The 144179-nt window shown below is 39.5% G+C and overlaps 4 protein-coding genes and 1 long non-coding RNA gene across 16 annotated transcripts in view; 2 read left to right on the forward strand and 3 right to left on the reverse strand.

The window, feature by feature from the left end:
• Positions 1-15719: 15719 nt before the first annotated feature.
• On the forward strand, positions 15720-41621 carry LOC146761734 (uncharacterized). Of its 7 annotated transcripts, none has more exons than XR_014943327.1 (4): positions 15720-15853; positions 24084-24137; positions 35255-39564; positions 41331-41621. It is a non-coding gene; the product is annotated as an uncharacterized LOC146761734 (long non-coding RNA). The 7 variants fall into 7 exon arrangements; XR_014943328.1 differs by having other exon boundaries at positions 41434-41621; XR_014943323.1 differs by lacking the exon at positions 41331-41621 and having other exon boundaries at positions 35255-40453.
• Positions 41622-56148: 14527 nt separating this feature from the next.
• On the reverse strand, positions 56149-72203 carry LOC107310310 (carbonic anhydrase 2). Its single transcript, XM_015855823.2, has 7 exons — positions 72131-72203; positions 71604-71801; positions 61540-61658; positions 60047-60139; positions 59224-59286; positions 58202-58357; positions 56149-56986 (listed from the first exon to the last, which is right to left on the reverse strand). Exons 1-7 carry the CDS (start codon positions 72162-72164, stop codon positions 56867-56869), a joined length of 783 nt encoding a protein of 260 aa, XP_015711309.1. The 5' UTR covers positions 72165-72203; the 3' UTR covers positions 56149-56866.
• LOC116652980 (uncharacterized) lies at positions 61656-102159 on the forward strand. Of its 5 annotated transcripts, none has more exons than XR_014943321.1 (6): positions 61656-71105; positions 73701-73760; positions 73909-78086; positions 87986-88054; positions 94464-94695; positions 101396-102159. XR_014943321.1 is itself a non-coding variant. In XM_085539403.1 (6 exons), exon 1 carries the CDS (start codon positions 71982-71984, stop codon positions 72756-72758), a length of 777 nt encoding a protein of 258 aa, XP_085395529.1. In that variant the 5' UTR covers positions 71798-71981; the 3' UTR covers positions 72759-72880; positions 73701-73760; positions 73909-78086; positions 87986-88054; positions 94464-94695; positions 101396-102159. The 5 variants fall into 5 exon arrangements, 3 of the variants coding, with proteins under 3 accessions (XP_085395530.1, XP_085395529.1, XP_085395531.1); XM_085539403.1 differs by lacking the exon at positions 61656-71105 and adding an exon at positions 71798-72880; XM_085539404.1 differs by lacking the exon at positions 73909-78086 and having other exon boundaries at positions 94464-94614.
• Positions 102160-106657: 4498 nt separating this feature from the next.
• On the reverse strand, positions 106658-119988 carry LOC107310337 (carbonic anhydrase 3-like). Its single transcript, XM_015855893.3, has 7 exons — positions 119817-119988; positions 119147-119344; positions 113501-113619; positions 112391-112483; positions 111412-111477; positions 110278-110433; positions 106658-107831 (listed from the first exon to the last, which is right to left on the reverse strand). Exons 1-7 carry the CDS (start codon positions 119860-119862, stop codon positions 107712-107714), a joined length of 798 nt encoding a protein of 265 aa, XP_015711379.1. The 5' UTR covers positions 119863-119988; the 3' UTR covers positions 106658-107711.
• A 16371-nt stretch (positions 119989-136359) lies between these two features.
• Positions 136360-144179, reverse strand: part of CA3 (carbonic anhydrase 3) — an 11416-nt gene continuing 3596 nt past the window's right edge. Inside the window, exons 3-7 of one of the 2 annotated variants that reach the window (XM_015855894.3) lie at positions 143504-143622; positions 142279-142371; positions 141105-141170; positions 139268-139423; positions 136360-138203 (exon numbers count right to left, since the gene is read on the reverse strand). In XM_015855894.3, coding sequence (XP_015711380.2) covers positions 138084-138203; positions 139268-139423; positions 141105-141170; positions 142279-142371; positions 143504-143622 — 554 coding nt within the window. In that variant the 3' untranslated portion in view covers positions 136360-138083. The remainder of the gene's footprint in view (positions 138204-139267; positions 139424-141104; positions 141171-142278; positions 142372-143503; positions 143623-144179) is intronic. The other variant, XM_085539407.1, reaches the window with a different exon arrangement.

The following is a 144179-nucleotide window of genomic DNA, read 5'->3' on the forward strand; positions in this document are numbered from 1 at the left end:
AATTGGAGGCAGTCTTGGCTATAGTTGTATAAAGTAGTTGAGTTTAAAATCTTTGGCAGTTTCAGATTAAAACTACCACCAAAACTGCAGGTCTTGATACAGGGAAAGCAGACATTGGGGTAGTTGGGAAACTAGTTGACAAGATACCCTGAGCAACTGCTTTTGAAGGCACTGAAGTCTGTTAGTGCTGGTACCACCTCTTAAGAGCACAGGAATAGACAGTTCCAAAAAGTCTGAAGACATGCAGCTGGAATAGAAGTTTGGTTTGAATAATATAGTCTGTGGGTGACACTGTGGGAGGTTGACTCCCTCCAAGGTAGAGAGGCCTTGCAGAGAGCTCTTGACAGATTGGAGGGCCAAGCAATCACCAACCGCATGAAGTTTAGAAAGAGCGAATGCTTGATTCTGCACCTGGGACAAGACAACCCTAGATATAAATTCAGACTTGGTGGTGAGTCTGGAGAGCAGCCCTGTAGAAGGAATCTGGGGATTATGGTCAGTTTCAAGTTGAATCTGAGTTAACAGTGTGCTTTGGTAGTCTATGAAGATTAAAGGTCTAGAGGGTGAGACATATATGGACTGGCTGAAGTCCCTTGCTTTGTCCAGCCCAGAGCAGAGGAGGCTGAAGAGAGGCCTTGTGGCAGCCTACAGCTCTTCACAGGGAGCAGAGGGCAGGTTCTGTGTTAGAATTATGATACAAATACATATCATGCATTTTGTGCATGGTATGTATTTGTACAATTTGTATTTTTGTATGTTTTATTTCAGTTGGAAGCCTTAGTTCAGTTTCAAGTTATTTGACTCAGGGAGGAAATGATGATGTGGTATCTATAGCTACATAGTATAAGTTAGTCAATTGGGCAATATGACATTTTGGGCAAAACTTTAGTTATTACTATGATTATTTCTAAAGAAATAACACGTAGTCTGAACCTACGCATTTTGAAAAGAAATTTCTCAGATTTATCAAAGCCTCAATATGACAGAACAACAGACTGAAGTGGTAGGTCATCATTTTTCCTTTTATGACATCATAATTCATCTGGTTTGAGGACTGCTACTTTTTATACAGTTTATCCTGCTGCTCCCCTCCTCAGAAAGAACAACTCCAAGTGCTGACAAACCACATCAAGAAGCAAAACACAAGAAATGCCCTGAAAGCTGCATCCTTGTCTTGTATGTGCAATATGTTGGGGGTGGGGAAGATGTTGAGCAATGACTGCAAGGTCAAATCTGGAAGAACAACTTAAAAAAAAAAAAAAACAAAAAAACAAACCGTCCTGTTTGGATTTAGATATTATCAACATTTGTTTTGTAGACTAAGGTGGCAAAAGTAAACACGTGCTTCTGTATCTAGACAGAGCTTTAGTTCATTCAGTAGCAGCTCAGAAACAGTTGTTCTATGTAAGAAATACTACATATTTTGTTTCAACTAATTTCTCAATGACAGTCAAGTAGAGAAATTGAGAAATACAAAAGCGTCACATCAACACATGTAGCCATCTCAAGATGCCCCTTTAAAGTGTATGAGCTACAATACAGATGGTTTAGACAGCTGTTAGAAATTAATAAGGAAAAAATGCACAGCAATTTGAAGTACAAATATTCCTGCAAAGACTGTTAATGTTCATATGTTACGTAAAGGCTCACATTAAATATGATTCATAGAAACCAGGATTTATGTGGCTTCTCCATTAAAGGTTTTTTGCACTGACTGTAAAATTCTGTCTTTAATAGAAGGTAGATTTTCACTAAACTATCAGATATTTTAGGCAACTATTTCTTTTTTCTTATTGACTTTTATCCTTCATCCCCAGCAGAATTTACAGTATACTTCTTTGTTTAATTCCTACTGTTCCTCTCTCATTACTAAGGCGTTGCTTGAGAATGCTGCTGGCCTTGGGAAGCTTCAGTTTCATTGTAGGCTTATGAAAATCCTAAGAATATGAATGAAATTCTCTTTGGAGTTCCCTTTCTTACTCATTTCTGTATAAAATACAGCTTTAATTTAGGAAGCAGGAGCAGGTACAAAGAGCTATTTTACCTTCACATTCAAGCAGTAGAATGCTGAAAGGTGTGGAGTTGGCAAATATTGCATGAGTCACTATCACGCTCCTAAGTAACAATAGATTAACCTTAAGGAAATGACATTACAGAGAATAGTGAAAATCAATTGGAACAATAGAAGGGAAAGAAGGGGGGGGAGGAGGTGGAACAGAAAATCCTTTGAAACAGAGAACACTCAACCCCCCTTCCAATTTTGTTTTGTTTGTTTGCAGGACTGTGCAAGTGATGAACTTTCCTTGTGAAGCAAACATGAAAAACGTACAAAATCCAATTTAAGTGTATATTGAAGTACACATCTCAAAATCTGTCACATTTTTGAGGGCCTGAGGACTGTGTCACTTTGGAATCAGAATACAGGTTTGATCAAACCTCTCTGCTATTATAACCAACCCGAAGTTTTGACAACTTTTCACTTCTTAATTCAGAGTGAGATTGGGGAGAGAGGGTTCTGGTTGGCTCAGAGAAACAAGATGTTCTTGCTAAAAAAATCCTACCCACTGGAAACATCTTGTAAAAGACAGGTAGATGTGCAGCTGTTCTCTGTGCAGGACTTGCTTTATCACTGTTTCTCCTGAATGGCCTGTTCCAAAAAAGCCTGAGTGACTGGCTCAGGGGTTGGAACTCAGTCTCATGAGACTATGAGAGGCTGCAAATATTGATTTAGAGGGAGACTGTATGCCATGGTTTTCTTGCTAAACGCTGAAAGGTGTTGCCTTTGTTCATACAGTAAAATTATTTATTTGAACACTATGTACTTTCCTTCTCCTCACCAACATCCTGGTACCTCTGAATTAGGCGGAGTGATATGATAATACCTGTTCTGTCTCCATGGGTTGAAGCATGAATGGGGCCTCCTTAGATTTTCTGTCTCCAAAGTCCCTACACCAGCTCAGTTCCATTCTAACCTCTGATTATGCAAATGACACTTAAGATTCACACTTGCATGTGACTGTTTGTGTAGCTTTTCAAGTCTAGAAAGAACCATTAGATCTCATAGTAGCATAATATTATTCATAGAATCATAGAATCATAGAATGGCTTGGTTTGGAAGGGACCTTAAGGATCATGAAGTCCGACCTCCTTCCTTGAATAGTGTTGCCAACCATCAAAACAGGTACTAGATCAAATAATTCTAGGTCCACATTCAACTTGGCCTTGAATACTGGGTTGGATGGATTATTTACAGACTTTTCCTAGCAGGAAGCACTTTGAAATCTATTACTACTTGACTGAAGCGACTACAACCCTTCAGAAAGGTCTTACGTCTTTAAGTAGATGGTACAGTTTCTCTCATTTTTCGGAAGGTAATATTATAATTTCTGCATGTTTTTTTAGTAATGGACACAAAGGGATCTTTCTAATCAAAATGCTGGTAGAAGTATAGAGTAGCAAAATGCAAGAAAGCAAATTTAATATAAATGCCTAGTAAAAATAAGGCGGTATCACAGCAGCAATTCCTATCAGCTGTGCCGGGGCAGTTTAAATAAATAAATACATACATACATTTTTAGCCATTCATAACTTGAAGGAGATTTACCTTCCCTTTCACAATGGCTTGGCTTGGCAGTTCAAATGGAAGGAAATGTCAGCTCAGTTCTACAGATAGGTACTAACTATCATGATTTTTATACCTTAAAATCATCAGTTGGATTAAAATATGACTGAGAGTAAGATATTCTCATTTTATGTGAGACTGTTAAAATGATTTGCTCAACCTATTCTTTTGTGTACCTTTCTGTTTGCAGAGTGAGCGATAACAATTCACTCCGCTTTCACTTTGAGACAAATGACAAGGAAAGGAGAGCATACAATCAAGAGCAGGAAAGCTGAACTGAAAACCTGTGGGGATATGGAAAATTCCAAAAGACACTTTTACCATGTAGATTGATTCTTCTAATTAATCTTAATTTTCCTTTGTAAAATATAAAAGGGGATCTACCCTTCCCTTCATAGGAAACAGCTGTTCCTTACATTAGTCCAAAGAAAAACATAATTTAAGTACTGTTTCAGCAATTAAATTAATTTCATTTTTTGACACCCCCACCTCTGCCAGTAAGTAATTTATTGTTTGTTTGTTTTCCATAAAGCTGAATGAATTAAGGTAGTTCAGTGTTTGTGATAAAAATAAAAGGATGCACACACGCACATGCAGAGTCTCCACAGATAGCTTACAGACCATGTTAGGAAACAACAGTTTAAGTGAAAAAACATTCTGCGTACCAGCATTCAATACTTGAAGACAGTGAATCACTTTATAGGGCAAATTTTACTTAGCCTCATAGCCCTCAGTCATCTTCACTACCTTAGGCTACTGAAACAAAAGTCATTGCTACGGTATTATCTGAACTTAAGAAAATTAGAATTGCACACGTTTTTACCTCCAGTGTAAATGAATAAAATCTTGGACTGTGATCTATGTCAGCATGTAGACAAATGCTTTCTTTAGCAACATGTACAACCCTACATTTTGCACAGGTACAACCTATGTAAATAAGAAGCTCTGGTGGACACAGAGGAGGAACTGACACACATGGAAGCAGTGAATTCCTATTTGATTGGTATTGAAAGCTTGCAATATTCTGTAGTAACTAATTACAGCTTGAAAGGCTTTCCCAAGGTACAGTTTCAGAATCGACATTCAGAACTATTATTAAATCCCAGTTGAGTGAATTTTGAAATACCTTCCCAATTTCAAATTTATAACTAAAGTTAGATGAACATTATAATCACATTTTCACACAAAAATGGTTGTTTGCATGTAAAATGACAAATAGAGAAGTTTATCCAAAACCTGAACAACACTACCTTGAGCAAAGACCATTTAGAAGGGACTGACAAGTTTTGGCACTATTCACATTTTCTCTGGAGACTTCTTGACCTTAAATTAGATGTCAGCAATGAATTCAAGCCTTTCTAAAAGTTTTGAATGTTTCCACCTAATTGATTCTGAAATGCCCAAATAGTTTCAAAATCAACTACAAAAGCACATTAACAGGAGTTGCACAACAGTGTAGCTTCATTATAGCTCATAAAGTATTTTTCCAAACACTCATTTGGATGCAAATGTTGTGTTTGTGTGGTCAAGTACACTAATGTTGTGTAATTGGGATCTTTATACCTATGGTCTCTTATGGATCAGTGAACTCCAAGTGACTACTATACATACCATCCGTGAGCTGTAAGTACAACAATTAAGTTTTATGACAATAAAAACTACGGGGAAAAAAAAAATCTGATAGAGGAAACCAAGTACCATTGTTTCTGTGGAAATGTATCATTCCAGAGGGAATGTTGGTACTGAGCAGCGAGGAGAAGGCAGCTGAGGTGAGAGGATATCCTAATACCCTCCAATTTATCTGCATAAACTAGGCAAACATATTCCCAAAAACTGCCTGTACATCCACTTCAGAACAAGGAGCTCTGCTAAATAGGGTCTGCATCAGGAACTTAGTTTAGTTTATACAGCTTAATAATAATAAATTCATTTAGATATCATACAAGGTAGGATTTTGTGAAACTGGCAGTGGTAAAAATATAGCAGATATTGACACTTGACAACTCTAACCTAATCTTGTGAGCACTCTGAGTGCAATCAAAACTCTGATATTCCTTGAAAAGCTATGATCATTCATCCAAGTCCTCAAAAAGATTGCTTTAGTATTACAGCAGTCCCTACATGGCATGTAAGTAGATACAAAGGTACTCATGGGAATCAAGAGTACTTAGTAGTCTCGGTATAGGAGAGGAAATGAGCATCAAAGCTGGATAGGTTGAAATAGCCACAGTTATACTAGTGACAAAAATTAGATGTACAGCAAATAATGTCTCAGAATGGGAGCCATCATGGCTGTATTTACAATAATTGCTATTGTAATAACTCAAAAACAGCTTGTTTTTGCTTTAGTTTGAATTTTTGACTGGACATTGACATCTAAATGCAGCACTGGATAAGAATTGTAGGAAGTCAGATTAGGCATTGTTGGTGCAGAGACAGTAGAGGAAATAACTTTGGATGCGGTTATATAAATGGCTCATCAGGTAGCAACTTACACACAAACATGAACAAGCTTGGAGGCAAAGACAACAGGATTTTTGTCATACTCCTTGTTGAACTTGTTGAAGACAAACACTGAGTAGATAAACTTTTGAGATTTAGGAAAACATCGAGGTCTTCTTGGAAACAAATGAATCCTGCAGATTTCTGGGATTTCCGAGTGGCTATTGTTAGAGCTCTATCTAATTTCAGCTTCCATTTGGGAAGTGACTCTTCTACCTAACTGATACTATCAGCTCTCAGAGGGGGCTTTTACTTCCTCTCTGTAGTGCATATGCCTTCATCTCTGCATTGCTGCTGGTGCTCACTGTCTCCAGTATTTCTGATGAACTGAATTATCTCTGCCATAGTTTTGGAGACCAAACAGACTCTTTTTCAAGCCGAAAAAAGAGTGGCTATTAAGGTTTCCCCATTTCATTTTAACTTTCTATCCGTAATGTCAATGTGATCACTCTATTAACGTGAATCAGCGCCCTGTGATAAGGCACAAGAAGCACATTTCAGTTTCAAATAGAGGATCAAATGCAAACCTCTCTGGGCTTCTTGGAAATGTAGAATATGTGTTCTAATTCTTGGCATAATTAGACTAGATACATTCAAACATGGGCTTGATTTTAATTCTGCATATGAGGACCTGTAAGCTCACTTACTGACCAACTTGGTGAGCTTTTTTGTCAGTTCAACCTTTTGGCTCACACTCACCCCTGTTCTAGGTGTTTGTTTCTATTTCAGGCTTGAAATAATCATACCCCGCATTGTGTACATCTAATTTATGGGGTAATACCCAAAAGAATGTTACAAATTTTTAGTCTGCTCTTTGGAAATCCCTGAGTTCTGTGAACTGTCTTTTAGAAGGTCTTTAAGAAGCAAGAAAAGCAAGTTTCCATTTCCAGATGAACACTTCTGATAGTGACCCTGTTGTTGAGATACATATCTCTGTCAGTAGGATGTAGAAATTCACTAATAAATAGAATGTCATGGCAGAAGATTCTAAAATGCATCTCCTTCTAGGATTCAATCAGTAGGTTTTCTGCCCCAATGAATAAACTCCGAGGGGGAAGAAAAAGAAAGGTTCCTCTTAAATCATTTGCTGGATGATGTAAAACAGGTATTTTATGTCTCAGAGTATGCTGGTATCATTGTCCACACATACAAAAAATCACAAATCAGATAAATATGAATCATCACTACTTATGATTTTTGGCATTTTGCAATAATCTGTTATCACCATCAGTGTGTTCATTCCTGCATCATTTTGGAACTGTATAACATTCACTTGCTTAATACTCATCATTCAATATTCAACATTTGCCAGAAATGTTGTCTGGATTTAGGACTGAATTAGGATGTCTGGGCTGAATCAAAATTATTTCTTTTTTGTGTTGCTCCTATCTTAACTGAAATATGCATTTCTTTCTGTGAAATTCATCAATTAAAAAAAGAATCTGAACATATTCTGTACAAAAGCCATAAAAATAATCAAGAATCCAGTAATTCGAAAAAACAAACAAACAAAAAAACCTGAGCAACTGTGGGGAATTAAAGAAGAAAGGTGAGAGAGGTTGTGTTCAAGTGTGGAGAGGGTCAGATGGATCTCTTACACCAACATGAAGACGTTTCCCATAAAGTAGAAAAGCACTTCTATGACTTTGCAATAAAGGTGGCAGATCTCATTTCCATGGCTCATTAGCTCTGCAGCACAGCAGAGCTGTTAGGTCTGAGAAGATCAAATGGACCCAGGCATGGGTCAAAGGCTTAGAGTCACAAAGCACATGGGAAAGGAAGCAGGAGAAAGAGAAGGAAGAGGCAGGGGGTTGGTGTTTACTTTGCTAAGGGACTGAAAACACTCAGCATAAACCACTGAGATTATTATTCTATTTTATGTAAGGGAATATTTGTTTAGGTGAAGATTAAACTAAGAAATTTTGTCTATGGGAACAAGGTCTTGTGCTGCATTATTATGCCCTGTGGAGGACTATTTCTCTGTCACAATACTGGAGGTCTGAAAAAAAAAAAAAAAAAAAAAAGAATAACAGGAAGGACAGTTACATAAATATTGTATTTTTAATTCAGTTTAAAAATTCCATGTAGTCATGTGCTTCCAATCCCTCATTCAGAAAGTCTCAGTCAGGTAGCTGTGAACACATCATTTTCTGATTTTAAGATCCCCTGCTGTTTCTTCAAAGCTGAAGTTGTTTAAAGAAGCATTTGTGAGCTCCACTGAGCTGCTTGGAAAAGTACCCAGAAATGAGTGCCTCAGGCTTTATCACTGCTTTCCATGCACAGCTTCTCCATTTACAAAGAAAAAACCTTTTTTTCTGCAAGTGCAGAACCCACTGATGGCATCTAATGAGGATCAAGGGACAAATTAGTTCTTTCCCATGTATTTTCTTAACGCTGGTAGAAAAGACAGTTTCGTTTGTGGTTTTTATAAAGAACACATAAATATGTATTTTTAGAATAGCTACTTTCTGCTCTCTTCTAACCCATTCCACTGCTCAGGCAAACACGTGTGTCCAGTCAACCATTCTGGACAGAGCATTGGATAAGATTATATGTCTGTCATGTCTTAATCTGAGCACCAATTATTTCATCTTATAAAGAAAGAAAGAAATGAACAGCAGAAAAATGCACATTTTTATTTAATTTGTTTAATTTGTATAGCATGCTGGTAAGTGAAAGACTGTAATTTCTTTACTACAAGGTGCATTAACTGAGTACAGCTACAGAGAGAAGGCACTTTGAGATCATTTCTGATACTTTAATGGTGATCTGCATTTTTCTTTTTTCTCTTTCAAATACTAGCAAAGTAAGGCAGGACTGAGCATGAGTCATAAAAGAAAAAGAAAAAAAGAGCAAGCCAAGTTTTCAGAAGCAATTCTTGATGATAAATGCTCGGGTTCTGATTACTGTTTACTGTCTTTGAGAACTCAAAATGGAGCATCCCTAAATCGCTGTAGCTACCACATTTCTGGATACTGTTTCTTGCTTTATCTGCATTACCAAGAGAAATTACAAAGGATAAGACCCAGAGAGAAACCCTAGCCCTCTGGCCCAGGCTGGGTGTTTTCAGGAGTCAGCAGAAAGCTCATTATTTGCCCTTGCAGCAGTGAATGAGGAGAGCTGACACTGCGAGAACCATGCAGGCCAAAAGATTAATTCTGATGAATTTGTGCATGTCGAGAGCTGTACAAAATCTTTCTGAATCCCATGTTATCCTTTAGGCACATAACTCTAGTTAAACACCCTTTCACAGTACAGCTTTAAGACTCAGCTGGGCCGAGCCCCTGAACTCACATTCTGGTTGGATTTGATGCTTCTAATCTGAGCATTGGTTCCCCGTGTTTTCCTGCACACAAGATGATGCATAACCTGGCAGATCCCTCAAAGTCTTTATCATTGACAGCATGTTATAGGGGAAGGAGTGAGTTGTGTCCTACCTGCTCTGCCTCAGTACATCTGTACCAAGAAGGAAGCTGGGGATGTTACTTATAGTATTCAAACGTGAAGACGAAGTCTAGCTGTTTGTGCCTATTAATGAGCTGTGCAGTGTGTCCAGGTGTCTCACACAAAGTATTTATTATGATTTATTACACCTTTTCTAATCTTTTATGAAACATCTTAACAACTGGGGCTGCTAATGCCTGAGATAAATGCTTCTTGTCAGACATTTTGGCTTTTCTGTCTTGTAATTTTCTTCTTTTCCATTGCTAAAAGCAATTACAAAAAGTAGTTTTGCTTCTGAATAGTGCATGTTGCCTGTATTTGAAACCATGATCCCTGGCTTTTGACTGAGTTCTGTAAAGATCATAATCTTGTTTTATTAATGCTGATCCTTGTAGTACAAATTCTAACTCTGTTATTGCTGTTGCAAAAACCAATAAGATTACATGAGCCTCCAACAGCAATTGTAGAACTAACTATAGAAGCTGCTAAACTGCTGGAAGCCAAGTACTGTACCTTATTATACATAATTCTGCCACTGTGATATTTTGTTTGACATATTCAGGAAATGCAAACTGTTGAATTGTCCATACTAGACTGTAAGCTCACCTTGTACAGCTTGAGATACCCCTGGCATCAGGCTTTCTACAAGAGTGTTCATTCCAAGGAAGGTGTTCTCGTACTCAGCTTGAGTGCCTGCAAGCCCATGTTGGCCAGTCTTATAAGAGTCCACCTTGCTGAGCTGTATGCATCTCAAAGCAGTAATATCTCTGTTTATATTCAACTCTGTGAATTTTTGTATGATACACTGTGATTCTCAATGCTTCACAAGCAAGAGCTGCTGCAGGTATTGGTGCACAGAAGAACAAACCAGTCAGGTTTGGGTCTCATAGGAAAGTTCAGTAATACACACAGACAGACATTCCTGACTTGCAAAGGTTCTGTCATCTCCATCTCTTCCTGACAAAAACCAAGCAGTTCTTGGATCTGTTTGGTACACTGCTCCAGTCTGCTACTGGATGGTTTAAGGAGTCCTTAGGCTGATATTTTAATGCCTTTGATCAGATTTTACTTGTGGCAAGAACATCTCACTGTGCAGAACACCCTCTCTTAGCCTCTCATGAAGATTTTGTGTTTTGTTTCTTGCTGCATTCTATAGTGCAGTCTGAAAAGAAATGACTCATTTGTAGTGTTGGATAATAAGCTACTGAGGAGCAAATAAAAGAGAAAATGGATTGCATTTTTGATATAGCAAAGTCAGAAAATACGCAAATTAAAATGTTGTATGATGTTACATGAGTTCAATGAGCCAGTTGGATCAGTACTTAAAATATGAATCCAATGAAATATAGATTTTTAAACTCTGAATTAGAATCTTTTATTTCACAGAGTCATTTATTCACTTCAGTAGCAACAATAAATGGTGCGGATCATCACTTTCCAGGATTTCATTCCACAGAGTACTTACCATTATTGGCAAGGGTATGGGCAGCAATTTTCCTTCTTCCTACAAGCTTCTGCTCTTCTGTGAGGATGCCCTATGGGCCCTTTATCTGCTGTCACCATTTGCACATGAATTGGAGCTAATCACTCACACCAGTGACTGGCATTGTTTGTTTGCTAAAATACTTTTTTGGCACTGTTCATCCTCTGTACTTAAAAGACTTCCAGGAAGAGAATACCTTCGAGGCAATATCTCCAGTGTGGAGGTCTGCTGAGGCAAGAGATCCCACACTGCAAAGACTATGCATTAATTAGATATCTGAGAGCACTTCCCTGCATGTGCAGCCAGCTCAGCGCTCAGCCAGCTGCCAGTACACAGGGTAGCTCTGCACAACGGTGTGTGACCTGATAGCCTGAGGTGACCCTACAGACTCAGACCCAATAAAGAAAGCAGATTCTCTTGGAATGTCATGCTGCCCCAGAGCTGGAGGGTATTCACAAATATCTCCAGTAAAACACGGGAGAGCAAAACTGCAGCTGAACTCACAGAGATAACTTACAAGGGATGCCTTTGGATATCCATTCAACTTGAGTGCAAAAACACAGCTGAAAGAAACCGCTTTGTCCTTGGCAAGGTCAAGCATGCTTTTGATAAATTAAAAAATAAAAATAAAAATCACAGCATAAAAAAAAAAAAAAAAAAAAGAAGAAGAAATAAAATACTAAACCTTCAAAACTTTCCTTTTATCTTTCATTTCTGAAGTCCTGAGACAAGCTGTTAAATCCTCTAGAAATGTTACTGCTGAATCTCTGTGAAGTGTGTGTGATGAGACTGAACATCAACTCAGGCAATGCTAATACATCTTCTGAAAAACAAGGTTATAAGACTATAAAAAGGTAGGGTTGTTTTTTGTTGGTTTGTTTCATATAGGCAGCTAAGGGCATGATTAAGATAACATGCTGTCATGGATACTTTATCCCAATCAAGGATTATGCTCTCTCATGTTAAAACTGGCACAAATGAATATGCCAGTTTTTAATTACAGCTTTACTTGCTCCTGGGTTTTGTATTTGATACAAGAAATCTGGCATTGTGTTTGTTTTTTTATTATTATTTCTAGGTTATAATTTCATGTCAAGTACATTAGAGCAGAACCTGTGTGAGGTCTCTGCTACCCACATAACACTGCACTGGTGTGGCATCACCTAGAGAACTGTGTACTATCTGCGTACTGTCTAGAGGGCAACACACATGAGGACTGCCTGAAATCCCTCGGTTTGTGCAACACGGAGCAGAGGAGCTGAGGGGAGCCTGATGGTGGCTGCAGCTCCTGACAGGGAGCAGAGGGGCAGCGCTGAGCTCTGCTCTGTGTGACAGCGACAGGGCCCGAGGGAACGGCATGGAGCTGTGCCAGGGGAGGGTGGATGGGGGTGAGGGACAGGGTCTGAACCAGAGGGTGGTGGGCATGGAACGGGCTGCACAGGGCAGTGGGCACGGCCCAGAGTGCTGGAGTTCAGGGTGTGTTTAGACAACACTGTCGGAAATAGGGTTTGAATTCTGTGTGGTGCTGTGTGGAGACAGGAGTTGGACTCAGTGATCCTTGTGGGTTGATTCCAACTTGGGATATTCTGTGATTCTGCCACAAGAAAGAGACTGCAGCTTCAGAGCTGTTGACTTGAGTTTGTTCTGTTCATAAAGAGTCAAACTGTTCATCTCCGCTGTTTTTATATTCAAGCAGTTGTACCGCAGGAGCTGGAATTGACCTCATATTGCCCACAACCTGATATTAGAATATGTGGAGTGTTATAAAAGATAAGTTATAGGAAGGTTTCTGTCCTGCTGGCCTATAAATAAAATGTTTGTATGTTAGGGCAGGATAATTTTTTTTTGCCACGGTATGATAAAGTTATATAAACTAGTTCCAGTACACCATGTTATCATATATTTGCAGCGACACAGAAACAGCTTAATGCATCAAAAAGAAGAGCAATAGTCTTGCAGAAAATGTGAAGACTGTGAAATAAGATGTCAAAGATATTGCATACTTCTACAACACACAGTGGCTACAGTTTATACACACACCAGTATATACACGCACGCATTCTACTCAGAGGTTCAAATCAGATCGTTTCCTCTGACAGAATCATTAAATATAGTATCTTAAATAGCTCCATCATCCTGTTTGCTCCTGGCATTTTCAGAAACAATGCTTTTTAACTTAATTCTGATATAAAAAGAGCTGCAAATTTAAAACACTCTTAACAGATCTTGTACCCAAGATATTTTGTTATTTTGGACTAGGTTCACGTACAGCAGCATAATGGCAGAAGGACACTTCTACTTTTATACATTATTTATTTTATACAATATTTTATCTTGTATAATTGAAAATGTTTTCAGTTTCTTTAGCTGCATTAGAGAAGTCATGACCTTGAGCCTACTGAGCAACACGTTTGAAGTTTGTATGTAAATGATCTCCTTAGGGCTGCCTGAAAGCTAAAGTGTACGGGCTTTCTCCCAGACAAGAATCTTCTGTGAAGAATTAAAGGTTTCTATTAATGGGAAAGGATACGAGGAAATTGGTCATTTCCTACTGAATGTTATTCAAATGCTTGCCAAACTAAATGCACTGACCAAAAGAAGGAATAAACATGTAGGAGAACACCCGCTGTTCAGTCATTGATCCAGCAGAGTGCATAATATGCCGTTATCTAATGTATCACCTCATGTGCTCAGAGCTAAGAACTCATTCACATAAAGTAATTTATTTGGTTACAGAAAATGTCTGTAGAACTAACAAATTACTCCCTCTTTCTTTTCTTTTTTTTTTCCTCCTCTGTTCAATACTACCAGCACTGCCCTTTGTGCACAGATAAGTGCTACTTGACTTGAAAAGCAAAGAAATGCCATTTCACAGCTGCCTGTACCCAGGCAATTTGCCATTAAACGAAGCATGCCAAGCAAAGGTTTCAGCAAAAGGCAGTAGTAATTTCTTGCAATGAGAGTGAGAAATATGTTTAAGCCCTGAAAAACATCATTATACTCGGTACTAAAATTAGTGTAAAGGTACTACATATGCCTGCACTTAAAGGTAGGCAAAATGTTATGCAATTCAGAGTGAAAACTTAGAGTAGTCAGTTTCAGAGAATTTGTAATGAGTTCAAACTGCATAACAATTACTTAGCCACAGGCCTTGAAGGACCTTTTAGAAGGCATATCCTTTCCTCTAGTTACCAGGATTTACTTATTAAACCTGAGTTTCATTAACATGACAATTCCAATCACTTCTACTGTGTCTATAAGTGCAGTTGAATAATTTGTTAACTACCAGAGTGCAAAAATCTGTAGAATATCATAATAAGAACTAAGAGCAAACATAAGAGAATAAAACATTCATTTTTACAAGAAAAAAATGCACATTTTTAGATGGATGGGGCAGCTCAGGCTTCATTGATGGCAGTTAACAAAAGCCACATTGGATTTATGCAACTAAATCTTGCCTTTACCATAACTTGTAACCAAAAATATGTATGATTGCCCTTTTAACACTAAAGAATGTAATGTTAACCTGGGAATAACAAAGTTTCCCACAAAAATTACATTTTCTTATATATTTATTTTTAAATAAATACTAATTTTACTACTACTACTAAATTTTTAATTTTACTACTATTTTAAATAAATATTTTTAAATAAATACTCTGATTAAGAGGATATCCTTCCCTCAGATAATACACAGTCAGGTATTTGTCTCTAAAAAAACCTACAGTATCAATCAGCATGGAAGAGTCATTTCTGTTAAATAGTATGTTCTTTAAGTTTTGTAGCAGTAAATCCTTTCCCAAAACACTGGAGTTTTCAGTAATGTTGTATACACCATTTTTCTCAGCAATGAAATACTGAACTTATCCCGCTTGATTCTTCCAACTGTAGATCTTTTAGCATCAGGAGACATTTCTTAATTTGTGGTTGAGCTATACAATGATATGTACAGTATTGTTTCTAATGAAAGTAATACTTTCACCTGTCAGGTTACTGGCTTTATGAAAGCCATTAAGTAACATAAAATGTCACCTTTATTCTTTTCTCAGTGATAGTTTATAAAATACCCCACTTCTAATATCTAAAGTAATTTTAAGCAGTGAAACATTCAAAAAGCTTTGGAAATTCTGTTTGTCTCACTTGAAAGCATAGTATTACATTCTGTCATGTACTGTAATACTCTGCTGCAGACCTTAACATAAAAATTAGACTTTAATTTTTCCCATTTGGCTGTAAGTTTCACTGATTTCAATGTATATGTTCTTAATAACGTTTTAATGCAAATCTAGATTCATCAACTTTTCTAATAGTTTCTAATGTCCTACCATTTTAAGTAAGCAAATAGTTAATGGGCATAAACACTTAATAATTAACATGAAATAAAAGCATAACCATGTAATTATTTTTCTTGTATTCATTATCCATCAAAAGATTGATTATCCTACTAATTTTATTATTCAGGTGATAAGAAAGGTCACACACACCAGATGTAAGTGAGAGAGATACACAAACATGCTGGTTTCTATTTGCCCTTGCAGTTAAAACTTTCCTCCACAAACACCTGATCAGAAATAGTCCACTGGCAATGAATGTTGCTGGCTAACAGGCTGTCACCTGTGAGGAACAGGCCAGGGCAGCGTGATAGATTTGAGCTGCGTTTCACTGAGACCCAGGCATCCTTTGGAAATGATGCATCTCTGCATGAATTCACCATGTGGTCATGTATGTTGAAGCAGCAGGAGAAGGAGACCATCCAGAAGGATTTTGACCCCACAAGCTGTGCCATCCTGTGTTTCATACAGGTCTTGTGTTCTTCATGAACTGGTTTTCCTCTTGCCAAATCTTTTTTATTATTATTATTTTTTAATGTGTGTGTGTGTGTGTGTGTGCATATGTATGTGTGTGTATTTGATTGGCATAACTCAAAGTCTGAGGCAGACTGTTCTCTATCGTGAAGTGCCTGCCATGATATAAGCTACTCATTACTTGAGTTGCTAGATGTGGCAACAGCAATAAGAGCAGCAGTTTGTTTCTGGATGCATAGCACTGACTGATACAGGAAACATTCTGCACCATGTGTACTGAGAAAGATGCAGCAGCTACAATATATTTCTTACTGTTGAAGGAGGACTCATGCTCCCTATTGATATTCTCCTCTGATATTAGGAACTGTACTCTTTCATTAGCATTCAGGTCTTCTGCTTGTAGAAGCAGAAGGAATCAGAAGGAATAGACGTGCTTCTTCTCTCTTTTTTTTTTTTTTTTCTTGCTGCTAACGTGCAGAAGTTGGGGTTTTCATTTACGTATTTTGCATGGCAGAAGAGATAAGAACCAGCCGATAAAGTCCAAAGCGTCAGTGCAACGAGGTTCAACATGTCATCCATTTGAGTAAGGGACTTATCATTAACAGGGAGGAGTAGGAGTAAAGGAGACAGCTGGCTTTCCAGATAATGTTCTTAATCATATAGAACCTATCAAAATACATAGCAAATATGCTGAGGATTATTTATTTCTCATACTTGTGTGTACTGAATTTTTTATTGGACAGAGAGGGGAAAATGACATAGGTTCAGTATCAGTGCTGTTCTTCTTAGGACAATTACAAAAATGAGGAGGTTAGAAGGGCTCAGCTATGGCTGACCTCAGACCATCAGGAGTTGTTCTCATTGCAGGGCAGTCGTATTGGTGTCTGCCTATCTTTCTGATTGCAGAGACTACTCCATTTCCTGTGACAATAATCTTCTGGAACAGGACAGAAAAAGACAAACCTCAAAGAGATACTGTCATCATATCCCTTTTCTTTCTACCTTGCATTGGCCTCTTCTCTCTGGGGAGTGTACAGATCACAGCTGTGTTCCTGAGAATAGCTGTGCTAGAAAGCAGGAAGTTCCTTGCTCCCAATAGCTTTACTGGTTATTATTCACTTGGCCTGACCCACAGGGAACACTACCTCACAAATACAGTTTCATGAAGGAGGAATTCAGTTTTCTATTGATGCAGGACTCCAAAATATTCCAAGGCAACATTGTGGAATATGTACATGTTCAAATGCAGGCTTAGTGGCAACAGACTCCTATCTAACAGTCAAATCAGAATCAATAGCAGCATTGTCTTAGTGAGAACAGGATTAAGGGAGGAATGCTGAGTTGGCGTTAGAATAACTTTTAATTAAGAAGTTGACTTGCTGTTTTGAATTTACAGTTAGCAGTTATTTGTGTATTGATGTTTGTGGGTGTATATTTGAGAGAAGAATTAATACTTGAAAAAGTAAAACTTCACTTTGCATTGCAACTTATTTTAGGTCAATTGTCCGTGTACTTATCAAAGCTGAGTAGGCTTGCATATTTCCATGCCATAATAATAGTACCTGTTACGCCAGTGACTGAAAGATTAGAAATACATCAGTGAGGTTTACAACATGGAATTAGTCATTAGTCATACAATTAATAATTGTATAGAGAGTTACACCAAAGAAAAATCAACACCAAAACACCCAGGCAGTACTCATAAGATGTTAGAAGAAGATTTCTCTCTTGAAATCTTCTGCATGTCCCCCATGCACCTTTTGCAAATACTACAGAATTATCTAAATTTCAAAAAAGAGAATCATAATAGTTGATAGCAAGACTGAAAAAAAAAAAAAAAAAATCTGTCACAGAATTTTCCTTTTCGTGACTTTTGGATCCTTTTTCCAGTCAAGCTGACATTTCAGTTTTAAGTAGTACTTTGTTCAAAATCACCAAGGTATGAAATTGTTGTCTCGCAAAGAACAAAAATAGCTTAGTACATAGAGACAAAAAAGAAATAAGAGTCTCTGTTATAATAATGACCCTCATATTATTTTGATGCTGATCTCTCTCATACTTCTTTCTTAAACAGATTCTCAGAAAACTATCATGCAGACCCACTACTGGAAACTGTGAACAGCTCTTACACCTTCATCCCAGTTGAAGATTTACATGGCAATTTTCAGTGCCGTTATTTCATCTGTATAGTTAATTAAATTTCATCCCTTCAGCACTAATAAGGTTACATTAAGAAATACTGTATGGAGTTTGGGGTTCCCCAGTACAGCAGAGATATGGACAGACTGCAAACAGTTCAACAGATATCCACTAAGGATAGGGGGCTGGTGAAAATGCATACAGGAGAAATTAAGAGACCTGAATTTGTTTACAATGGAGAAGAGGAGGGTAAGGGGAGATCTAAATGTCTTAAATTATTAGTGGAGAATTGTAGAAAAGATAATCAAACACTTCTCAGAGTTACAAAGGAAAGAAGGAGAGGTAGGGTTCTCATGCTGCAGCAAGGAAAATTATGATTTAATGCATGGAAAATAAATCCCTCAAAGAGTTGTGAGGCACTGAAACAGGCAGCTGTGGATTATAACCAGACACAACTCTAGAACACCTGATCTAACTTCAGATTTAAACCCACATGGAGCAGGAGGTTGGCTTCAATGACTTCCATAGCCTTTGAAAACCTGAATAATCCTTTGATTCTAATCACTACATGGGTGAAACTCTCTCTACAGCTTCCTACAGATGCCACAATAGATTTTCAGTATCTTTTAAATTTTGTTGATAATGATGACTCTTCAAGGCCCTGTATGAAGTAGTATCCTTCTTTACCCTAGCCTATCCCAGAAAGCATTCAAAACAGGGCCTACATCTCCATGCTGTTTTCCATCAGATAGCAACTAAATTACTCATGCCATATCTCTGTCAAACAAGGCCACTGGAGGTGTAGTGCTGTGTCAAGTAGAAATCTGATGCAGACCTAGTACAAGAAAAGAATTCAGAATAGTTCCTGCTTTCCAAGTTCTAGCATGTGACTCACGTAGTGAATGCTTTTGCCTTTAGCTTACATAATACCATTTTTACAAGTATTCTATGGCTTGCGAAACATCTTTCAGCCTTACTTTAAGCATGCAAACTTACATTTATGCATGTATACACACATATCTGTGTATATATGCATTTACGTGTATATATATATATACATATATATATGTCCATACATGAAGTGCATACATAAAGAGATACAGTGCGAGAATACATTCCTGTAGTGCTAAGGTTTGAAGAATGTTTAAAAATGGCAAACTTAGTTCTTTATTGTTTTACATGAATGAAACTCCCTTTATTCAGAAAATCACAAAGCAAATCCATTGCCTTTATGAAGCCGATTCCTAGACTCATAGAAATATATGTTGGAAGGGACAGCCTGAGATCAACTAACCCAATCACCCATGGAAAGAAGGTCTGCTGCTAGCCCTAGGGCAACCACAGATTTCATAGGCAGCCTCTACCAGAACTGAACCACCCCCTTGAAAAGAGAAATAAATGAAAATGAAAATAAATAGATAGATAGATATAGAAGGACCAACATGTTTCCACACCTATGTTCCTGAAAGTGTACACAAATATCTCATCATAGTCTTTTGGCAGTAAAAATGAACCTTATTAGTGATTACATAATATGTTCTCATAGCACAAACCAAAGTGTGCACTGGTCCTGCATATCGCTGTTTTCGTTAATGTTAGAATACACAGAACTTCTGTTTGAGTGTAAAAGCAGCATATGAAATATGTCCTACATCTGAACAAGCTTAGTTACATTGCTTTTCCCATGAAAGATGTTTAATTTACCCCTACAGTGAATTCATTGTCTTCCCATCACTGACTAAGCTTTGGGCATGGTTGCATTACAAACAGTATGAATCCTTAGCCTCATTAGTTTCATTATTAGACCCGCTGGTTTTATGCATTTATAATCCCCAAGTGTGTGCTAAATGACAGCTTTTGAGGAGTCTGCACAGCTTTCCACCATTGCAGAGCTAGAAGTTTATCTGATCTCCCAAGGAAGCTTGACATTTTTCTATCATTTTGATCTGTGCAGCACAGTAATTATTAAGCAGTAGTTATTCAAGACAATAAAAAATGAATATCCACATGATTTGGCCTTTTCTTAGTTGAACTGTCTACAGTTTCTGTCTGTTTTTTCTTCATGGGGAAAACACTGGTATCTTCCCTGCCCTTTTTCCAGGAATGAAGCTAATCTTTGGTTATATTTTTTTCCATACATATCCATTTTGAATCAGCATATTATTATTTTTTTATTATTATTTTGCTTGCATTTTTTATGTTTACTTACAGCACATAACTGTTGGTTCTCAATTTCTTGCCTATATTTCAGCAAAACAATCCAATTATCATTTCCTAATGTCAGCCTACGCTGGAATGTAGAGTAACAGTCACAGCTAATACAGCAGTCATATCTCCAGTATATACTTAGGTTATGTAACTTTCAAGCTAATGCTCTGAAACATGCATGTGCTGTTGTGACACTAGCTCCTCTTGGAATGGCATCAGGGCCAAGGGACAGAAATGCCTCTTGTAGCTCCAGGCACACAGAAGTGCCACATGGGATGCTGTGCTGCCTCATTACATTCTGTATAGCTAGACAGCCTGCAGTTCTGCTGAGAAAATCTTTCTCCTTCTTCTACCACCTCTTTCCACATCAGAGAGCAGAATCTGGATCCAGTTCAGCAGAGGAATTACTATACACTCTGTCAATAATCAGCGGGGGAGGGGAAGATATTTTACCTGAATGCAAGGACAATCTAACCCTTGGTGTTCTGTATAAAACTGGCTTCTATTCAGATTTACTCATAGCTGCTGTGTTGCTTCCCTGGTTGGTAGGATATGAGTGGGAAGGATAGGAATACTTCATTTCATTTTAAAAATGTGGTATCTCAGTCTCAAAGGGTAACTGTCAGCAGCAATGTTGCCAAAATCCAACCCAGTTCCACAAAATCCATGAGTCTCCTGGGCATCCTGCAAAAGGCTAAGCAGAGATGAAGGAAGGGGAGCAGAAAGGATCAGGCTATCAAAGTCTCAGGAACAGTACTTGTGATCTCTGGAAAGTTTAGCAGAAACCTCACTGAGGCTTGCACAAAACTAGTAGGGCTCCTGCAGCAAGAATTCCTGCGTTACATACATTCAACACACAGGACAGCTGCAGTGGAGAAAGACTTTTTCAGTTTCCTTTCATCTGGACACAAGAACCTGTGATTACTGCCTGCCTGTGCTCTGGGGAAAAAAAAGAAAACCCATAATGAACACTTGGATGTTAGTGAAGTTCCACTTTTCTCCAGTATTGGGAAGAAAAAGCCTTCAGCTAAAGAAACATGTATCATTTTCCATCACCAGTAATGAAACAGTCAGTGAATCTCCAGCTCTTAAGAGTGTGACTGATTGCCTAGCACAGACAGCAGGTGCTGATTCTCTTTTTTGCTGAGCCAGAGTTTGAGGTCAGAAAAAGCCCAGAAGGAGCTGCAGGCCACTTATCTTACCCCAACATAGGATGAGGAAGGCACCTGAGGTTTTTGATGAATTTCCAGCTGTGCCACTTTAGATGCGTATTGCATTTGTTCAGGCAAACAAATATCTAAAACTACTCCAAATCTTGTGGACATTTGTCACACTGAGGTGAACTTCCAAGCCTGGCTGGTTTGCTGGCTGGTAACAAAATCTTAAAGGATGAGAAATATTCATGTACAGAATGCAAGAATGATAACTTATGTCTTGAGCTATGAAGCTATTGGAAAATATTCCTCAGTTTCAGCTTGCCTTTAGTTTGTCTATAAAACACAGATATGGATCTTGGCAAGAGGCTGCGGTGACTGGATCCTGTTTTCTGAGTTCTACTACTGCACTCAGTGCAACAAATGGTGCTGTTCTGAATATTACTAGGAAAGAAAGATAAAAGGCTTTTCTTTTTTGCTTACTAAATTCCAGTTTTGAATTTAAGTTGAAATTTGTTTATAGGAATTCCAAACTGAGGCAAATCGTTACTGAACAGAGTCAGTGATTATTAGCTGGAATAAAAACATACAGACTGGAACAGCAATCACACAAACAATTTTCCTAGGAATTATTCTCAGCTGGGGTTATGCTAACATGAGGAAGGTTGTGTTACAGTGCTGACCAGCCAAGAAAGGTTCCCAGGATACTTTAACAGCAAATCTTGCTATTGCCACATTGCTGAAGATGCCTCTGAAATATTCTTTTTTAGCCATGAGACTGGCTCATCAGTTTGTGATGTAATATTTTAAATGTTAGTTTCAGCTCAATTTAAAATGTTCCTAAGACTCTTTTGAGATCCCAGTTTTGCTTTGGTTAGGTGAGCTACGTGTTTTAATTATTCTACTTTTTATATAGCCCAACTCATTAAAACACTGATATTGCATTTACCCAGTTATCAAGTTCTGACTCCTTATAGACTGAGCAAATCTTATGTTGTTCAGCACCACAGCTAACTCTCCATCTACACAGCCCTCAGCAGAGCACAGAACCACTAACCTGTTCTGCAGGTACCTGTGCTGTCTGTGAGTCTTACTCCTCCACAGCTGAGTCAGCAGCAACACTTCAGCATTACAGACCTAAACCAAAATATCTACCAGGGCAGATGAGGATCAGCTTTCATATTAGTGTATTTTGAATGGAGAATTCAGCTTGTAGGGCTGCAGTGTTATCCATCTGCTGGTATTCTTAGTCTGATTTCCTAAAGAGCATTCATAATAAGTACAGGGCTAGAAAACTTATTTTGCATTATAAATATGTAGGCTTCATGCCACTGGGACTGTTATCTCTACAAAACTTTGAGGCAACTCCCAGCAGCTTTGATGAGTGATCCAACACGTACCCAGAGGAAATGAAGCTTTTCTGATGGGTGGTTCTTCTACTCAGAACCTTCATCTTAATCTTCAAAGTCTGTAATTAGCCCAGTCTCAATGCCATAAAAAGCACCCCTCTCCCCTCTTCAAGAGTTTTATTTATAATACCTCTGCTCCTTAGAAGTGCCAAACCCACTTGACCTTAAGCATATAACATGTGAAAGCAGGAAACAAAATTTTCTCAGCTACTTTCACATAGCTCTGTAGCAGAAAGAAACAGAAATGGCCACAAACGTGTCCACCTGAGACCAAGATGTCAAATGCATTTTTGCAATTGGTTACATACACAAGAACAAAAACAACAATAAAAAACATACAGGAAATGTGTGTGGGGAGGTGAAATTAGAAAGTATTAGTAGAGAAAGGGAGGGCTGAGGGGAAGGGGTCAGAACGGCTGTGAAAGAAAACCATCAGTCTCACATGTATTTCTGAGTGCTCCCGTGGCTACTAAGAAAACCCTAACAGTGAGGAAGAAATTGCAGAAAGTGGAAGAAGCTTGGAGAAAAAAACACAGTAAGTTAATGAGGAAAAGATCACAAATAATAGGACTCGGATCTTAACCAGAAGCATGGACCCCACAGCCTCTTATAGTTATGGCATATATTCAAAGGTGTTTGGACACTGGGTGGTGATGGTGACATAAGAGTGCAGAACAAAAAAAATCAGCTTTTTGGGGGAGTTCTATGAAAAATGAATACGCAGAATGCTTCTTCTAACCAGGGGTGAATACATTCTGCCTCTAAGCTTTTTCTAACTTTTTAAGTCATTAAAAAGAAAAAGGAGCCTAATCATCCACAGCTGACACTCATAGGTGTCAAATTCAGGCGCTACATGAAGAAACCGAGAAACCAGGTTGGTATTTGCATACCCAGTTCTCATGTTATACACTTTTGCCTGTCTCTCTGCACTCTCAGTGTGTTCACCTATTTTTCAGGCTGCCAAAATACATCAAGGGTCAGGTGCAGACTGTCAAAGGCAAGACCTTTCAATTTGTAGAACATGAAATGGAAAAAAAAAAGGGTTGTAAAAGTCAACATTTAGGAAACACTTGAGGAAGGGAATACAATGACAGATACTGGATACTTACAGTTCACTTGCTTTATGCATGAGTAGTTATCACAGCATCAGTGCCATAAGAATATTGTTTGTACAGCTAATGCAGCAAGCCCAAATTATTTGTATATTGATTTTTTTTTTATTTTTTTTTTTTTACAAATTTCCAGGTTTGTAGCATAGACTATGCTGAAAATTCTTGATTTTTTTAAGTTTTATTTCACTTATCTGTCTTCTTGCAGCTTAAATGTCTTTTACCTGTATCAGCCTACACACTAATCACTTTTGTCTGGCAGGTAAGTGCATCTCTTGTGTCACTAGATAAAATGCTAATGTCACCGTATTATTGACTTGAAATAAGAAACCAAGAGAAGACCTGAGAAAAAAAATCCTACTTCTCAGAAGGGGAAAAAAAAGAAAGCCAACACTGTATTTTTCAAAATGAAATCTAATGTAAAATAAATAATAATAATAAAGTGAATTGTAAACTTACACAAATAGGTTAGTATACAACACAGGACAGACTCATGCTTCTTTCCCACAGTGTTGCAGCTATCCCTTAAGAAGCTGAATGGTAAAGACACTTACATATGTCTCAAGACACATTCATCTGTTGCTTTGTCCTCTTGAATGAAATCCTTATTTGCCTGTCACCATCCCTTTCTAGATTCTGTAGGCTCTGCTTTAAAGTACAGAAAGTGAGTAACATTACTTTTCCTGAGGCATTCAGTAATCAGTTTGGATCATCCCTTCTCAGATGGGGATGAGCCATGGGAGCAGGCATGTGAGATGGACCCCTTCCCACCTGGATCATTGCCAGAGCCCACTCTGCAGCAGGGAAGGTGCACAGGTGCAGGGTTCTTCCTTCCCTCTGCTCTGCATGTGATGCTGTTTTTGCTTTTTGAACAAGAGAGGAACTTTTTTCCCAAGAGGTATTGCTCCAATAGCTCAACATCCAGCTCTCCACACAAGACCATTCAGATGTGGTTTGTTGGTTGTTTTTTTTTAAACCAAAGCCCACGTGTACACTCACTGTTTTCTCATCTGTATTTTCATGGGTTTCTGCACAATTTTTATCAGGTTTTCTGAAAGCTGCATTTCTGAATGTTTGCTTTGCTTGCTACATGGTGTTCTAGGCCTTGTACCCTGGGCAAGCCCAGCTAATTTCTTAATTCCAGACAGAGAATCATAGAATAGAATCACAGAATTGCTCAGGTTGGAAAAGACCTTCAAAATCATGGAGCCCAACCACAACCTAACCATACTACCTTAACTAATAACCCTCCGCTAAATCATGTCCCTGAGCACCACATCTAAATGGTCTTTAAACACATCCAGGGATGGTGACTCAACCACCTCCCTGGGCAGCCTATGCCAGTGCTTAACAACCCTTTCTGTAAAGATGTTTTTCCTGATGTCCATCCTAAACTTACCTGGCACAACTTGAGATTTCCCCTCGTCCTGTCATCTATATGCAGTGAAAAGAAACCAGCCCCACTCTTGCTGTAAGCACCTTTCAGATACTGGAAGAGAGCAGTAAGGTCTCCCCTCAGCCTCCTCTTCCCCAGACTAAACAGCCCCAGTTCCTTCACTCTTTCCTCATAAGGCATATTCTCCACAAGCCTTGTTGCACTGTTTTGGATCTGCTCCAGCACCTCCGTGTCCTTTCTGTACTGAGGTGCCCAAAACTGAACACAGTACTCAAGGTGAGGCCTCACCAATGCCAAGTACAGGGGCATGATTACTACTACCTAGTTCTGCTCACAATGATCATATCAAGAGGAAGTGCCAATTTGATTTCATTTCTAAACACTGGACAAGGTAAAGTAATAAAGAGGTATTTTTTTCTAAATCTGAAGTTTTCTCAAGAAAAATGAACTAGTACAAAGACTGGACAGTTGCCTGATATTCAGATTTTTAGAGGTAATATAATGTCATGCTTCAGAGAGTGCTTCAGAAAATCAGTACTTACATTTCATACTGTTCTAAAAGTATCCTGTTTACCTCTACAGTGATAACATATTTATTATTTGGAAAATTAGCCTTATAACTAACATTAAATTTTAATAAAATTCAGATTTTTTTCCAGTATTTTATTCTTTGCGGTTCAAATGGGTGGAACGCACCACACTTCATAGCTTAAAAACACCTATTTATTTTTCTCTGGCAAAGGAGAGTATTTCATACAAGAACTAAATCTGAAAGCTTTTTAATGACTGTTTTTAGCTTAGAACAAAACAGGCAGAGTACAAAAAATATGTTGAGTGAAACCTTAACCCCACTGAATTCCATGGCAAAGTCCCCACTGACCTCACAGAGCCAAGACCTCACCCAGCAGCTACAGGGTGAAGACAGCTGACACTGCACTACCATTAGAGATGGACAAAAGATAAAAAATCTCAATGTTCAAGATACAGTCAAGTTTACACAGACAAGATTCAGCTGAACTCTGAGCTGAGATCTAGCAAGTGGTTTAAGTCAGCAGAGGAAAATGATAGCTATGACAGAATTTAAGTGTGCTAGGAACAATCAAAATATAGCTTCTTTTTAAACCAAAATGCCAGGTTCTCCCTGTAATTTAATGCATCAAAAAAAAAGAAAAAACAACCACTCCATAGGCTATGAGAGTTCAAGGATGACTTTCTAGCCTGGTCAACTGTAAAGCAATCCTCTGAAATACTTACCATGACATAAGGATAGCAACAATGGGAGCGGGAGGGCACTGAGGGGAAAGAATGGGACAAAGCCAGTCTGTGCATCCTGGCATAAAGCAGCAGAGGAGGGCAGAGTTCACTTCAGTTGCTCTCAGTGCCTCTTTATGCGTTTGCTTCCATGATGCTGGAGTAATATCCCAGACATAATTGGAAAATATCTGTCCTGTGTACCTTCAGAAATACTATAACAGATCAAAGAAGAAATAGTAGATTCTTTTCATGAAAAGGACCCATACTATGTAGCATAAAGAATAGGGAAGGATGCAAATCCATCTGAGCAGTAAGTACGTTTTACAGTCCCAGCTAATATGAATGACAAAGGCTTCCTGACTTCAGTATTGTGGCCTGCAATCTTTAAAAAGTATTTCGTTGTCTTCTAGAGGGAATTGGAAAGCATCTGAAGCGGCAGCACTTCCCTCTCAGCTCTGTGGATTACTGTCTTTTTACATCCCCTTCACAAAGAGATGTACTTTTGGGACAGTACAGAGAAATGTTCTGCAGAAAATAATTGTCTTAAATTAAAAGTGACATCCCAATAAAAATAAGATTTGTACAAAAATGACGGCACATTTTTTTATTTATGGCCTTAATATCATAAGAAAATTACTGGTACTTATGTATTTTGAGGTAAGATATTAAGAAATAAGCTGCAAAAATGAGTTGATGGCATAAGTTGATAGATTTTCTATAAATATATGACAGAAAGAAGGAAAGTAGAACTGTGCAGAACAGAAATAACACTGAAGTTTCAAAAGGATTTTCAATTACCTGCACACGTAACGTTGCATGCCAGTGAGGGCATGCTCGCTGAGGTCTGATCCTCATGGAACTTAATTATACATCTATTAACTCTAAGGACACAGCTGACTGCACTACAATCGCAGTTAAAATTAAACCTGTGCCTTGCTGTTTGGCTGAAATAGGGCCTAAGGTGAACTAAATCTTCATCCGGGTTTGCCATATTCCTGGGCTCGCTCTAGGAGTCAGTGTGCAGCCTGGAGCCAGCAAGGGCGGTAGCTCAGGTTACAACCTTGTCTGACATTCAGGTTCCTACAAACACAACAAGGTCTTTTGGGACAGAGGAACAGGCAGGCTGGATACCAGCAAGAGGGAAAAGGCCAGACAGTGTCCACAGCAGTTGTTTGAGCGCAGAGGACAGTGGGAATTGGATGGATTTGAACAGTGAGCAAGAAGGAGCACAGAGAATTATTTAGAATACTGGAATCACTTTGCAATTAAGAAAAGTATGAATTCTTCAAAACCTTAATATGAGCAAGCATCTATGCCAAACTCATTTCATGCTGAATAATAGTGCTAGCACGACTTATATGCTCGGTATGTATATAACATCATATAACTGATATGTATATAGCATGAATAACTGTTCTCACTGCTGCCTTCTTGTTGCTTAAACTTGTGCACTGGAAACACAACAGTCAGTCTGGTCTAAAGCAAATTAAAAACAATCTGCAGTAGTTTTCTCACCAAAGCCTTTTGTCTGAAAATTTTGGAAAGATACAAAGCTCATTAGGTTTCTCAGGCCATTTGCATTTCTGAAGCTCCAAAAATTAAACCAGAAATGAAGAAATATTATCCTGTCAGAACACAGATCAGAGATAATGCCTGCAGCAGCGAAATGTTCAGCAGATTTCATGAATGGTCATGAAGAGGGAGGAACAAACACGCTACAGTTTCCCCAGAGTAACTGATTAATCCTCTAGGGAAGCAACACCTCAGTAATCTTTGGTGTGTGAGTCAGCATTATGTGTGGGAGAACTGTTCACTTTACAGCACATGATTTGAATTGGGCAATTTGCAAAGAAAAAAAAAAAAGAAAGAAAGAAAAAAAAAAGAAAAAAAAGAAAAAAAAGTGCAAACCTGTAGATCTTTTGTAAGCTTTCTGTCAGCATTAGGACCCTTTTGCACTAAGCTGGAGACTTAAACAGATGCATGTACTGTAAACATTCTGCTGCTCAGTGAGAGTGACTGACTGGTCTGCTCTGTACTGATGTAGCAGGGGAAAAAAAAATGAGTTTAAAGGCTGTATTTAAGTCTTATTTCATTTCCAGAGCTTTCCTCAAATGCATAGTACAAACATTATCCCAGAGTGCACTCCTGTGTTATAGAGAAAAGGAGCACAGATGCGAGAGCCCCTCCAATCCCTCATCTTCTCTGGTGGGAGCATAGTCTTGGGTCACTGGGCCTTAGTTGCTCAACAGGGTGTTTTACCCACAGACAGTATGTCCTTTCCCATAAAATTGATATCTGAAGGTAAAATAGGTCACTGATAGATAATCTGCGGCATGTTTCAATATTAAGCTCTCACATTCTGAATCCAAATATTTGAGTTTATCAACAAAGCACTTTCCTTTCAGCCTGCCCTGTCTTGTATGATACCGGCTGTTTCCTCTACCAGAGGAACTACAGGAAATTGTGTGATTGTGATGAAGTACTATGCTTGATTCTTCATATGTGCTGTGCCTGAGTATTTTTGTTGATGTCCAGCTACAGTTCTGGTAATTATGTATCTCAAATTCCTCATGCACAATACTGCATTACAGCATTCTATCCATCACTAAATTATATATACAGTCAGCAGCAGTTCAGGTTAACTATATGCAGGTATGGGCTGACTTACAGTGGGAAACTACCTCTGCATGGATTGTAAGGGACCACTTCTTCATTATTACTTATACTGAAAAAGAAAGGGCTCTCAGAAGGAAGCTTTGTTGTTTGCTTTCCTGGACAATGATATGACTTTAAGTCAGAATTAATCATGTGAATAGTCACAAGGAATCAGTCAGAAAACAGCTACCCTCCCTGTCTACCACTTTACTTCTTGTCGTCATTGACACAACTCAATTATGTAAAACACTTGAGACTTACAGTGACTTCGCACTACATAGATTAGCTTGCACTCTCTTCCCATTTCTTTTAAAATTTAAAATCAAGGCCTTTTATTTAAAATTTAAAATCAGATCTTTTTATTATTTCATCTTTGGGCATCTTAATGGTACAGAGCCTCTGGACTATGGGTCCAGGTCCTCTTTTAGAGTAAAACAAGAAGAAGGCTGAAATGAATGAATTCACTTTATTTATGAGTGGTCAACTCAGCAGATGCTGTAGACATTGCTACCATCTCTTTTTTTTTTTGCAATTCATAATAAATATTACTCCATTTCCCAGACTTGCATCTTACTGTTGTGTTCCTTCTGCTTGTACAACATGCCTGGACAGAGCATTGCAATGGAAATTGAACAGGCAGGCCCATTACCATTCATTGTGTGGCAGGAAAAAAAATGTTGTCAAACTACAAAGCACCGAGATGTAAGGCTTGAAGCATTCATATTCAGAAGAAGGTCAACTCAACAGATGAGCAGTGTTGTCTCAGCTGAGCTGCCCTTTTCCCTTATCTATTTTATACCTCCCAAGGCCATATCCAAGCTCCATGACTTAAGTTTGCATGGAAATCTCTAAGAGATCAATCTCTTCCACCCCCTCCCATTAACTTCTTTCTAGAATACCAGGAAGTATAAAATAACCAAACAAAGGTTTTTCTAAGATCTGGTCAGTAGTGGAAAGCTTAAGTGTCTTTCCACTCAGACACAGGAGAACACTGGGAAGACAAAAAATAATGATGATCTATGGCCAGACTGGACTGAGTGCTCACTTAAGGACGTACCACAGCTTACAGAAGAAGGAGTAAAGTATTTAGAAGTAGTTGAGACAATATCTCACAGCCCCTGTGTCGTTATGACAAGACAGAATGAGAGTACAGCTTGCCACCTGGCTTTGAAGACCTGGTCTAGATGTCAACCTGCCAACCCCCACCGTCCTCTCTCAGATCAAGCCACCACCTAAGCCAGGGCCTTGTAGAGTTCTGTATGGACTCTCCTGGACAGGCTGGAATATCTAAACTTCTGGCCATTGGGGAAGTAGGGGAAAGTGGAAGGGAAAGAAAGGTATGCACACACCCAAAATGACAGGTATGGACAGATGAAAGTGGTCTGGATCCAACCACTTCATTTTTTCTCACTTGATGGTCCCTGTGATGAGCCCTTTCACTGCATGGCCAGTGGCAGGTGGATTTACATGGATTAGTATGTTGAGGGTGTTGAAGGAAGGCAGTAGAAAACCATGGCAAGTCTAGAGCAGGTGGAACTGAAATGACCAGTAGTAACAGTGGTACAGACTACTCTGGGTACAGTGAACCCAGCCTCTAATACATTGACTGGACTTTATATAAGAAGAATATTTGACTTATGGAGGATTTTGTACAGTCAATGACGGATAGTGTTGGGACTCAACCTTGATGTATTATCCAGCACTCAGAAAGTTAACTGACTTTTTGCTGTCCTCAGTAGGGACAAGGCCAAGCACATACCGGCTTCTTTCCATCCCTTGTAACTCCCCTTGTTGTGAGCACCAGAGCAGGAAAGGACCAGCCTGCTACTGGACAAGACCCAGCAAAGTCACTCCTGTGTTCTCCCAGGCCAACCAGTGAGTGTGACAACAGCTGCAGGGTCCCTGAAGATAAGAGATAGGGGAAAGGAGGAAAAGCATAGTTTAAGTTCGTAATAGTGAGAAAAGGAGGAGATATGACATGCAAAGAGGCAAATCCTCATGAACAGCAGCTTACGCTGTTTGAAAAGAAAAAAAAAAAAAAGCTTTCTTTTTTATCTTTTCTTTTACATCCTGTATCATGTTTAACAGCAGCTGATTTTTCTCTAATTATTTTTAGTTTGATAAACTAAAGAGGATGACTCAGACAGCATTCAGCTCCACGTGTTATGCAGAGCTGCAACAGAGGACAGCCCGTTTTTCACACAACAGCAACATTTTTTTTCTGATCCTCCTAAGCTCTATTTTAAATTCTGTTTTTTCCTTGCTGTGAAAAGACATCACTACAGCAGCAGACAATACTGCAATGGGTAATGCAGGGTGGTTAAATTAAGATGTTTTACCAATTGGAAATATGTATATAGATTCACAAAGAAAAATTACACCAGAAGATAAATCTTCTTAAAGTCGACTGTCCACTACTAGATGTGCAGCATGTGTGAGCTAGGGAAGACCTGCTAAACTATGTTAAAGTTTCTCACAAGACTTTTGAGAGTGAGAAGATGAGTTTTATCTGAATAACGGGTTTGGTTTTAAAAGATGTTACATTCATTGGTTAGCTGTAGAATGACCTCATAAACAACACAGCATGGCTATTGCGTCAATGGCAAAATGGCTAAGGATGCATGAAGATACACAAACATAATGAACAAGGGGCTTTTTTTCCAGTGTGTTTTTAATTACTTTGTTCACATCTCTCTGTTTCTGTTTTCCCCCTGCCAGAAAATGTAGTGATTCAGGCAGTTTTACAAGTATACATTTTCAGTCTTCATCTTTGTTTATATAACATATTTAGATTAACATAGAGCCATTCTTTACCTCTTATTTTGTATTTTTACAAAATAATCTTGAATTTTATTTAATTTCTTCTGTGTTTTTATCATAATATAACTCTTCAATTGAGAAAAATGGGAGAATGTAGAATATAATGATCTGTAAAATATCAACATTTCAGCAACTGAATATTTACTGTAGTAGAGAAAGATAGAAGAAGAAGAAATATTATTTACATTTTAACAGGAATGTGAACTTCATTCTCTGTACCCTTACTCATGTTACCTAACATATAGTACTTTATGAAGTACTACTAGCTCTCATAATGTAATATGTATTCTGCCATTGTTTGGTTTTGTTTTTTTTTTCTTCTCTTCCTGGTCTTAATTTGTAGCAATTAGGTATTCTTCCATACACTGAGAATATTATCAGAGTTGGAACAGGATACTTCTTAATCTCAAAATACAAATAGTACAGCACTCTCAAACATTACCATATTGTTGCTTTAAATGCATTTAGTGTTTTAAAACATATTGATGTTACTGGTTATAGTGTGTTCTTTTTGTAAAACAGAGCATATATAGGTTCATAGTCACTAATTTTATAATCACACTAGCTATTTCTGAAACTTTCCAACAAGTGAAGGCCTAAACATTCCTCTAACAAGATTCCATTTGAAAAGATTATGAATGCTCTAGTGTGAGATTACATATCAGAACTATTTCCTTAAATTTACCCAAAGCAAGAGGGCAAAAAATTGATGCCTCTCATATCAATTAATTAATTTTTATTTAGATGTTTGTAAGTTCCAATATCCAAGTATTCATTCAGCTTTAATAAAGGTTTTGCGATCATACAGTTTATCCTTTGTCTTTCATTAGACAAAGCATTATCTTATGCTGAGTAATCTCCATCTCAGTAGGAGGGTCCACTCTTTAAAAGGGAGGAACAAGTCTGTTCTAGAAAGAAAGATTAAGGACGTGTATTTATTCTGCATGCTTACAGTGGTTTCTGTTTTGTTCCTTAAACTACAATATTGAATGGCTATTGGTTTTCCTTTAGTTAGAGGACAACCAATAAACAAACAAACAAACAAACAAATAAAAGAGATGCAGATCACTGAGTAAAAATTATGGCATTTTAAATAAGCAGGCAAATCTTACTCTGGGTTGCATTTATAAGAGCTGGAACTGGTGTAGGTGGTAGATACCCCTTCTACTTGATGTCAGTAAGACAGGAAGTACTTTTCTCCATTCTGCAGCTATAAATTATTATTGTAAAGAAGATGATTACAAATCATTCTTCAGGATTGTTAAGGTAAGAACAAGCATAATTTAAGTTAAATTTCACCAAGCGTGAGCTCACTGAGTATAAGAGAGGGATCTGTTTGGTTGTTAAGGTACTGAAGACGTTCTCCTGTAAGATCTGTGAAGTGTACTATGTTAGAAATTTAAAGAATGGTGTGGACAAATGGTCTGTGTAGACAACTTGCAGCCCTCACTTCAAAGAACTGATCTAAATGGTCTTCTTAAGTCTTCTGAGAATCTATTCTTGATACACTTCTTGTTGTGTAAACTCCTTTCTCGCTGTACAGACTTCATGTTTATATTACCATGCGTGTAGAGGGATTCAATGAGTTTCCTGTAGTTCAAATCATCTCACCACTGTAGTTCTGGGGGCAAATGTTTATTGCTTCTCTTTACTCATATATACTCAGTCAGTAGCTAAGCTGTCTGTAGACATGCAACTTTCAGATCTGCCTGCAAAACATAAAGATGGAAGGTATGACTAACGAACTTCTCACTGACCTAACCTCCTAGAAAAGTGGACCTCTTGGAAATGTTGTGGTTACAAGCAGAAGACTGATGTGGAAACCAAGATCTTTCACTGTCTCATCTCTGTGTTGCAATAAAGTCAGAGTAATCAGTAACTTCCAGCCCCGATGTCCAGTCCAAATGCTCACTCTTGCCTTTCTGCTGACTGTTCTCCTACTGCTCTAACCAGCAGCTTTCCGCTGTCAGATATCCCATCTCTTCCTTTGACAGCAGAATCAAAGCAATGTGCTGTTTTCAGAGTTTCTCCTGTAATACAATCATGACACAGAGTGAAAAACTGGTAGGTAATCTCCTCAAGGCATTTGGGGAGAGGTTATTGAAAGTGTTAGTGTTTCTTTAGATGTGTTACTGTGATATGTTCTGAGTGGTGCCCACAGACCTACTGTGTCAGGCTGCTTCGCACTGCGTGGAAGGGACAGCCCACACGTCTGCCCTGCCACATAGTGTGTCTTACATTGGAGATGCAGTTGATGACAACTCAAAGTGATCTATGATAATTCTATGGAGAGGTGATATCTCGGATCTTCATCCTTACTGTCTGCATTCCCTGGTACACCACTGCGATGCTGAAGCAAAAGTTATGGTCAACAGCAGTGCTCTTTTCTCTGAATAGGACTTTATGACTCTCAGTCTGGAAACTACACAAGAAATCAACTGGGACTCTGCTACATTAGTCATCAAAATGTAATATTTCATTTTGCCTTATTTTAGAGTTGTCCAAATTCATAGTTGCTCCTGTATTCAGTAGCTAAGTCCCAGAGGTTTTACCCTTCCAGCATGCTGGGAATGCATTGCTTTTCAACAATATTAGTTTCTCAGAAGCCTGTTCATAGAATCATTGAGTAGCTTGGGTTGGCAAGCACCTCAAGGATCATGAAATTCCAACTCACTGCTGCATTTAATACTAGACCAGGCTGCCCAGGGCACCATCCAACCTGGATTTGATCACCTCCAGGGACAGGGCACCCACAACCTCTCTGGGCAGCCTGTGCCAGCCCCTATAACTCCTGCAAAATTTTCACATGAAGTCCTCTCCATCTCTCTTGCTCAATTAACAAATTCAGTGCACACCTACTAGGTAAGGCCTTGCAAAAAAAAATGTACAAGTTGGCGGCAGCTGCAGCACCTCAGACCGCTATTGACTCACTGAAGGAGGAACAAAGCCCAGAACAAATTTACTAAGACAGTATCTTATAATAGCCCGGAGTGGAGTTCTCTTAACTTCTACTTTTCAGGGAATCATTAAACTTTCACTAGGTCAGAGGCAGGAAAGAACAAGACAAGATTAACACTAAGTGGCTGAGGATCTTGGGTAAAAAAGAAAGCCTTACTTTTCCTGTTAAGCAGAGCGCTCCTTTTCAAAATTTAAACTGGAGGAGAGAGTGGAAAGGGATTTCTCTCTTCTCCCTGATGACAATCATAAGAAAGCAGTGAGTTACAGTGACATTTCCTTCTTGTCTTTTTTTCTAGGGCCCGGTGAATGTTTAATAAGTCTGAGAAGATGAGTACAGCTTCTGCAAGACACGCTGAGAACAACAGTCTCTTTTCCATCACAGGATAACATCTGCTCCAGTGGTCTGGGAGTAGAAAAGGTTCAATCACCTATCCATATGCAGAATGAGAGTGATTTCATTCTAGTTGCATAAATACTCAGATACATCCAGCTATGGGCAAGAGACACCACTGAGACTTTTCTATTTAAGAAGGTCTGGCAGAAGAATCTAACATCCAGGGGAAGCTGGATGGCTGGAGATCAGTGTGAGAGTAGGGGGTTCCACTCATACTAGGCAGATTAGGTAATCTCATCATTTTCTCCTGGATAATACATGACAACTGATTAAATTCCAGGCCTTGCAGGAATCATATGCCTACAGCCTACATCTTTGCATGCACTGTATATTGAAAGCTGCACATGCACCTATGCAACATAGTTCAGGGCTGAGGTATCCTAATAGTTGGGTTCTTTAATAATAAGATAAAAATCTTTGTGAACCAATTTCTGGATTTGACATTTTGAATCTTCACTGTAGATGGCTACATTTTAGGAAGGATAGCTTAAACAAATGTTGCTGTTTTATATTGTTGCTAAGACATCAAAGCTTCTGGACATCTTCCAGAGGTGATTGTTAGTTTAGTGGGTCAGTTGCCAAGAAAACTCTGCTGCTTGTATATACAGGTTTTATTCTTGTGATTCATATTGTCATTATTTCAGTGCATACAGCAGTCATGAGATATTATGGCCAGACTTACACTGCCCTTCTTGTAACATGAATCCAGGCAGCTGAGAACTTGAATGGGAGCTGGTATTTGTAATCTAGTCAAATAGGAATTCACCTCCATGTAACTGAATAACAGGTCTGAAGCTATTAAAGTGGGTGGGTTTAGGGTTATGCATAGATTTCTCTCAACAGCTCAAGAATTCTGTGGCCATAAATGAGGTCAAGTCCCTATGTATATAAACATTCATATGAGAGGAAGACTTTCCCAGCCATGACTCCGAGTATTCAGACAAAGAGAGACACTGTTGGTATTTATTCAGCTCTTCAGAGGAAGAGAAAACAAACAGGTCCTTGTAAAAAAATGAAAAGAAAAAATATTGAAAGGAAAATAGTTGTTTAAATACAAGATTGTCTTTCATTTAGAAAATAAGCTTGAAAAAAGTGTCTCGGCAATTCAGAACTATCTGAAACTGAGTGATTCAAAATGTTGTTTCAAAAAGAAGAATATTATCCTTAATAACTGACAACTCCACTTTACCACTTCTTACCCAGAGTTTGAGAAACAGCCAGCATCAGCAGGGTGAATCATCCACGCCATGTATGGCCCTGTATGGCATCCTGCAAACAGCCATCTCCTGGGACCGTGTTCCAGTTTGCACATTTATCCCTACTGGAAACCTTAGCTAAAATAAGGAACACCAAGTCTGCAATATGCATTTACTCTGCTGCCTGACAAAACAAGAGTAGATGACTGTAAAAGTATCTGGGGGCAGGATGTTTGGGGAATGAGGATATCTGAAGAAAAATCTTCTGAAGGTTGGTAAAGAATGTGATGCAGAAGTGTGGTCAGCAGGGGAATCTTTGTGGACACTTGCTGGAGTTGCAGGAAACACAGGAGGTTTTATATATTTGGAGTCAAAGGTTAAATCAGGACTGAACACAGGCTAGCAGAGGTTATTCCCCACTTTTCATTTCATCCATTTACTCACTCTTCAGATATGCCAAATAAGAATGTTTATTCATTATCTTCCATCTGTTTCCAGAGTTAGATAACTTCCATTGTATTTTAGTTTTTTCTTAAGGGTTTTGGATTTACCCCACGACTAGAAACTGACATTCTAGGAAATGTGTAGTATGAAATCAGCCATCTACTAAAGGAAAAGAACCTTTTTTAGCCAAAAAGTTACATTTTCTAAGAAACTGTTGAGCAGCGTGTGGCTAAATCTGCAGAGGCTGCATTTTCCATTGATGTCAGCTTTTAGGACATCATCATATAAATTACAAACTCTCTGAAGTATTGCAGAGTAGTAGTGAGTGGGTACGTTTAAAATAGGTTAAGAAATTAATGACATAACAGAGTGCACTGCAAGAAAGGATAATGTTTTTAGTGTCTTGTTACCTTTATGTATTCAGAGCCACAATACAAAGTGTGATGCATGTTTTTGCGGTGGTTATGGGCAAAATGCTCTGCTACATCAATCCTACAACTCAGAATTATGTTAACTGTTCTGATAGCCAGGTAATTTTGAGGTACTATTTCTATTTAAAAGTCCTAATAAATGGATAATCAGTGAGAGAATACCTGGCCTCTGTTGTGTGCCTGAGACTGCCTGAAATAGAGATGGAATTACATTAATTCTGTCACTTCCAAAAGTGTCTCACTGAAGTAGCCTGTTCCCTGCTTGACAAGCCTTTACCTGTATTATTTCCTAAAGCAGAAAACATTGGACTTTGAACTGCCAACTCTATCTAAAATTATTTGAAATCTATGTTATCTGGAACCAGTTCCTTCATTAAGCAAAAATAACCTTGAAATGCCCTGGATGTCCTTGATTTTTTAAATATGCCATTTGCTTCCTTCATTCAGTGATTATTGATTGTAACTACATTGAGGGAAATATGCAAAAAGACTAAAAGTGTTAATCATGGCTCACAAGGGGAGACTTTTAGAAGCACTTTGATCAAAAGAATCCAAGTCACTTCTTATTTTTCTCATTTTCTTAAAAACAGCAGTTTCTGGTTTTCCTTAATTTCTGCTCAAAATAAAATTGAATTCAGAAAATCTACACATTTTTCAGCTAGTTATAGATTGAGAAAAGGATGATTACTCATTGCTATGCCCTAATTGTCATTTTCTTTCATTCTGTATGAGGCTTAGATGTTTAGCGTCCAAAAGAAGTATTCTGGATCAACCAGGATGAGTTATTCTTATGGAAATATACGAATAGGTACTTATTATGTGATACGTCCTTACTTGTTTTTTGGGCTTGCTGAGTTATTTCATTCCCTGTGGAAAAGCCAGCACAAAAGCTTCCCTTCCTCCACTTCATGGGAAGTTGGTTGAGATGTACATTAAGGGCGTGGGCAATTAAGGAGAAATTCAGAGATGAGGTAAGAAGTTTTGTAATGTATCCATTTCTTTGTTGTTGTAAATTACACAGTATGGCTGGATCCTGTGATTTTCTGGTAGTCACTGTCCCGAATAAAATTCAGCTAATTTATGGAAGTCTGTAGAAAAGTAGCCCCAGCCTCCTGGTCTCTTGCCTCCATGGAGAGATGTATACGTACTGCTTAGGTCTTTGAAAGGAAAAGGATTCCACTTCTCTAGAAAGTCTCTGGATTTACATCAGAGCAAATGGAAGTAGGGGCTACTAGTGTGCATCTGCGGGTGTGAGCATCTCTCTAGTTCACCTCTCCATAAGGATATCTCTTCTAAAGTCTCACATTATTGAAATTGTGTGGATTTAATAAATCTCCTGCATCTTCATCTGCAAAAACAGAATATAACTCTGGCTGTTCTGTGTTACTAAGAGGAGTCATTCATGTCATTCTTTCGCAGAATTCAAACTTTCAGGATTCTTGGCCCTACAAGATACAGACTGTGATGTAATTTTCATTACAACACAATATCAGCAAAACTGTGCTCTTTATATCTGTGCAGTTTAAAGGAGGAAAGAGGAAGAATGCCCAAGTCATAAAGCCTTCTTTTCTTTTCTTTTCTTTTCTTTTCTTTTCTTTTCTTTTCTTTTCTTTTCTTTTCTTTTCTTTTCTTTTCTTTTCTTTTCTTTTCTTTTCTTTTCTTTTCTTTTCTTTTCTTTTCTTTTCTTTTCTTTTCTTTTCTTTTTTATTATTTTTATTTTTACTTTGGAAATTTCTCAAGAAGAGAGACATACAGTAAATGCTGCATGAAGATGAGGGCACGGTGTTGTCATTCTGGTGAGATAATCCTCTTGGGGTGCTATGTGGATGTTAAGGAAAAAAAGATTGATTAAGGGTCATTTTAAAAATCTTTTTTACAATAGAAATCCTTTTCAATTTCTACTGCAAAAGAAATCATTTATCTCTGCTAAGACTTGTTGAAATGTTGTTGCCATGAAACTGTACAGGCCAAGAAGAAAAATATATTTGTGGCTTGGCTTAGTTTACAGAGCTATGCAAGGAAGAAGAATGTATGAGCCATGCATTTATTCCTCTGCACTGCCAGTGTGTTTCAGAGATTTCAGTCCACATCTGAAAGGGACTTCTTGGAAATGTTATCTCCAGTCCTGCTGAAAAGACCGGGTAAGTGGTAGACCCTTGACTTCAACAGTCCCCATTTCCCTAGTTTCAGGCTAATGTAGCTACTACCATACCAGGAAAAGGCCTAGAGAAAAGCTCTCTTCACTAACAATTCTCCTAAGCCTATATGCATCTCTCAGGGATACTATGCCCCTTCCCCCATATCAGAATGTGAACTTTCTTTAACCCAGCCCTTCCTATTCACAGAAATGCCTCTTTGACCTGAACTATAAAGCAGTTGACCTTTCTACTTCCATATCCTTCATTCACATGCAGTTCTTCCAAGATATATATGTGACACAGGCCATCTTCATCAGTGAATGCAAAGAGCAGTTGGTGTTAACAACTTAATGATAATTCCCGTGTTATAAAAGCCCTCAACACCTAAAGTCTAATTTAGAAGGTATGAAATATGCTGTTGTTAGCTGACTGAGCATGCAGGGAACTGGGAAAACAGGCCATGGTAAGGTAATATTTTTTTTGAGGTGAAGATGCATGCAGTACTTTGACAAACTGTCCTCCTAAAGGATAAAGATTAATCATTAAAAACAAAAAGTAGGTGAAACATGCCTCTCTTTCTTTACTTTTGTACTATAAACCTTCTCCCTCTGTGCAAGAAAGAAATGCAAGAAACTGTATTTACTTCCTCTCAGTCACCCCAAATGGAAAACTACACTCAGGCATAGTACAAGAGTGTCTTCAGTGCAAAAGCTAAATCTCGAAGTTTATTTGGTGTCAAGCTTAATGTCCCTTCCACATCGTCTGCTGTTTTTAGAAAGTCTTTTCTGAAGGGCTTTTTTCTTCCACTGCTTGGATCCCTTAGACAAACATTTACTTCTGCTAGGAAATGCATCTAAAAATGGCTGTTTTGTGAGTACGTTAATTCACTTTATACAGATGTAAAAAACAGTGTCACAAAAGAAAGGAAGAAGCTACTTGACTACCTTTCATTTTGAGTAATGCCAAATTTTCAGCTGCCAGATGCCATGCAGCTTGCACACTCCCTACAGTACAGCCCACAACTCATTTACACTAGAGAAAGAATTTGGCATAAAGTAGGTGAGCAAATAGCACTAGTTCTCTATTTGGCATCTAATATACAGTGCCATTATATGTTAATAGGATCTGCTAAGACTTGTTTCTTTCATCTGCTATTACCTTTTTTCCCTCCTCTGTTGCTTTTGTAGAGGCCAAGAGATCTTAGTGCATTGGCTGCTTGCATTTGTTCTGCCAGGCTCTGCTTGCTGCAATGGCATCGTTATAAATCTCCTTAAACAGTCAAGGTCAAACTAGTAACTAAGATGTCCTGTAATGGGTTCTCTGTGCATGGCTAAATAAAGATTTTGATAAATATCTTATGTCCTAAAAGAGAAGCAGATTTCTTTGTTCTTAGAGATGGTTCTAAGCTAGCTGCGATTTTAAAGAAAACAGCCAACCCATAAAATATATTGAAAGGTAACAGTCTTGAATCCTATTGCTGCATGAGTACAATACCAGCAGATGTTCACTTAATGACAAAGGTTTTGTTCACATGATATGCGGTTCCTGATTCATGAAGCAATCTTAATCTGATAAAACTATTTCTCTTTGTCTGCAGAGGAAAGATTTTCCTCTCCATTTTCTGTGCAAGTTTTTGCATGGCTGGACATCAACGCCTGTTAACATTCACATCATTAATCCCACAAAGTGAGACAGACCATTTTAGAATAAAAAGCCCTCAGAAGGCATGTCCTCAATTGTGGCATCCCCTTTCTTTTTTGTCCTCAAAGGTCTCAAAAGAGAGCAATCAGACATCTGGGAAATTTCTTGCCCTGAGGGAATTCTTAGATAGCAGAGATGTGTCAAAATCATCTCTCTACCACTTGGTCACAGGTTTTCTCTCTGGATAAGAGCCACAGTGGCTGTGTCTGAGGAATGATTGTTCCTGGAGTCTTGCCATGCATTGAGGTCTCTAGTCACCATGTTTCCCAGAGGGACTCACTGGGTGACAAAGCATGGAACTGTTTGGGACTGTTACTTAAATGTTGAACCAACCATGTGTCAGGAGAATAAAATGGAAGTATATGGTCATACCTTTGTTTGGTTTTGTTTTTTTCTTTCCTCTTTCTCCTCTGGAAGACTGTCCAGGCTCACAGATCAGAGCAATATCAGTGGGTTTTGACCATGCAGGAGTTGTTTGGTTTCTATTGTGTGATCCATTCTGAAACAGACTTATCTGCTTTCTGCCATCTGTTCTGGCTGATAGTCAGTGGCAAGGGATGGCACATACTGAATGTGAGGAGTTCAGGTAGAATCAGGCAGGACAAAATCCTCCAGAATGCAAATAACTTCCCCTTCACCCTCTCTGCTCCACAAAGACAACAGCTGCAGTGGGTCTGCTCATTGATAGATTACCTCAGGATAGAAGGTACAGCAGTCTTTAGGACATAAATGTTCCAAATTCCAGAACAGGACAGAAGATGTTAACTTGACAGAATATGATGCTAACCTTCATATAGAAACTCCTTAAAGTAAATAATAGGCTTTCTTAGGTAAATAAAAATAATAATTAAAACTCCAAACTGAGAGTTGAGGGACCCCAAAAGTGTAGCTTATAATATAAATAGGACAGACGGCAAGATTTCAAAATATTTCAAGCATATTTATATGAACTCCCAATATATAAGGAATTTAGAAGACAAACATAATGAGCAACATTAGGAAAACCAGCAACTATTTAATGCCTTTTCTGTTTGTTTACACTGAAAACTGTAGTGTTGTTTCTTTCATTCCACCATTGCTCCATTTCCTGCAGTAAACATTTTGTGCTTATTTACTTAAGGCTTGCGATATACTGAGCTACTGTAGACAGCACAGACACAAATTGGTTCCTTTTCCTAAGTGAAAGAAGTTGCATTGACATTAGACAAGTATCCAGTAGTTGTCAGTTTGGGTAAGTGGATATAATGTTGTGTTATTCTCTTTAAAACTGCAGTAGAGCCTCTGTTTCCCTCTGAATATAAACAAAAGCCATCCTTAAAACACTGCAGCTCTTTCTCACTCCTGTGGCTTTCTATTCCAGTGAACGATTGAGTTAATGTCTCAGTCCCCATTCTGGCATATACCATATTAGCTTCAGAAAATGCTGTAAAGCCCATCTGACAAAACCAAAACAGAATACTAGTGCAATTAGACTAAAAAATATTTTCAGAACATGTTTGAGGATAGATGTATCCCAATAAATTCACTGTAAACCGCTGAGTGATACTTTTGTTTATACCTGGAACAAAATGGCTCCAGACATTTTATATTCATTCGTTTTACTCATAATCAGAATATCCAATTAGTGTGAAACAACTAAAGGATACGTCCTTTTCTTGCCCAGAAAACAGATGGAAGCATTATGACTTTGTAGTTGATACTGGACTGATTAAAGAAAAACATATATTTCGGCACTGAGTAATGGCTTATATTTGACAGTTTTACTTCCAAAAATCCCACACCAGCAAAACCAGAGAATAAAAAAATAGTCTGTAAATGAAGTTTACTCTACTATTGTTTTTTGTTACTATACATTGCTGTGCCTCGAGATACTGATAGTCAGGTCTTAACCTGATGGCTGTGATTTTTACAGCTGTAAGTTCTAGCTATTATTCTCACAGCTGCCCCGTGTGAATGATATACAGAGTGAAATACAGACAAATACAGACTGACCAACACTGTATTACTTACAACAACAAGAACCCAAAACAAAAAACCTTGGTTGTGCAAAAGGGAGGCTCTGAATCACATGCAGCATCAGGCAGCCTGTAACAGACTTTCAGAAATGCAAGACATCATGTACCATTTGCCAAGCAGTGGGGAAAGTGTGAAGATGACTAGAATGATTCAAAGCCCTTTTAAAAGCCCTCGCATGCCTCATCATGTTCGGTTTTGCAGAGAGTAATTTCCTCCCACCACAACTTTTTGCTACATTCAAGTGAAACTTGAAAACTGCTGTTAAATTAGGGTAGCGCTAGTAGGAGAAGCCAGCCCGAAGGTTGGTAAACTTCACTAGCCATCAATTCTGAATAAGCTTTTGGGAATAGAGCATATTAAGGAAGAGATTCTATGTACATCTCAAGGAAGCAAGAGCTAACCCTTCTCAATGCTCATTCAGGGTGAGGACACGAGTCTACCTACTCTGATAGATTCTTGAATTAGAATCTCAATCCTTGTCTCACTTCAGGAACTGTTACCCCAAATTGAATTAATGCTGAATAAGATTATGAAAATTAGTCTGCAGTGATAAAGAAGAACCTGCAGAACAATAAAATGAGAAAATGTTGTCTGTTGCCTATTTAGACCTGTTTTACCTATTTTGCTTGGATTTAAAAGAGCAATGTTCAGCAACAGCTGCAAGAGTCCATTGCTCATTACCAAACCCTAGACACCAGCAACTCCATCCCATGCATATCTAAAGGGACAGAGAGTACAGAGAAATTAGTATTGACTTTCATTGATAGATCACTTATTTTGTTATCAGCTCAGCACGCTAGCAATATAATACTATCTGGTTTTGGAACAGATTTCTTACCAAAGTCAATGAAGAACTCTAAAAAGCATGCTAAGGCCCTTCGTAGTTTTATTATTGATTTCTGGGACAAATACTATCAAGTACTGAGGAACTGTAGAAAGTTAGTCTTCTGAGCTTTTTAGAACACTGGTAATGTTTAATCTTCATGGAAAAAAAGAGTAATCTCAGGGTAGGTTACCTCCTGTCAGTTATCTTGAGAAAGTAATGCAGTCATTGCCACCTTTTCTCCTTTGGTTGGTTCCTTTGTACTCAGTGAGCTCAATTCAAACTTTTATTGTATAACTAACACATTTAAATGTTTTTATTTGTCTCTCTGTAGTGCATGTTATTCTTTTATTGTTCTCAGCGTGATGATGAAACATTGGCCTGGCCCTCAATAAGTAGAAATGTGAAACATTAAATTGAAAGAAAAAAAAGTTAACATGCTCTGTAATATTCTTTCAAGCTTATAAATTCCAGTTCTTCTTTGGTATAGTTTTATAGATGAACAAGTGAAATATTTTAGTGTAAGAAAGTATTTGGACTGACACTGCCAAAGAGTCCCATCTAAAACACCACACTGTTTGAATGGACTTAGTTTTCTTTGGGAGTTTTGAATCTCTTGAAACAAAAATCTTGAGTTTTACCAAGAAGAAGAATAATTAGCCTGACGTACAACACTTCATCTTCTATGAAACAAAATAAATAGCACATAAACGTTGAGAAAGCCTTGCTGGTGCATGGTCACACTCAGTGGTGTCCACAGCATATGTCACTTTCCAGAGATCATGGTTACTTCAGTTCTAGGGTCAGCCTTTTCTATCTGGAATTAATCACAAAGCTGACTGTCATCTTCCATAGTAGCTGTTTATGTGCCATACAGCAGACCAAATGTTTCCTGTGTTTACACCATCTGGACTGCATTTGTCTTGTGGCTATTTCCATCAGTGAACTTTTCCAAAGTATTTTTCTATCCAAAAACACTATGAACAAAAACTCAGGTAAAACTGCCCCTGTGGTCCAGTCCCAATGTTGGGAATGGGTTTCCCCTTCACCTCCTTGGAAAACAAATTTGAACTAGCTGCTTTTTCTTCCTGACACTGTGAATATAATAAGAGTTTTAATTAAGTAGTCTGGATATAAGACTCACACATGACCAGGTGTAGGTGGAAAAGTACTCTGACAAAATATTGACAGACATCTGTGGCAGCACAGCTCCTATCAGGACATCAGCAGGAGACAGAGCAGGCACAGAGCTACAGCCATAAAATGGGCTTTAAAATGTGTGCATTTCCATCCTCCTGTCTTAGCCCTGAGTCATGGAGCACAACAAATGGCCCTCTGTGAAGGAAATTTGTGGCACTCCTGCAGTTTATGGTCATGAGAAACAGCCCAGATTCTATGTGCAATATAATCCCACAGAACTCGTAACTGAGGGAAGGACTACATAAAGGATCCTTGATGGAGATCTGGGAAGAAGGCAGATCGTACTTTGGCCACAGCATTTTATTTGGTGAGATTCCATTGCAGCAAATCTCCACTGTGTTTCAGGTTTTGTTGTTAAATCTGTTTTTATTCACCTGGAAGATGAAATAATCTCAAAGCCCAGGAGGAATCTCTTCAATGTCTCACGTACACATTCTATACTTGCTTGTCCAGAGTGCTCTCTTTCCTAGCTTTATCCTGCAGTGATTAATTGCAGTTGAATTTCAGTCCCTTGGAACCAAGGATTTATAATAGAAATACTGCACAGTGTGCTACTTTTGACAATTCTGCATATCCAGCCTGGGCATGTTGCTGCAGGTTTTGCTTACGTCTTAAAATGCCATGCAAAAACTGAAGCTCTTACAGATATTTTCAACCTTTCAAGACTGCGCAGATCTTGAGTCATAGCCTTCTCAAGGCTGGTGCTGTATATGGAGCACGCAGGAGAGAAGCTCTGTGCTGCCAAGCTGGCTGTGTGAGCGGAGGCTGCATGAGCACTGCTACTGCCTGGCTTCAACCCAGGTTCTCATCATTGTTTCAAAGGGCTGAGAGCCCTCATTCTCTCAGCCACCTCTCTCTTGCTCTGGCAATCAGTGCCTCATTTCTGACTCCTGCAGTGTCAGAATAGTGGCATGGTTAATGTGTGACCTGCAGGTTTTATTTCTGATTGTGTAGTGCTTGTCTTTGAAAATCACTTTTGTTTCTGTGTTTGCTTTTATTTCCTCCATTGTTAGATGCAGATAAGTTAGCTATTACAAATGCTTTGACATTTTCCACACTGCTGTCCACGCTACAGAAACTTGGTTACGCAGAAAAACACAGCATAACAGAGAGAAGCACCAGTGTCCAAACCTTGACACAAGGGCAAGTTACCTTCCCTGGATTGCTCTTCTCTAGGTTGCTTCTCCATAGCAGTGGCAGTAACTTGTCACACTCACTACCATCGCTGTTTCACAGGATCCTGGTTATCCCAGACACAGTGTTCCTGGATAGGGAACATGATATGGGACTCCATAATGAGAGCACATGGTAGTCCTACCTGAACTGGGCTCCTAGGTGAGGAGAGAGATAAGCAGTAGGAGGCTGTGGGAGCTGGGAAAGTGAAGTTGCTGTATGAGACCTGAAGGCAGGTGCAGAGGGACAAAGGGCCCAAGCACTGAGAAAGGCCTGAGAAGTGTGGATAACAGTTACCTGCCTCACAAACAATTCTCTTTCCTGTTGGAACCTTGGCATACCCTCAGTTTCAAACGGCTCTCAGCAACTTTTCCTGCTAAATCAAAAGGAAGGGTCTGAGTGAGAGGGCCTGACACCTTGATGTCACCGCTGGTTGTATATGTCCATTTCATAGAATTATAGAACAACCAAGGTTGGAAAAGACCTACAAGATCATCCAGTCCAACCGTTCACCTATTACCAATAGCTCTGAATGTAAACCATGTCCCTCAACACACTATCCAATCATTCCTTGAACACCCACAGTGTCAGTGACTCCACCACCTCCCTGGGCAGTCCATTCCAGTGCCTGACCACCCTTTCTGAGAAGTAGTATTTCCTAATGTCCAGTTTGAATCTCCCCTGGCACAGTTTGAAACCATTCCCTCTGGTCCTATCACTAATGACACGAGAGAAGAGGCCGACCCCCAGCTCACTACAACCTCCCTTCAGGAAGTTATAGAGAGCAATAAGGTCTCCCCCCCCCGAGCCTCCTCCAGGCTGAACATTCCCAGTTCCTTCAGGGTCTCCTCATACGGCCTGTGCTCCAGACCCCTCACCAGCTTTGTTGTCCTCCTTTGAACACATTCCACGGCCTCGATGTTTTTCTTGCAGTGAGGGGCCCAAACTGGACACAGTACTCAAGGTGCAGCCTTACCAGTTCTGAGTACAGGGGGATAATCACTTCCCTGTTCCTGCTGGCAGCATGGTTTCACACTGTTGGCTCATGTTCAGTCGAGCATCAATCAATACCCCCAGGTCCATTTTTTTTCCTTACTGATATTTGGCAATGCTACCAACATTCACAAAGTATTTCCAACTTAAAAACATCTCCTGAAAGGTAGCTGAACTTTTTCACCATCTTAGGGAGAAAACACTATTGGGATTAAAAAAAAAAAAAAGAAAGAAACCTCCTAAATCTCTATGCTTGATTAGATTTCTTTACATTTACTTGTATGTTATTAGTACTCTTTAATTGGGTTGTTTAGACCATTGTAGATCAAAATCACATTATTTGTTGGCAGGTATCTCTGAGAACACATACCAATGACTCAGAAGGGGCATAAATACTTGTCCGCAATGCTCTACAGAAATAACTTTTCATCAGTTTTCCTTTTTCTCTCATTATTTTCTAGGCTCAGCTTACATGGTAGCATGAGTTTTAACAAAGTACCAGAGTTTCTTACTTGGCAGAACAGGAAGACAATGGGTTCTGAAACTGAACGAAGTGTAGTAACTTCTTCAAATACCCGTAATTAGCCAAGTCACAAGATGCGCATATGGCAGGTACCTATTTCTGTCAAAGCCCTGCTCCCTTAAACTTATGTTCTTAAAGTTATTCCTGAATCATTCATTAAATGCAGATTAGACTTGCCGTGTTACCTCATCAAGACTGCAGACTGTGAATTTCCTAAGAATCTAGCATCATTAGCTCTTCAGTCACTGAAAGGCAATGTCTAGGAGTGATGACTGTCTGTGATGGAACTGTTCATTACTTGGTTCCCCATCCCTCTTGGGCAATTAGCTTCATCTGAGTTCTTGGAACATCCTTTAATAAAGCTTCTTTTTTTTTTTCTTTTTTTTTTTTTTTTTTCCCCAAAGGAGATATTGTGGCTTCTGAAATGCAGGGTATTTTTTGCTGTAGCAGACACATGACCCAGTTTTAGACATTTCCCTGTCTAATATTAGTAGTGAACCCTTCACAAAGTACTGTTTTAATCAAAATACAAAGGACTGAAGATAAAGATAAAGCAACTACTAACTAAACACAAAAAAAATATTTTGCTTGTCTAGGTGTGGATAATTTGTTGTCTGGTGATAACCTGTTTACTGGTTTCTTATTTCACATTCTTTATAAGGCAAATGATCTGAGGATGACAAAAATAAACGCTTTTCCAAAGGTTTTGTTACTGACAGCATAATATGCAGAATAAAGAAGGGCTTTTCTTTCTCGTGAGTCGGGCCTGACATTTATCATATAGCCAGATACACTGCGGTAGATAGACATGAGGCCCAGAGTCCTATAAAAATCATTCATACATTATGTTATTATTATATACAGAATTACTATTAACAAACACAAATATTCCTCAGAATAAAAATGAACTCAGTGTTCTATAAGCTTAGATGTTTTTCCAGTTTATTTTCTTTCTTTCTGAAAGGCAAGTATTTTTCACAGTTTCCCTGCCTTAAACCTAGTTGCTCAGTGCTTGGAGAACTCTCTGAGAAATAAAAATCAATTTTCATGTGGGAATGATCTGACATTTCCATTTACCTGGGGGCTTGACAAGGATTAGATAACTAGCTGGAAATAGAGCTTTACTCAACATAAATCAAGAGCTGGATCCTGCATATCACTTAAGAACATGAACAGCCCCGCTGTCCAGGCTCACTCCTGTCAGACAGAAGCCATCTCTGGATCAATGAATGGAGAGATTTCATCTTGACTAATTTTATTGCATTACCTGTTAGACTGTGAGTTCAGAAGATATTTGCAAACCCAAGCTATAATATGGAGGTTGAGACCATGCAGATGCCATCTGATAATTGTAACTTCATTGGTGACCTCTTACTTAGCTCTACAGGGAACTGGCAGCCTTAAAGAGCAGGAGCACCACTCATGGCTTTCTTGTCCTTCAACCACTACTGTGGCTGTAAAGTAAAAGCAAGCACATGGAGTCATAAAAACAGCTCACCATGCATCTGCAATGGTAATGGGAACAATGCAGTGCTCATTTCTTTTTCATGTCTTTAGTGAACATTCTGTCAACCTATGGTCCCTACAGGTGATTCCTCCACCCTATTCCCTTCCAACTGCTCCTCAGAATAATTCCATAGCCTGAAATCCAGAGGAAAAAAACATCCTAAACTTCATGTATTCAGCCTCCTAACTCTACTTCTCAGGCCTTTCTCATGTAGTGAGTGTGATGAGACAACATAATTCTGATTAAGGAATGGAATTTTTTGTCACTGATAATTTGCAGTTTTTCTGTATTTCTTCCTCCATGTGATCTTTATCCCTTGATAAAGTGATAAGTTCTTTTCCAGAGAGAGAGAACACCAGGATATGCAGAGCAGAGCATGACGCGTGGGAAGTCACTCCAGGAACATTTTGCTCGTTCCAGGATTCCCGCATCTTATAAGTTTTAGCATTCACTGAAAGTTTTTTTATGTCTCTAAAATTATTTTAAATGCCTCAGTTTCTAAATGCTGTCTGGATATGGTTTTTATTACTTGTCAGAGTATTTAGGAGAGTCTGGAGCCTGATCCACTTCTACAGAGAGTAGGAGGAGAAGATGTTTACCACCCTCATTTAATTGCAAAATGCTGTCCTTTCAAATCTCTCCCAAAAACACATCCTGAGTGAGGATGATTTTTCTTTCAAGTTTCAGTTTTCTATTTTTTTAACTGTAAAATGCTGTTCCTGATTTCTTTAATATCTCTTTTCCTTCTATGGGCATGTTTTTTAATGGATCTAAACCAACAAACAATATGACAAGTGCAAGTATCTATTACAAGATATACAAGATATACAAGGCCATTACAAGTGCCTTTCAATTTTGATTTGGATTCAGAGAATATATTTCTTAAGAGAGGCATTTATACCATTATTTATTGTGCCTTTTTGAAAGAATACAATTAATAAAGTGGTGAAGAGATGAGTCATCCAAATTGCATCATTTGATATACCATCCCATTAAATTATCTTATGTTCTTTCTTTTTCAAGTTCAAGTTGCTTTGCTGAGGAGTAATTTAGGGAGATGAAAGAGGAAGTACTTTTCTGACTTTGAGAGACCACAAAAGTATCTTGGTACTACACAGTTTTGTGAAAACAGGGTCTTCGACTATCCTTGCTACTTCACTTTGGTAAGGACGCTCCCACCAACCTCCATTTTCCTCAACATTTGAGATGGCATATGATGAGCAAAGAGGAGCCTTGCCTAGTCTTGTGTCCCGCTTCTTCCAGTTTTTTCCCTCTAGGTTGATTCTTCCCACATCACTCTCAGCTAATCCTTTGGAACTGGACTTTAACTGGTTATAGTCTGTAAGGAGCATTCAGGAGAGTGTCTATCTCTGCTTTCTGTGAAAGCTGCCAGCCTTGGCATATGTGTCATGCTTCTCAGAGCCACCTTTCCTGCTATCTATTTATTTCCATCATCATTATCCCTGGTCTGAGGACCCTGTTGGTACCAAGGATCACACAAATTATTTTTAATTTGATTTTGAGTCTTCACTGAGAGAATGTGGATGGTATTGTGCAGCAAATTTGCCATGTCCTTGAATAATGACTGAAGTTGCAAGACTCATTAAAACTTGCCCTTCAAGGAAAATATTATTATCCACCTGTTTCTTACCTACTTCCTGTATGTTTTTCTTTGTTTAAGGGTGTGAGTTCAAAAAAGAAGAGATGCTTCTGGTCACACATATACACAATGCCCACACGGTGCAATATTATGAAAACAGTGGTTGCATAGTGCCTTTTTCAAAATGCCATGAGGATATATTTGTATTGTTTAATATGGTGCAGCACAATGATGGCCTTACTGATCAAAACTGACTGTCTTCTGGAATTAGGAGCAGCACTGCTATACCGTGTTAGCACTGAGCACTGCTTGAGCAAACCATCAGTGGCATAAAGGCAGCATGTCACCCTTCAACACATTGCCATCATACTGAAAGAAGAATGTAGACAGGGCTAGAGCAGTCAGTTGAAAACAGATTAAAAATATATCAAACATGGAATATGAGCAGCTGCCACCAGGTCCTGCCTGTGTGAGATGCTGTGTTTTGGAAGAGGAAGTGGCTGATGTTAGGGGGTCCATGGGAATTCTCCAATAAAGTGACTGCCCATACTTTCATCACTGCTTGTTTCTGTGATATTAGACTTGCCACAGCTGTTGCTTGCAGGGTTTTTCTCTGAAGGGTTAGAAAATCCTAAAGTTGTCATTTTGTGAGTGATACTCTTCTATAAACTGTTTGGACTTCTATAAATATTGCTGACTCCATGCAGGGCATTATTATCTAATCTCCCAGGGAACATCTCTAATCACAGACTACCCGCCCATGTCAATCTAGGACACATCCAACCCTTAGAAATAGCAGTGGAGAAATCATAAAATGTTCTAACACATGGAGTTGGCAGACAAGTGCGAGACAAGATCACAAACTGTGCAAAATGAACAGTTTGCAGTGGAACATGCTTCCCTCTTTCCTCCATTGAAGTGGTATCTTATGGCTTCAAATCAACACATGAATCTATAAATACATTTTTTACTTTTCTTTTTTTCTTCTAAGTAAATTTCCCTTTAATCAGAGATACCTGCCTGACTGTAGCACCATTAGCTACACTGCATAAAATGTCAGCTTCTGGTCTATGATGAAAGTGGTTTCCTTTTCATTATAGATCCATAAACAATTCCCCAGTTTTAATAGGTCTGATTGTTATGTTGGAATGGTTGTTGTTTTAAGTCTGTTGTGAAACGGTTCCAAGGACTAATTATAACTTCTTTATATAAGTCAATAATGAAGGAAAACAAAGGTCAGGAAGAGCTGGATGGTGCCAGTCACACTTATCTTACTCATCATTCTGGAAATGGATAATGAATGCTAGGGAAATTAATTTCTTCATCTCTGAGTTGGCCTTAGCACATATGTCTCCCTTGAAAACAATACCCATTGAAATAAAGTCCAAATGCAAAGAGTGAATTTGTGAGCAGCCTACACATTGTCTTATGCTGGAGAAGATTTTTGAGAGGATTTTCAGGGTAAGTTCTCGAAGATTATCCACTTAAAAAAGAAAAATGGAAAGTGTTCCCTAGTGGACGACACGGTTGTCTTACAAACACCAGCTTGTATTGCTTAGTTCAATACAGAAGTACTTCATATTCAGCAAACATACAGCACTGGTGATATTCCAGGCAAAGAAGCTCATGAAATCAAGATGATAAATATATAGCTGATTTTGGTTGTCTTTGCCTATTACTCATTACTTAGGGAACAACCTTGAAGTGTGACAAATTTTATTTGAACAAATGGGAAAACATGAAATCACATTTTCAAAACTACTTGGTTGCCCTCATGCAAATCAGACTCTCTTTCTACCCTCACTTTCCTTCAAAGAACACACGTCTTAGTATTCCCACCCTAGTGAGCTAATTTTTGGTGTAGTACAAAGGTATCACGTGATAAATATGACTGACAAACACAATGCAGTTAAAGAAATTGAGTTGTCCATTCTTTCACTCAAGACATGCCTATTTTCTTGCTTAGATCACTTTAGAAAACAACCACAGTGGTCTCATCCTTACTGTATGATTCACCACACTGGCGTAGAGAAGCTACCTTACAAGCCTTGTAAGAAGCAGGTGGTTTTTTTTGCAGCAGTAACTCCCTATAATAGCATCCATCTTGAACTCAGTCAGCTGTGTGATGTGACTGAGTTGTTCTGCAGGCATCAGTGTACATGTGCCTCTGACCTACAGTCTCTTCCACTCCACATCACCTCTTCAGGTTAATTTCTTATGAGCCCTAGAGGAAGACCCACTCTAGGAGGATTTTAAAGAAAATCGTGGTTATTGCATTTATTGCTTTGCTTTATGTATTGAAAAAACAACACGAAAATCAACACCTTCTGGGGAGAGTGGAATTCAAGCCCATGTCACAAAGAATGTAACACAGTGAACTCTTACTGTATGGAGACAAGAATTACCAATTTTCACTTAAACATTAAATCAGAAGCAGATAACACTCACCATAGCATTTAAGAGGCATCCAAGCATTGATATTGGAGTTCTAGTTGGGACAGGAATACTTGGATGTACTGCACTATAATAGCTAAGAATGAGTGGATGCTGAGTCGCAGAGTATTTACCTACACCCACATCTGACTAAAGCTGTCACTGCGTAAATATCAGGGCAAGCTGCACAGCACTGTTTCTCATAACTCTCCAGTGGAACCTGACTGTTATATGGCTTAATGTTCTCTCCCATTGACCTGAAGAGACACAATAGAAGCATTTCTGGGCTGTAAATTCATGCTGTGGATTACTTTAGATAGCTGGTTCAGTTACCCTACATGTAGATGCCCACTCTACCCCCTGGCTGGGATGACCTGACCTCCACAAGTGACCACACAGTAGAGCTGTCTGCTTCCAGTAACAAAAACCCCTAATATCTACAGACATGCTTCTCCACATGCTCCAACTTGAATCTAGGCACTTCTGAGCAGCTGATGTACTCCTTGAAGTCCATTCCAGATGGACTCAGTGAGGCTGATCTTTCTCCTTCAGGTGCTGACCATATGCTTAGGACATACCTATGTCATTGGACTACATACCCAATATTATCAGAGATTAATTACAGGAATCACTTTTTCTTCAGTTGTTCAGTGTCCAGTGTGTATGCAACAGGGACCTCTTCCTGATGGATTTTTAGACCTGTTGTCTCCAGGGTACTGTCCTAATTCTCAACTAATAAGTCGAGAAGAGCCTTCCTTCGTTTTGCCTTTGGTAAGCCAGTATGCACATGAGATCACTGGACCATAGGAAGAGAGCAGAAATTGGAGTGGATGAAAAAATGCAAAAGTATGTAGAATCTTAACATAGTGGCCTCTGTCCACAGTGGAAGAGAGGGCTGATTCAAGTCATAGTCTCATTTTTGGGGTATGGAATATGATTTTTTTTTATTTCAAATTGCAGCAGTGGTTAGAACTTCATAGCCATTGCCAGTTTTTACCCTAGCCTTTAGGCAGAAGTTCACATGGTTTGTCGCAAACTAGCCTGGTAAGAAGACCACCTCTCAAGAAGTCTTATTACTTAATAGTTGGGGTGTCACAGTTGTCAAAGCATGAGTTCAAATTCAAAAATCTGGAGCTCTTACATTTTGAGAGTGCCATAACACGTAGTCATTATGCAGAGAGCAGGGTTGCCACCTTTGGAAGCAAGTTCTAGCATACATATGCAAAATTCCAGGAATAAAGATAACGTTTGTGAGAGCAAATGAGCTCTTTGCACTTTCAGCAAACTTTCTGAAACAACTGGGTCATAAGCCTCTAACTCTCCATCTATAGAGATGGAGACTGCTTAAGCAGGGGTTGGACCAGACGGCCTCCAGACGCTCCTTTCAACCTCAGCCACCCTATGATTCTGTAAGACATTTCCTGCCAGCTTACTTCAGCAGCTTTAAACCAGAATGTGTTGGATCTATAATTCTAATTTTTAGAGATGTAACATCCCCTGCAATTTTAAAGGCTGTAAATAAGGTACTCAGAACTGTGAGCGACAGTCAGAAAGGTCAATCAATACAAAAAACCCTGAATTACTCAATACAGTTGTATGAAGAGTACCTCCAGAGCTCCATTCAAAAAGCTGAAGTTGGTACAAATAATGTACGGTGAAGGAAGATTATTCTTTGGTTTTCTTTTTTCCTTTTGTTCACTTTGGGATTTTGGTTGGTTTTAAGTTGGAAAGCACTTCGTAGAGGAAATTTGGCAGAATTTTCTGAAGATTTGTGGACACATTCTGAGAAGGTCTCATTCTCATCTCACACACTTCAAGGTCCCGGGTGTTTTAGGACACAGCCTACCCAGCTGATGCTTTATAAATTACAGTGATCCTTGATGTGATACCAAGTTCATCAGTGAATTGTCTTAAACCCTACTGACAACCCAAACAGATGAGAAATTTGAAGATGGCCTTTCACACAGCACCCAGGAGCCTGGGAAGGAGAGACCCCTTACAGCATTGCTTGGATCCTGTGTGTAGAACAGATTTATGTTTAAGTATCTATTATGAATGTGCTCATGAAAAACAAGAAATTGGACTGTAATGTTACTGCAATCTATCATCTGCTCTGCAATTTTTCTGGTGAAAACTCTTCTAGTCAAATTATTCATACAATATGATGCTGTGAGGCTGAACACAAACTCTGGGGACACGGTCTTGAAAGGATTTGTTCTTGTTGGAGAAACAGATTGCGTAGATGTTCTGCATGAAGATGAGGCACTTTGTTTTGGGGCTCTCACATAAGGGCAACGTTTATGCAACCAGTTTGGGAAAAGCTTGTTCAACAGGATGAATGCTGTTCATAATTCTTGCAAGGGGATCTTCTATTATGTAATCAACTTCACTTACAGTGTGCAAGGGTTGCTCAGAACTAATAATTCCTTCTGCTGTCTAACAGAGAGCAACTTAGGAGATTTTCTTCTAATACATCCATATCATTTTGCACTCATCTCCGGTGTCATTGAAACTCACTCATTATATACTAAATATTTATTATTAATTATTTAGCATGCCACACTATGAACAGATTAATGACTGTTTTCCTGAATTAAACAACAACTTGGAAGAAAAAATATAAGTATAGATTTATTAGAGAAGTTATCTAAAATACAATTTTATTTCCTCCTTAAATTAGAGCATATATTATTTCAGTGAAAAGATATTTTGTACTCTACAGTTACAATTTTAAAAGGTAATACTTAATTTAGGACATTTTTCATTAAAAAAATCCAACACACTACCATGAAGACATAGTCAAGGTTGTTGATAGCATGGGTAAAAATGCAAAATGGTCTTCAAAATATATACATGTCAGTTTCTTAATAACTAATTTGCAGTACTCACTTTTCCTTCTCAATATACTTTTTTCCTATACTATACCTATATTTTTGTATTCCTGTGCTTTTGACAAAGCTTCAAGTTATCATTAGTTATGTGTACTATCACACCAGTGGATGAGGTTTCTTAGAATGGCTTATTTTGTTATCACCATATGCTCTCCCAAATAGCCAATATATTGTTTGTTATACCAAAATGTCAGTCGCAGCAAGTCATCAAAATTCACACAGCCACCCATCAGGCTTCCCCCAGCTCCACACATTAAGAACCCCTTCTTGTTTGGCCAAGAGGCTTTCACATTACATTAGCTGGCATTTTAGATGCAGAGCAAAAGAGAGAATGAATATGGGAGATGAGATGTTGCCAGGGCACACATGGTAAAGGTTTGATTTGTGCTTAGCAAAAAAGGGATCCTCACAAACACAGCAGTTTCTAACACACTCTTCGTTGAGGTTACTGGAAGGAAGCTCTGACTTCCCTGCTCTTTAGAGGCTGGCATGGGCGCCAGTTGTCCACCATGCGGCACACTGGCTCATTCTCAGCACTGAAGCAAAGGCCACGGAGTTTGCACATCTGTGGAAAAAGGCACAAACATCCTCAGATACACAGTCATTCCAACAGGACTATCTGAATTATATCTCATCATCCCAATCCACGAGACTCAACTAAAATTTTCATCAACACTAATGACCTAGTGAGACATCACCATAACTTGCATTAACTTTAAGGTTCCCTTAAAAATTACAGTTTATTAATTGTAGCAATAGCTATGATTACCATTTCCAACAATTCTTCCTTGTCATTTATTCTATCCTTTATTATGTTATAACCCCCAACAGATCAGCTGAACTTTCTCCTCAGCTGCTCAGCTGAATAAAACTACTACAATTAAGAGTATGGTTCTAGGATGGCTGCCATACATAAATGCGAATTAAGAGTTTGAAGGGTAAACTGAAGTCCTTCAGGACTAGTTTATATTTATAGGCTCCAGATTTATTTATAACTTCTGAGCACACAGATGAAAACCTCAGGATAGAATCCTGCCTCTTTGTAATTTCATTAATGGATGGTGCAGAAACCTTGGGCCAGGACTGATTTAATCTGAATGAACTCCTTCCTACAAGGAAGACTGCATCATCCTCAAACAGCACAAAAGAAAATGGGAGCCTTCTCAGACAGATGACTTCTGGAACCTACAATTTTTATCTCTTCCAAACAAGCCAGTTAGGACCATTACAGTTATACATAGGATTTCCCAGTGTTTTGTGATTAGCAGTCCTTGTAAAATGAGTTCTGTATATCCTGGAAATGCTCTAAAATGTCAAAAAAATCAACAAATCAGCTACAGATTTATGCTACTGCAGATGCAGAATGAATGCTTATCTAGTACGTGGTAAACCTGCTATTTTCAGGCACAGATAGATAACTTGTGCATGTGCAGCAAACGTGTTGATGCTCACAGTATGTTAGCATTTATCTACATATGCAAATAGTCTTTAAATGTATTCCACCCATTTCCTACATTTATTTATTTTTTTTTTTTTTTACAACACAGCAGCTTCAACTTGATTACGTTTTTAAAACTCCTCACACTGCCTGGACTTTGTCCAAATGGAGGACAACCTTTCATTTTACATCAGCCTCCACTTCCACATAAAGAAGTGGAGCTTGCCAGAAAAAGGCAACCACTTTGGATCCATATTTCTATGTGACATTAGCTGTTTCAAGGATCACTTGGAGGACTGAGTCAAAGCAATCAGTACAACTGGCACTATCCCATAGAACTACCTGCTCAGAGCTGACAGTGATGGGCTCCTTCAGAACGTGCCAGATCACACATTCATTCAGTGGTGGAGTGGTCAGGGAGCCAGGGTACGTCCAATAGTCTCTGCATGCAGGCAGCAGTCCAGTAGGGTCAAAGTTTGTGAAAGAAGCTTGTTTCCCCTGCAATAAGGAAAGTAGGCAGAGAACTGTCAAGGAAGTGACAACATACAAACACTGGGCTTGTCACACTGCAGTCTTCTACAGAAGCTCTATATTTGGAGGAAGGGAGAAACTGGGTTGGGACTACAGGGTTGAGTACCTCTTGCAGTAAAGGCAACATGTACATTCAGCACTATATTCCTTTTTTTTCAGGACAGCCAAGACATTTCAGCACTACAAATGCTGAATTATAGTATTTCATTTACAGATATGACCTGATCTTGCCTGAAGGAGCAGTGAGATTTCAAATGCACTTTACCTTGGGAATATGGAAACTGAGAGACCTGTTGCCCACTGAAGTAAAAGGCAACATCCATTTATGGCAAATGGAGACTGACAAAGGTGACAGGACAGTCTTGCTCTTTACCTTTTCTATCCATGGATCACTGGCAAAGGCCTTTATCCACTATGATGGTACTTATAATACTAATATTATAATATATATATTAAGTATTATAATATACTTATAATACTAAATAAATATCTCTAGTTTCCAATTACTCTGCACATTAAGATGCCATATATGCTTTATACAATTTTTAAAATACAAAAGGCTAATTTTTTTCCCAGTTTTTATCCTGATTAAATTTCTTATCTGGAAGATTATTCTTAGCTTACAGGTTTCAATGCAGCTGAAAGAAAAATAAATGTAGCGACAGATACAGATTACCTGCCCTCTACCCAAACTTATTTGAACATCTTTGTCTTTAATGACTATAGAAGCATTTGTGCTGATGGTATGGTTTCACAGTAGACGTGAAAGAAGAAAAGAATCTACTTTCTAGACCAGAAGGTTGTGTCTGGTGGCATTCAACACAGAATATTACCTTGGTTTGAATGGTGTTCAGAGCATCAACAACTTTCTGTATTTCAGGTTTGGCATTCCCTACCTGTAACACAAACAGCACAAAAAGAACTTAATGGAACAGTTTCATGACACCTTACTTTTCTGTTACAGTTCTCAAGGACACATTTTGTAACACATTTTCATATCAGCGCTTCATTACATAATAGGAATATTAAGCAGAAGTGACTGCAAGTATCTCCCTAAAAATCCAGCCAGTTGACAACACAAATAGGTCAGCTGAGGACACTGGTCAGAATAAAATTATTATTTCAGTTTACAGCATGTGGATTTATTTTTGGATTTGAGCTGCTATTTTTTCATAGAAGTCACCCTACTAATAGAAGACAGTGAGGCCAGGACAGAGTGTACACAGTTAAATTACAATCACCTTCTTCAAGCAGCTGAGAAGACAATTTGGCTGATATTAAATGCTTTGGGAAATAGTAGGGAAATTAAAATAGTTGTTAATTAGGCTGGTCTTACCACTGACTCATATATATATACTACTTGGTCAGTAATGCAAATCGTTTCACTGTCCAAGTCACAGAAGTGCCACTATGAAGAAGGCAATCATGCTGCTGTAGGGTCATTACAGTGACAGATGACAGCCATACTCCACTGTAGGTGTACAGTTTTTGCATGTACAGAAAAATCAAGAACCTGCAGCATTATTTGACTAGTTCTGGGCTTATGGGGTATAAAAATAACACTGCTTTATTCTATGTTTTGGGCTCCTGGTTCCACATGCAACATAGTAAGCGTACTACACTAATACAAATAGTAGAACAAGAAGTGTAACTAACCTTCATGAGGATGCCTACCACAGTCAAACCATCAGGATGCTTCACAGCTTCAGCAAATTTGCCATATTTTACATTCCAGTGAACAATATGAAGCTAGGAACAAGAAAACATGGAGCACTGTGAAAATTATATTCCATCCATAATATTTTACAAATGAGGATGCAGGGAAGTAATTTATTAAACATTAAGAGCAGATGGTGTTTTACTGCTGAGATTTAAAACTTTTGTGTACAGTTAAGAATTTGTTACATAATTCATTAACTTTGAAGTTTCATTTATGCAAAGAGATTTCTGTCATGCATTTTATTTTGCTTCTGACTCTTGCTCCCAGATGAGTTTTAAATGCAAACTGTGGGCTGCATCTTCCTGCTTTTAGTCTGGTAAAACTCCTCTTATCTCTACAATGAGTTTTTCCTACATAAAGCCCACAGGATTTTGACACAGTACTTCTAATATAGCCAGGTATTCATGAGCTCCTCTCAGCACAAATACATGGGCCTTCAGTGCAAGGACAGAAGACATTAAATATAGTTCTGACCTTCACTCTAAACAAAAACAGAAAACAGCAACATCAACAAAAAAACAGAAAAAAGCAATGAACTATCCAGACCTTTCATGGAAAGCATTTGAAAATGATATCACAAGAGTATTGAGACCACATTAGCAAGGATGCTCCTTCATTCTTTATTTCAGTGTTACTTAGTTCATATGGCTGTTTCCCAGTATCTGCAACTTAAGCTGAACAAGTAATTATGGTGCCGTGAACAGATGTGAGGCAACGGCAGGATTTTTTCTGGATATGCCCAAAGTGAATCCTATCACAGGAAAAAACAAAGTTGATCAATTTGTGGGGCCATTCCCTTCATCTGTTCATTCAATCAGCAGCCATGTTCAGTCAATGTGTGCATTTATGGAAGGGTTAAAAAGGTATTTCACAGCAGTCATACATTTCTAACCTCTCTATTATCTTTAGAGACCCTACTGCTCTCTTTGAATACCTGAAAAGTGGTTGCAGTGAGAGCGGGGTTGGTCTCTTCTCACTGGAGACAGGCGACAGGAGGAGGGGAAACGAACTCAAGGTGCACCAGGGTGAGTTTAGGTTTGATATCAGGAAACACTTCTTTATAGAAAGGGCTGTTAAGCACTGGAATAGGCTCCACAGGGAGGTGGTTGAGTCACCATCCCTGAATGTGTTTAAAAACCGTTTGGATGTGGTGCTCAGGGATTTAGCAGAGGATTGTTAGAGTTAGATAATATGGTTTGGTTGTGGTTGGACTTGATGATCTTGAAAGTCTTTTCCAAACTGAGTGATTCTATGATTATATGATTTGCAAAGGGCTGATCCTAATGTAGCACTGCACCAAAATCATCTATAGAACCCCCCCCGTCTCTTGCCCCGTGAAGGTTTGAGAGCTATTACTACCACAATGGAAGGTGAAAAAACAAACCAAAATAATAGATACAGAAGACTGGAAAGGCAAAGCACATCCTACCTCTGCATCATACTTCACGCCATCCACAGTGTGCTCAGAGCCCTGGCCCTCACAGGATCCCCAGTGAATGTGAAACTGCACCAACCTGTAGACTCCATCCAGCGCTCCTCCTTGCAGCACTGCAAAGCAAAGAGCCTCTATTAGCACCTCCTGGAACATCTGCTGTCACGTCTCACTTTAGACTGGAACATACACTCAAGTCTCCTAAGTGAATTAGTTTATTGCTCTGCATGCTGCGTGCTACTCCAGACTGTCTTCAGTGGTATGCTGCTTCAAAAAGCCCAAGTCAATAACAAACATATGAAACCATCAGTGACTTTATAGTGTCATCAGCAAATACACATGCTAGTATTACAGGTGAGAAGAGAAGAATTAATAATGTAACTTTTCTGTCACCAAATAAATAAAAAAGTCCAAGAAAAAGACTAGCTCTACATTAAGGTTATTCTGAGAAAGTTTACCTGAAGACCAAATCATCTTGAATTTAATAATGTACTCTATCCCCTCATTTTGGGCAGTTTATCCATAAAGGCAAATCCTGTGGCAAATCTGATCAAGTAAAACACTTTTGATTCCAAATTAAACCCAAACACTTGGCTGAGGGCAGATGCAAGGTAAAGTGCTGGGCAGAGCACAAGGCATTGCAAAGATTCAGCTCTGCCCATCCCCATCTTTTTCTTCCCAGTAATGAGTGTAAGAGAATGGTGGTGAGAACAGCAATGCTGCAGAAGCCATTTTTTTTAAGTTTGGTTTAGAAATGAGGCATTAATTTACACTCCCCACTATCTGACATTATCCCTGTGATGTGAGTGATGTAAAAGAGCCCAGCCACACATTCAATTACACAGGAGGAAGCTCCCTGGTTCTGCCTGTTAGCTCTGACTTTGTACTTATTCTGTGACCAATCACCATTACAATATGCAGGATCAAGCCCCATTACTGCCAAATGCTGAAGGCACAGACAGTGTCTCCTCCAGTGCAGCATAAAGCCTGGAACAATAACAAACACTCCCGTTCAGTGGAGATATATATCTAAGTCATTAAGGCAAGGTTTCACACAGGTTTGTGCTTTTTCTAAGTGTCTCAAATTCACTATTAAATCCCCGAGGTGCCAATACTTAAAAATCAGAAATATTTTTAAAATATGACCTGAAATGCTATAATCTTACAAATCCATTTCTGTATATAGGTGCATAGTATATATATATCAAGTGACAGAAGAGTGCTGACATGAGGTGTTAGATGTATGTGTGCTCTGTACACGTGCCACAAACAAAATGATTCTGTGGAGTGAAGAAGATGCTCACCTCGGTCTGCAATAAGTCTACACATGGAATCATCACACGTGCAGGTGTGAAAACATAAACCAAATGCAGAGAGGAAATGGTCACTGTTCAGTTTTCTTCTGATTATACAAAAGCATGGGCAAACATAGCTACGGATACTTGGAAATGGAGGAACTCAGAGTGGTGAGGATCTGAGTAAACAATCAGAATGCATGAAATTTAGATGTAAGATGTATGAAACACATTAGTTTCCACTTGTGTGCATTACACATGCAGAATTTGATTCAGTGGACAAATTCAGCATTTGCCCTGAGCTCCTTCTCCGGCAAATAATTTTAGAAGTCTGCCAACACATTTCTGTTTGAAAATCATGAATATATGTTCCACTACAGTCTTTATGGTTTCACTGTGTGTAGCCAACAGATCAAGACTTACCCTGCCTATTGCCAAACTATGTGATACAAAGAGGAATGGCTGTTTGAAGTAATTAAATAGGCACATATTTCATTCTACTCCTGTATTTCTACACATTCTAATTGCCAAGGAGCACAACTGTTTCCAGCACAGTACTATGAATTGGAACAAGTTTTTTTTTTTTTTCAGAACAGTTACTGGTAATGTGCACCAGCTCCATTTCAAGATGTAATTAGGTGCTACATCGTTACTGATGTAAAATCATTTAATCCACACAATAACATGTTTCATTTAAAAATGATGCCATGGTGTTGCAGTTCCTTTGGCTAATGGACTTGCTGCTCATTGCAGATACAAATGGACCGTGGTCTCACCATTCCCGAACTTCAGAAGCACCAGCATAGCATGGGTTAATCTGCCGTTATTAATCAATGGAAAGCATGCTGAAGAGCAGAACCATGCAATATTCTCATATCCATTTGTGGTGTTATTTCTACACAAAGTTTGCTATAGCTTCATAATACTTAAAAGATGCACAAAGTCTCTTTGCAGGTTTTGCTTACTTTTCTCACTCTGTGGTTCTCAAATCCAGCACTAGCTTATTTTGTCTCACAGCAGAGCATTCAAAGAAAGTAATAATTAGATTAGTGTGAACGAATACAAACTCAACAGTTTAGTTACACATCAGGCCTTCTCATTCTAGCCTCTATTAAAAGCAATTATTATTTTTCCTTAGTATTTTCCAGCCTTTACAAAGAATTAACATTTAAACTTAAAATGTAAATGTGGAGATATTGTAATTATTTAATTATTTTTTTCCCTCAGTACAAATTTGGCTTTTTTTTTTTTTTTTTTTTTGTACCATAAATAAACGTTACCAGCTTCTGTACAGAAAAACCTCCTGGAGCATCTGAGCAACATTTCCATTGGAAACTTCCCTACCCTTGTCCATGTGACACACACATTAGTTCAGGCCTGAAAATAGAAGCCCAGCTCTTCTCATTTTTTGAGGAATGGAAAAAATTCTGATTCATATTTGAGCACCTCAGTATTAGCTCTCTTGCTTTTGAGTTCAGTATTACTCTAAACAACCTGGAAATACAGATGTAGCTTTGTCCCCTTTTGTTCTATAGTATAGGTTCAGATGCAGAGTGAAGACAGCACTGGGCAACATGGAAAACACATGATTTTCCCATAGATTCTTCATTCTCAATCTACATCAATGAACTGGTCTCTACAGACATTTAGCAATCCAAGAGGTAACACCTTGGAAATGCAGGTTTTCTTCTATCTGACAGTTATTCTAAATACTGCAGTGAGACAGACTTGGAGCCATTTTGCTTACATTAAGAAATAGTAAATGTCCTCAACCTTCCACGAGTTACTGAAGAAGTTACACTACTAACATCCAGCAATTGCATTGCGCTGCCTTTACATGACCTCATAACATTTTCTAGATTAGGTAAAAATAAGTACTAGCAGAGCTAATTTGGAAAGCTAAATAACCACACAAACAGTTCTATTAACTGTTGGATTTCTGAGATAAAGAATTTGAACCATCTTTGTCTCCGTTATGTGCTCATGGGATATGTGCAAATGCACAGAAACCAAGGGGCACTGCACTACATCCAGGACAGCTGCTCACTCAGGCCATACAGCCTCACTGCTGTTCCCAAAGGCAGTCACTGGGCAGTTATTTTCCCCCATGTAGAACAGGACAGCTTTATAGGAAATTCTATGGACTACTTCATATTTTTGTTTAGGAAGTGGCAGCAGTCACATGCGCTAAGTCAGGCAGGAATACCGTATAATTACCATAGCTCTCTGCATAAGGATGTAACGAGGCAGGAGACTAATAAATCTCAGTGAAGCAATAAACTTGTCAAAGACATAATCAAAATGGCTGAACTATAAGATTGCTTCCTGAGACAGAATGAATTCCTTCCTGTTATACAGATCGGCATGATAAGAAAATGCTGTTCTAAAGTTCATGATTCTGAGACAAAGCTGAATGAGAAAATACCCTTTGAATGGAAATCATTGCCAGCAAAACTCTTTCCAGGAGAAGAAACAATCAGCCCACTGCAGCACGATGGACATCAAAAGCTCAAAACAGAAAAGGTAGCCCTAAATGAGATACTGCCAAACTAAAACACAGCAACAGGACAGTTCAGCATATACCTCTGAGCACAGCCCAAAGCACAGATTGCTTTAGCGTAAAGAAAGCCATGGTTTTCTATCTGCCTCCAGTAGATAAGTGCATGCATATATAGCACTATAGATACGTGCACGTAACATACATAGTGTGCATATATTTATAATGTTAACGTTGAGTAGGCATTTGTATATACACAGATATCTGTATGCTAGAAAACAGGCCCTGCAGAGATAAGGCAGAAAAACAACTCAAGCCCCATGTACTATTAATGGCATAAAAAGGCTCTTATGAGTATGCTCAGGGATTAGCCCTGTGTTCTTATGCAAGGATGGACTTCCCCATCTGACAGTCTAAAGGGTTCAGCTGAGGTGAGCTGTCACTTCTGTGAAACATGGAGTACAGAACATTACATTTCGTGAGATGTTTCCTTCTTCCCGTTATCTCTTTCAAACATTCCTCCTAGGACGCTATATCATGACAAGCAGGAGAGTAAAACAGGACGCAAGTGTATGATCACACTTGCAGAAAACATCTGTAATGAGCTTCACCAAAAGAACCTACGTAATTGGTATCTCACATGCAAAAAAGCCCTGCTGTGACCTAGCTAGGGGGCTAGCCTGATAAGGTAGAAAGGATGTTCTTGAGAGATAGACCAGAATTAAACAAGTGCCAAAGCGTACCATGTCTGCATACGTGTGTATCAGCAACTGCTCAGTGATTTCAATTCAGCCCTGCTGAACTACTTGGCACAGACTGGGCAGCAGCCAGACAAGACTCTGACCTACTTAACCATCCTAAGTCATTCAGGTTCACATCTTTCCTTGTCAGCCCTTCAGGTCATTTGTTTGTGTGATTCCAACAAACATCTAAGGGGGAATGCATGTATGCATGTAAATGTTTGTGTGTATATATCTGTAGAAAAGGAAATGTCCACTTGAGAGTGAATTAAGGGCAAGTGGAAGAGAAGTGGCTATTTAAAAGAACAGAATATACTTTAAACTAATTATAGATGCAGCCTGGGAATATTAAACACGTGAAAATTTGACATTATGTTATGAACAATTTGTTCACATGATGTATTATCCCTAGTATAAGAAGGGTACTATTCATTTCACATGCTGAAACCCATTGCACTCAGGACTAGGAGAGATTTTTTATGTACCATAAGGCTCCATAGGGAATCCCTGATTAGCATTCAGTCTTAACCTTTCAACCCACATTATTTGACAAAGACTTCCAAAGAACTGAGTTGGAAGCATTAAGATTCTTTTAAGAGTAACAACTGGCTTCATTTCTGACAGCTGTAACTAAAACACTAACCTCAGAGGTTGCTTACAGTACTGGAAATAATGCATTGAACATGGTGCTCATACTGCTGAGATATAAGGAAGGTGAGCAAGGTGAAGGAAGGTGTGAGTATGGCCTCTAGGCACTCAACACTCAGCACCCCTTTCACTTAGGAAAGTAAGCGAACAAACTGGCTGGGAAGAACAGTCAAGGTGAAATCTAGCACTAGGAAAAAATTCTTTTTAAGACATAACGCGACCAAGTGGCTCTAAACTCAGATGGTAACTGTTAACTAGAGTTCTCTTGGTTTTGTAGTAAAAAAAAATGCATCTAGAGAGGGAATCTGGAAGAGCAGAAGGAAGTCAACAGGATTCTTACATGCAAAAGCCATGACAAGTTTCTGCCCAGAAGTCACACATGTAAATAAACAAACAGATAAATAAAGCAAGCTGGTTAAAGTCAGGAAGGGCACTTTTGAGCTCTGTAAAGAAATTTAGGCCTGAATGAAGCAAAACTGATCTCGAGCCCTATCATTTTCCTCCCTATTTCCTTGAAGCACTACACTCAAACCACCTTCTTGCTTAGACTCTGCAGCTCCTACTGATACCAGTTGAACAGCAAAGTTACACAGGGATCAAACACACTCCAGGACCTCTGACTTTCTTGTCAGGCAGTGCACAAAAATACTTGTGACATATAAGCAGGTGTCTGAACACAGTCCCCTTGAGCCATAAGTTCCTTGATTTATGATCCAGATGGGTTATGACATTGCATAGCCCATACTGTACGGCAGAGCTTCAAGCTGTGACTGTATACCAATAACCTCCAATATTATTCTGGTGTAGCTAATGTTACATGCGCAGATCTGGGATGCCTAAAAATAGATGCCTGGCAGTGACTCTGCGCAAAAGCTTGGCCTTAAAAGCAGCAGATCCGCACGTTTCTTCCTCAGTTTACCTGCTGGGATGGAAGTGTAGGAAAAGAGTAACTACAGCACAGCTTTCAGTGTAACCCACTGCTAACCACACATTGCTAATGCACCAACTGTTGGCAACAAACACAACAAAATAGATTCGTCTGCGTACAGAGTCAGAATTTAAGACAGCTGAAGGATCTTCATTAATATTTCCCATCGTAGAAGAATTGAGTAATCAATTATGACTACTGACAGTCTCCCAAGGAATGCCAGTCCCAAGGTTAATGAATTATTTTCATTTCCCAGGTCTCCTCATAATTGTAAAGTTTCATCATGACTGAATTTCTGTAAAAACACCAGATTTACTTGAGAGCCTGTGTTGGACTTCAGTATCTCCAGCACAGCAGCAAGGAAAGAACACGAAACAAGACTCATTTACATACAGAAGTGACTAGTACATTTAGTAAGGTCTTTAGAGGTTTACACCAGAGTTACTGTTCACTTCTGATAGGTTTTACAGCTAAAATGTGACATCTTTATTTGTTATGAAATAATTAATGGCTGACTTTGACAAACACGTGATCAGAGAACACAGAACAGAGCACTCACTGCTAAGAGCATTTCCCATTTGAATGTCAGGCTGTAGGTCAACTCCAAAAAGTTTCCCATAGGACTTAAGAATCAAAATTATATATATATAATTATATATATATATATATATATATAAAACAAAATTGCCTTTCATGCTTTTGAGGCTCATTTGAGCACAGTCACTTCCTGTGGTTTTAGAACTTTGAGAAGTCACCAGTTGTTTCCATCTTTCAAAGTGTATGACACAATATACATTTCCTTATGGCAGACTGCAATATCATTATGTAGGTACCCTGAATGAGATACAAAGCTCTCAGTTGCTATAAAACTCCTAAAATAAGGTACACTAGGAAGGGTCAGGGGTTACCAGCACCAGTGGATTGACACATGTCCCAGTATACAAGAGAGGATAAACCTAAACTGTATTTCTATTCCTGGTGATACTTCCACCATATAGAGGTCTTGCTTTTTACTTTAGGTTATAAAAACTTAAACACAAATGTGTACAAATACTTGTACTCTCACACTTGCTACAAGACAGCGAACGGAAGAATTCAAAAAGCAAGGAGAAGAGAAACTAAGGAATAACTGAAGGCAGAAGTATGTTATTTGTTTCCTATTATGTTTGAGAAAAAAAAATCCAGAAAAGGCAAAGAAAACAAGATAGGAGACAGTGTATTAAGAGGAAGTATTGGAAATTCAGCAAATAAAAAAGTTTAGAAAGAAGCAATTCCAAGTTGTCAGTTTACTTCCCATACATCCATTCTAACAGCCAGCAACTGTGAAACAGGAAGGGAACAGACTTCAGGAACCAACTGCAGCTTTAGAAGGGGAATAACACAGCCATCACATAGCCCAAGAAATTCTAAGGCTGTGCTACAAGAACTGAAATAGAAGTTTTGTGTTTAATTGCTTAGGAACAGGGTTTTTTTTTAAAGCATGTTTACTAACAACTACATTAATAAGAAAGTAGAGCAAAGTCTAGTAGTAAAGTGATCACAATTTTAACATCACTGTAAGGGAAAACTGAATACATTACTGGGATGGTTAATTAGAAATTTAGCCAAGTGCTACATCTATAGAGCTTCAGCTATTAGTAAAGAGATCTTTTAAAAGGGCAAAAGGGAGGAGAAAAACCTTCTTCTGAATGGGATATCACCTTAAGAAATGCTATTTTTAACCCTTTAAACTCTCCGTTTTTCATGGATATAGGCAGGAGCTCCTGTGTTCACACATGTAATATTCCAAACACAGACAGACAAAGCCCATAGCAGGGGCTTGGAATCAGGTAACTGTCTAGACCAGGTCACTCTGTGAAAATATTTCATATCAAAATTTAGAACATTCTGGTAACCCCTTATGTTTAATATTCAGTATTTTAATATTCAGCATCTTCTGAATTGAAATAAGTAACTGCTTTCAGAGACTTCTATGCAAACACATTTTAGCTTTCTTGCCTACCTTCACTATGTACTTTTTATTCCAAGACCTACTTCTGCACACCTTAAGAGCAGAAGTGCTAAAATGCTCAGAACTGCTGTGTCATTCGTTATGTGCCTGAAGATTCTTAATGAATGGATCTACATCTTTGTGCACTATTACTCATGCGTTGAAGATTATTCACAAATAATGATCTTACTGCTTCATTTTACGCCTACTGCCACAGATAATTCCTTACTGCAATGGGACAGATCACGGAAGCAAGCATTACAGCCTGTGGGGAATATTCACAGGGTTTTATCCCTGTGTTTTCTGAAACACATAACAGAACATCACATAATCTCTCCTTGTGACTGCTGTCTAACCAGGAATTGGAGAGATCATTATACCGTTAGTCTCAAAATTCAGAAACAGGAGTGAATCAAGCACAGACAAGTCAAAGACAGCTTTATTTTCCTCGCAAAGAAAGTAGGTTACCCAGTTAGCTGCATACAAATGAAGACACTACAGGTCCTGCCAGGTAGATTTTGGGCTTTGTAATTTTCAGTAGAAGTGTGATACCGAAGAATCTGCCCTTATCTGGATACACAGAGAACTGTTTAGTGCTTTTTTCCCCCCAAACACCCATCAGTTTCTGATTCACTGACAGAACCACTGAGAGCATTCCCACTTGCATCTCCTGCCCTCCCACTCTGAAAGCGGTATCACTGCCTATCTGTCACAAGATCCCCGTCACAGATGTTCTGGTTCTGCACTGACTTCTCAGAAAGAGCATTCTTCCTATAGATGTTCCTTTAGAATACTTTATGTTCCTGCCATTTCTCCCTCCCATGTTGTCAGACACAAACTCCCAGACCTACGCACACCAGTGTGTTACACTGAGAGGACCCAGAGCTGCTTCCTCGGGCTCAGTGAGAGCCGACTTGCAAGGATCTGGTGAATGAAAACAGGATCCGTTCCTTGTGCTTTCACTGATGGGACTTCTTCATCCTAACATTACTAAAACACATGCACTTAACTCCAGCCCTCATGGGTTCAGAGCAATAAATGCTAAGAACTCAGAAGATCTTTTTCCCTTCTTTTTAACTAGCTCACACGGGTTAAATCAGGCACTGCCTGGAGAAAGCAGTGACTTACAGTGAGGCTGTTTTGGCTCTCTAAGTTCAAAATAGAGGCACGCTCATTGCACCAAGGTGATTTCTGCAAACCCAGCCATGGGAAAAACTACAAGTAAGGACAACCGGCAGAACCCTCCTTGCAGCCATGACTTAAATTCCCTCTGCCTACCAATAGGGTCATTCCCTCCAGCAGGGTTACTATGGGGTTTGCAGGACAGCAAGCCGTGGGACACAGCGGGCCAGCTGCCTGCCTGCAAACTTTAAGGGAATGAGCTGGGTATACGTTGTCTGTATCTAGAAAGCCTTCAGTCAAGAAACATCATGGATTTTTCTTTAACTTACAGAAGAACAAAGAGGTATTTCCTAATCATTCTTCCTTTTTCTGTACTAACCTGGGAGCACGCTGGCTTCAGAAATATGAAATAATATTTTGGTAACCAAAGAAACTATTTTCAAACTATTCCTGCTCCATGTCAGTAACTGTAATCCTCTGTTATTCTACAGCCCGTTTCCTCCAGCAGTGCCTTTTGCCTCCTCATTAACCATTTGTTCATGAGCTACACCTAGAACTGTTCTTATAAGCCACCTCTTCTGTTCTTCCTTCCCCCTCCCCATTCAAGCTCATACCCAAACCCTCCTTAAAGGAAGCAAAGGAAGAGTTCACTTCCACGGAGTTTAAAGTAGGGCAGCTCAGGCAATTATAGCGTTCTTCTAAGAGGAGCCCAGTTTTCCAGCATATATGTATTTGTAATAATAATAATAATAACCCTGCAGCTCCATTAGATGCTTAGCATTAACAGCAGCGCTAACGACAGCGCCTCGCTCTGCCCGCAAGCACACACAGATGCGCTCACCTGACTTGTCGGAGGAGTCGTCGAACTCCACGTTGAAGGAGTGCCCGTTGTTGACGATGGCTTTGGCCGTGCCGGCATCGTAGCTGAAGCTGAGGGGCTTCAACGCGGGGTCGTAGCGTGCGGCCTTGGTGCTGATGTTGATGGGCGACTGGCGCTCCCCATTGGCGATGGGGAATTGCTCGTGCCAGTGTGCGGGTCCTGCAAAAGAGCGCGGGGCGGCTCAGGGCTCGGGGGTCAGAGCTACCGCGGCACCTGGACGGTTTAAAGGGAAAACCCGTCCGAGGAGCGAGGCGGAGACAGTCCGCGGGATGAGGGGGAACGCAGCCAGACTGTGCCGGGGCACCCGCTGCCCCAACCCCGCGTGTCGGAACGCAGAGGATGCTCGGCGCACCGCTCAGACGCAGGTGGCATCTCAAGGTTACAGCAGCAAAACCAAAGCGCCTCCGAGCTCGGGGAACGGCAGAGCCGCGGCGCTGCTTCCCGGGGCGGCAGGCGGGCAAAGGCGTCCCGCCATGCCCCGCACTCACCGTTGTGGCTGTCGTACCCCCAGTGATGGGACATGGTGCACCGGACCGGCTCCGTCGGTTATCGCAACGCCGTGGCCTCGGCGCGCTCTCAGGGGCTTTTATAGGCTCCCGCGAACTCCATGCCCTTCTCCGCGGCCGGAGGAAGGGGTGGGGAGCGCGGGCGGGGGCGGAGGGAGACTTCGGTCGGGGGCGGAGAGAGAGAGGTCCGCTTATAACCCGCGATCCTCCCGCCGCGGAGCCGTGCCGGGCCCGCTCGGGCTCCAAACGTCTCGCAGCTTCCCGTTGGGGGAACGAGAGGCGGCCGTGTCCCGCGCCGCATCGTGCCCGCAACGCATCGGGTCGGAACCACGCGGGCTCCGTGCCGTGCCGTGCCGTGCCGTGCTGTGCCGCGGGGCGCTGCGACCTTGGGCCGGGGCAGCGGTTGCGGAGCGGGGCGCGTCTGTGCGAGCGCGTCCGGGGGCGAGCGGGGTGCGCGGGCGGCGTGTCGCTGCTGCGCCCTGCTGGGGGCTGCGGGAACGGCTCCGTGTGCGGGGCACGGCCGGGTCGGGCTGGGCCGGAGGAGTGCGGGGGGCGAGGGGTCGTTCCCCCGTGGGTGCCGCTTTTGGAAGGGATTAACTATCCCCGTTAATATGGAGGCGTAAATCAAACCGCTTAGCTGGGGGAGCGGCGGTAGCATTTAAGAAGGAAGAGGAAGCTCCTGGTTCTTACTTCAGAGTGTGCTTTCCCGATCGCTCTCGGAGAAGAAAGCAGGTAGAGCGGTGCTCACGTACACTCACCTCGTAGGAAATGAGCGCTTATTGCGAGAGCAGTTGAATCACCACTCCCACGGCTGGATGTGGGAACAGATCGGAGCAGTACATATTTCAGATGTTTTCATATTGCCCAACACCGGCACGGGATAAACGCAGACCTGGGAGCTTCATACAGAGCTCGGAGCACAGTAGCCCCGCTCCGAGCTCCGCTGCTGCTGCGCCGCTGGGGCTGCTGTCCCTTCGCTCAGTCGCTCGCACCCAGCGGGACTGCAGGCGGTCCGCTGTGAATGTTGCTCTGTGTCCACACTGAGCAATGTATTTTTCTGTTACGGGTCTGACATCGGCAACGTTGCGATATTTTATCCCATTCTCTTATTAAGAGAGTTTATCCAAATATGTGTTCTGCTGGCCATTGTGAGTCTGGGATAGCACCACCGGAACGATCCCATCATTTACATTCAGCATTGTGTGCTGTGCGTCATTTGTTTTTATTTGTGAAGAGGGAAAAAAAAGTCCACTGCTACAATGTGGTTACTGTTGCTAATACCAAAAGGAACCAGCTGGGAAATTCCATATAAAAACTAAAGGCTTTTCTCTGGGTATAGGCAGAAAATATTTAAAGCTTATTCCTTGATGAACACAGTGTGTGTTCACTCACATTTGCATGCCTGTATTCAAGAGGATTTAGCAACCGCAAGACAGAAATGTGTAGGCAAAGCTGTATACACAAAAGTTATTAAGAAGTGTGTGTGATGTAGAATAGCAAATGGAAATGCATGTTAAAAGTGTACTGGCACTGCCTTGTTTGCTCATTACAGGTCCTTTCTGGCAAGCATGTTGGCAGTCACTTATAAACACGCATACAGAAACCTATGCAGGTAAGTGTCCTTGAAGTATAAAACAGAAAATATTCATTTATGCCATAGGAAGGAATAAGATTTCTGTATGTTTCAGTAAGCCTCCTTCCACTTAATCTTGTTATAAAAAAATCATTTCAACCCAATTCCCCTGTGCTCTTTATGTCAGGTCTCCACTGACGTCAGAGGCAGCACCATATAAAGAACAAGGAGAGGATGAAGCATGACACAGTGTTTGGCATGGCAGGATTCATCAGAGTTGCTTGGGGTTCTTACAGGGAAGTGGAGCCAGCAGCACTACCAGGGGGCTGGGCTTTTAATTATGTTAATCTTTGTCACATTGCTGCTATGGTATGTGATGCATGCTAAGCACACACGGACATCCACCCACAAATTCAAAGTCAGTACTTAAAACCAAGTCACATGCTGTTCAGCATGGTACTCGCAGGCTTATGTGTATGCCAAGAAGCTGCTGTTGTGAGCCTGGCCCTGAATGAGGCTTGAGGGTGGCAGCCTCTTCCTTTTCTATCTCCCACCTGCATCAGGCTCTCATCTGTGACTCAAGTTTCATGGCAGAGCACATGAATGAACCATAGAATGGCTTAGGTTGGAAGGAAACAAAGACAGTCTAATTACAACCCTCTGCCATGGGCAGCAATGCCACTCACTAGATCAGGATGCTCAGGATCCCATACAACGTGGCCCTGAATTCTTCTAGGGATGGAGCATTCACTGACTCTCTAGGCAGCTTGTGCCCATGCTTCACCACTCTCTGAGTAAAGAATTTCATCTAACCTAAGGTTCCCCTCTTTTAGTTTAAAACCATTCTCCCTTGTGCTGTCACTATCAGAACATGTAAGAAGTCAGTCCCTCTCATGCACAAGTGCTGGAAGGTCTCCCCAGAGCCTTCTCTATGCTGCAGGTGAAGGAGCTGGATGCTGGTAACAGCATAGCTAACACTGCAGAAGCTGCTAAACAGGGACAAAAAGCAAGATGTATTAGCAGTATCAAAAGGACATTACGTACATGAACATACATCTGCAGAAGCCTCAGGTAAATATGCAGTATGATGCATAAGCTTGTTTCTCTGCTACAGCGCTACTGAAATCTGTAGAATGACGCATACAAGTGAGGCCTGCTAGCACATACAGAATGTGTAGGAGCAGTTCCTAAAGCAAATGTTCACAAATCCCATGGCAATAGAAGCATTATAAATACATTTCAAGCAATACAAACACAGGGAACAGATTAGATAATTAACGTACCCTTTTGATTGCTCACGACTCTGACATTAACACTGTCAGTAGAAAAGATGCCATTGTCATCCAATCTCCCATTTCTGTGCTATTGCCAGCAATTACTGTGTGCATTTGTTCTCGTTTGGAGCAATCTCCACACGTTGTGAAGGTGTTTAGAAACTAAGAACATTTTTCTTCAGCTCGCTTGTGTTTCTCAGGGTTAAGTCATACTTTAATGTGGTAAACAAACAAATCTATGGATTTCATAGTACTTTTGAATCATACCCCAAAGTGCAAACAGAAGCTGCGCTGATAGCTTCAGTAAATGCAAACTGTTCACTGAGGTACTTCCAAACTGTTCGTGACACTCATTCTTGGGTAAATGACAACACAAAGCTTATGCTTCACTTTGGCCCCATTTGATCTCATGCATCCCAGCACAGCGGTTGACTCAGCACCAGAAAGAACGCATCCTGTTTGTCCATGATTATTATTATTTTGGAATCACTGACATCACTGAAAATGTCAGTATAGATGAAAAAATGACTCAGGTCCTTCCATCGCAAAGCTTTTTTTTCCCTTCTGTTTTAGTCAGTTGCCAACTTCTGCAAGCATCCTAGCTGCAGGAGTAGTCATGTTAAACATGCATCGGCCTCCAGGGTGGCTTCAGCAGTAGTGCACACAGTGACCATCACTGTACTTGCAGTCTTTTTGTCTTTCTGACAATGTTGCCTCTGCTCCAGTAGAACCATGCAACATTCTGATTTGTGCCAGCTGTGCTGTGAAACTTAAGTTGTAGAGTTTAATACTTTGTCATAAACTAAAGTCAGGTGGAGGGAGATCTTTCCTTGTATTACAAATATATATGTATATATATCCTTCACTAGAAATTTTTAATGAGATAATAATGTGAGTATCAACATTGCAACTCTCATGGCATATCAGTGCAGTAGAAAGGGACTGCTTGCCTCTGCCACAGCTACTGATACAGGTAGCTATGAAATACACGCTTAAGTAAACAAGTATACCAAAATGAACAACCTTGACTACATGAACAACCTTAGTTTCCAGACTAAAGCTATGCCACGATTCAAGGAAATTACATCAATTGACTAAACCCTATACACTGTAGATATGATGTCATCAAGCGCTCTTCATTATTGGGTTTGGGTTTGACTGGAACATTTAGCTAGGTTGCTCCATAATGCTTTCTATTTATTTCCATGGAAACTGCAAGAGATACAATGTGCACAATAACAGTGTTTGATAGACCAAAGTCTCAGCTACAAAACACTATTTTTCAACATAGCCACCACCATTAGCGGTGCATTTTCACCAGCAATGAACAAGAGCTTGCATGCCATGCTCATTAAAATCTGCATGAGTGGAGGTAACCCACTGTCACTGTCAACAGTGCTGAAATGCACCACTCACTGCCTCGCTGTGCTCATATCCATTGTTTGGTTTCCATCAGTGTTCAGCAAGCATCGGTGAAGGCCACTGAGTGCATTTTTTTCTGCTTGGAGGATTTCAGTCATCCACCTTTGCTTTATATTCACTTCCATGTCAGACACCATTTTGTCAAACTTCCCCTCTGCTGCCAACTGTCACACAGCAAAAAAAATGTAATGGAATATTGGTGGGAAGGTTCAAGTCCTACTGCCATTCCACCAACATCTGCAAACATAATCAGATAGGAGGCATTATTTTCAGAGCAGTCCTCATATTTGTGTACACACCTTCCCATTCCAGGCTGGTATACTGGCTCACCAACCGCACTCCTTGATATTTTGAGCTGTCTCACAATGTGGCCTATACCTGCCTAGTCCTCACAGATCCAGCTGTTATTTCCTTGTTTATTGTTACTTCCTATTTACACGTGGATGTGTCAGTACTCATCATCTTGACTTTTTCCCTATGTATCCTCTTCTACGTATGCTCTATTAGTCTTGCAAACTACCTTCTTGTGACTTATCCTATTAAAATTGCACCAGATGGTGAACTTGTAGCAGCTCTCACTGTAAGTCCTTGTTACAGGATGTACATAAGAGTATTGCAAGGATATGGCAGCAGAAGCTCACCAGCATGACTCAGTACAACACCACACTGGCAAAGCAGTTAAAAATGGTTTATAAACTATTAAAAGCCACTAAGTTCCAGCTGTTCCATAAGCAAGTCACTTCCTATTCCTCTGAGGACAAAATCTTGGCAAGAAACACCAATAGTTTTTGGAAGACAGGGAAGATAACGTACATGAGGTCAAGGGCAGCAGGCTAGAGATTTCTCTTTTAATAAGTTCCCAGCAACCAAAGGTCTTGTTTTTACTTTTGAGATCCTCAGAGTTCTCTTGGCCCAATGCAGAGCTCCCACCTTCAGAAGGCTGTGTAGAACTCACTTTCTGAGGCAGAAGAGATTCTGGAAATTCTATCTTCATGTTATTCTCTGTGCCCAACCTGCAGAGATGATAATGTACCCCACACTGTGGCCTGCTGAGATTTTTGCAGACTAGAAGAACCTCTCTGTATAAATGCAAGTTGATTTCAGCAGCAGCAGTGAGAATCCCAGTGAGAATCCCAGACTTGCAAAGCTTTTCTTTGGCCCCAGAATAATTGTCCACACAAAGACAAGTGTATTAGCAGTACTATCTGCTGGATCACATTCTGCATATGAGTCTTCTTTTCTCTCAAATTTTTAAGGACTCCTTGTGTTCCTAAACTGTGACATAATAAATAATGACTGTCCTGTATGTGAGCAAAATCAGATGCCTCCTGGTACAGTTACCACAATGCAGCATCAGAATTTATAAGGTGAGCTGGCCCTATGCAAGACTGTGAGTTAGAAGTTGCGTGGTTGTATCATTAAAACCTGTATGTGGAAATAATGAAGCAATTCTGAGGTATAAAGTGACTTTTAGCATGCACTTATGATGAAGTCTTATCTCCAAATTCCCAACTCAATGTTTTCTACTTCAAACTTTGTGAGTTGCCACAGGATAGAAGCTGGGTTTGAAAGCCGTTGTTCACTGTGCAGAAAAGGCTTGCATTCTGCACAGAGATGGATGGTGCCTGAACAGCTATAAAAGCACTGGGTGAAAATACCAAGTGCCAAGGTAACAAATGCTCTGTTGATTTTGTTACTTTCTCTTGCTAAAGTTCCACATTCAAGAAAGCAGGAAATTGTAGAGAAAAATCTCTTATTACAAACAGAGCTTCACCCAGCTTTGTCTAAAAGCTACGGAAAACTCTTCATATAAATCTGTGATTTTTTGTCATTGATGGGTATAAACTAGAGTGATGAGTATGAGCCTTAGCCTTCGACCCAAAATTTACAGCTGAGGCCTCCAATTCTAGTGAAAAATTGCAAGCTGGGCTGGGTGATCCCAGCAGCTATGTGAGTATGTCACCAAATTGGATGTGGTTTCAAAGGAGTAATGAAACCTGCCAGTGTCTGCAAAGACAACATAAATCAGTAAAATAGCCACATAATGGATACCCCTTTTTATTGAGTGGGTAAATAATTAAGCTTCGTGCTGAGAAAATATTTGTTGGTTTGTTTATATTTCTATCTAGAAATAACATCGTATGCAGTAAGGTTCTGAGAAATCTATTTCGCTATATATTTCTCTGTCAGGGTGCCTCTAAAAACAGCTTTTGTATTTCTAAGAAATTCAATAAGAAGTAGAGTTATTGGGCAAAGGACCTTCGGGTTTTTAAGCGTTTCATATCAGAATAGAATCTTATAACAGATAAAACTCAAGCCTCCCTCTCAGAGTTAATCTTTCTGTCCCTATACTCTTTTCCTCCCGAGTAATATACCAACATTATTACCTTATTTCTGTCAGCGCTGTATTACATGCCACAGTCAGCAATATGGACGCAGACCACTGACTTCAGAAAGAATGCTGAATTTTTTCATTCCTATTAGTGTGCCGAGTTTTGGATTTTAAAGGTTGCACAAACTAACAGGAAATACACCCATTATCATAGTCTGACTTTGTTTACATTTCCTCCCATATACTCCATCTTCCTCTCTCTTTATTCTAGAAATAGGTGAGACACACATACACAACCACAATTGCACCATCACAACATTTTAGGTTGGTGTATGATTGTAATGCGTTTGTTGTTTTCTGTTGTTGTTATTGTTTTTTTAGACGTAGTTTTCAGCAGGAGAGAGATACAGAGGGAGATACACACAGTTCAGCAGTAATCAGCAGTGAGTCTACCCATGAACAATGAATATAACATCACCTGCTTCACTTTTTAGGTGTTGGTTTTTTTCCCCTGCATAATATTTTCACTATATTTAAATTGAAACTTTGCTATTCTGGCTGTGAAATATTGACAATTAAAACTAAATTATATCCACTGAAGTTGAAAAAGGAAAGCTCATTATGGGTATTATGTATGGTTGAAGCTTTGTCTTTAATCAGCCAAGGTGCTCTCTCAAACAGCTACAGCCAGGAGTACAAAAGCTTTTAAACAGCTTAGTAAAGCAGCTGCTATCCATCTCGTACAGTTCAAATCAGTTCCTCTTTTTCAGTGGCACATGTAATCAAAGCAGACTGTAAGTCCAGACTTGTAGGTCAGCCAAACTCTTTTTTAGCACAGGCTGTGAAAATGTAAAGCAAAGGTGATTTTCTGAATTTGGACCCACAATGACCTCTGCAGATTCAGGCTAAGGTGCTGTGAATAACAAAAGTAGCTTATAGCTGGCTGAATTAGTTTTTAGTTATTTCTTTAACAGCTGTTAAAGTTCTTGAAAAAGTAAAATCAGTCCCAATGAGTGGATAATATCACTGATTAAACAAATTACACTTGTAAGACTTGTGTTGAAATATGTATTGTCTGCACCTCACTCTAGTCTACTGTCACAGGAAGCTTCTACTTGTAGGCAGAACACAAGGATCTGCTCTTTGTGAATACATACAAAGCAGAGGTTTTTAATATAGAATATTGCCGTGGTGAGGCCACATTTGGATTATTGCGCCCAGTTCTGGGCTCCTCAGTTCAAGGAAGACATGGAACTACTGGAGAGTCCAGTGGAGGGGTATCCAGTGGAGGGGATTATAAAGGGCCTGGAGCTCATCTCTTATGAGGAATGACTGAAACCTGGGACTGTTCAGCTTGGAGAAGACTGAGAGAGGATCTTATATATGCTTGTTAATATCTCAGGGGTGGGTCTCAAGTGAACAGGGCCAGGCTCTTTTCAGTGGTGCTCAGTGACAGGACAAGGTGCAAAAGGCACAAACTTAAACATAAGAAGCTCCATCTATGCATGAGAAAGGATTTCTTTATGCTGAGGGTGACAGAGCACTGGAATAGGCTGCACAGAGAGGGTGTGGACTCTCTTCTCTAGAGATATTCAAGACCCACATGGATGCTTTCCTGTGCAACCTGCTGTAGGGAACCTGCAGGTCCAACCTGCAGGTTGGACTCTGTGCTCTCCAGAGGCCCCATCCAACTCCTACAATTCTGTCATTCTGTGATCTAAACTAATCAAAACTGAACTTTATAATCATATTTGAATTTTTCTAATTAATTACATTTTGATTAATCACATCTCACAGAATAGACTTTTCAATTCAGAAATCAAAGTTCAGTAATGTAGCTGCTATCCTTATAATTCATTCTGTTTTTCATTATATTACTCACGCACGTACCTGTGAACATTCCTATTCAATAAGCATTAGCATCCCTCAATCTTCTTAAGGATTCTGATCAGATTAGTATTCTCTCAGGACTGAGACACTATGCAGACCTGTTTTGAGAATACAGGTCATTTTTAAAGCCTCTCAAGATGTACAAATAACTGTACATCGTGTACAAAATTGTCTGTTATTATAGATGCCAACACCCATAAATAATTAGTAACGACTGCCTATTTAAAATGAAAACATTACATAAAGTACTTTTGCCCTTAAATTCAGTGTATCTTTCCATGCTGGACAGGCAGCTGGACATAAACTCTTTCCCATCACTCGTTTTAACAAGAATATTTTTCAAAGAATGGAACTCAAACCTAATTCGGAGCATAGCAATTAATTACCCTTCATTGTCTGAGTTCAGAAGAGAAACAGTCCCGATCCCCTGAAAGAAAACAAAGATTTCTAGGAAATAATTACCAGCGCAGAGAACATTGGTATCTTCATCTCCTTGGTCTTGTTGTTTACAAAAGCTGATTTCCACATTTTGTGCCATTATAAAGCACATCACTTTTGGTACTAGTGATTTTGTTTGTCACTAATTCCTTGGGAAACAGGCTTGGTTAAGCTGTTAAACTATGTATGGGTCTTCAGCAGAATGTGCATTTGACATATTTTTGAGTAAGCCTGATTTTAACATGCAAATTGATGGTTTTGGAAATAGTGAAATAACTATATAATAAGTTCACAGCAAAGAAGACACTCAGCACAATGGTGTATTGACCCAGAAATAGGTCTGTGATAGTGTTGCATAAGCCATTAGAGCTCTTTCAGTGGCAGTGATGTGTTGCAATTGCCAGTGCAGGGGACAAGTCTTGTAGAAATACATTCAGAGAGAAGGCTGTTAACGTGAGGATAAAGATGCACATGCATAATAAGCAACGCAGAATACAGGATCTGGTAATAAAATTAATAAAAAGACAAGAGTACTGGTTTATAACTTCTTGGATAACTTAGTACTGTGACTTAGAACAACAGAGCAATGTTCCACAATGAGAAAGAATTAAGAATTGCTTGCCTTCTTATATCACATGTTGTGTCTGCTGAACTCATGCTGTGGCCAATACCAAGCATTATGGCAGTCAATTATTGCTACCATTTGAAATTTCTACACGGAGAGGAGAAAAATTTGAAGCAACATCCCAGAATGAAAAGTAATACAGAAGGGCACACTGACATCGCTGCACTGAATAAAACTGGCTGGTGAGGCTGACTGTGCCCACTCACAAATACACTTTATTTGAAGAAAGTGCTTAGATGAAGATTGTGATTTAGTGTGGGAGTGGTTTTACAATATGAAATGGAAGCATCCTAGCTGATCTCATGGCAGTAAAAAGGCCAGTCAGCTTCTTCTTGAAAAGGAAAGGAGCACTCAGACTGAGCTGTCTTGGTCAGGCTTACATATGACATATATAATATGTATAATGACATATTGCTGACATATTGAATTAAAGTTAATTTGGCAACTAATACAGATCAAGTTGCAGGAGATGAAAGATCTCTGTGGCAGTAAGACAGTAGTACTGCATTCATGTGCTGAGAATATTTAAGAACTCAAAAAGCAATTTTCAAGCAAATAATCAAGCAATTTCCATAGCATTTGTCCCTCTGCAGAGGCAAGAAAAGGTAGAAGTAAAACCTAGACTTTGATGCTGCTTCCATGAGTTCACTAAAACCTCTGGTGAAGTCAGAAATTGGGACTGAAGACTCTTATTATGTCTTTGTCCAACAGCAGTTGTTCATTCTGAAGAATCTCTATTAGATGCAAGGCAAAGTAGAGGTCAGTCAAGATTTTTCTAACACTTTGTTGTAATGAATATCAAAAAATGATGCACTTTAGAGCATGTTCTGCTTGCCCTTCTTAGAACATGAGGCATGATGACCTCTAAGCTCTGAAATAGGACCTCAGATTCAATTCAAAATGCAAAAGTCAAATTTTTTTAATATGGTTTTGTAGGATAGATTAAAATAAACCATCTGTGCTACTGATTCACTCACTGATGCACATTTCTGAGTGACATTTAAGGCCTCTTCTTGCTTTGGAAGTGCTCTGAACAAATCACTAACATTATTTCTTGAAAAGTTCTGAACAAGTGCATACTTTCTACATGCAACAAAAGAACTGAATGTTAAGTCAGTAATGAGTTTGTTTACATTACAAACACCTTGTATGACTGTGTAGAGATACTATAGGTGGTCTCCTGCAAAAGGAAGAAACGTATTTCTGTCAAGTTCACTTAGTGACTATGTTGTCCACACAGGATCAAGTTCTCTTCTAGATTAAAGATACACCAAGTGCCTGTACCTTCCTCTGTGTTGGACAGGGATAAAACCTGGCTTTTGAACGGGACAGATATCTTTTCACAAACCAACACAGTGCAGTTTATGAGGTGATACAAGATGATCTATGATGAAGCAGCATTTTCATCAAGCCTTTATTCGTGGTAGTTCTACCATGAAGGCAGAACATATTTAGATGCTTAAAGCAGCTCTTGTTAGGGAAAGTACGAATGTGAAAAGATGATCTGCAACTGTTAAGAATGGGCTCCAAGTATTGTATGATCGATAGTCCAAAATATTTCTTGACTGTGGCCATGACTTGTACCAGAGACTCTGAAAAGCTGAGGAAAGGAAGAATTCTGGTGATGATTCATAGTGATGTCAGCTTCTCCTTGTGGACAAGGGTAAGCCGTGGGAGCTGTGTGCACAGAATGCGCTGGTGTGACTCCAGATTCTTCTTCCCACAGCTGAAGGCTGCTCACCAGACCTTATGCTAGCAGAGGCTCATTGCCATTCAGACACACCCCTCCAGCATGGATGCTGTGCTATAATTGCTTTCAGGTTACAAGAAATTTACATGCCAAAGTATGGCTACCTCTGCCTTGAAGACACACAGGGCCAGGTACTGTTAACATCAGTTCATGTACCTTATTTGCTGCACGGGAAGCAGTGGAGACTAGGATGATGTAAGAACCCCTTGAGCAGGAACAGTTTGTATGTGGACTGGAAAGCAAGACAAAGGACTGACTGACAGTGTCAGCAGAAAGAGCAGCAAACAGAAGGGCTCTGAACACCGCTGCAAATTGTGCAATGCAAGGTGTTGATTGCATATAGACCTGCAGTCGCTTGCCTGCTCACTGACCTTGAAAACACACCCACTCTGTTTCATGACTATTCTTTACAAGTGATGTACACTGACAACAGTCTGACACTTCATGGCAGGACGGGTTCTGGGGAAAAGGTTACCCAGAACTCATTGTGGGCAATTAAACTATTCCAGACCCAAAAACCAACTGCCAGACTGAAAGTCTCTCTGGAGAGTAACTATAGGGTGCTTCAATAACGAGTGATTATTTCATCAAGTTATATAATTTGTCCAGTCAGATTAATATGTTAGTGGCAAAGTCAGACCTACATAAACAGTGAGCTCTCTTTATCATTACACTGTAGGATAATCTGTAATTGTGCTTAATGAAGAAATGCAATCAGAATCCATGCATTTTTTTTCATGTCTATTATATAATATGTTCTATATTATAGGCAAAATTAAAAACAGCCTTCTATAAAAAATGTCTTAAAACTACCTCTAAACATTTTATCAGAATAAACATAAATTTAAATGAAGCTTAATTCAACATTCTTTGAACTTTCTGCTTGAAGGTATTTTCTTTAGGGACAGGACAAAGGGAAACAGCCATAAACTGGAACATAGGAAGTTCAGCACCAACATGTGAAGGAACTACTTCACAGTGAGAGTGACGGAGCACTGGCACAGGCTGCCCAGGGAGGTTGTGGAGTCTCCTTCTCTGGAGATACCCAAGACCCACCTGGATGTCTACCTGTGCAGCCTGCTGTAGGGAGCCTGCTTTGCAGGGAGGCTGGACTCGATGATCTCTGGAGGTCCCTTCCAGCCCCTTCAATTCAGTGATTCCGTCATTTCTATGCATTATCGTCTTCATAGTTTTTGCCATTAAGCTCCTTCAGATGATGGAAAACTGAACTTTCCCTGAAAGCAAAACATATAAAGCCCTCCCACTTCTATGTCTGAATCTAATTTATGCAAGAAAAAGGTAGTGGGTGTGGATAGCTCAGAATTAAATATATGTCATAACTGTGTCTTGGTCTTTGTTAAAATTCTAGTCATTGAATGTTGTAGTCACCGCAAAGTAGATTTTATTCAATGGCTTGTATGCAAGCATTTCACATAAGCTTTTGCCTGGTAGACATGGCAAACTTAGAAAAGTGAGCAAAACTAACCTTAACAGCCTTAGGTTTGGTCAGAATTGAGATAAGTCTCAGTAAAAGAATTTGTGTCATCAAATCTATCTGCTCTACAGGTTGCATGTTAGTATCTTATGCTGGCATAAAACCCATATAAATGCAATGTTGCATTCATCTATATTACGCTCTGGGAAGAGTTCCTAGAACGGCAGCAGTATATGACTACAATGGCCTCATTAAATATATATATGTATTTCCTTTAAAAAGACAGAAAAGAGAAAATAGGTTACTCTTTACTGTTAATAAAATGCTAAACAAACTTGACTGCATGGGATTTGGCTCTGAAACAAACTAAATATTTTGTCTGGTTACAAGGCATGTAATAGCTTCTGGAGGAGGTATCAATCTGAGACATCTTCTGCTTTATGCTAATATTTACACAGGGGATGAACGCGGTTTTAGCTTACTTGTCTTTAACATAAAAGTCAGTATGAATAATAAGGGCACAGAAACATGATGTGATATATATTACCTTTTCTCTTAACTGGCTCCTATTTCACTTTACATCATTCATAAACTACCAGGTCTAGAACAGCACAAGCTCATGGCAGCATGTCATGTTTACTACGAACACTGACCTTCAATTCAATATTTATAACTGGCAGTTACGCCATACAAGTTGTTCTTTCCTCAAAATATCCAAATTTATTTGGAAGCATCACAGACTCTTTCCGTATCTTGACTCAATCTTTCTTAACTCTTGATGTGTTTCATCCTCATTTTAGAATCTAGAATCTAGTAGACATGGCTCAAATAACGACTTGTTTTTCCAGCTTCTCCACTGCATTTGTTAACTCTCTTTCTTAATGCTTCTCATTTCTTTCTGGGCAGCCTGGTCTGATGGTTGGTGATCCTGCTTGTGGCAGGGGGGTTGAAACTGGACGATCATTGTGGTCCTTTTCAACCCAGGCCATTCTATGATTCTGTGATTCTCTCCCACTTTTCCTTACAGTCCTCTTCTCTTGAGGATAATTCATCCAAATCATCCAGCCATTTTGTCTCCGCTTTTCTGTAGCAGTTTATCTTGCTCTGTTCTGCACTGTGATTTGATGGATTTCTAATAATATCAATTCATGCCTTGTTTTTCAAGCAGGCCTTGTGATCTTTCAGGCTGTTTTCCAGAGAAGCCTACTAAATCCACTAAATATGGATTTCTACCTCGTTTTTCCCTTACACTTTCTGCAGTGCATATGAAGCTTTTCAATCAGGTGGCAGAACATCTAAATTCTTCAGATAAAAGACTTGTCTAATTGCAAGCATTTTTCCTGTTAAGCGGCAGGTATACTCCATTCCCTCATTAAGAATTCTGAGTCTTTATATGTCTACAGTGATAACAACCTGAGTTAGCTGGCTTATCTTTAAGAGTAATATGATCTGAATTTACAAAACAGTCTTATGAGAATATATGAGTTAGAAGTGAAACCTGCCTTTTTACCTGCAAGTTTTTCAGACTAAATGTAACATTGAGGAGTCATTTTTGCAGGTCCAGACATCATGGCTCTTCAGCACTAGGGCTATTCTGGACCACACAGATATTACTGGTGCAAGATTTGGGTACCTGCGGGGTTGCTGGGTAACCAAAAATTCCAGGCATTTGGGGAAGGGAGGTGCAAACAACAAAACAATGAGCTCACGTGCTCAAGCTGCTGCTGCACTATGCAAGGTGTGCTAAACATCTTACTGGGACTTAAAAAGGAAGTACTCTGCAGACAGGCAGCAAATGACTGCTATTACATAACTCCTGCTAGGCAAGCTGCTAGAAAGCCTTTGTTTTCTATGTATGTCGAATCTCATTTTCATGAACCTAGGGTTAATTGTTCCACTTTTGAAATTCCTAGCATGTTCTGGTCTGCTTGTATTATCTCCCTGACTGCTCTTGCTATATATATTTGCTTAATATCTTATCCTTTCTTGCTTACAAAGAAATAAATCTACATACCTATGAGTTAGGAGCTTCTTTAAAATTTAAGAAAATATCAGTTCCTTAGAATAGAAATGTAAAGATACCTCCATTATGTTGAGTCGGTAAGAGAATTTAACAGATATTGACTATAGCAGGGAAAAAAAAAAAAAAACCCAACAAAAAACCCAGTAAAACAATATGCAGTTACAAAACAACAACAAACAACACAGTGATTTGAATAGCCCTAGGCTGCAGTCTTGCTCTTTGCTTTTTCTTTCTGCCTGCCTGAGACTCACAAAATGAAAGAACAGTTAAGCATTTCTCCATTGGCTGTGTAAAGGTCACATGAGGACAGCCTCTCTGATCACCCCGCTGATGTCTTCCACTGAGGAAGTGGAGGGACACTCTTCCTCCTTCTGTATTAGGGGCATTCCTGAGTTAAGATAGAATTAAATCAATCTATATTATGCAAAATAGATGCTGAGTAAGAGATGTTCCTGAGGTTATAGAAAATATGAGTTATCAAGTATAGAAATAAGTTGTTCCTCCACTATTTTGGAATTAATTTGATTCTCTTTTCCCTTTTTAAACTGCTAAAGAGAAGAAGAGTTTGGATAAATCTGACAGATACAAGAGCACCTTGTTTACCAGCTGAAACACAGTAGAACATGTCATACCTGCCACCCACCTCTGGAAGCCTCACCCTGCAAGACACAGAGCATTATTTACAGAACCACTGAAACTCCATGGTGTTTTGTCCCTTTGTCCTTTACTAGAAAAGACTTGTTAGCCTTTTCACAGGTTAAGGCTTTACATTTTCATCCATTTTACCAAACAACAGTCTTACTCCTACCTTCGACAGGGTTTATAAGGCTTCTTTCACAATTCAGATATAATTATTTGGACACAATATGCATAGCGCTGTGTACAGAGATGATGAGCATCTGAAGGGCTGTAGCGGAATGCATGGTCGTGCTGACCCAAAAAGACACTTCAAAAACTGAGATTGAAACCATCATGTATTCAGAAGCCATCACATCATATTCATCATATTCATTTGTGTGCGGAGTGTAGTGCAAATGTGGATATAAAAGCTGCTTATCTTCATTTTCTGTTACAGTGGGTTCTTGTGATTGTATGGAGTTGTATCAACCACAGAATCTCTACAGTGATGCTGTTTCTCTGCAAGGTAAAAGGCCTGCATTTTTGTGACTAAATCCAACTTGCATACAGAGGGCGGAGGAAAGATTATATCAGACGTGAACACACGGCAGCAGCCTGCACCCATCCCCTGCAATTCTTCCCTCAAATCCCCGTTAATCCGCTCCCTGCTTTCAGCTCAGATCCAGATTTCTACCATGTCGTGCCCCACATTTCTCACAAGGCCGGTGAGGCGGCACTCAGCGGCTGTTGGGTCACTGCTGCCACCTGGCGCCCAGCAGAGGCCGAGACCTGCAGCCCCGGGCCCGGCTGGAGCGGGGTGACGCCGGCTTGTCCTATCTCTTTTGTGAGGGAACTGCAGGCTTCCCAGCTGTCCGTAACTTACTGATCTGTTTTGGGCCTGTGTTTATCAAATACCAATTTATCAATATCTCCAGAGAAGGAGACTCCACAGCCTCTCTGTGCGACCTGTTCCTGTGCCCCGCTTTGTTATATTGAAGGCCTCAGTGCAAGAAACCCTGTTTTACCACTGACAGGAAGACACAATCACTTCTACTCTATTACTACTTTAAACTCCTCAGTTTCATCAACTATAAGCTACTGGTTTGTGCATTTAAGTCCCATTACAACTGTCTGCTGTTCTTTCTGTCATCTGTCATTCACCATTTAACACTAGCTCCTACATGCTATGAGGTTGTGCTATCAATCTGCGTAACTTTCACATAAAAATATCTCAGCCTCCTATATTTAGTCCAATATTTGCATAGGGATTCCCTGGAAATACCTGCAAACTGTTTTCACTGCTTTTTTTTTTTTTGTTGTTGTTCCCTTTATAAGCTCCCACTTTGTCATGGTTCACACAAAGAAGTTGGCAGTGATTAAACAACCGGTGTGCTGAGTTCCTTGTTTTTTGAGGGTAATTGTAAAATCCTTTAACATGCTTTTTTGTTGTTGTTTCCACTTGAACTTAGCCGATGAAAAAGCCTGTGAATCCTTCAAGTCATATGGAAAGCCCATGCAGCCAGCCTTTACATGTGCATATTTCTTTTTCACAGCAATTACATCTGACCCAGTGGACCATTTCCAATCACATCTATCTAAGCATTCACAGCTTGTGTTAGAGAAGAATAACCATTAGTCCCACAGATAACAGGCAAAAAAAAAATCCACAACATGAGATCAACCTATCTGAGGTCATAAAGAGCATCAATTTGTTAGAGAACATCTGTTAGAGCTCACACTTTAGAAACTGAAGATGACCCTTAAAAAGCACATCCATAGAAATTAAGCTTCCTTGACTATACAAGGCAATTAACTACTATTTTTAGAGATCTTCTTTGAAAATGAAAGGGTGTTTTCTCCAGCTCCTGCTTCAAGAATTGAATCTAGAAGGATGGTGGTACAAGAGTCTAGAGAACGTTTGAGAAATAGAGTCTGCAGAACTATCTTAGCTATCATGTTCTTGTTCTACTCTAAAACAAGATATAAGTTAATAGCAGGAGAAAAAAAAAAAAAAGAAAAAAGAAAGAAAGAAAAAAATCCAAGTACTACCAAATACAAACAACATCATCATTCACATATAAAGAGGGTTAAGTCAGAATTATTTAGTACGTCCTTCACTTCAGTGGTGAGTAGAGTCCATGATACTAAAGTGCAATATATATATCCAGTGTTACTGACAACAGCATTAAAGCAAACCTGTAATTCAGTAAAGACTTCAAGCACCCACAAACAGCTATCAGATATTTCATAGTTATAGAAAAGAGTAAAATTACCTAGCTGGTATGCTGGAATCCATGGACAGCATTTTGCATCTCTCTCTTAGGACTCATATTACATATTTCTAAAGCATAATTTTTAGTGAGTCTGTTTGTGCCTACTATTGGCCACCAGGTCCACAGACTATGATGGAAGTGCAACACACAGCCTGCATATTGACTGTAGTGATGCTGCTAGAGTGCTTGACTACGGCTGGTGTGAAGGAAACAATTAAACCCAAAATAAATGTGGTGGTGCCACCCACACAAAGTAAATATCCATCAAAAAGGTTATTTTACACTCTGCATCAGACCAAGTTCCAGCTGAGATCAAAAACATGTTGCAGATTGGACCAGTGAGTCAGACCTTATCTATTGTATTTTAAATGAATTTTATACTAAAATGAACATATGAAGGTGGGCAACATGACAGCATACTGACATTTTGGTCCCTGAGGCAACAGTGACTCAGTAATGACTGCTTTCCTCTGAGCCACAGAAATCTGTAGCTGATAACTCTGCAGCGCAGATAGCTGAGTCAGAAATGAGTCTCTGAACAGACTTGTGTTTTGGGGACAGAAGCTAATGTGATTGCACCTGCATGCATAGAAAAAATTCTGAATATCAGTTTCAGTAAGAAGAATAAGATATGGAGAAAACCTTTCCAGACAGCTCTACATTCAAATGTTCTATTTGAATACTGATATTTAAACACAGCTTGTGCAATAGCTTATGATAACTTTACCCTAAGGATTATGTTTCACATCATATTTGCACTCTGACGATACCAATCTATTTTTCATGAAAAATAAACAGATGTACCTGTATGGGATACTAATGTGAGCCAAAAATTCTAAGTAGTGGCAGAAATGCTTACCCCAGGTGATTTGTACAATATTATCATGAGCCCATAACAAGTTTTTCTAATGCTTGTTTGTTTTAATACATATATGATAGCACAAAAGGATATAAAAGATCTCTTAATTAAAAAACAAATGGAAGTTCACATTTCCATAGTGCAAGAGTAAGCACTGGGCACTTACATGGACGAATACTATCTGATTAAGACAAATGAATGCTACAAGCTCAATAGTTTCAATATCCTTGCAATGGCAGTGGAGAGGCAGAGTGCTCCTTATGAGTAACCTATAATACAACTTTGTCTTAAGTACTCTTCATTTTCCTAAAAACATTAATTATCCCAAGGCTGAAGCTATGTATCAGAATTCTTCAATGAAATTTGCTCAAACTAAAAGAGGTTCTTCACTTGTGCAGTTGCCTCAGTGAACAGGGTAGAAGTCACTGAAAAGCAATGTTTTGGTTAGAATTAATTGAGGTGATCTCCAAATGTATTTGTTTAGCATTTTATCTAATAAATAGAACAACCACTAGATTTTAGGAGGGAATCTGTTGGGTAGAACAGAGCTTTCCTTTGTCTTGGATGACTGAGGAAAAATCCAACACCATCCCCTCTCCACTGTCTAGCCCTAATCCTGACCCTCATGATAAGCATTGTGATCTGGGAAGAAACCTACCTAAAATAAAGTCAGTATAGCTTAATAGGTTTCTGGGTGGGTCCACTGAAATGAAGTGTAATGAAGTGACAGGACTAGAAGGAATAGTTTCAAGCTGTGGCAGGGGAGATTCAGGCTGGACATTAGGAAATATTACTTCTCAGAAAGGGTGGTCAGGCACTGGAATGGACTGCCCAGGGAGGTGGTGGAGTCACCAACCCTGGGGGTGTTCAAGGACCGATTGGATGTTGTACTGAGGGACATGGTTTAGTGGGAGTTATTGGTGAACAGTTGGACTGGATGATCTTTTAGGTCTTTTCCAACCTTGGTGATTCTATGATTCTAAGTTCTGAGCATCTAGAGGAGGTATCTGTGGCTGAAGAAAGTAATGTTTCCAAAAGAAAGATTAATCAAGGTGAAACCACAAATGCAAGATTGCTTTGTGTGGCTTTCTTTGTTGATTACTTCTTACAAAGTGTTAAACCTTCCACTAGATATTAGTTCTGCAGTCTGAGGTGATAGTCCACAATTCAAACTAAAGCAGCATGACTCTTCAACATATAAGATGTTGCCTTTGTACTGCTCCTTTACAACATGACAAAGGAGACACAGATTGAAAAACATGTTAATTAGGTACAGTTGGAATCTAGAAATTAATAAGTATTTGTCTTAGAACAATGTTGTAATAATGAACAGCTAGGGAGCACTTTGCCTCTCTTAAAAAATTAGTTAATAAAAATTAATTTGAAATGTCAAAGGAGTTGCCAGATACTATTCTACAGATTTGCCCTCGTTCAGCAGGGCTCTAACTCAAGGGTGTCCAACTTTTGGACTTGCTTAGACTGCACTGAGCAATGAGAAATTGTCTTGGGGCTGCATTAAGATGCATAATATAGGTAACGTATAGAAGCAGCGAAACTTATATATTTATTATATGTTAAAAAAGAGAGAGAGAGAGGGAGGGCAACAAACATAAAACTAGTGGGACACTTGGCCTTGCAAGTTAAACTTATCACAGAATTATCACAGAATTATCAAGGTTGGAAAAGACCTAGAAGATCATCTAGTCCAACCATTACCAATACTTCCCAGCTAAATCATATTCATCAACACAACATCCAGACGTTTCTTGAACACTCCCATGGTCGGTGACTCCACCACCTCCCTGGGCAGTGCATTCCAATGCCTGACTACCCTTTCCAAGAAGTAATACTTCCTAATGTCCAGTCTGAATCTCCCCTGGTGCAGCTTAAAACCCTTCCCTCTAGTTCTATCATCGATTACACGAGAGAAGAGCCCAACCCCCAGCTCACTACAACCCCCCTTCAGGAATTTATAGAGAGCAAATGCATGAATAATGTGTGACGGTGAAGCAAGGGATCTTTCTTTCTGGTAACAAAGGTCTTAAAAAGTCCAGTCAAAGTACATAACCAATTTTTGGAGTTCAATGTCTTAATGCAACTCTGTACCTTCCAACTGCAAATTCATATTCATTCATATTTATGTCAAATGGATTTGCAAATATATTGAAAAATGGGTGATTTTTTAGAAACCATATAACCTATTCTCAAATTCCTACATCAAAATGTACAAAAATATGCACAGCTGCATATTTTTGACTGTTCACATGTCCGTGTTTAGCCAAATGCATGAAATTGCCAATACTTGAGCTTGCTATAGTTTAAATCTCATTTTAAATGCTGTTATTGTTTGAAACTTAGTATTGATAAGCTGATTTTTACCTTGAAGATGCGAGAACTACAAAATTACTCAACAAGTGACACAAGCACATGTAATGTGTAGCATGTGTGGGTTTCAGTTTCAGTTCAAATGAATGTGAGGCAGTGTGAAAGACAGCCTGCACTGTGCCCTCCCCTCCACAGCACTCCACTGTCACCCACGCAGTTCACACTCGAGCTACACACAATCTTCTTATGAAAAATATCACCAAAATTCATATAATATTGTTAGAAGTTTACAACCCTCTGAGGCCACATTCCTGGCTGTCCAGGGCTGTAGGTTGGACAGGTCTGGTTTAGTGGTAGACCTGGCAGTGCTGTGTTAACTGTTAGACCTGATGACCATAGAGGTGTCTTCCAACCCAAATGACCCAAATCACTGAATGGTTTGAGTTAGAAAGGGCCCCACGGATCATCAAGTTCCAGCTCTCTGCCACACACAGGGCCACCAACCTCCAGGTCAGGCGCTGGACCAGGTTTCCCAGGGCCCCATCCAACCAGGCCTTGAACACCTCCAGGGATGGAGCATCCACAGCCTTGACAGCCTTTCTGGGCAGCCTGTTCCAGCACCTCACTACTCTCTTTGAAGAACTTCCCCCTGACATCCAATCTTATCTTCTTGAGCTTAAAACAATTCCCCTTTGTCTTATCACTATCTATTCTAGTAAAATGTTGATTCCCCTCCTTTTTATAATCACAGAATCACAGAATGACCCGTGTTGGAAGGGACCTCAAGGATCATGTAGTTCCAACCCCCCTGCCTGGCAGGGCCACCAAACATACACCTTTACTAGATCAGGTTGCCCAGGGCCCCGTCCAACCTGGTCTTGAACACCTCCAAGGACGGGGCATCCACAACCTCCCTGGGCAGCCTGTTCCAGGGCCTAACCACTCTCCTAGTGAAGAACTTCCCCCTAACATCCAACCTAAATCTTCCCTCTTTTAACTTAAAACCATTTTCCCATGTCCTGCTATTATCAGCCCTTTCAAAGAGTTTACTCCCCTCCTGGGAGTAAGTTCCCTTCAGGTATTGAAAGGCTGCAGTGAGGTCACCTCGCAACCTTCTCTTCTCCAGGCTGAACAAACCCAACTCCCTCAGCCTGTCCTCATAGGGGAGGTGCTCCAGCCCCCTGATCATCTTTGTGGCCCTCCTCTGGACCCTTTCCAAAATCTCCATATCTTTTTTGTACTGAGGGCTCCACACCTGGACACAGTACTCCAGATGGGGCCTCACAAGAGCCGAGTAGAGAGGGACAATCACCTCCCTATCCCTGCTGACCACCCCTCTCCTGATGGAGCCCTGGATCCCATTTGCTTTCCGGGCTGCCAGAGTGCACTGCTGGCTCATGTTAAGTCTCTCGTCCATAATCCCCTTTTAAATACCAGAAGCCTGCAATGAGGTATACTCACAGCATTCTCTTCTCCAGGAAGAAAAAGGCCAGCTACCTCAGCATTTCTTCGTAGGGAAGGTGCTCCAGTCCACTGATCATCTTCATGGCCCTCCTCTAAACCCTCTCCAGCAGCTTCCTTGTACTGGGGCACTAGGCATCACTGAGCAACAGACTATGACATCACCAGGTAATGGACTGTGACTGCATGGCCCTCGCTGCTTGTATTGGGGTGCCAGCAGAGCCTGGCTCAGTCTGGACTGAACCTGAGGTAGGTTGCAAAAAACATTTTTTAGGTCTTATTTTTTCATGAGGGCCACCTGTGGCAACCTGGGCCAAAGTTTAGCCATGACATAAGTATAGGGTTAGGGAAAGGGTCAGGGTGGTTAAAGGCTAAGACTAAAATGGCTGTTGGAGTGGAGTTGCTTAGAGGATGCCAGTAGAAGCTGTAAAATGTAAAAAGATTTTTTGCCACTGCTTCTGAACTACTTGTCTATTTTCTTCTATGCTAGTCCGGACCCAAGGCTAAGTCAAGCTCAAGATTTAAAGCCAGGTTCGGTTCCAGGCTGGGAAAGAGTCATAGATTTACCATTGGTGTAAAGTTGAAAAGGAGCTGCCTAAAAAGCTGTAGGCTGCTAAAGGCCCTCAGCCTTGGTCTTAGCCTCTACTGAGCTTTACATAGAGCTTTACATAGAGCTTTCCCAGCCCTTTGCAGCTCCAGTGGCAGATCTACCATTTGTGCTTCGTTCAGCCCTACACCTAGCCCTAAGTAAGTTATGCTCGTCGCACAGCCTACTTCTCTGTTGGCTAAGTGATGCAACAGGGCAGACATGCCCTGGGCTCTGCTATGAAATCTCCTGAGGTTTCCAGACACTTATCTCTACTCAGAGCTACAACCAGCGTCACTTTAATGGATGACACACAGTTAAATAACGTGACCGTCACTAGAGGGCAGAACAGTCCACAGGAATTCAATGGCAAAGGGCTAGGAAGGAAGGCTTAGGAAGACTCTGATAGTCCATATCACACAAAAATTAGTAACGCCTGGCTGGACTTTCTTTCCATGACACACCTCAGAAATGAAGACCCTTTTTAAAACACTGGACATATTTTCCAAGTGAGCAGCTAACAGTGATTCCTCTCACTTACAGTTACCTGCCACAGAGCATATGAGGATCCTGTTCTTTTGGCACTTTCTGAACACAACTGCTGACTATTTCCATGCCGCATATAAGTCACAGATTCAGATGCTTGCACACATTTCTGCCTTTCCTTTGAAAATGAGGTTGGAAAACAAATGCATCTTCTTGCCTTCTACATTCAACCAGCTCTCCAGGGAAAATCTTTCCCCAGGTCCATGAAAATTTGCCCACAGCTGTCCACATTAAAGCCTAGGTCATATAACTCACTATGGGCAGATACCCATACTCAATATGCTGTGAGACTGAGCTGAGGGGCTAACTGTGATTGCCATGTCACTTTGCAGTCTGTGCCAGCCATGATACCAAGCACTGTGCTATACTGCTCTCCTTTCCTATGGAGATATGGCACTCAAACTACTGCCTATATACCTACCTACCCCTGCCATTAGATCTTCTATTAGTTTCAAGGCCTGGAATACCGTGACTGTACTTGTAGTATGGATCCAAATTAGTATGGATCCAAATCCTGTGATAAAATAGCAACTTTGCAAGGGATGGAAGGATGTCTCCTTTACTTTCAAGAACAGTTGAGCTATGTGAGACCCTGGAGACTTAACCCTTCACTTCCAGTCCTCATCCTCATGTCCGTGCATATGAGAAGCTGTCTTTGCTATTGTACCTGGAGCACCACTGGGCTGTGAACCACGGGCAGTTTGCCCCACAGCAAGTATGCATGTGAGTGTGTGTGTAAGAGACCAGCATCTCAACAAAGCATGAGAGAGAAATCATCATGTAATCTTGGACTTTGTGGACAAGTAAAACTGAAATACAGACAAAAACTCACTCAAGATGCTTCTAATAGTGGTGTGCAATGTGTGTAGAGTAGTACCCAAGCACTACTCAGTTGCTGTGGGTCAAACACTGGGCATTTGGTAGTGAGGAGAGTTAATCTAATCTGACAGCAACTGGACTGTGAAGGAATTCCTATTTGTCCCCTTTACTTTCCTGGGAGGTCAATGTTCAGTCAAAATTACACAACTAGCTTTGCTCGATAGCCAGTAATGAAAGGCATTTGAAAAGGGGTGGGTTTATCCCACATATATCAAGCACAACTTTTAGAACTAGCCCACACTGTTCCAGTGCTTCTGCTTTATGTTTTGTGGCTTTCTGAAATCCTTTCATAATTTTTAGGAAGGGGAGGATAAAACTGAATCAAACTGCTGATAGTGATACAAATGAAGGCTGACTTTTTCAGCGTTGGGAAAAGCTGTCCTATGGACCCTACTGAGGAAACGACTCTTTGAAATTTGATGAAATATAAGCTAGAAGAAGCTTTAGAAGATACCTATTGGGGCTTGGAATCGGAGACAGTGATTGGGATAAGCCCCATAGTTATACCTCTCTGTGTTAGAAAAGGAGATCAGATCCCACTTGCACAGCTCTCCTTCCAGCCTGCTCAGAGGGCTGAGCCTGCCCTACTTCTCTGCTCTTCCTGAGGAGCTTTGTTTCTAGCAGGCAATATATTACTGCAACACATTTTCTTCTTTATTTTCGAATCCCACTGCTCCACATCTCCAATAACAGTCCAAAGGAATTAATCCTGTAACTTTAATGTTACAGTTATCTGAGTTTGAACTTCCCTTCCTTCCTCCCTTTCGCAGTCCAAATCTTTCTGTCTCTTGACACAAAATCTATAAATTACAAAGGAAAGCAGATGTAGCTGTTGCATAATAAGTCACTGTATATCTGTGACAAGATATCAAAGCTGTATCTTAAACTAGTCAGGAATTTCAATGAGAATAGCTATGTTCTTTAATAGCTGTGTTTGTGTATTGTTTTTTAATTGTGATCCATGTGACCTACATGAAGCAAGAAGACAAATGTGGCCATAGTGATGTGGTAATTCTGCTGGCAACAACATCTCTCACTGCTATGTTGATGAGTGTCTGAGACAAAATTTATGGCTGGGCTTTGTTATGCCATGCACTACGTAAATCACTAAGACAAAAAGAAAGAGTGAATTATGACTAAGCATTTATTTGATCTCACTCTCCTGCATCTAAAACAACCCCACATGTAAAAATAAATACATAAATAAATAAATAAATAAGCTAAATATATTATGAGCAGTTATAATGAACAAACTGATATTCAGGCTTTTAATTTCTGCATACGCATAAAGGTGGTAGCATAGAGCCTTCATAGATCGTTATATGGATAATCAAATTATTGGGGAGCTATATTCAGCAGTTTTAGAGTGAATCTGTGGGAAACTCTTCAGTGCACAGTCCTTAATATAAAGCAGAAATGATTACCAAATACCACACATTTCATCACTGGCCATGAAATAACTTGTTTCCTGCTTCTTCTTGCCATAGCATACCTTGCAGAGTCACATACCTTGCCCCGTGCATTGCATACTGAAGAAGATGTGAAGGCTGCCTTTTTGGCACAGCTCTTCTTTGAAATCGAGCTTCTGGAGGACTCCCACAGTCAGACAGATGTGGCCTCAGAGCAGATCCGGCACTTGTTAGTCTGGCTGTCTATTGGACTCAGGCCTTTAACATACGCTTTGTGGTACCGTAGTCAGTTACATTCAGTGAGGATGAGGATTCTGCAGGGGGTTTGAGGACAATTCTCAGGTGGAAACATTCATTCATTCCAAAGCTGAAATTCTGTGGCCAACAGACCCTCATCTCTGTTTCACTTGTTGCAGCTATAAAAGTAAAAGTAGCTGCAGACACTAGAAAACCTGAGACAAGGACTTATCTGAAGCACCTTAACTTGCATTGGAGCATATCTCTGTTCACGACAGCAACTCTTACACAGTGTGAAAATCCAAGCAACGCGTAATCAGTACCATACATTTGTTGCCCCTAGAGTTACTCCAAGCCTTGTCCTCTGTATCATTTATTCTCATTGGTGAATTCTCATTTTGTATCCCCTGCTTCTGGTTCATTCAAAGCGACAATGAACATATGTGCAAGTCCATAACATCTTTAAGCACATGCATCTAGATTCTCTGCCTTATTTTCAGAAATCTTAAACATCATTTGTAGCAAGGGAGATAGAAAAGTAGAACAGAAAGAGAATTAACCATTTGTAGGTACCTAACATAGCAGAAACTGTCTAATCTCATATCCTTAGGTTTTGCCTAGAGTTCCCTTATCTGTACAGGGCACCTTCTTGAAGCAGTACAGATCAGTTTTCTCATCATCAAAACCATCAGCAGTTTTAAAAGAGGAACGCTAACAGGAGAACAGGCAAGAAATGTAGCAGAACAATATGGGGTGTAGAGATCTAGAACTAAACTAAACCAGGCTGGGAGATGATGGTGTGCAATTTGTAACAGTAGAACCGAAAGTACTCAGGAGTCCTGAGGCACTTCTGGATGTTCCTCAGCTCCATACTTTCTCTACAGCCTGTGTCCATTTATGAGTTTCTCAGGGGTGCTTTGCCATGGAAGCAAAGAATGAAAACCGAGCATAACATTTCCTCAATACAGGCTTCATAAAAAATTTAATATACTCTCAACAAAACCCAGAAATGTCTAAAGATGTCAAAAAAGAAAAGTTAGGTAGTGCCTCATTGATCCCTGGCCTTTCCAAGAATATGATGTTGCATTTCATTTATTATATCCTTCAACAACAAAAGCACACAAATGTGGTGCACAGTGAACACTCTCTTTCCTTAGGTGATTATTGCCTCACTGTATGTGCCCTGACTTTGATGGTATGCTTGCTGAAACTGAAGACTCTCATTAGGAATGAAAATTTGTCTTGATCTGTCTGCACAAATGTGCTCTGGCAAAATCTGATCAGAGTAATGCAGCAATGAAAGTTTGATCTAAGCTGTTTGTTCTTGTCAGCTCCACAGTCACTCAGTATGAAATGCCACAGACTGGAGACTTCCCTCCCCCAAGGCAAAACTTGTGTGTGACACATACCCAATCACTTGGGGACAGCTCAAAGGCAGAAAACAAGGGATGCAAAGAATTGGGATAAAACTTCAAGGCTAAGAATGCAAGTAAAACCATCACACCTTCATAAATGTCAGCATCAACTGTTTTCTCAGGATAAGCCTAAGATCAGAGGGATCTGTAGGGAAGGTTCTGTAGGAAATACACCCTGGTCTGGCAGGAGAGAACAAGACACAGTTGGACATCCAAGTGTCTGAGATGAAACCCATCTGTATCATCTCATAAATCTGCCAGAGTAAACAAAGGAATATATGTAAGCTATGTGGCTTTTATATAGAGCAAATATACACTTAATCTTCTAGTGAATCACCTTTTTCACACAAAGATCATCAGTGATCCCTAGCAGAACAGCTGCTCAGTCACATTCGGCTGTGGCCTCAGAAAACTCCCACACCAATGTCATGAGTAAAAAGCTATAAAAGAGCTGTTCTGCCAGGTTGGAGGGTCAAATAGCAGCCTGTAAATGTTTTTTATAGAGGAGAACGCGACTAGAGATATTCATCCTTCTCTCTTAATGGCCTTATGCAGAAGCAAAGACCAAGAGAATTTTTCATAAGATAGTAAAACATAAGTTCTGTCATAAGAAATAAATCATTTCCATCACATTTGATTTTTAATTTTGTTGGGACTATGAGTCTAGGCTTTGAAGTTGCCTTGGTTTTATTATTTCATCTCTCATATATTCTTTATTCTTTACAATCGTCATTTTGATCTTTAAGAACAGATAAGTGGTTTTATTTGCCGTAACAAAAAGTGCATGTGCATATTCACTTGTGCACATATCTGACTGACAGTCCCTCCTGGATACATCTGAATCCATTGGCCAAATCTGAGTAAGAAAGGTCTTCAAGTTTTCATTTCTCTGTTGCATGGAGCATAGAGAAGATGTGAGGAGACCGTACTTCCTCCCTATGGAGAAGGTCTGCATCTCCAGGTACAGCAGTGTCGGTTCCAAAGCTTCAGTGGTTTTGCTGTACAGTCACTTGTTTCCAATACAGGCAAGGAAAATCCCTTCTACTGGGAATTCTCAAGGGTCATGGTGGCTTCTGAGGATTGTCTGTAGGGGATTTTACCCTGATACTTGGCAGACTGACCTATTCACAAACTATGTAACAGTATTATCTTTCATCTGAGACATGCAGAAAAGTTATCAGTACCAAAGCAGTAAGGAACTGAGTAATGGTTGATCACCACAGAGTGTCACTGCACTGACAGAGTGTGTTTGTCTGGTTTTTTTTCTATAATTCATTAGGTGGAATAAAGATAAGACACTTTTAAGTGAGTGCACAGATAACTTTATTTTTTCTTAGAGTCTCTCTGCAAGTAGCAGAAGTGCTATGGATTCAATGTTCCTCTGCTCTGCTCAGAGGGAGAAGGTAGAAGAGGGTGGATCTTTTGTATCTATGTCCTAGCCTATGGCCTAGTTCTGTAGCTGTATTTGCACTGTATTCACACTGTGTTCCTGTCCTCACCATTCTGATGCTTCTAATTTAATACACATTTTGACAGTAAATGCATTATTGTTAGGAAGCCCCAAAACTGTTCTCATCATTCATTGTGAACTGTAACAACCATGAGACTTCTCTACCAGGTACCACAATCTTCAGAATATAGCCCAAAACAGAGAACCCTGGGACCTGAGCTTTCAAAGTGTTTCCACTTGCTTGCTGACATGGTTCCATAGATTTCTGCTTTCATTCTCCTCACCTTGCTTCCGTAGACAATCGCAAAGTCAGACAATACTGAGCCCCACTACTGAAGAGTACAAGTACATTGGCATTAAGAGAAGCAAACCCAGAAATGAAAAAAACAAAACACAATGTCTTTTTTGCATAAACTTTTTCCCGCAGGAACGCAAGGCAAGATGGCAGGTCTAATGAACCATCAACTGGAATGAAGGCTCTCTTTCTCATCATCAAGCACTGTGAACGTTAATGCTACCCTGTGCTTCCATGTGGGATCACTACATCTCTGTCCTGCTGCAGCATATAAAAAGTCACAGCCACCTACCTTCTTGAAGGAGTTGATTTCCACTTACCAATGAGTTACACTTCTGCTTTTCAAGAGACAGAATTTGACCGCCTCCTAGTTTTAGAAGTTCTTCCTACTTTCTCCAACCATACTGAATCCTACCATTAGATGAGTCTACACATCTACTGTGGTCACCTGTATCTGGCGCTACCTGCCCAGTTTTCTCCAACTCCTTCTGAGACCTATGAAGTTCTTCATCTTTTTCCTTCAGTCAAGACCAATATCAAGAAAAATCTGTTTTTTCCTCTTAGCCTAATCAGACACTCTTCAGCTTCTTCAAAATTACCACTACAGTTTGTAGACTGGAGAATAGAAAAGGCAACTGCCCCAGTGATCTCAGTTATAATCAACTGTTCCGTTTTGATGGATATTTATTCTTTTTCTCCCAACCCGCAGAATATTTCCAGTTCTTGGAAAAGGAAGGACGGGGAGCTGTTTCCTCCACTACTTTAATCTGCAAGACTGCTAGATGGGGCAGGTTTTGTAAAAGCAACAGTAATTTCAGTAGAGAGATGCTTCTTCTCCTGTAAGTCTGAAACTAATTGTATTTCCAGTCAAAATAAATCACATTAAAAAAATAAAATAATGAATGTAGTATATTTATGTAGCAAGAATTTCTGATATCTACGGTTACACATTAATATATTTATATAAACATTAGGCTTTAAAAGCACAGAGACACAGGTCTATGGGAAAAAGGCTTTGAGATGTGGGATCAAACATCATCCAAAACATGCCAGATTTCAGCATGTTCTATTGAAGTCATGATGTGTTATCTAATGATCATAGTTAGAGATTAGCACATGTCCTTCTGGAAAGATGGATTTCTCCAGCTGTCAGATTGAAGAATTCAGGTCTAGGGAGATGACACTAATGTAAAACTGCCCATGAACAGGACAGAATGCCCATGTCAATCAGTTCTTGTCATCCCAAATATTTATCATAGGATGCTTTATAACAAGGTCGCAAAAAATGCATGACAGACCAATTCTAGCTGTAAAGAAAACCTCCAATATTTTCCATCATCAAAAGATAATGCTAAAAAAGTGTTGAGGAGTGATGTTACACCCATGAAATGGGTTCCCACATGCTCATCTTTGAAGAGGCTGAAAACAAGACATTTTTCCCTGAACACCAAGGAAGGAACATAAATTGAGAGATTTCAGTGGGAATATGATCTCATTACTTTCCGTGGAGGGAGCATTAGTAATACTCAGGCTGATGAGACTAAGGGAGCAGACTTGACACCATACATGCTGCAAACCAAAAACTCAAATGCAGGGAGTCTATGACTGCTACTCCAGAAGCAGCACAGACTGCAGAGCAGCACTGTGATTTGTCAATAGGCCCAAGGTATGAGAAATGATCCCACTTTGCATAGTGTGTTCCTCGCACAAAGTCTACCCATGCACTCTGCAGAACAACAAAAGGAGACCAGGGCAGCTGGGAAACAGAATGCAGGAAAGGGAATTGCCCACAAAATCAGGCTGCACAAATTCATGATCAGGCTGCTGCTGCGAGTTAGCATCATCCTTCCTATGAAATCCAGTGAAGAGAATAAGATTTTCATTTCACAGTATCACAGTATCACAGTCTGGTGCGGGTTGGAAGGGACCTTAGAGATCATCTAGTCCAACCCCTGGGATTCGAGCCTCCTGTGTAGCAGAGCAGCACTTCTACCACTTGCGCCACAGGGGGGATTCGAACATCGGGCCTCTGGTGTTGCAAGCGGCACTTCTACCACTGCGCCACCGGAATATCTCCAATTTTTAACAGAAATAATTTAAACGCAAGTCATAATAATAAAAAAAAAAAGAACAGTCTTCAGCAAAGGACTAATCTTCACCTCTTCTTTGTATCTTGTTATCTTTTCTTAACCTCCCTCTTTCATAGGTAATACTAATATTTGTCTAGTCTTCATGTTATATCGTGTATCTTGAAAGTGAAGAAGGAGGCCAAGTAGTAGTCATAAAGAAACCAAAGTGTGAAAACAAAGCAAGCAGAAGTACACAAAGATCAGTTGTGTGGCTTGTAACACCCATGTCCCAGTTCACTTCACTTTACCCTATTCCTTCATGGTCTTTTCTGATGAGGAAAACAATGTTACAGAGCTTCTGGTTTATAATCCACACTGGTGAATAAAAACCTTTCCTATTTCACACATTTGAAGAAGCAACATGAGTAGTCAATTTCTATTTTGCAGCACTGCTTAAGTTCTTTTTGAAAGCACAACAGACATTGCTGTTGATTCCCTTCCTACAAGGAGAAATTTGAAGTCTTCACAACAAAATCTGAATCTTGAGAAAATAATTCAGAATTTTTCTCAAGGTCTTTATAGCCAGGCACATTGTGTCTTATTTAACATAAAAGAAGGTCTTAAAATCTGCCCCTTACAATTTAGATGACTCCAGTGAAATGTCCAAGGAATAATTCTGGACACAGAATAAATCTCACGTAGTCCAAATCTAATTAAATCCCCATTAAAATCCGTGTCTATTTTAATAGAAAATTTCAGGTCAATATGTATACCTACTTCTTTTTTCCTGCCTTGGAGATTTCCATAAAGTGAGACTGTGAGTTGTTTCCTGCCTAGCTGCATACAGTTATCATAAGGATGCCTTCTCAGACCAGCGTGATGTTGGGGCTACATCAGAGACTCCCAATGAGCAATGTGAGAATTCATTTCTCACACGTTTGTCATGGACTTCTTTTAGTTTGACCTTTAGGAGGATCCTCCATAAAACTGATGGTGATTCATCTTCACTGTTGATAAGCATAACTACCTCTGGTGCTATAAAAAAAATCTACGATTCTTTCCATATGTACCGTCTTATTCAAGAAAGCAGTAACCTGGGTGCATGTACCTCAGCATCTTTAAATGTTTCAAGCTTCAGGAAGACTCACAGCAGTAGAGAACAAGGCCCAGCTACCTATTTTTGATATCCTTAGAGGATGAACAGTGACTTAGAGAAGAGGCTGTCAATGAGCTATTCAACATGGCTGAATGTCTCGTGTCTACACTTCTGTTTTAAAGGGAGGGATTGCTCCTTTTTAGCACTGTAATACCACATATGTCTTAGCTGTATTAAATAAAGTATAAATCCTTGTTTTCCATTGCATACAGATGAAAATTCTATTCTTCCTCTTTAACAGGTGGCTTTCTTTTTCTTTTCCCAGCTTTCTGCTCTCATTGCACTTAGCAGTACCACCCCCGTGAAGGAAATGTGCAGATAGAATTGAGATGTGTGGGATGTTATGACTACAGTGACCTGTGTTCTTAAATTCATTCAGATCAGTGATTAATTTTTCTTACAGTTACAGAAAGCTGCAAGCTAGAGGCACAGAAGGACATTAGTAAAATAACAGTGAGCTTGGCCAGAAGGGAGGGAACACATTCTGAATGCTGACTCACATTGCCACCCTTGCTGCCTTCAAAGCTCTCCTTAATCTCCTCATACTCACAGTTAACAGCTCAATCTACAACCCCAGTGCCCTTGCCACCCCCCTTCTTAAGCTTTTTGTTTTCCTTGTACTCCTACATTTCCATTTTTTTTCTGACTCTGGCAGTGCCACTGTGTTCTTGATTCATCCATTACCTCAGACAGTCCCTTAGGCACTGCAAAACAGTCCGCAAAGAGGCTGCTGGAGTATATCTGGAACTGAGTAAATTAGTCCTGGGCCCAATTTAGTCTACATTTTACTAATTATTAATAAATATACTATGGAACTATCTGCATGAGAAAGTCAAATTACACTTTTTTTTCTAGAGGTTACTTAGTCTGCAAGTTCAAAAGAGCATCCTTTAGAGATATAACTCTAAAGGATGAGGCTGATCTTAGCTTCACTTACAGAACCCAAAGAGTTCCTTCATAAAACATGACTGGGAAACCATCTCACCATTTAAAAAACCCTGAGATTGTATGTCCCAATTTTTCATCATCATAAATTTCATGAATGATATAGCCTACTCAAAGCCCTAATATATACAACTTAGTTGTCTTCATAAAATAACCTACCTATCTTCTAATTCATGGGATATATATTACAGAACTGACTGGAGAAAAAGAAGTAGAAAGATATTCATAATATTGTGTTCTCATATTTACATGCATCTGGAAATTGCCATTTTCACCCAAAGGTAGGAGACACAGGGTACTCCATCAAAACCCTGTCCTGCATAGTCAACAATGTTATGACTTGCATTCCTGTTCAGAATAGAATCATTTCTCAGATATAGAATACTTACTGTTTCTGTTTAGATATTTACTTAAGATATGAGATAAATAAACCTTTGTGAATTAAACCTGCCTCTAGGAGAAGGCAGAATCAAACAGCACGTCCTTGTCCCTACAGCTAACACTGTGTTGGGTACTGGTGGTCAAACAAGAAGCTATGGTTTGAGTTGTCTTTGAATGACCTAGCTGGGAAAAAATACATTTAATCAAGCATTTATATATATATATATATATATATATATATAAATATATATATTTATCACAATATGGCTGCAAATGAGAAGCAAAAAACATGAACACTACAGTGCAACACCCACGGAAATTTCCCAGCCAACATACTGCCTAACTGAAGGAAGAATGCAAGGAATGGAGAGAGTCCAGAAGCACATACTCTGTCACATGAATAAGTCTAGCAATACCCTCCTGTCCTAGAAAAGAATAGCAAAGAATTCACTCATGGCACAGACCCTGCAGCACTTTGTATTTCCAGAGCTGAATCTAAATTACCATCCAGATTAACGGTTTTAAATACAGATTGAACTTCCCCAGCATAAAATCAACTTGTGAAGGAGTTGATTCATGTGATATTACAAGAAAGCCAGAGACAGAAAAAGGTGATCTCACTAGAAGAATTGATGTGGATCTCTCAGCCCCATACCACGTTTAAGATGTTATTTCCTTGCAGTCATATAAAACAGTTTCAGTACTCTGCAACTCAAAGTTAAAAGTCTGAAAATCCATCCATCATCAATTTATTACAGTGGACACTGAAAAGTCCTTCTTTAAAGTTTTCTTATTTTTTCATGCTCCCATAAGTGGAAAAAAAAAAGCCATGCAGAACAAAAATCCTTAAGTATATGTATTTATTAACACTGGGTTTTCAAATGCAGAGATGATGTTATTTCAACTACAGGTTTACAATCCTGCTACATTGCTCCTGATGCCAAAACAAAAGAGAAAGAACACCTGGGTCTACTGCCTTTTGATCAGAAGAGTCAAACTGCATTCAGATATTTATGCACAAATCTCATTAACAGCAGAATCAATTATATTTGCATATGAACAAAATAATTGCCTCAAAAAAGCACTGAAAAAGTTAAGAACTTTTACTATTTTAACAATCCTTTAACAGAAAAGCTATTAGCATACATGGAGAAAATATATATATTTAGAATACTAAGATGAAGCTCTCAAAATAAATGTCACTTTGGCTGTTATAATGTTGTAATACAAACTAGTCTTAATATGGACAACCAGTTGTGACACAAATAGAAATAGCTCTTCATCAATTCCATAGTTTTATCTAAGTATCATTTAGTGAATACAGTTTTCAGAACAGACCTCTGTTACACCTGTCCTTTGCTTTATCAAGTTAAAAGCTGACTTTGAAATCAATGGTAACGAAGCAATTCACTGTTCTTACATATTTAATATGAATATCAAATATCAACAGTGCTTTCATTTATTGATATGCACAACTGGTGCAGCTCAGAGCAGAACACGCTTAATCTGAAAGCAATTACTGAAGAATACAGTTTTATTTTGAAAACAATTACTTCTCTTAACTGCAATCTCTTTAGTTTGTAATAAGGCAAGCACCAAGAGACACAGGCAATGGGAAATGCTTTTATATTCATTAGTAACATTTTCTTTATTCCTTCATACTAACAACAAAAGCTAATGCTAAAGCAGTTATGAAGAGCCAAACAGACTTTTTATTTCCATTTTAATAATAGGACTTTCAAATGTAAATTTTATCCTCTGAAATTCCCATTTCACATCTCAGAGTTTCAGCTTCCAAACCTATACCTGGAGTCCTGTGCAACAGAGGATCCAAAGCTGGACCATCTCCTAGTTCTAGGTATCACCTCACTGAAGGGCAACAAACCTGAGCCAGGTCCTAAAGGAATGATGCGCTCACCATCCTGAAATACCGAGGCTGAGTTGGGCGCCAGTTATCAACCAGGGGGAGATCGGGTTCATTCTCAGCATTCTTTGATAAGCTACGAAGCTTCGCCATCTGCAGGAGAGCAAAATCAAAGTGTGGTCATGGAAATCCCTTGGGATCAAATCCATAAGCCCAGTAGTTAAACAAAGAGAATGGTCCAGATCCAGAAGCATGGGATAAAGCTTCCTTCAAACTTTGAGGATGTTCTTCACCCTGTCACCACAATAACTGCACTCACCTTGTTTTCCTACCAGTAATATTCTTTGAAATAAGAGACAAAAAACGGGTCATGTGTGAACAGCATTGTGAGAAATTAAGTGCCATCATGTATGCATTGTCTACAGAACTGAGAACAGCTACAGAAATAGTAGGAAGTCCTCAGAATATGGTTCAGAATATCCTCAGAAATGGCTCTGGGCAGCCTAGTCTGGTGGTTGGTGACCCTGCACATGGACGTGGGGTTGAAAGTAGATGATCAATGTGGTCCTTTTCAACCCAGGCCATTCTATGATTCTATGAATACGTGACTAGAACAGCCTAACAAACTTCTACTATTAGCCTATGTCCTAATAAACTTCTACTTACTTTCACCCCACCTTAATGTCTGATTGTTTACCAGCAACTAGAATTGGAAAGTGTTAAAGGGTGTAAAGACTAAATGATATACTAATTCATCACTTCTGTGGTGGGTCTGTAGCAAAGGATATATATCCTGCTGCTGAGATAAATACATTATTAGTTAAACCTGGATAATGACCTGGTCAAGATATCAGACGGACTGTAAACAGGGTCTGCAGCTTCACTTTCTGGTCTGCCTTTCTTTCTTGCTTTTTTTTTTTTTAATATCAAGCTGTATTCTTCTTGAGAGATGCCATAAAAATTCTGCTCATATTCTTCAAAACCACATCATTCTCTTCTGCTGCTGCTCTCTGATCTTCAAAAGCCCACACCCACTCACAGATACATTACGTTCATTTGTTGTCACTGCCACGTATGACACTAGACAGAAAGCATATCAGCTGTGATTCACACACTTGACATTTCCCTTTCCCTGGCTTACTTTGAAGAGGACGCATATATTTTTCCTTATGTACACCTGAAAATGTATCCCCACGCACTTCACAAGTTAAATTTCCTTACAACTAGCTTCAGCACGCTGATGTATCTACCTTCTATAGAACAGAGTTCAAGCCTAATTGAAGCAGAACATCTGTCTGGGCTGTAAATCCACATTCACCACGATCCTATTCATTCTAGATTATGGGTTGAGCCAGCTCACAGATCTCAACATTGTCCTTCACTGCACAGCTTAGAAAAAGTGTGAGCAATGACAGAATCACATTTATACTCAATATGCATCAGGTAGATTATTCATCTGAAACTAAGTTTCTTATTTCAAATGAAAAGTAATTTGTATGGGATCAGTAGGACATGAAAATAGTTCATCAGTTTTGTTAACACTGAAAAAGTAATATTAGAGAAGAGAGTAGTGGTTTTCATTTCATTTTCATTCCAAAAACATTTTGGAAGATGCTTTTGGAAAATAATATACCAATTGAGTAAATATATATATATAGTTCCAATCCTCTGCTATGGGCAGGGTCACCATTCATTAGATCAAGTTGCCCAGGGTTCCACCCAACCTGGCCTTGAATGTCTCCAGCTACATAAGGCAAATGAGTCTGCAATTGAATAGAGGAATTCCAAAGTTAAATCCTGCCCTTTAATGAAACTAAACCTGAACACCCAGGTTGCCCATATTACATCTATCACAAAGATTTCTGATTTTTCCGGCAGAGTACTGATTCTCAGTGACTGAACTTATGCTTGTGGCTAATATGCTACTACTGGCTGGCTGCAAAAAACATCCAAATGATCCACATGCACTTAAAATAAATAATAAATAAATACTGCAATGGAAGCATACTTTCCAGGATTAGAAATAATTGGTAACATGATTGTGTTTTTATGAATACATTATATGGACTGCAGACACTCTGGAGTAAGAGTCTGTTGTACTTGTATATGGCACCATGTACAAATGGATAAATTTGCCGGTAAAAAGTTATCTCAGGAAGAAGCCTATGTCCAATCTCTGTATAGAAACATCTTTTTAACCTTAAATACTCTTTTCTTCTGCAGTAGGACCAGTTACAGATCTGCCTGTATATCTCCCAAGACTCACTAACTTTAGATAAGCTGAAAAAAGACTACAGCCCAAATAGATCAGTGACCAAAAAGTCTTCTGATAGAGCTGAATCAATGACATGATTAGCCATTTCTTGCCAAACTCATTTTAAATTAGAGATGCTCAGTAATGACTACATCTTCCCCAACAAAACTTGTAGGAGGCATTACTTTCAGACTGACCTACAAAGTTACAAAAGCATTCAGTTCTTCACTGTACTTTTAATCATGGAACTTCTCACAACATCCAGTAAGCAGCTTCACTGCCAAAAGAATCAGAGCAGCTTACAGAATGCAACTAAAATGAAGTAAAATATTATTTGAAGTTTACCTGGTCAGAACTGACTATGATAGGCTCTCGAAGAACAATCCAAGTGATGCACTCTTCACAAGGTGGGGTAGTGAAAGAACCGTGGTATGTCCAGTAGTCATGGGATTTAGGGAAAAGAATTGAAGGATCAAAGTTTGGAAAAGGAGCTTCTTTTCCCTTTAAAAAACAGTAACAACAAAAACAAACAGATTACACACCAACAAAAAAAACCAAACCTTTTCAACAGCTCTAGTCAAGATTAGGTAAAGAGTCAAGCCTGGCTTAAAAAAACAGCATGACTCTTATCAATTAAAAACACGTGCATGGTCTGAAAAAAGCACTCATCTAAATAACACAATCACAGAATCATAGAGTTGACAAGGCTAGAGAACATCTTAATCATCAAGTCCAGCCATTAACCTGACCTACCACGATCCACCACTTGACTTCGTCCCTTTGTGCCATGTCCATACATTTCAAATAATGATACAGTGCAAAGGTAGCTGGACTGAATAACTCTCACAGATGGAGAATGACACAACTCCATGATAATATTTTTTCAACTTGACCTAACTCATGTAAAGCAGCATTCAGTACCAAAGTGTCTCACTCCTTTCTGCTCTCTTCTTTCTGGCCTGCTTTCTCATGGCAATTCTGCTTGTGTTTTGAATCGGGATGGGTCACTATACAATGAAGTATGACATACTTTACATTTTTAATATTTGTGTTGATAACAAAGAAGAGAGCCTAGCAAATGTATATTAACGGAGAGATTCTTATCACATGAAGTTTTCTGAGACACAGATGTCTAGTTAGTGGCACTCCTAGAGAACCATTAAGCAGACTATCTCAAGGCAGAGTGAAGTATTTTCCAAAGGTGCCCTTTCCTCCTAGCTGTCTACCTCAGGATTAATACATGTCTAGTTTTAGGACAGTGAAGCTTGGTGAAATGATTTTCATTTTAACAAAGTGTTGCAAGGTCCATTAAAGTCAATAAAGGCTCTTATGAGAGCAGGAAAAAAACCAACTTTTCTTGCTAAGGAAAGTTACCCTTGATTTTATTCACAAGTATACTCTGGCAATGTTGCAAAGTTGATGTTTTTTTTAATCTTGAGAATTCCCAGCAATCTTATTAAAACAGCCCAGCACTGTTACCTTTGTTTTGATAGCATTTATTTCTTCAAGAATTCTTTTCATCTCTGGTTTGGGTGTTTTCCCTACCTGTAAAGAAGAAACAATGAGCAATCCAAAAAGTTCTGCTTGTCAGTTTTCTTCTTTTTAATATTCTTTAAATGTGCATCCAAACATAAATCAACTATTAAATTATTATGTGTCGACCAAACCTATAACTCCTACCAGATAAGTAAGATACATCTTCTGTCTATACCTTCTGTCTGTACCCTAGTAGGTAATGTGATTCAAATGAGGAAATGACATCAGTATAGAAGCTCAGCAGTGCAGATAATTTTGCAATGCAGTAATTCCTTTTGACATTGTAGGCAAAGAACTCTTCAGATTCAAGTATAGACTTAGGAAAAGTTTCACACTAGTGTGAAATTGAGACATGATCATATCTACTGTTGACAGCTGCTGATCTCAGAAAGATGTTGATCTTTTTTATCTCTGGTGTATATTAATCAAACAAGAAATAGCAAAAGCCTGTATTTCAAGCTAAGACTTCATGCCTCTAGAAGGATTTATTTTTTTCTTTTTAAGGATGAGTTACATGTATAGTCTATGAGTTAGTTTTGCCTGGGAAAAAGTTCACAAATAGCCTAGGAGCAATACCTGTCCTTGAAATCAGCCTATGACTAGCACCACAAACAGCTGACTGCTGTTGGTCCAAGGGCCACTACTGACACTGTGTCCCCAGAGCAGGGGAAAATACATCTGGATTTACAGCTTCCACCAGCCACATAGTGACACTATAGCTGATGGGACAAAGTACTGGATACCATTTGAAATAACATGACTCATACTCTGTAACTTGAAAAGCATGCACTACTGAAAGTCAAGCCCTTCAGTGTGATATGAACTCTAGAAAATATATTCAGAAGGTTTTGTTTTTTTAACCCTGCTAGAATAGAAACCCCTAGAGTAGCTGTACAAAGGAGGAACAAGAGCTTCTACTTACTTGCAAGAAAATGGCCAAAACAGCTATACCATCTGTTCTTCTCACAGCATCAAGGTAATTACTGTATTTTGGATTCCAGTGTAATAAATGTAGCTGAAAATGAAGAGATAAAAAGAGATCCATTACTGAGTTGTAAGCCATTAGAGGCTGTATATAGAATGCATATGACAAATTTTGGGGCCACAAAAAATGAAGACTAGGCCTCAGAAATTTAGACAGCAGTTGAAATATGAATTATACCAAACACACTATCATTTAGAATATTATTTTTATTAAAAACAATCTACAAACATATATAAACAACAAGGAATATCAGAAGTCTCATCTGGAAGCTGAAGAAGAGAAAAGATATTTAAGTAGGCAAGCAGAATATACATGTACATCAGAAATTATCTACTTGTATATAGTTTCATAGTTACGTGCGGGTTGGAAGGGACCTTAGAGATCATCGAGTCCAGCCCCCGGAATTCGAGCCTCTGTGTAGCAGAGCGGCACTTCTACCACTTGCGCCACAGGGGGGATTCGAACTCCGGGCCCCAGTGTTGCAAGGTGGCGTCTTAAACCACTGCGCCACCGGGGCACACATATGATTCATTTTAATTTTTTTTCACAAATTACTGCAATTTTAGCAAAGATTTCATAAGAATATATGCTCTATTATTAATCTACAGTTCTTATCTTCTCACCCTCAAGGCAGAAAATCAAAGTAACATATATTTTTATTTCCATGTCCACAATTCTTTGCTTTCACTAGGATGCTACTCTTTCAGAATAGTGTTTTACTAAGTTTGCATTGCTTCTCAGTAATCTTGATGCCCTATTTTTCAAGCCACAATGGCTTGAAAACATGGAAAATTTTGTTTCACACAATCTTTTTCTTTTCTTGTGTTATAAGAGTTACTTTAGCTCACAATCATAATTATTTTAACTCACAATCATTAAGAATCCATGGAAGAAGAAAAGATAATGCTAAGATAAAACAAAGAAAAGATAAATTAAGTTTGACCTGCCTGAAAAGCAGACAAATCATAATTCTTGCCCAGTCCCCCAAATGATAATGAGAAATATTACTTTATAGCCTATTTTAAAGCAAGAATTGGTAGCACTTACCTCTCCTGCATATCTCTCTCCATTCACAACATGCTCAGAACCATGGTCATCAGAGGAACCCCAATGAAAGTGAAGCTGACGCAGCCGGTAGACTCCCTTAAGTGGCCCACCTCTCAACACTGTAATTGACAGTCTGCATCAGCATTAGATTCAGATAGATATACTTCAACTTACTTTTAAGAAATGTATAGAATTCTAAAAATATTTACATACTATCACCATATGGAGGCCCTCTGGGAACAGAGTGCCACCTACACTTTGGAATTTGTAAGAGCACTTACAGGCAACCATTTTCAGCCACAAGCACTTACAGGCACCAAGTGCCTAGGCTTTCATTATAGTCAACTGAAATCATTGTTTTAATTCCACTGCATAAATGTGAGCAAGCTGAGATATGCTAAAGGTGTCTGCACAGGGCTGGCAGATGTGATACGAGATCTGTAGGAGAACTGTACACTTCTAAAGCAGCACCTGGAGCAAATCGATAAACATTACGTCATCAAAACCAGCACAAGATACCTATCGTTTAGGTAACTGAAATAGGCTTCTAATCAGAACAACTGAACTGCTAAAGTAATTCTGCTTGCTTTAAGTAAACACTTGGCAGATGATGACCTGACTTTCTCTCTAGACTCCATTGATTCATTGTGACTCCACCTCCAGTGAATAAGATGTGAGTTTCAATACATAGCTCACCTACATTTAAAAGCCCACATAAGACACCTAAGCTTAAGTGTCTTAATGTCCTTCTAAATATTTACTCATGTCAAAGCACACAAAAATATCCATGAAACTGTGTCTGGTACTGCAGACAAAAAGTAGCTAAGAAAACATTGATGCTGCTTCTGTTATAATGGCCACTTCTCCTGGCTATAGTAACAGTAAATGAGCCAGAAAAGCAATCACAGAGAATGCAATCTATTGTCCTGAAGAAAATTTCAGCCTGTGACAAGCAACAGTCTGTATTCTAAATAATCTCACCATTTACACAGTAATGGAAGCAGTGAGTTTCAAAATAACTCACACTAATTAGGGAACAACTTCTCTACATTCATAAAATATTAATTAACATTCAACTTTCATTTGTATTATTTGAAGATAAATTAATAAGTGTTCCATTCAGCAGTTCACAGGAAGAGGCTCCTATAAGCTAAATATCCTTAAGTCTGGAAAGATAAGGAATAAAATCTATGGTCACCTCAAGGAATAAAGAACTGAGAACATAAGGAATACATTTTATTGAATATTAAGAGCATGCTGTTACTCTCCACAGATGACTTTTACGTGTTCCACAGACATGCAGTACCGTGACTAATGCTGATACAGATACGGTAACAGTAGTAGCTAATAAGGCCATCAATTCTCCATTAAAATAGATCTGTAAGACCAAATAATCCAGTTTAAGACCAAAATGTGTCATTATTTACACAGATGGGCCATCAGCAGACATTTTTGATCGGGTATTGTGTGAAGCTCTGCATTACCTCATGCCAACACATCACTCTTCACTCCTTTATAAATAGACTAATTTTTACTTAGGACATTTTGAGCAGACAGAATGATGCAAAGATAGTGATACCTATAAATCAACATTTGTCCACAAACAAAAAGGGTTGTTTTTTTTCTGTTTTATTCCAAGTGAATTGGCCAAGAAGGCCAATGACACTCTGCTGCTGAGGCTGCACCTGGAGTACTGTGTTCAGTTTTGGGTACTACAGGAATGACACTGAGGCCTTGGAGCATGCCCAGAGAAGGGCAATAAAGGTATGAAGGGTCTGGAGCACAAGTCCTATGGGGAATGGCTGAGGGAACAGTTGTTGTTTAGTCTGAAGAAGAGGAGGCTCAGGGGAAACCTTATTGCTCTTTACAACGATATGAAAGGAGGTTGTGGTGTGGTGGGGGTTGAATAACATAGGGAGCACCAAACAGACTCATGTAGCCAGTTGTGTTTATAAACAGGACAAGAACTAACTGCTCTTACAAGGTTCACCATCCTCAAATGCTGCCAAATCCATAAAGCAGATTCCACAGTGAAATGAAATTAGTAAGGTATTACCGCAAGACAACTGAAGGCCATAGCCTCAGAAGGCCCTTAGCTGTTCAAGCATTTATAGCTTCAACAGTTATGCAGAAGTCCAAAGTCAACAGAAACTCAATTCCTAAATCCCCTGAACCCAAGCCCTGCACTGCTCATTAACACTAAATAACTTCATGAAGACACCACAAATGATAAATGTGCTAAGCACCAAAGGAAGAATTTATCTTTGCAGCCTTTGGCGGTATGCAGTATACCATCCAGTGGTATGCAGCATAGCTACTGGGGTACACAAGCATTGGAATTAAGCCGTGTTATTTCTGTAACACCTACTGACTTCTTGTATCACTTCAGTACCCAGGAATCAACCAAATCTACAGCATGCACAGACACACTTGCCAGTTAAATTTACTGGGTTTCTTCCTCATTGTAAAACAAGTCAACAAATATGTTTCTTCATCAGAAGCTGATAATCAAAAACTTATTTTATTTTTAACAGAGATAAATGAGATTTCCCACAAGGTGGTAATCTTAGACATGGTGACCACAAGTGCTAGTTATGCTAAAGAAGAAAGATAAGCAACAAGCTCTCACTATTTACAGTAACTGTTTGCCTTTGATAAGAAAACAAGAGATTCTGCCAAAAGCATCAAGGCAGCCTTATAAAAAGTGTCTCTGCACAGTGGTACTCCAAGTCCTTAAATGTCATTCATCAGAATCTCATTAAAAGGATAAGCAGGAATCCACTTTGGCCAGTGAACCTCCACAGAGTATATTAAAGAGACAACAGAAGTGCCATTTGACATCACCTTAGCCTATCTTTCTCCAGCTGCTGGGGCTGTGTTCCAGAAAAAGACTTAAAAATCTTTACTGCTTATTTAGTGATTGAGCATTTGACCTATCCCACTGTCCACAGAAATGACAAATAAAGCTACAGTAATTAGTGCTAATTAAGTTAGAGGCTAAAGAACTCGTGCAACATCATGACAATGCTCCTTCCAGTTGGATGGTATCAGGATGCTCCTCTGGTGCAAATATTTTTGGGAACTCTAAAAGCAAAAAGACTCTACGAGTAGAAATAACACTGCAGTTTTGCTATTTCAAAACAAAACAACTACTGCTGGATCTAGAAGAATACCTGACTTGACATTGCAGCCAAGAAATGTGGCAGTGCCATGTACCTGATGAACAGGTAGACTGCCAAAGTACCCCAGAGTGCAGGGTTTTCTTGTAGCCACCAAAAGGTGGCACAACCACCTTCTTCAACATAGGTATGGCAAGAAAGACAACTGAGTCCATGGTAACCCATTAACTTTCAGAGACAAGCATCAGAGACACAACATAGCTCCTAAAGCAAGTATCTGTCAGAAATGTCTTCAGTTATAAAGCTGATTCTTGAAGTAAACCAAATTTATAAACCCCAAGAATAGGTCCAAAGATAAAGCAGTTAAGGCCCTCTGCAACAGAAAATGTTAATTACACTGGACTGCACTTTTTCCAGAAAGTTCTCTCCAATAATGTAACAAACTGTCCTAATGGTGAATATGAAAAGTTTTCCTGATAGAGAAAATACAATGAAAGTATGACTCCGAGAGGTCATTTGCAATTTACCTAGCAATTAGGGAAGGTATAGGTCTATTTTATCCACCACTAATGAAAACCTAGATTAAGTACAGACCACAAGTACGACTGCTCAAACCAAAAAAGTTACAGAAATAAAAGAAGCCCTTAGTTTTCTGGCTAACTAAGAAATATTTCAGATAGACAGAATGACAGGTAGATAGAATGGTTTTGTTCCAAGGGAATGAAATATTTAATTTGTTATGATTGTTATTATATAGTTTTATAGTATGCAGCAGGTGGTTTCTTTACTGAGAAAATAAGTTACTGTACATATCAAAAGAAACTTAAAACTTGCTCAAGTCGGTAGGAGCATGCAGTGGAATTCGTCCTGCAATTAGCACTATATTAGAAAAGGAACACCACCCACAGACTGCAGATAATGGTATAACAAAAGGGCCATAACAGTAAACACTGACTGTTTCTTGCCTTCAAAGACTTCAAAAATACACCTACTTTTCTTCCAATGAGTCACTTTTTATTTCTGAGATCAGAACACAGCAGTTACTGAGTGGTTTATCTGAAAAAAAATTCAGCACATTCCAAACCTTTCTGCTCTTTCTAGCTGCAGTGTATGTATTGCTGTACCTGTACGCTCCCTATCATGCACAACTTGAGTAATTGTAACACTAACTTACATTAATGCAAGAGATGCAACGGTTGATATATTTGATGCTGTTCCAACATGCAAGAAGACGGTTAAAAAAAAAGCCAGCAATAGTCACAGAGATCCTCACATTTGCCACAGCAATATACTGTTACTAATGTGCAGTGCCATCTGACTTTAAGAATAATATTTTAAATAAATAACAGTAAATATTCCCACTTTGCTACAAAGTTAATCAAAGACTTCATATTCACTTCTGAGTTGTGATAACATATTAACTAATTCACCTCACATAATACATTTTACACTCAGTTTATGTGAAATCCAAGTCATTGAAAATCCAACTTAAATTAATGCATGTAGATATTAAAGACCAACAAATTTATTAGCCAAATTTCTCCTGTGATTTATTGCAGTCAGTCTTAATTATATATTAAGCTTCATTTGCCACTACTGTATAATTAAAGTGTAAGTCTGTGCACTGCAGTAGACAGACTTCCAATATTTTACTAAAATGGCCGTTTTTTCCTTACCAACTCATGTGCTATAAATAACACAATACTGTTGAACTCAATAAAAGAAGAAAGAGAAAGGTATGCATTTGATTTTTCCCTTTTATCTCAGTACTAATGCAATTTCATACTTCTTTAATGTAATGTTTTTTCCTTTGAAATACAGCCAGCAGCATCAACATGAAACTGCAGTGGTTATGCCAACAAGTTAAATACTTCTAGCACCTGTTGAAGAGAACAGACATAACTCTTCTAAATACATGGCCCCACTAGCTCTTAAAAGGTATGCATTATATACTGAGCATACACTTCATCTTAATCTGAGTAATAAGATTAAAGATTTTGGACATCAGAACATTCTGGACATTGAAGATGAAGTGTTGGAATTTCTCAGCCTTCTAGTTAAGATTAAATCTCATGAATGCTAAGGGGCATTTTAACTAATTAAAGTTATAAGGTGGCAACATCTGATCCATTTCTTCATTTATCAGAAATCATATAAGAATAGTTTGCGAATATTGTGACAGTTACAGATGTTCTTCTGGGCATCTCAGATAGCCTAATATGGAATTCAGTCCTCACAGTCCCGTGTGTCCCTAGGAAGCAACACAGCAGCACTGGCCTTTGCAATTGCAGACATTTATCCTTCATCTGTCCTGCATCGAGTTTTTTTACAGTTCTCTTAATTCCCTGGGATTTTACCTATAGACTTCAAAAGTAGTTTCACATCTTTCCTGTCAGATGTGTGGGACACTGGAGGCACAGGTTCTACATAAGGACCTTCTGACAGCCATGAACACTCAGAGTACTCACCCAATTTGAGAAATATATGCTAATATATAGCAGCAGCTCAAGCTGAAAACAAGACTAACCTGATCTATCAAAAGAATCATCAAACACAACTCTGCAGGTTTTCCCATTATTGAGGATGGTCTTAGCTGCACCAGGGTCATAACTAGCAAACCAGGGCAGCAGGGAGCTGTCATAGTGCACTTCTTTGTTATTGATCTCAATGGGGGACTGATGGCGTCCTTTGGCAGTAGGGTAATTTTTGTGCCACTGATCTGGTCCTAGAAAATAAATAAACAAATAAAATCAGAGAAACATTACGAAAACTGCTTCCAGCTAGGTAAGAATCACATTGTTTCACAAGGAATGGAAGGTTGGCATTGCTGAGCTACATCAGCATAAGTACTAATAAGTGGATTACTAACAGCAGGCTGTTAGTCATGAGCTGTCAAAAGCAGCACTGTTGCAAGCATTTATACCATTCTAGCTGCAGCATTACTGCACATTATTCATAAGAACCCAAACTCACGTCACAAACTGCCCTTTTTTTTTTTTTCTTTCTAGGAGCCAAACAACACACCAAGTGAAAACCAGAGGTGGATTTGGATCAAAGTCCAGCAGCGCCCAGAAACGTGATAGGATACACCCATTGACCCCACCATGACAACACATAGTCAACATGAGACAGACAAAGCCCTCGGCAGTCAGTGGCGGGCAGCATGCTGGGGACGCATGGGCCCCCCTCTCTCTCACCGTCGTCGCCGTCGTAGCTCCACGGGTAATAGTTGGGGTTGATCATGGCGCCGCTCTGCCCCTCGGCGCCCCTCAGCAGCTCCGGCGGGACAGCGGCTGGGCATCACGGCGGCTTTTTATACGCTCCCACCAACTCCATGCCCTTCCCCGCCGACAGGAGCAGCGTCGCCCCAAGAGCCGGGGGCGGGCAAAGCCGCGATCCCTCGCCCCGCCCGCCCTGGCTCCGTCCGGCGACGCGTGGGAAGGCTGGCGTCCTTCCTCAGCCGTCCTGAGGGGCACGGGGATGGAACCGCTGCTCAGTGCTGGGAAGGCCACCCCAGCCTGCCCCAGAGAGAGGGGGATGTAGGAGGGTGTGAAGCAGCTCCAAGCTGTCAAAGAGGGCAGCCCAAATACCTTCTCGGATTTGGACAGCTTCAGGCTGGAGCTGGAGCCTCCATCAGCTCAGTTCTCCCTCTTGAGCAGGCGCTGTGGTTCAGCAGTGTGCAGAAGTATAGGCCTGCCCTGATGCTCTGCCACCACGTTTCTCCAAGCTTTCTGGGCTCTTTATGGCTGTTTCTGGAAAGCCTGTTGTCTGTGAGACTGCATCAGGATAGATCAGACTCGGAGTCCCCTGAGGAGCCCTGTTAGTTGTGTTTTCCCTACCTGTATGTATTACCGCACAGATTTAAAGGTCAGCTGAGGGTGAGGCACCACATCCAACAGCCCCTGTGTGCAAACAGCTATCACATATTCACACCCATCCCCATAAAATTTCCACATATACAGCTGGAATCCAACATGGCTCCCCAACATGCTGCCTGCCAGTGTTAACGTAAACAGCATCTCAGTGAAGTTAGTTGTCCCTGGCCTTCATAAAGGGACTGCCATCCTACTGCAAGGGTTCTTAGTGCACATCCTGCCTGCTTCAAACAAAACCTTAATTGTCAAATTAAATACAAGATCTGTTTGTTTTGCTTCGGCTCTAGTTCTCTTTTCATTTAGCAGGGCGTTAATGCATCAAACTGCACTTAAAATTGTGAGCATACTTAGCATGCATACTCTCCTTAGGTGACTTATGTGTGACACACAGAACTCAAATGGCTTCTAAGAAATATTCAGTGTTCTGGCACAACAGGAATTATTAAGAGTTAGATAAGATAGACATTAGCACCAGTGCTGTAAAGTGAACCAAGGGACTAATGAGGCAGCAGAAAAGACATTGCACTGAAAGGGGAACTATTGTGGTATAAGCTTTAGTAGGCATTCTATATTTAAAAAAAAAAGTTAATAGTAATGAAGGGGAAATTACATCTTTCTGTACTTATACTTCAGACTGGTATACATCAAGTAATGAAAAGAGTGACTGAAGCTGGTAAATCAGCCAATGAACAGATACGGATACATGGGTAGCCAAGAAACAGAGGCAAGACAACTTGGAGGCACCCAAAGTAGTCTATTAGCTTTTTACTAGGAAGGTGGGGACATGAACACTGTACACGGGATCTGTGTATTTATGCCCTACAGAATACATACTATTTCCCACTTCCTCCTTCTGTTACTCCTGTTTCACCATCTTCTCACTGCTTTGCCCCACAGAGAAATCTCCAGGTCAGGGCATCTTCTGGTGACTCAGAGTATACTTGCCCATCTTCCAGATGGAACTATGTTGTGAACGTAACCACAGCTCATATGAAGTAGCCAAGGGCTATGAAGAGAACCCTGAAATAGTTATAAGAACTTCTATTTCCAGTCCAGCATTCAATTACCGGAGACTTATTTCTCTTCACGTTTTCCAGTTTGTCAGTGTATTTTTGTTAAAACAGCTTTATGTTGTTTCTTACAGCCAAATTAGAAGTAAGTCAGGGAAACCACAATGAGAAGATGCTTGGGAAGGAGAAAAAGAAAATAAATGGAGTTCTGTTGTATGTGTACAGGTTCATGCATTTAAGCTAATTTGCTACTGTACTCTGCAGAAACCTTAAATACGTTGACCTTAGTAGCAGAAAATCTCTTTTTCTGCTGAAAGAAAGCTATTAAAAGTCTTTTCTGGGCTTTTTTATTGCTGGACATGGCCTAAGTTGTCTGCACACTGCAGACAAGAGAAGTGTTATAAGTAAATGTACAGATGGCATTGAAAACAAAAGTGACAATTAAATTTAGTCTAAAATGGAGGCTGAAACGTATTTTCATAGAGCAAAATGGCATTCAGTATTGGACAGTTACATATCCCAGTCTGCTACAAACCAGGTTTCATTATGCACATTGAAGTCTCCAGTGCAGAGATATTAGATTCAATGAAATACTGTCTCAGGCACCATGGCAATAACTGCTTTTAAAGTGGTAGGAGTTACAGGAGAAGAAAACCCAAATATATCAACATATTCTCTATGTGATCTGCATGGCACTCTCTATGGCAAAAGAAGAAAAAAATGTTTTCCCCCAAAATATGCTTTATTCACATGCACGTTAATAGACTCTATTACATCCTAGGATTATTATTGTTGCTATTTACTCTTAATGTTTAGCAGTAACAGTCAGAGGACATATCATGCCATGTATCTCACAAATACATAATAAGGCCCTCTTTAAAGGCCCGAAAGACAGGTGGAAAGAGGCAGTCAGTCAGTAAGAGCAGCTCAGAATTACAAAGCAATTTAATGACACTATGATACAAAATTCCAAGATTCTTGATTTATCCAAGGCACAGATCACTAGAAATTTGAGTTAAAAACAAAACACTGTTTTTCTAATTTCTTGCTGAGATACAGAAATTTATTTCAAGGCAGAATGCAAGTCACAATTTGGTGGGTCCTGTCCTTGTGCTGGAACTAGTAAATATAGTAAATACTTTAGATAATGGCAACAAGACATAAAACAAACAGATTTGATTTCTGATTTAAAATCCATTTAAATAGAGCTGAGTTCAAAGATAAAAAGCAGACGTGAGGTTAAGAAGTCACCAAACAACATCAATCCTTTAAAAAAGTAAACAGGCACATTCAGTAGTCAGAATCCTATAAGCTAGGAGAATATCTGCTGTAGTGTTATTGTAAGATTACCCACATGGCATGCACACTGAAATCAAAGTTTCCATTCAATAACGAAATCTGAGTTGATCTATCTGCTCATGTCTGCTTTAGCAGTGCAGCATTTATAGAATTATAGTACAAATCTTCCCCCCAACCTACATATTTGAAGGATTTAAATATATCAGAACTGAAACAGTTCTGCAGTATGGCTAGTTAGAGGAAAAGTCCTTTGATAGAAAGCACAGCATGAATCCACATTGCTTACATGTCATGGAGAAGTGCTCAACAACAGTATCTTCTGTGTCAGTATACTAAAAACAGTGGGAGAGTAGATTTGCAATTGTGAGGATCCATCAACCAAATCCTTGATGCATCTGGTGGTGATAGGGACAGAGATACAAAGACTACTTCCAGAAATAGATAATAGGTTGTCTTTGCTCTTGTTTCATAACCCACTTCCATAGAGTGGAGGAGGTTGCTATTTCTAGCAATCCTGACATAGAGATTCCTCCCAAATTACTTTGTTTAAATTTTCTAAAGGGAACAGGAATTAGTGCAAGGTCCTTGACTGATTAGCAGACTATCACCTCTATATATTGTTTTCATCTCTCTTGATTATTCACTTCTACTTACATACGTGTAAGATAGAAAATAATTAGCTCAAGAGTGTGTAGTCTCATTTTGATTGAGTGCAAGAGTAATTCCAGTTCAAAGAGGCAGAGGCACATAGCTGGCCAAGAGATTTAGGTAGTGCAGTTATATTTGCTTCTCATACATTTGTTGTTTGGACTTTATACTTAAGCTACATGTTTCCACATAATACTAATCGTGGTTAAAACCAGGGCTTTGATAGGGGAGGTGAAGAAATGATTAGAAGCTTATTCTGAATTTGTATCCAGGGCATGCACAAAACTGTTTTAATAACAGGATAACTACATTCATACAATCAGTCTAAGAATTGCTGTATTTCTCAGTAGCATAAAGCATACTGACATTTTACTGAGGACATGTGAAAGAATCTGTGACATTACCTAGATGCATCAGAGGGTCAAATTATACAGTCAGGGAAAAGACTTTTAATATGTAACATTGCCAGTCTCTTTCTTTCATAATAAAAAAAAGTGAAGAGTGGGATATGTCTGGTATTTTTGTATATCCTGCTATGAAGCCTAGGAAGAACCAGGCCCTGCTGTATTAGCTTATTAACCAACTCTCATCCAAAGAATTTTATTAATTGCATACTTTATTTTCAGAACTAAGCGAGGAAACAAATGGAAAGATTGATTGAGAAAGTCTACTATTGCACTAGAGAAATTCATTCTTCCATTATGAGGCAGATCAGCTGCAATGTGCAGTAAGATAAGACTTCTCTTTCTTTATGTGTTTCTACTTATAACCCAACACAGGATTTGGCTGATTCATATAAACACTGGTTTATACTGCATTTTCAATTCAAGTATTTTTTCCCAGATAGTATTTCTTCCTTTTCTCCTTGTTCTTTCTACTCTTTCTTACCTTATTTGTATGAAGGAGAACAAAGCAATGGAAGAGCACAGCTCATAAAACCTGAGCCTCTGCTAAAAGTCTGTGCCTACTGATGACATGCTTCTTTAGGGATATATCAGGTAAAGGGGCAGATGGCAGTGGGGATGGTAGCTCTACAGTGGTTTCACTGAAGGATGGAGGAGCTCAAGCAGTACTTGGGCAGTGGTGCCTGGAAGTTGCCAATAATTTTTTGGTAGATGGAAAGCTGGACACAGACCAGCCATGCACCCTGGCATCTCAGAAAGCCAAGCACATCCCGGGCTGCATCAAAAGAATCGTGGCCAGCAGGGCAAGGGAGTGATCCTGCCCTTCTACACTGCTCTGGTGAGGCCTCACCTGGAGTACTGCATCCAGATGTGGAATCGTCAGTACAGGAGAGACATAGACCTGTTGGAGCGCATCCAGAAGAGGGCCACCAAGATGATCCAAGGTATGGAACACCTCTCCTATGGGGACAGGCTGAGAGAACTGGTTCTGTTCATCCTGGAGGAAAGAAGGCTTTGGGGAGACCTGGTAGCAGCCTTTTCATATCTAAATGGGAGCTATAAGAATGGGACAGACTCTTTAGTAGGGTCTGCTGTGACAAGACAAGGGGAAATGGTTTCAAACTAAAAGAGGAGATATTTAAACTGGATATAAGAAGAGAGGTTTTTTGGGGGGAAGGCAGTGAAGCACTGGAACAGTTTGCACAAAGAGGTGATGGATGCCCATATCCCTGGAGACATTCAAGGTCAGATTGGACCAGGCTTTGAGAAACCTTATCTATCTGTACACGTCTGTGTTCACTGCAGAGGAGTTGGACTAGATGACCTTTAAACATCCCTTCCAACTCAAATGATTCTATGATTCTATGATATTCAGATTTGTAATACTGAAAAGTGCTTCTGCGAGAGTCTGAGCATGGTAAATTGTCTATTCAGTTCTGTTTTACCTCCCAAATAAACTTTTAGTATAATATTTACAAAATAGAATAGAGCAGAAGGTATAGATAAGAGATCTGTGGGAAAGTTATCCAAACTATCAGTGGTGCTCAGATTGTAAGCTTTGAGAGAACAGCACATCTTTAGTAGCAGTTTCATGAATTACATTGAGAGCCTTTACAAGTGAAATTTGGTGGTAAGTACACACACCAGGCTTCAGCAAAGAGAGTGTGAGAGCTGAAAGTACTTTGTGTATTTTGAGGATCACCAAAGGAGAGCAAAGAATTCATACTTCGTAAGAACTGCTAGCAGCTGTTTCTCAAGAATACTGGCAAAGCAGTTACTGGAAGAAAGGAAGACACACAAATACTGTATTTCCTCTACCTTTATTGATTGTAGCCCCCCAAAAACCACAAAAATCAAGTGATCACACCGGAAAACTGACTTAAGAAATATTAAGTGGAAAATATTTTCCTATCTTTCATGTCATGATTATGGCTCATCATAGTTGTGTGCTTGAGGCAAAATGTGCATGGAGTGGTTTTAGTATTTTATCTTCAAAAACAATTGAAAATACTGCTGATGGCAATGGTGTGATCTTTTAAGAGAGTTTATGAAACTTTTTAATAGGATATAGTCAGAAAATGTCATCTTAGTCTCATATCCATACATGAAAAGCATTTGAAGATGATAAAAGCTCAACTGCTGTTAAGCTACAGTGCTCAAGGTGTTCTACAGTAGGCATATTGTTCAGTAAATCTGAAAAATGCACACATACAGCAAATGTATGAGGGAAACAAGCTTACAAAATGGAGACATTTTAGTACAAACATTTATCTGTACACAAACTGATCTATAAAGACAACCTGAGAACTGTTTTGAGATAAGCACCACATAACCGAATTGGCTAAGCATTCTGACATCATCTTCATGACATTTCTCTGTCTGCTTGGAAGTAATGTGATAACTAAAGAATGGGTAGCACCATAGCATAAAATACCTCTGCAGTTTTCTGCAGATCAAATAAACAGCCAGCTGGTCACACCAGTTAATGCAACCCAACTATAAACTGAATGCTTTCCCTATTCATCTTCCCAGTTAGGCATATTTACAGGTAAATCACTCAGTGATTTATTGGCTGAGCAGGAAAAATCAGGAGAAAAAAGAGAGATATGAAGCATTTAATGTGTGGCAGAAAGAATAGCCTGGGAAGGAAGGAGAGTGGGAGATGAGTATGGGAAATAAATAACAGAGACCAATAAGAATTCCTGAGGAAAGCAGAAAGGGTAGAGAAAGGAGACTGAATAGGAAGGGCAGCAGTGAAGAAAGAGGTAGAAGATGATTTGTAGCACAAAAATTATTTGCATGACAGAAGATATCCTGGTTACCAGGCGTCCATAATACAGAGAGGAGAAAAGAAACATGGCACACAGTGTTTGTGAGTGGAGAAGTGAAAGGAGCCAGTGGCAAGGTCAATAAATATGTCCAGCAAAAGCAGTAATGCACTGGGACAATCCTCTAGTATGCAGAGATTCTCCATCCTTAAGATTTTGTACAGCGACAGAGATCATGATAATTTAAGTGAAATTAAGGTTGCTATTTATTCAGGTATTGTGAGCAATGGTTGTTACAGTGGGGTGACCAATAGTGTCCTTGAATGAAATTTATTTTGTTTTACTTAATGGCAAAACTATAATGACCTGTACAGTGGCACAGAATACACCTTCAGTGAATGAAATCCAGGGCTGCTCCTCAGGGTCACTGAGACAGGCTGGGGAGTTGGTCTGACAAAGGCACAGTAAGGTCCTGCCGCTAGGCAGGAATAGCCCCAGGACATGCTGGCCAGCAGACAGTTGTGTACAAAGGGACCTGGAGTTCCTGCTGACCAGCAAAGAGTCCATGAGGCTGTGGTGTACCCTGAACATGGTACACCCCAAGCTGTGCCATCAGGAAGAGGAAGGATAATTTCCCTCTCCTCAAAACCTATGCAACTGCTTCTGGAATCCAGTTTTAAGTCCACAAGCACAAGAATCATAGAATCATAGAATCATAGAATCGTAGAATCGTAGAATCATAGAATCAATAATGGAATCAGAAAATGGCCTGGTCTGAAAATGAGCCACAATGATCATCCAGTTTCAACCCCCTGCTCTGTGCAGGGTCACCACCCACCAGCCCAGGCTGCCCAGAGCCACATCCAGCCTGGCCTTGAATGCCTCCAGGGATGGGGCATCCACAGCCTCCTTGGGCAACCTGTTCCAGTGCGTCACCACCCTGCATGAAAAACTTTCTCCTAAAGAAGGAGGAAGTTGTTGAAGGAAGAAAGATGTTGGGAAAGTATTTTGAGTTCAGTGGAGGGCAGTTAAGATGGCCAGTGGCTAGAGCACATTGCCTGCAAGGAGAAGCTGAGCATGCTGGGTTTGTTCAACCAAAGAACAGACTAAGATACAATTGCTCTCATTGTTGCATATCAGTGCCTTGATGCAGAAAGATTGCACCATATTACAGAAGAGTTCCAGAATGACTGTTCTCAGTCTACTACAAATATTACTATAGCATAGCTTTCATTTTAATTAGGAATTTATGGAAAATAATGCAACAAAAGTGAAGCAGCAAAAAGCACCTTCCTGTTTTGCAGCAGATTGCTCATTGTATGCCTGGCAGTGAGCGAGAGACATTCCCATTGTGCTTTTCATTGAGCATGCCATAGTTGGTGTGCCATGTCACAGCCAAGAAGCCAGTTTGTCATATGCCTTCTACTTCACTGAAATTCATGCCAGGCTATGGAAAACATGGCAGGCATGAGTGGAAACCTGTCAACAGCCAGATCTCTGTCTGCCAAAATTAAAAGAACAGCATACTGAGTGAAATCAGGTTGCTAATATGTCATAGTCTCCCTGTTTTCCTCCAGTTTCTACTGTCAAAGAGCAGAATCTGATACTGGCAGACTGTGAGTAGATAGCTCTATAGAATATATTTCTGCCAGGATTTTTTCTATTTCTATTGCTGCTGATCTACAGCTTCTCATAACTGTTGTGGCTTTCTCCATTTTAACACGTTATTTTTGTCCACATGAATAAAAATCTACACAACAGGAAGAAAATGCAAAGTTTGCTAATATCAGTAACTTTGTCACCATCTCAGGCAAAGGTTTTTACATGTGGAAGAGATAAGAAAAGCCCACCAAGTAAACACATCTAGGTTAATGGTCAAAGTGTGTTGGCATTGTTGGCTGGAACGCTGGATAAAACACTTGCTGTATTTCAGCACATGTTCCCATCTACTCACTTTGCAATGCAGTGCATCTACAACACATAATTGTGAGCTCATTTGGATACCTTCTGAATGCCACCCAGCCATTTCTGTCGACTGCATTGTTTTGTCTACTACCTTTCAACTCCTTTCAAAGCCCTGGAAAATATTTGCTTTTGTACACATGTGCTCACACAACCATTGCCCATGTGTAATTGCCAGAGCCAACAAGTATGCTTCATTTAATGCACAGGGGGTGAGGTGGACAATAAAAGCATGCCCGAGAAGTGTGTTAATGGGTGGACTATGAAGCTCTGCACAGTAGCTAGTATTAAGAGAGTAGTGGAGATGTTAAGTCAAGATAAACAAGAAACAGGTTTTTCTGCAGAAATCACTTGTAAAAATATACCTGGCACTCACGGATGGGTCAGTCAGACTGCTGCCCAGAAGGACACCAGCAAGTCTGGCAGATCTGCTTCTACACAAAACCCAACTTTTTCTCCTTTTACAGTTTGCAACCCACACTAACCATCTTCTAAGTAATGGGAAGTGTGATTTTCTTAGATCAGATATAGAAAAGCAAGAAAATATTATCATGAAAAAGACTGATGGTGGAAAGGACCTCCACAAGCCCTCCAAAACTTAATAAGATTATGAGACTAAAGTCTAGAACAGAGCCTGTGCTGGAGAAAACATGGGCACAAGCTAAGCAGAGATGGCCAACAAGACAAAACATCGGTCTTGTTGGTACATTTGCACAGAGCAGAAGGAAGAACCATGTCCTCAGCAAGACCTGAAGCTGAATACATAACACTGAAGCATAGATTATTTTGGAAAACAAGTGAGAGGGATCTCTGGGCTACGGCCAGTTTAATTATGTTTATGGAATTGAATTTAGCTTCTGTTCTGGAAAAAGCCATACAATATCCTTCCTCAGGTACCATCAAGGACATGTTCCAAATCAGTAACTGTACATAACAAAGTTATTTGTATGTTTGGTGTAAATGTCCATAAACTGATAAAAAGAAAAAACGTAGAATCAAAAAATAAATCTGAGCAAACGTTAATGTTCAGAACAGATGGATTGTATAGCGATTCCAAGTGACAAGAAGTAGATAGGAAAGCTTTCTGCAGGTGGTATTACCTTGGTGCCCCATCTATTTGAGCTGCTGGCAAAACTCCATGTACTAATTTAAGATGATATGGATGTTCTCACTGATTTCTGCTACCAGTTCCAATTTCTGAGGTGTGAGATTTTATATGCAGCAGACAGATCAGACGGTGAATCAGAAGCTGAGGTGAGGAGATATCCCACAGCTTCTCTCCTGCTAGCTGGTTATAACCATCCTTTGCTACGATGCTTATTCACCAGTTGTGATTTTTATCTCTATGGATGCATCAATTGAATTGATCTACCCCTTTTTCTGACACATAAAGTATTCTGTTCCCTTGCTGGCAAGAAAATATGTGTACATATATTCAAGATATCTATCTATGCAACAAGTTTTATGGAGGAAGCATTTAATTCAAGAAAATATTGCCAAGTAAAGAGGTTACTCATATGAAAAATACATTGTGAACTGGACCTCATAATCCTATAATGTGGAGGTTTATTTTAATAAATCAATCCATTCTGCAAGCAGAATGACCTAAATGGCCTAGAACAGCCTTTGAGGCTGTTCCGTGCAAAACTTTTCTGAATGATAGGATATCAATGCCTGCCTAAAGGTGTTTCAATACAACAGGAAAAAATAAAACAGTAAAAAGCTTGATTGTAGCACTGCTTCTTTTTTCCTCTATTTAGATAATTGCAGAGCAAGAGAATGGCAGAAGTATTGCAAACTGGCTAACCCTTCAGTCAGCATCTGTGACCAGTGAACACCATGCTTCTAGCACAGGCAGCATGGGGCTCAGCAAATTAGCACAAGCAGCAGATTCTGTCAGCTTTCTGAAAATGATTGGTAATGCTTGCTTTTATTAGTTTAAATAATAGTAATAATAATAATAATAACAACGATACATTTTCTATTCAATATTAACCATTAAAAGTTCAAATCGATCAAAGTACAGAACAGCAGAAAGCGAAACTCCGTACAACTCAGATAATATCCTTGAGTAAAAAGTCACAACTGGGGAGCCAGAAAGAAGTTCTTTTTATAAAAAAAACTGGTAAGATTATTTGCTTATCCCTTCATTTCCCATCAGTTCCGAGATGATGAGGATAATATCTACATCCACAGCAAAGGCTTCTTACAATGCATTGAAATGGTCTGATGATGGACACCGCTATGAGAAACACTTATTTTAACTTTTAATTAATATTGTACATTTTACAATGTAAAACCTGGCTTGATTGCTACCTTAAAGGTAGAAGACATATTCAGCTTTGTTTGGATTTCACTCATCACGTGCCTTTTCCAGATTGTTTCAGTGGTAATTCTAGCCAAGTACTCTAAGGCATTTGACGTGGAAAGAATTGCTTCTAACTGGCACCTCTACCTTTCCTGACAGAGACAATGAAATCACTGTTTCAATTATAGGTCTTACACACTGTTGGGCAACAAATCAAGTTTCATCTGTTTATTCAAGGGGCAGTAGCATTTGTTTAGCTATAAATTAGGGTATATTGCAGATATTGATACCATTCGTTGCTCTATGATGTCTGACAAGAAAAGTTATTCCTTGGTTATACTCTTTCTCCTAAAGAGATTTATTACAAAGGCAATTCACAACACTGTGAGAGCTGTTAAATTACTACTCAGTAGCTGGAAATCGGCAGTGTTAATGAAAAATCATCACTGATCTCTGAAAGATGTCAATTTTAATGGAAGTGTCTTTGTCTTAAATTCAGCGGAGAAATTGTCATAATCGTGAAACATCAATTGCAGAGAGCAAAGGGTTGGAAGGCTGAAAGAGACAGTCAGACAGCCTGTCAGTAATATACAGGGCAATGTGTCCTGCAGTTCAAGTCTAATAATTACTCAGGTCAGCAGCTGATGTGGTGCTTATCAGTGAGAGGTTCTTCACTGAGTGGGCATTCAGGACCTAGAACTCCCTGGCCAGGCTCCCCAGGTCACAGCTCCAACTGCCAGAGTTCTCAGACGTATAGAGTGTCCACAGAGGGCCCATATTTTGGGCCCTGCTGTGTGGAGCCAGGAGTTGGACTCTGTGATCCTTGTGGGTCTCTTCCAATTCAGGATATTCTATGCTTTTGTGAGTCTGTGGTATTGCTCCCAGCTACCTCTTTTCAGAATTTCATCCAGCTGTCCTCTCGGTCATGTGAATAAATTGCTGCTATACTTTGTGAAGCTCTGGGTAGAGAATCCTTCAAGTAGTGTCACTCATTTCCTATTGGAAGGCCACAAAAGGAGCTGTGGATGAGAAACAGGATCTTGTCTCATGCTGACTCAAAAAGGCAGGAGGAGGATTTGACAGAGATGCCTGTAGCCAGTGATATTCAAAACAATACAAGCAATATTGAAGGCAAAGTGTAGGCGATGTACGATGTGTGTGAGGGGTGTAAAGTGAGGCTGGGACAGCCTCTCTCATGCAGCATTGTTTCTTTTTAGCCTTTCTGATTTTCCCCACATTGCTCTGTTTCCTGCATCTCCATTCCCTCTGCTCACAAAGCCTTTTCATCCCCATCGGCAGACTTTTAATTAGCTGAATTCTGTTCCTTCTGTCACCTCTTCCACTGCTAAGGAACAGAGATGTGAACAAGGCCACCCCGCTGCTGTAGAAACAGGGGAAGTGGTGTAAACCCTGCCTGCACCTCTGCTGAGCAAAGAGCACTATGGCTCAGCTGTGGGCCAGCATGACAAAGCTGCCAGATACTTGTGTGCCACACCGGGTGTACCCCACTGGCTAGCATGGCACAGATTCACCACCTTCACCAAATATTTTCTGTTTGTCATCTGAACTACATTCAGGAGGGAACTCAACTTTTCTCACAGGAGAGAGGAGACCCCACAGCCTCTAGACAGCCAGTGCTGTCTAGTGCGAGTGCTCTGGCACCACACAACACAGCAGTGCTGACTGTTCAGCAGGAGCCCCTGTGCTCTAGTCTGTGCTCTTGTCCTGGCTCTGGGCACCACGGAACAAAGCCTGTCTCTTTCCTCTTTGCACTCTCCCTTCAGATATTTGTGGACATTGATGAGATCCCCCTGACCCTCCTCCAGGCTGAATACCCCAGCTCTCTCAGCTTTTCCTCACATAAGAAGTGTACCAAGCCCTTCATCACACTGAAAACCCTTTTCAGGACCCCTTCTAGTAAGGTCCAGGTCTCTCTTGTAGTGCAGTAGCCAGGCCTGGTCACAGCAGTCCAGGTGCAGCCTCATCAAAGCTGATCAGAATAGAAGGATCACTCTCTTTTGCTCTATTTGTGATACTTTGCCTAACGCAGCCAACAACCAGCCTAATACAAACTTGCTGGTTTAGTTGGCTTCCCTTAGGTATACACTGAATTTAGATGAGAGAATTCATTATAGTTGTTAGTACTCTGTAAGTATTTGAAATCAATGTGTGCAAAGGAAACTCAGCCACAATCATTTTTCAGTGAAGGGTTTGGTCTTTGGTGTTTTGTATTCAAATCAATCAAATCACAGAGTAAACTAAAGGCAGCATAAAGAGCAAGATGTCGTCTCCTTGTTCTGATGTGAGTGAACACATACACTTGTGTGCCTAGGTGGGCAGGTCTGGGTGCTGCATGTGGTCAGTAGGAGGTTAGGTGAGAAGACAGCCTGTTATTTCTGTGTTGGCTTTGAAGATCTCCTGTGCCATACATAGGGCTTTGAGCAAGACCAGCTACTTGGGTATTGCACTGAGAAAGTGCTAAGGCAGGAGTGACAGAAATGAATACTGGTCTATACAGGAAATAAAGTTCAAAATATCTGATACCATGGGTGTCTCATATCTATGTTCAGACGATCAGCAAATTCTATAGGAATAGCATGGAATTAGGAATATTAGGAATATCTTATAAATTCTATAGGAATAGCATGGAAGCCACACCTCTGTTGTTCAATACCTTTGTTTCGATGCTTAATTACTTCTATGGGAGCAGAGGAAGCCCAGACTGTGCTGTAACACAGGTTGCTTGTTATTGGCAAATGGCATCAGAAATTGTGAATGTTGAGGAACTAGCTCCACCTTGTGGACTATGGAAAATGAATATTAGAAAGTATAGCAAAAAAACCTGAAAGGACTTCTGAATCATGACAATAAGGAAATACATTATACTATAAGAAAATATAGCAATATTTTAGTCTTTCTCTAGGTTATCTGTCAGCATTAAGTGCTATAGAGAGAGATATACTCAAAAAAAACAGGTTTTGGTAAGATAAAAATATCATACCTCATTAATGGTAAAACCCCATTCTCCTACACAAATGTGAAGTAAGATGTATATAAAGTGTTATATCTGTTGTGTACAATAAGTACCATGATCCCCAGAGTCCTCCCACAGGCAGAACTGCTTCTGTATTGACAGCATTGGTATTCATTTCTGAGTTTCTCAGCACTGTTGTAATAACTCTTTTCACATAACGCCTGGATCTTCTCTGGTGGGTTGTTTGCGGGCAGAAAGACTGTGTGTTTCACTTGCTCCAGCTGATCTACGATGTCTGTGGGCGGAAGAGACAATACTGCCCTACCTGACAGCAAATTCTGTCCTAGGAAACATCCAAAGGACCTTCAGCATCCAGATGGCCTGCTCTGCAGAATGCATTGGGCATGACAAAGGGAAGGAGCTTCCAGGGGAGTAGCAAGGGGCTGTGTAATGTTTATGGCAACTTACTGTATAACACAGACATTCCTGGTGAACCTGAAGGAAAATACCTTCCTAACAGAACAGGGACACTGTTTTAATTTGATATACTTGCATTTCTGTTCTGCCTTTAGTAATAGAGTATCATTTTGTAAATTTTAAGACTTTTAAATTTTTTCTAACTTATAAGCCTCACTTTGGGGGTTCAGAGTTTTTCAGTGGTGATTATAATGGAAAAGAGAGAGAGGAGACCTTCCTTTTTCCAGTTTCCAGCATCTTGGTTGCTCACCTCCGAGGTAGGTCCTGTAGTGCTGAGCATGCAGTATTCTTCAGTATCAGAAGCTGGAGGCTTCACAAGAACGTTCCTATGAACCAGTTACAGCAGACAGGTTTTCCTGTTCTGCAATGATTGTATAACTCAATTCTTTTTCATAGGAAATGCAAGCATGCAAATTACTGTGCTAAGGAATAAACCTGTATCTAAGTGCTCATTGCAGAGTGGCTTATATTAAATAGACGGTTACCCAAACCTGTGTGCAACCTCTCTCCTCATGGAAGGTAGTTTACCTGCTTTCATGTGCACTACAGGTATCTGAATAAACGCAGAAGAAAGGCAGACACATGAGGTGGAACACACACTGCATGGCTTCACTTGTTGGGGACAAAAGGCCTCAGGAAGAAACAGATTTTATTTTGCTAATACTGACAAAATTAACGTTTTTAAGCTCTAATTACTCAAATGATAAACAGCAGCAAGAATGTGTAGGAATCTCTTCTTGAAATTCAGTAAAAACAATCCATATTCTTTTCATTTTGTAGTGGAAACATATAACCATAACTGCCTGTACACCCAGGGTCACAGCAGGAATTTACAGCTCACTTATGAACAACTGACTAAAAAAAACAATCGCAGCTAGTGGGAAATTACTTCAGTCAATAACAAAAAGCTTTGAAATGGTAGGAATAAGCTTCTAATTCTCTAGTATTCGCTTATGTGAGGTGTGAGAAGGGTTTCATCTGTCAAAACCTGAGATGGTAATTTATTTAAATCATTTCCCTTCCCTGCTGAAACTAATATATGCGTTACATGCAATGGAGGATTTAGTGCACCACACTGATTAGAAGAATTTTTACTATTTATTTAACTCATCAGTGCCAAGGGGTGTTTTTCCTCTGCTTAAGATAGGTGAGGTAGCAGCACCAGAGTCCACAAAACACAGTACTAATTTGTTACCAAGGTTATCAGTACCAATACTGGATATCAAAGCAAGAAATGCAATGGAACAAAACTACGAATGCTTTACACTACAAAGTCTAAAGCACATTTGCAATGATGTTGACAGTCTTCAGTAGTAACAGATAGAAGCCAGAATGGAATAAAATAAATTTCAGGTGATTTTCCTTTTTGTTGATATACAAAGTACGTGTTTGCCATTTGAACCACAGTTGCTGTGTCAGTAGTTGATACATCTCTATCCTGTCAGTCAAAAAGCAGCAGAGGCAACATGCAAATAAAGGGCATCCAACATGTGGGTTAGCAACTGCATGGTATCAGGGCAAGTAAGACATCATTTCACCTTAGAAGTTTTACTTTGTGTACTTAAGAAAATACAGATGAATCGGGCAATTCCAAGATGATATATTCAGCTCATTCATTAATGTACTTGCAAGAATGCACAATTAAAATTCAAGTTAGTGATATTCTTACACCAATCTATGATCCTGGGGAAGATATGACAATATTCGTGTACAGGCAAGTAAAAAAACTCTTTTTTGTACCTGAAAACATAGAACGAGTGATTTTGCTCTGAGGTAAAATGCATTTTACTTCATGTCTCATGTTTTTGAGAATCTGATTGATTGGGTCTACAGAAGTCATGTGGAGAAAATAAAACTAATTGCAACAGATGAAAAGGCAGTCGCTAGGATGTCTGTCCGTCCTTATAATGCAAGCATATGTTTCAAAGAAAAGACTAGCAAGGCTTTCTAATAAGTTTTTGTTACTTTCCGTCATCATTCACCATTAGAAATAAAGCAAAAAAAAAATATATCAGTTTCTTGTGTAAGTCAATTTATTGGTTCTCTGAAGACACAAAAGCTGTTATTTGGAGTGTGGACAATCAATCCTGTCTTACTGCTCCAATAACAAGAAATCAAAACATCACAATTAACAGCTTTTAAGGTAGAAAGGCTCAAGTCCTCATCTTGGTTATTTGCGTAGAAATTTTCTGAACACTAAGATCAGCTGCATATGGATATGAGAAAAAAGATTTACATGTAAGACACAGCGCAGTAGAAAATAAAGTTTCTTATGAGCTTTCTGTAGAAACCTTTTTGCGTTGAGATGTACAGTTCAAAGACCTAAGATTCTCTTAAAATTAATGCTGTTCCAAGTGTTGCACACCTAAAATCAAAAACTGACCTGACAAATGGCAGAACATTTGTAAACCAGATTCAATCAATATGTTAGTTCTGCTAGCTTGGCTTTTAACATAAAAATGCTTTATACTAAGCAAAGTAAGATTCTAATAAACTGAAATATTAGTTCTCAATGGGAACTCAGCAATTCCTTGAAAAATTCTAAATACAAAGGATCAAACTCCACATCCAGTTTCATTCCTGAATTCTTACCAAATTGTGCTGGTAATAATTGAATTTGGCCTATGTTGCCTATTCATTACTTCACTGTTGGAGAACCTTTTTTTCTAGCAAACATGAAAAGTGAAATAGTGAAGGATAATTGGGAAATTCTCACTTTAGCCACTTGTATCCCTGCTTCATTTCAAAGATAGACATATTCCTTATGTAAACGTATTCCTTATGTGAACATGTTTATTACAGGATCTCCAGAAGAACTCCCTCTGCTACCTATTGATGAGTTAGAGAAAAACAAAGAATCCAGAAGCTTCATACGTGCCAGCTGAACTGTCTCCCCAGAAAGCGAGCAATCTAAAGCAAAGGTACAGTAAACTAACATTTAGGTGATTTTTCAGTAGTAGGGAAGACAAATGACACGAGTCATCAGCAAAGACTCTCACCATATGCAATAAAACCCCTAAAAGGTAAAATCATTAATACGTAAACTAAGGTGCCAAAAAACAAAAAAACAGGCAGAGCATCAAAGGCAAAACTGCATCATCTGGACACGTACCAGCAGAGCAGCAGCAGTAAGGCTCTTTCCTCTTAGCAAACCTAATGTTGCTATACTAGTTGCATTCCTGGAATATTGATCCTGGATAACACACTATGAACAAGAGAGGGAAGGAAAAAATGTTGTATATTAAAAAGAAATTTATTCTTTGGATGTTTACACTGGAGATGGGATATCTGAGAAAGATCTCTACAGTGGATGTCATAGGTAGTGGGCATTTTACCACCTGTCCATGTACTGTTTGACCCAGCCGCTACTTCTGCTTTCCTAAATTGCTGGTTCTTTTTTTTTTTTTTTTTTTTTTTTTTTTTGCCTCTGTGACATTTCCTTGGAAATTCATTTTAAATACTGATACTGAGCCCATTTTTTCCAAGACCACATGGCAGAGAAGTGACGCTATCACAAATGCTAAAGCACTTGTGGTCATGGAACACGTGCATCTCACATTTCCTCCACAAGGTTAGTAATTGCATTTGCCTTGAATATTTTTTCTGATTTAAGAGACAGATTCAGTTTTACCACTCAGAATTTTAAGCTGAGAATTACAGATCTTTATCCAGTAGAGGACAAAAACTAACTATGCTGCTTTAGGATGAAGGGATTTTCTCACTCAGGTTCCACAGAGCTTTACTTGAACGAGGCTCTCACTATCCTGCCCTTCACAGGCTGAACTGGGCGCCAGTTATCAACCAGTGGGCATATGGGCTCGTTCTCACCATTCTTGGAAAGGCTACGGAGCCTCGCCATCTGCAAGAAAGAAAAGTTACAGCAGCCATGTAAATTCATCTGGAAACTGCACCTCGATGCCTAGAACAAAGTGAAGCAGAAGATGATTTGTTTTAATACAGTCATTCAAATTAGTGGTAAAGATTATTGATAGAGATCTCTGCAGCCCAACAGCTAGCATGGTTTCTGTGGATCTTTACAGTCTTCATCCACAGATCTGCAAAACAATGGATCATTTGATCCTTACATGGGCTTCTTTGGATTTCCCTGAGTCACACAGTGTAAAACAAGAGTAGGGGCTTCCTGTAGCCCTACTGGAGCTGAACTTCAGTCAAGATCACTTCTGGAAATACAGCCATCCATGAAGGAGGATGCAATAGCTGTCCTGTAGAAGTTGTTTTTTTGGGGGAAGGGCAGAGAAATGTATGCCATATGGATTATTAATCTGAAATTTCAGGCTTACTACATATTTTATTCACAAAATAGGAAAGTGTAGAACATGTTGCATCTGTGTGAGGAAATCAGAATGCTTTAAATATTTTGTTATTTGTATTCTCAGCACACAAACTCTCTCACAGTAGCACCTAGAGGAATCTGAGTCTTACTACCTTAACAGTCACACCAACTCCTGAGGCCAATCTAGAATCCAGATAGCAGGGTTCTTGAATAACAAATAGTCTTAAACATCATCAATTTTCACAACTGTTGTATTAAACAAATAGCTAGACTGAATATATCTGACAGATCAGTACAAGAGCTACCTTTTCATTATTCCACCTTTACAAAATACAAACAAATAATTCAGCCTGCAAATCTGAATGGCCTCAAATTAAAGGATAAGATGCTTGCAGAAGAGTAATCTTTTAAATGTTTACTTTTTTTTTTTTTTGCATGCCCTTCTTATTCTCAAGGTCAGCTTCACAGTTTGATTCAGCTCAACTCTTTTAGCAGGAAATTCCTCACAGCCTTCAGCTAAAGCCTACTTGTCAAAAAAATGTAAGGTAACATATGGCTTGCAAACCATCACACTGACATGGTTTGAGACTACTGAGAAAAAGGGGTTAGCAGAACTAGATGGAATTTACCTGGTCTGGGCTGACTTCAATGGGCTCCCTCAAGAGAATCCAGGTGATGCACTCCTCACAGGGGGGCGTCGTGAATGAACCATGGTACGTCCAGTAATCCCGAGATTTAGGGAAAAGAATTGATGGATCAAAGTGCTGAAAAGGAGCCTCTTTCCCCTTACAGAAAGGAAAAAGAAATCTTTGCAGTAACTTTAGGGATATACATACTAAAAAAACAAAACACACCTGCAGTGATGTTATACAGGAAGTAATTAAATATCAAGATTAATGAAAGAGACCAACCTCCTTTTCTTCTTGTCAAATATCTGTAGTGAAATTAGTAACAACTGTTTTTGTTTGTTTGTTTGTTTGTTTTGGTTGTTTTTTTTACTTCATTAATAAATTAAGAGAAATTACAATCTGAATTGTGCAGGACCAAAATATATCCAGTCTTCTCTGGATAAACACGAAGAATTATCAAACAAAATACAGTAAAAAGAGCTGAAATCTTTTCCACACATCCTTGCACAAAATACTGGCAGAAGGAATAGTATCAAGACTCCAAATGTGTCTTCCTGACAAATTCAATGTGAGTTTGCAAATAACTTCACAATATATATTGTGCATTTCAGTAAATATAGCACAGTGTCCAAGAAACTCCTCTGCCTGTAATGTATTGTAGCAATTGAGACTCCATGCAAGATAAATACACCGATGATACCATCTGCTAATCCATCCTGAAAAATAGCAGTCTTGGTAAAATATGTTACAACAGGGAAAGAACATTAAGAAATAAAATGCAAGATGTGAGTGATTGTAGGTGCACCCGTCTTCCTCTGCTATTCTTGGAGTGTTGCTTTTTCCAGAACATATAATATCTGTAGGATACATGTTTTTCTTTTAGAAGTCATAAATCCTTCCTGATTGGCAGTCTTGGATAAAATGTAAGGGAGTATTTATCACTACCACCGTGTTATAACTACATGATACAGGGCTTCAAAGGGTAATTTATGAACTTCTTATCACCTGTGGCATATAAGTCTTCTGCATGTAAATGGCCAAAAAATGACACAGGAGTTGTATGAGGAAGCTGAAACTATAATAAGACTGATCTTGTAGACAAAGTAGGAGGAGCAAAGGGTAGGATAAAAGGGTCACCTTCTATTCTCCAGGAGAAAGAAATGAACTGTATATGAAGACTAAGAAAAGATTGAAAAATTAAAACTAATAAGCCTGAGTTGGTAAATAACAGATTTCAGACTCAGATCCTCACGTGTTTTCCACACATCCACACCATGTACATGCTTAAAGTAAATGCAAGAAATTATTCTAAAATTGGAAGAAAATGCATACAAACTTTGTAAAATTGACTCTTAGTGAACTGGTGCTATATTCAACATCAGATAAAATAAGAGTTTGGTTTTTAGCACCGCTGGAATCATGAAGGTCATCATGAAGGACAACGCTAACGTGTACTGAAGAGTTAGGTTTATAGCATATAATGATGTTAAGTAACAATAGAAATAGTAATGATCTTTCTCTGCGAAGAGCTCTCTTCTGCAGTTTTACATATGTAATAGGTATGGACTGCTGTCCTTAGGTATGCATCTATTTATGCTGGATCAATAGTGCCTGCAAAGACTGAAAACCATCCTCTACAATAACAGGAATAATAACAGAAGAAAAAAATTACATGATTACTGAAGTAAAAGAAAGTGCCTTACTTCCCAGTCCAGTCTATCACCTCTAGTGCTAATGTTAGGTACCAGAACAATGCAAAAAAGAGTAAATATCAATTTCTAATTTCTGCTTCTGCTGCTTTCCAATTGCATTACAACACAACATATTATTTTGATACCTTGGTCTTTATATTATCAATTTCTTCAAGAATTCTCTTCATTTCTGGTTTGGGAGTTTTTCCAACCTGCAATGCAAAGCAGAAGTACTGTATTTTTTCATCACATTCCACAGTATTTAAAAGAAGTTCATTACAACACATCTTTTAAGTTAGCTAAAGTGTCAGAGCACCAGGTAAAGGCAGACAGAGGTACAAAGTCACGTATTTTAAAAGAACATCCAGAAGAGCAGACTTGAGTAACTGGCCTTGTAAATCAAAAACATGCTGTAAGACTCTACTGGGCATATTTTGCTGTCTAAGCAATAAACTGTGCACCCAAACAGTGTCAGCCAGAACCCACTCCAGGCTCCTGATTTGAAAGCAAGCAACCATTGTGAGATGTATGGTGTTCAGTGAAGTGGTGGTAGTCTGAAGAGTAGACTGTTTTTACAGACACAATATTCCATAGCACATCTGCAGTCACATCAGACTTAATGTAAGACTAATCCTGCGGTCAGTATTGCTTATGCTCATAACATTCCACAACTCCAAAAGAACTGATGTGGCTCTGCATCTAAGAAGAATGAAGATGGTATGCAAAAGACATGATTTTATTTCCACGTCTTGTTCCAAAAGCAGATAAAATTTGGTTGTTCAGGAGATAATTTCCTTCCTTCCTCTATCTTCCTTCCAAGTTTATAAATAAAGTCAATTATAAAACATCTGTATTATATTAGTTTTATTAACCTGCTGAATTTCATGGTTAAAATACTCAATGAGCTCCTTTTACCATCACTTCTTTCAATTACCTGGTCTTCTGGATCACTCCCAACTCATGCAGGGACCAGCAGGAGACCAAGGAAGTGTCAACATAATCTTGCTCACTTGTGCTCCTCACCCAGTACAAATCAGAGCACAGAGCTGAGCAGCTATCAGGGACAAAGTCAGCAAGTGCCCAAAAAAGTTGTGCATACCTCAATCAATACTACTGTGCTATGTGCCACTAGTGTTGTGAATGCTACCTGAAGTTTGCTCTGAATGTAAGAGGGCATAGAATCTGAAGGGCCCAAAGGCATTTCATGACTCCAGCCTGTGCGTCACTTAGAATGTTTTCCTCTTAAAATAATATAGCCCAAGGAAAAAGAAAAGATAGAAAATACAGAAAATATACAAAAACTTAACATTTGTCACTTACTTTCAGAAAAACACCCACAACGGCCACTCCATCAGGTTGTTTCAAAGCTCCAGCAAAATTACCATGTTTTGGATTCCAGTGTACCAAATGTAACTAAAAATCAATAACACGTTAGTTGTAAATGCAAAAAAATTGCTAACAAAGTAGTCTTGCATTAATTAACCTTACATTATATTAAGAAAAGTTTCCAATACATGGTATGTAAAGGAAGGGATATGAAGTATGCTCCTATGCTTCCATATGCTCACGCTTCCTATAAACATTTGAAGCATAAAGAAAAGGAAATACCTTTAGAAAACTCATCAGACAAACAGTTCAATCCAAGCAGCATGTGACATGCACACATGCAGTGTATAAAACACCTACTGACGTGCACTTTGCACAGGCAGCTTTTTAGACCTTCAGGTTATGCAGATATCACCTCAAGGATTTACACTGAGCTTTATCCAGTACATTTGCTATTGCTTTGCATCTCTTACTACTCTCCACACATCATACTGAAGAGCAGTAGAGATTCTAACTTGGCATTTCTTTCTCATTTCTACTTTCAGCAATGCTGTATTTTCATCATTCACCTCATGTTTTATCACAAAAAGAAGTGTCTGGAACATAACATCATACAAACCAGTCAGAATTTGCTGCATAATAACCCTAATCCTGAATGCAAATCTCATCTCTTTTTGAGGAACTTTTTAAAGAGTTTTCAGCAAACAGAAGGTACTTTACTAGTCCAAATCACCTTTAAAGTAGATCTCATTTTAAACATCGTCTTATCAAATGCACTTTTAGCCAGTTTTTCTGGTCATCAGTAATGCCTCCTGAAACTAACTAAGTAGTTTGAATTATGCTAGAAGTTACTAACAGCCAAAACAACATCAGTAGAAAACAGAGCTTTTTATTTGGAAATAATGTATCATTTTGCCTCAGATACTTTTGAAACCTCCTACAGAAAGAAAAAAATATAAACACAAAACCTCTTTTTGGGGGAATCAAGTGTCATGTTAGTATGTATTTGCAAAGATGTATTTGTTGGTAGATACAACATATCTCACTGCACAGTGATGAATATTCATGAGTTTCATGGACAAATTATAAGTAAAGCTGATGTTAGAGAAAAAAGTTAAAGGTTAGTTGTGCAAGGGAGAATGGTTAACCTGTAAATCCATTCAGGTGCACAACTGAATTCCAGTTAGTGCTGAACACTACTATTAAAAGTAACTCCTACCTCTGCTGCATATTTTACCCCATCTATAACATGCTCAGAGCCGTGGTCATCAGCAGAACCCCAGTGCAAGTGCAGCTGTCGCAGCCTGTAGGCTCCTGTGAGCGGCCCGCCTCTCAGCACTGCAAGTGATAACCTGCATCAGTGCTTGCCTATAACACGGGGACATGCACATTTACCAAATGGGGACCTGTACCTTATGTGTTTGTAGCATCTCTTGTAAATCCAGCTGGTTGCAGAAGCCACCATACTCACCACCTGAGTCCTGTATAACTCAAAATGAGTACTATTTGTATTGAGAACTGTACAAGCTGCCTTTCAACAAGCACAGAACCAAATCTCAGCTGCCCAACAACCCCCTTTCCCCTTACAAGTGGACATCTTACAGTTCTTGCTGTGGAGAGAGAAGGATGATATTCACAGCTGCTTATAGGATAAACTCTCAAATGTATTTTTCCTTCATTACCTAAGACAGGAATGCAATGTGTTTCCTTGCATAGAAAGCTGATAATGATGCCACTCACACCAGCGATGCCAGAAGACCTTGTTTAAATTGCATTCAAGTTTGAACTTCTAACAATAGCTTTGAAGTTCAAAGTTAACATATTTTAAACTCCTGTATCCAATGGTGCCAAATTTATCTTTGATATCATATGTGTTGGAACACCTACAGATGTGC

Source organism: Coturnix japonica, chromosome 2 (assembly GCF_054131305.1).
Source record: "Coturnix japonica strain WE chromosome 2, WE-NBRP24, whole genome shotgun sequence".
Lineage (NCBI taxonomy): Eukaryota > Metazoa > Chordata > Aves > Galliformes > Phasianidae > Coturnix > Coturnix japonica.

Excerpts from the sequence above, each read along its gene's own strand:
- LOC107310310 (XM_015855823.2), bottom strand. The coding sequence starts at position 72,164 with ATGTCCCATCACTGGGGGTACGACAGCCACAACG. Across the intron at positions 60,140-61,539 it reads GCGTGAAGTATGATGCAGAG|CTTCATATTGTTCACTGGAA; the intron begins GTAGGATGTGCT and ends TCTTGTTCCTAG. Across the intron at positions 56,987-58,201 it reads TCACTGTCAGCTCTGAGCAG|ATGTGCAAACTCCGTGGCCT; the intron begins GTAGTTCTATGG and ends CTTTTTCCACAG.
- LOC107310337 (XM_015855893.3), bottom strand. The coding sequence starts at position 119,862 with ATGATCAACCCCAACTATTACCCGTGGAGCTACGACGGCGACGACG. Across the intron at positions 119,345-119,816 it reads GAGCTACGACGGCGACGACG|GACCAGATCAGTGGCACAAA; the intron begins GTGAGAGAGAGG and ends TTTATTTTCTAG. Across the intron at positions 111,478-112,390 it reads TTTTGGCCATTTTCTTGCAA|GTAGGGAAAACACCCAAACC; the intron begins GTAAGTAGAAGC and ends TCTTCTTTACAG.
- LOC116652980 (XM_085539403.1), top strand. The coding sequence starts at position 71,982 with ATGCTCGGCGCACCGCTCAGACGCAGGTGGCATCTCAAGGTTACAGCA.